Source organism: Dromaius novaehollandiae, chromosome 1 (assembly GCF_036370855.1).
Source record: "Dromaius novaehollandiae isolate bDroNov1 chromosome 1, bDroNov1.hap1, whole genome shotgun sequence".
In the NCBI taxonomy this organism is placed as follows: Eukaryota; Metazoa; Chordata; class Aves; order Casuariiformes; family Dromaiidae; genus Dromaius; species Dromaius novaehollandiae.
Window position 1 is genome coordinate 58376189 of NC_088098.1, and position 121896 is coordinate 58498084.

Here is a 121896-nt window from a genome sequence, read left to right on the forward strand (position 1 = left end):
TCCACTCTTAGAAAGATCTGAGAGGGGGTGTCAAATATTTCCAATATTCATACCATCACCTCTTAATTCTTTATACATTTATAAAGTCATCCAGGGCTGATCTCAGCACATCCCTCAGACACAGATAGTCTGTGTAATACCCTCATCACATCTGAAGAAACTCAGACACAGAAATGTAACATTTTTAAAAGCAGCCTCTAATTCTGAGACCTTCATTTTTATTCCAGGTGTAACATCTACCTACCTCCTGCTTTTCTGAGGCATTGAGCATAGCAGGTCCAGCTGTTATCAGTGAGGATATTGGTGTTCAGCAGGCTCTGAAGATCAGAGATGAAGGATGTTAAACGTCCCATATCAGTGGAGACGTTTCTGAACACTTCCTGTGACGTGATATGGAGAGCACTCTTTTGAAGCAGCATTTTGCTAGTGGAAATGAATTCTTCTATCTGGAAAACAAATAAGCCAGTCTGAACAGGGAGGTGATAGGGTTCCCTCTTTGGCAGGGGGTTGTCAGAAATCGTTCTGTATGACGTAAACATGATTAGGAGTTCATTTGTGATGTTTGGCTAATCAAAGCTCCCCTTAAAAATGGAAAGCAACCTGACCAGTGGCAACGCTGGCACATGTAGGAGATATTTGTTCCTTAAACTATTCCAAGTATAATGTAACTAATACATGGAATAACAGAACTTTCATTTTCTTTGCTTTATATTTTATGTTTAAAAACAAGTAGTCAAAGATACAGACTATTCATAGGAAAAGAAAAGTCTCTGACTTTTCTTAGTCAGAATAGTGCATAATTGTCAAACAGGATTAAATGAGGCAGTTAAGAAGCCAGGTGTGGTGGCAGCACAGGACTTCTTTGGGCTTGTTTCATAGGACAGTATTGGGAGTATCAGTGTTAGAAGAGGTCTGAAAGGCCAGCTATGCCAGGAAGCTTGATGGGCGATCAAGGCTTTTAAAGAAGTGAAGGGCCAAAGATCTGAAGCAGAAACTGGTGTTTGCTTTTGCTGTTGTATAGGCAATTTTGACTAAGTAGTTGGGGCAGGACCAAGAGAAAACCCTAAGGGACTAGTATACTCAAACTACTTGAGGTTATGTCTTTACACAGTTCTTTTTTTTTTTTTTTTTTTTTTTTTTAATTGGTAGCTGTATTTTCAAAATTGACAGGGAATTTGGGGTCTGTCCTGTTTTGGTCAGCCAACTTGACATAATGTAGAGGAGTCTGAATATAGCTGTAGGCGATGTTACTCATTAGGCAGTTGAAAGCATTAGACAAGATAAAAACATATCAAATACTATGTAGATTTAATTTCATAGCAAACTAGTCTCCCTGTACTGTCCACCTCTGTGTCAATTTCTTTTATTTACTTTCTACAACACAGATATTTGATTATATCCAAATGTTTTGTACATGCTCAAGTTTGCAAATTTTCAGGTTTCATGGTAGTGCATGAAATATTTTCATGTCCAGCATTAAAACATTTGGCTCTTCAGATGATTCTGATTTGTAGCTGATGTACATCAGTGGAGCTGTGCCAGCTTCCTCCAGCCCAGACTCTGACCCTTCATTGCTGGCCTTTTTGCAGTTCTCTTATCATGATCCTGTTTGAACCACCCAGACATACAGCACTGACTCTGTTAATACAGAAAACCGGTACTAGGAAATACAGACATCAAGAAAAAGAAGTATAAAAACCTCCGTGATTTAATCCAAACCTTACAAAGGCGTTGTTTCTTTGGGCACTTTCTTTGAAAAGACTACCATTTCAAACAAAACAGAAGGAAATTAGTAGGAAGTGATTGTGGAGACAGGAAATCTGAAAGCCATGAAACTGTAAATAAAGTGTTATTTGTACTACTGTACTTGGTGCCCTGCTTTGCATTCCCAGCACGAAATGTTAGACAAGGCTTTAACACTAGAGCAGGGACCAAGTTATTTGGATGTTTGAAAAAAGGCTTCAACTACGTACCATGTGTTTTAGATGATTAAAAGAAGAAAGTCTTTTAGACAAATTATTTTGCATGTAATTCATCTAGGCAGATTTTTGTCTGAAACGTGGAACCCTGCAGCCAGGCCCCATTGCAATTTGTTCCTGATGGCAAAGGATGTGACTTGTTTAGACATCAAACAAGTATGAAGTGGCTTGATGTTAATATTCTGAAGCAACGGCTCTACAGCAAGGGCCAGTGCTAACATCATTATACAACTCATGTTGCATGATGACAATCCAGTTCAGCAGCGCCTGCATTTATTGTTTATTTTTATCAGACCTATAAAGCTCATCTTTTCCATCTGTCAGCATTATCATGTGTGATCTGTTAATACAACTAAGGATGCACTACACTATACACTTGGATCTTGTTTAATGAACCGCCTTACCCTATAGTAATAACAATGAAATGAGTGCGGACTTTAATTAACTTCCATTATGATGTGTTTGCTTTGGTGGTAGTTACTGCTGTATGAAAAGTTAACCTGCTGAGTTATCCCTATATCTTTAGTTGTTAGGATATGTGCCTTCAGTAAACATCTCTTTCCATTCCCTCCCTCAGCAGCCACGTGTTGTGTGTGTTCCGCTGTGGTTTGAAAATTATTTGTAAAGCTCAGAGGGATAGTAAAGCAAGACACCTGAGTGAGAGGACATGCATGACTCCAGTTCAGTCTGAAGAGACACTCTGAAGAATGAGAACTTTGCAGGAGTTAAAGCATGTGTCTTCACGCTGTGAAAGGCCATGGAAGAAGTCTTGTGGGTAGCAGTCAGCCCCTGAAAGACAAAGACAGCTGGCAAAAACAAAATGAAAGCCTTACCATTGTTTCACATCACTGTTTCAAGCAAACATAGTAGGGCCTTCGATTTCCAGTGGCGTTTCACTTTTGTGTTAAAGGAGTCCAGTGGTAACATTTGGATGCTGATGTTGACTGACTTTTGAAGGGTGTTCTAAGCAGTCCAGTGATGAGACCTGCAGTATATCTAGGCTGGGACAACTCCGTATGGCAGTGTGCCAGCAAAATCAAGTTGGCAGCAGCATTGTGACTAGTGCTGGTGTACAGTAAGTTCTTTGAGCATTAGGGAATGGAGCAAGTATAAGACAGGACAGAGCTGGACAGAGAGGACAAGAAGTCAACTTAAGTTAGCATAGTTTTAACACAGCTGTATGGCTCACCCTGCCAGTATTATTACTGGTACTATTTCAGTGGCTGCAGACGCAGTTAACTGGATCATAAATCTCCTGAGAGCATTTTGCATTGGATACAGTTAGTCTTGTTTAAAATGTGGACATGTTGCAAGATAAATACGAGGTAGCTGAGCCCTACTTACAAGTGTTCTTACCATGCTTATGCATTAAAAAGCAGCAAATGCCTTAGTTGCAGAGGGAGGCGGAGGGAGGAAAGGACAAGGATGGAAGGAAAAATTAAACTGACTTTAATATGGCATATCAAAGAAGAAATTTTCAAATAGAAAGAAAGATTTGTGATGGCCTGCTTCACTGATTTAGGGGTGCTCTGAACGACACTTCACTGCCTAGTTGTGTATGGTACTGCTTAAATTATAGCTGTGATGTTTTGGTGCCTTCTTCAGATTTCATACCCCAAAGCGTTCTTTTTCATCAGTCTGGTGTCCTTGTCAACTTTCTTGATGACATTACTAGCATTAATATTTTGGGGGGTTGTTTGGCTGGCTATGCTAATCAGGCTTGTCTCTGCTTTCATCAGGGCTTATTATCCGGCCTTTCCCCCTTCCCCCCCTCCCTGCTGCTTCCCCTCCCCTCCAAGCAAGGCAGCAATCTGTTCTTTTTAAACCCTTCATCATCTTTGCTCTCTCCATCTCTGTTTCCCCAGATTTTAGAGATTGTTGACTATTATGTAACAGATGGCCTGACAGACCTCCGACTCTTTGCAGTGATGGCTAGCTTGGCACAGAAAATAGCAGCACTGGAGTAAGTATTCAGAGGCATAGACGCTCATGAATTTTAACTCCTCAGTGACAAAGGAATTCAAGGGGGTAAGAGCCAATCTATCAGTAGCCGAAGTAATTAGAAGACTTAGATGGCTCTCTAGTGCAAAGTATCCCTTTGCTGCTACAGGCTGTTCATACTAGATTAGGATAGTCTATGTCTCATTGATCTCTAAACCATAACTATGCTTCAAAACAATGGGGCAGCTTAATCCAGAAATTGAGACATTCAAGCAAGCATCGACGAGGGCTGTTCTTTTGGCTTGTAATGAAAAGTACATGGCCGCTTCAAGCTGGGACAAGGTGTATTGGGCAGAGTTAAATTTTGGGGCTTGTTTCTATTCCATTCCTGGTTAGCAGGGCAAGCAAGGGAAATTGCTTTCACCAGAAGACCCATATTCTGTTTCTAAACATTTAGTACTCAGGGAATGCATTTCCCTGCCCTCTTTACCTCTTCTATCTATCTGTTTTCTTTGTTCTTTGTCATTATTGTTTCTGTATATATATTACGACATTTCTTGTAAGTGACTACAGCTTTGGGGCACTCATACAGATTTTTTGTCATCTCTGAGAAGTTTCTGAATATATCATTCCCTTTCCCAGAAAACTAGCTGCTTGCCTTTCAGAAATATTTCTGTGCCTGACCAGTCAATGAAAGCTTTTACTGGTAAAGTGGGGGAAAGACAGTCACTTCAGAAGGGCACTTTCAAAACAAATCAGTCAGATATTTAAATCGGAGCTGATTTATGTTATTTTTAAGATTAGATTAAAATAAAATAAAATCTAATGCCTGGACCAATGTCCTGCAGGGGCGTAACAGTGATCAGTTATGATGAAGCCCAATGATCCGAATTGCAAATAAGGGGAAAGTCGCATTTGAACTTCTCATAGGCTTCTCATGAGGCTTCTCATAGCTTCTTATTGAGACTGTGCTGTATTTGTATGCCAATCCGTGTAACCTAGGTAAAATCTTGTTGAAGGCCTGGCCTTCCTATTTTCTGTGGTATATAAAAGAGCTGGACCTGTGTCCCTGGAGGCAGTGTAAGGCTGAGGTAGGTGCTCTGTGTCTCCCACTCAGGGACCCACAGGCCCCACCAGAGCTCAGCCAGAGATCACCACATCCTGACACCCGCGCTCACAGCAGGGACTCCAGGGGCTTGTTTTAGCCCAGAATTGTCTGAATTACTTTGAAGTAACCTTCATTCTCAGTAGGAGCCTTACCAAGTCATCAGCAGAGGGGAAAGTCCAGGAGTGGAAAGCCAGAAGAAATCTCCCCTTTCTCCTCTCAAATGTGCTCAGTAGGCTCTGATACCCTACAGATGAGGGATGGGCTTTTCAAAGGTACCTCTGGGGTTCAAGAATGCATGTGCCATCAGAAGTCACCTATGGAAAGACCTGATTCTAGCCCATAAAGTCTGTGAAGGATAATTACAGTATATATTTCTCAGCAAAATGTGCTTTTTTCTTGGTAAATATGAGGATGTGCTAAGGAAGGGCTATACACTCACCACTTTCTTTCAGTGAAGTCATCTTGATGGATTTGTGATGTGAAAATTTTTTTCAGAAACAGGCTGAAATATTAGAATGAACAGTTTTCCAACTTCTCTGCAGAAATATATATAAAATAAGATAGTAGAGAAATATATAATATATATACTGTATATATTTTAGTGTTAGCAATCAGAGAAAAGAACATTGGTCAGCTGTATCTACGAACAACTTTTAATCTAAGATTTTCCAAAATCAGGCCTAAAATTAGATTTCTGAATACATTTTTAATTGCCTGAGTAACTGCAGTACCCAGTTTTCTCAGATGCTGAGAACCCAAGAATGATAGCTTGTGCAGGCTCTGCACAAAGGAGCAAAACTCTGGGTCCTCAAATAAAAGAAAAAAAAAATTGTGGGTATTTTTCTTTTCCTCTTTGCGTTTGTGGGAGAGCAGCTCTTCTTTCCATGTGCTTACATATAATTTTGATTGGACCCTAAGCTAGCCCACAGACCTGAACAAAAACGTCACACTGGTTAAGTGGTATAGGCTATAGGGGAGAGCCAAAATTCTCTTTGAAGGGTTTGAATACCCCTTGTCCATGGTGCATACCTATATGTAGGCAGAAGTGCATGCACACACACACACACACACACACACACACGCACACCCCTTCACTGAGCACATTTGCAACCTGCACCTGTGTTACAGCACTGTAATACAGAGCATTCCCAGAGACTCTCCATAGCACTTCTGAGATACAGAAATTCCTCCCTCTCCCTCCCAAATCTTCTCTACTCCATGTGAGTATTGAGTTGCCTGTGTACAGTTTTTGAAGTGGAGGATGCAACTTAGAGGCTAGTCAGTGACTCCAGGCTCAGTAAGATGTAAAGATCTGTCTTGGCTCTTTGAGTACTAATAATGTCTTTTAGCAGCAATAAATCTCTCCATTTTAATTTGAGTGACAATGTCCCAAGTGGCCATTTTAATAAGGTTTGGAGATTCTGGACACACAGTGTTCCTGCTTTTGCAGCCCATAATAACTAGTTAGTTGTGCTTAAGGTCAAACAGCAATGTCTGATCAGCAAAATCTTCCTTTTACAAAATAGCTCAGATTGGGATGAGAAAATAGCATCATTGTTGTAAAATTGGCTTCTCCATCTCTGCCTATTGTTTATCCAAGTGTCAAAGCTATGAAATAACTCCCAAAAAGGAACTCAGGCATTCAGTCCTGGGCAAAAGAAACCTTGGTAAGTGTTCCAGTTGGCTAGAGTTGCCAAGCAGTGACACGATCATTTTGTTAATTTGTATTTCATGTAGAAAAAGAGACTTGAAACATGATCTTTTTCAGCCATTAAAAATAAGTGTTCCATTCTTAGGGTTAGATCAGAACTGCTTCTGGATGCACAGTGCAGCGTGGCTGGAAGGAGGCAGCGAGCCTGTCCTCCTCCTCAGTGGCGTACACACAGGCTAGTCCCCATTACAGCCCCCACGTGTGCTGAGCATGAGGACTGCTGTGGGCTCCAGCTGGCGGAGGGTACTTGCTTCCCCAAAGGCAAAAGGGCAAACGTTTCCTCTCAGCTCTGGCCAGCAGATGAAAGTGGGTAGGGGACAGGTTTCAGTTGCTCTGATTTATATTAGGGGCCAATTTCATCTCTCCTCCGTTAGCGCTGTCAGAGGGCTAAAAGGGACAGTGTAGGGAGCAGTTGCTTGGGCGATGCACCACAGCCCATGCCTATGCAGCTGCATTTAGCACCATATGTTACTCGTTTGCAGACCAGTGTTGAGCAGTACCTCTGAGGACAGTTCATGGTGTTTTTCACCTCTGTGTAACCAATCTGAGGCTGATGAGGTCGCTCCTCACCAATAATCGTGACTGTCTGGCAGCTGTCACATGGTCCATATAAAGTGAGTTTGGTTTCAGTCCAGTTCCTGGAGGACAGCTGAACACTTCATGAAGCCTACTGCTATGCTTGGCATGCTGGAGGGCTAGCATGGCCATCTGAAGCCGTGTACTGAAAGCACATGGGGACTCAGCTCCGAGTAACATCAGTCCCTCAGGGTCATGGCTGAAGTCCCCTGTTTCATCAGCGGGAGCAAAGATAGTTTTGTGATTCGAGGCACTGCTGTTAGGATCCAGGAGACCAGCAGCTCTGCACCCTGTCCAGGCACTGAGCTTTCTTCTGCTTTGGTCTCCTACATTTAAAACTGAGGATAGTGGTAATTACTCCTTCAGGACAGCATCAGTTAGGGACCTGAAGGTGCTTGAGAGGAGGAAATATAAAACCCAGCAACACAAAAAACTCTACTTGCAAGTAAAACCTATAGTGTAGCTAACCTTCATGAGTCTATTCTGCAGCTCTGGTAAAATATTTAGCATCTTGGAATCATAACCAAAAGTATCTGTTGTTTGTCTCCAGCATTGTTATGCTAGTGTTTTTCATGCAATTTTGTACCTTTCTCCCATAATAATACCCCCAAGACTCTTTCTATGTGATGTTTAGACAACTAGAAGGCAATATCCTGCAATTTAATAGTTTGGAGGACTTTCGTAATTGTTAATACAAGGCAGCTAATTGAGAAACACAGAAACATGGAAATCTCCTGCTGAAATCATATCAGAGATCCCAGGATTTCTCTGACAGGAACCAAGCTGCTTTATTTTTTCCAGGCTGTTTGCACTGCCACTGACAAACAGCAATAAGAAAATAACAATACTTTTTACATTTTTTGTTGTTAAATTTATCTTGTTTAGTCAAGCCACGTTCTGAACCTTAGGCAAGTGAACAGCTAGGAATAACCTGCAGTCTAAAACCAACAAAAGACAAGTGCAGCAGAGTCCTTTGCTTCTTTGTGAGTCGAATGTTCCAGTCTCAAAACAAACATCTGCAAAAAAGGGTCATTTTGATCGGATGTCACATGTGAGAACTACCTGGGGGCAAATAAATGTGCGGATCACATTCTTATCAGATCTTTTTGATAATAATAGCCTGGTCACTAGGGACAGTGTGTTAGTGTTGGCCCACTGGGTCAGATAACAATTCGGAGTCTCTCCCGCTCTTCCCCTGCTGTGACCCAGCCCATCTGCTTCTCTCTGACCATATGGTACAGAAGTATCGGAGACTGGAGACATTATAGTTTTATGCATCTGAATGCTCTTTGCTTTTATTGAAACTTCACAGAAATGACATTCCTTTGAATATTCCCTGAAGAAACTTTTTGGGGGGGGGAGTTGGGTTTTTTTTTTTTTTTTTTTTTTTGGCTTTGATTTTCATTTTCGACGGAGTTCAAATGAAATGAACACCAGGGTTTATAGCAACAGAAGATATCTAACAATTTAACGGGTGGGTAAGAAGGCTGGCCATACGTTGCCTTCCTGACTTATCTTAAATACAATGATGTTAGTTATTCTGCCTCTTCAGAAAGAAGAGACCCCAGCATATGTGGTTTTTTTTTGTTTGTTTGCTTTTGTTATAAATAAGCCCAGCCTGACAGAGTGCCTGTGTGGCATGGATTAAACATGATCTAATCTGAATGCCATAACGCTATGCTACAAAGTGAAAGAAATATGCCACTTGTGACAAGCTGCAGTGGGACCAGGAATCTCTCCTTTTTTGCAAGTACCAGGGGTCTTGCAAAGTTGCAGTGCTCTGCCCTGCTTCGCCTCGGGACTCCTGTGGCATGAGCGCATCCCCAGCCAGCGTAGCTGTACCCCCTGCTGCTGTTCCCCGCAGCCTGAGTTGGCTGCGCTCCGGGAAGTGCTTTGCCCCAGGAGGCTGTCAGCCAGCCGGTGCAGAGCAGCCCAAAAACTTCCCCCAAGGAAGCATCCCTATTCCCAGGCAGTCCTTGCGCATGGGGAACACACAGGTATGTTCTCCACTCAGTGCACATTGCAAAAGTCCAATTAGGCCTAATGAGAGTTCAGCCCGTGCATCAGAGGAGGGGGAGACAATAGCAAATATACAATACTCCTGTTCAATGGTCCCTTTACCAAGAAGAGGATGTAATTATTATGTGGGCTTTAGCATAACAAAGCCTATATGTTCACACTGTGCCTGGCATCCTAGGGCCGCTCTCAGTTGGGACCTCTAGACGTCATAGCAACCACATATGTAATGGAAGTATGAACTAGAAAATTAAAATAGGAATTATTATACAAATATTACTACAACAAGCTGATTTACAAATTCTCTGAGGCAACTGTCTAGTGACATCTTTGCTTTTCAGCTTCTGTCACAATTTTAAATAATGATACAAAACCGAACATAACACCCCCCCCCAAATTTGTGTATTTGTATATTTGAATCAGTAGCTACGTCACTCCCTCCCCTCATCTGTGTTATACAGTCCCTCATGTTCTCACTTCCCTTATGAAAAAGCCCCATGGAACCTGTTATGGAAAGCAGCACAAAATTATGAAACTGGTGAGATTCTCTAGAAGCATGCAAGATTGTGGCTACATTTTCATTTTGTTAATCAACCCTGATATTTCACTTTTCCAGAGAGGTGCCTAAAATTTGTTCATTAAGAAAAAATAGTGTGGATTTTTTAGTTAAGATAGGCTCAACAAATCTTGAGATTTACTATCTGAAGCTATTTTTAACGCATAGAAGTCAGAAACTAATAGATTTTCTTGAGTCATCTGAAAATTTGAACTTCATTAAGCATCTCAGTGCTGGAATTTGATGTAGATAGGCTGGCTTTCCTGCCAAACAGAGGCCAATCTCCTGCTGCTTGTGTAAAATAGACCCCCAGCCTCATGATGTCAGAGTGAGTTTTGCCATGCCCTGGGCCAGAGTTTTATGGATCAAAATGTGTAAGCCTGCCACCTTCTCCAACCCAGTCTGCTGTGCTGGGAGGTATGCTGGCAGCACTGTCGGGGGAGAGAGGCACTCCTAATCTTGATGGAGCGAGTTGCAGAGCGAGTCCGCTTTTCCCTCTGCTCCCCCAGTCCTGCTGGGCAGTGAAACATGATGAGACTCACATTACCTGAAATGTTATCACATCCCTTGCATTAGCACCTTGCTGGTTCCCCTTTAGCTTGGAAAATTTTGTGTTTAGCAAGCAGGATTTTGAACCTATTAAGCAAGATGGCATTTCACAAGTAGCTTTTCACCTCAGGAGTGATTATGAAGCAATGCTTCCTGCCCCGCTGCCAAAGGGGAATATAACATCCTCCTGTAATCCCAGGCTTGACTGTCATCTACCTCCTTTCCACTCAGAGAAATAACACCCTGAATCTGGACTGTGTGTGCTGGGGGAGACTGGGAGGACTGAAAAGCTAACTCAATCCTCTTGCCAATATTAATAGTATAAAAGAAACACAGCTCTCTGATGCAACCAAATGCTTAAGTTTTCTGTGTGTTTTCTTCACCTTTTCCTGCTGTTACACTTTATTCAGATATCCCTCCAGACAAGAAGGCTTACGAAGATGTGTGTGCACATGCACATACTTACAAACACACAGAGCCTGCATGAGAACCAGCCAGTGGCTGTATGACACTAGCACAGACAGTCTATATATTTGGTACAACACTAGTCACTGATACAGCCCACATTATGAGATCATTCCTTTAGAGCAAAGACTACTTCTCTCTTTACTTAAGCTTTCACTGTCTAATTTAAAAAGAAAAAGAAGCAAAAAACAACTGAAAAAGTCTGCCATCAAAACAAAAGGTCCCTGTCTCATTAAAAGAAGATGAGAATGACAACACATTTCTTTGATGATATGATAGCACCTACCATGAAACTGTAATTTTCTCTAAAAAGGCTACTCTTTGAATGGGGGGGAGGAAAGAAATGAAAGCAAGCATTTGATTTCTTGCATTCAGTGATTACTCAGAAACCCTCTGAACCAGGGACCTCTTGTGTTAGATGCTACTTGGAGATTTAAAAAATCTCATAATGTAATCATATTGTATCATGTACATGATATTGCACCATTTAATATAAAATTTAAATAATTGCTAAAGCCAGTTACTCAACAGTCTGGAACAATCTCTCTTGCCATAGCCAACATCCACCTCCCACCTCAAAACATCCTTGTTCCTTAAAATATACAAAAGGATTTTTTAAGAAGTTTCAGAATAATAACTATTAAGAGTTTATGTAATCTTATGTTTTATTCAAGAAATCTATTCCTAGTTCACTATGTCACTTACGTATACATAAACTCCTACATATCCTATTAGGGAACTAATGTAGTTGTTGCAGTGTAACTGCCGTCATTTAAGAATATGAGCTTACAGAAACTCCAGTGTCAAATAAACAATACTCTTCCAAATGCCAAATACTTTGATTATAAATACTTTGATGTTTTGCTATTCGAGTCCCAAATATACATTTTTTCACTTCCAGAGTTCAGTCCCTAGTGAGAACTTGTGCATGTGCCCTGAGCCTTTAGAAACTTTACTGTGTATTTATGAAGCAATTATATAACACTGTAAGAGTATATAGTCAATAATGTTCTGCAGAGAACAGGATTTTTGAGAAGAAATCAGTCTCGTGGTAATCCAATATCCTGTTCCAAGGATGGGCCATACATACGGTTTCATTGAATGATGCAATGAATACAGAAGCTGATGAAGAGGAGATCATGTGCCCTCAGGGAAAGGTCCTTCCTAAGCCAGCGGATGGGGATGTACCCTCAAGCCAGAGAGTTTGTTTCTCATTCTGACTTTTTGTTTTTAATGCCTGATACTGTGACACTGCATTCTCTTGTTTTCTCAGATTTGTGTGTAGTGATCAATCAAGCAAACCATGGAGTTGAGTTGCAAGGCTGGAGTTAGGTTGGTTGAAGGGTGTGTCAAGTATTGGGGAGAGTGGCTGATGAAAGAGCACACAGAAAAAGATGAACTAGCAGGTTTCTTACAGATTCATTTCCAAACATGGTATAGATGGCTGATTCTTTTTTCTCTTCCCCTTTCTTTTTTCTAATGTGAACTTTTCTGTACAAACTCTGTTTTTAACATAGAAACGTACTTTCAACATACTTGCAATCTTTAGAACTCCCTCAGCACGGAGTTGGGATTTCTTTTGGTTTATAAATATATGAATGAAACTCAGATCAATTTGTTGCCCGCCTGTACAGTACAAGGCAAAGACAGGGTGCAAGCTTGAACTTGCCCAAAGCTGAGTAATGCTAGACTGTTATCTTGTCATTAAGAATTGCTTTGAGTCTCTATCTGTTCAGCAACTCTAATTAATGATCTTTTAACTGTACTGTCAGCCCTGTTTAAATCTGAGTGTTGCCAGTTGCTTCCTTCACGCAGGCAGCCAATAGGTGCTGGGGGAGTCACTCATGCATAGCATTGCCCCAGTGGCGCTGGGCCTATAGCATCCCAGTTTAATAGGGCATTCAGGGCTCATTAGCGAGGAAACACATCAGGAGTGACCGCTCCAGTGCCACACGTTGCAACTAATAGCCTTGCCGAACAGAATCGTTTCTGTTTCTGCTCACTTGTTTTTGAATCCTTTCAATGTCAACAAGTGGTCATGTCGGCAGGAGCCTGCCATTCTCCCCAACAGTTTTATCCGTTGCTCTCCTGAGCCAGACTTGTGTCCTCCTCCATTGTCTGAGCCACAATGGAGCCTGAGCAATCACAAAGGCTTCACAGCCATTCATCATCAGCTCACGAATGCTGGGGGTGAGATTACCCGCCAAACTTTTGGGCCATCGTTTTGGCATAATGTGTGAATGCCCGTGAAATACAAATAGTTTCTGAAGTTTACACTTTTGTTTCGAGCGCGCAGAATGGGGGCCGGGGCGGGGGAGTTGCGGGGGAGAGGGGCTGGCCGGAGGGAAAGAGGAGGAAATAAACCCGACGTTGCTCTGGCTAAAATAAGAAAAGATCTTGTAGCGGGTAGATAAGAAACAATGAGAGAGCCGCTGGAACGAGAGGTGTAGAGAGGAGCAACCGGGCAAATGGAGGTGTCCAAAAAAGTGTAATACTTTTGGCTCACAAATTTGGAAACCAATCTTTGGCTTCACGCGCAGGCACTTGTGTAGCTGGGCTCCATGAGGCTCAGGAACAGGGCGCCCCTGCTCAAGCTCCCCAAAACTCGTCCCCTCCTTCCTTTCATGTTAATAACTAACATTTCTTCCTGGTTGCTGGAAAAATGACTGGCAAAAGGCCCACTGGAAGTGTACACCTGCTGTTTGTTATTTGTATTAGGGTAGGATTTAGGCCCTGTTGTGCTAAGCACTGCACAAACACATGCTGAAAGACAAACCTCTTCCTGCTTACCCTGACTCAAAGCTCTTCAACAGTTAAGGTGGACACATGGAGAGTCAGTGACATTTTACACCTGGAAACTTGAGGCCTGAAGATGAAGTAACTTGACCAGGGTCACACCGGAAATGTCAGAGGCAAGAATCAAAGCTAGAGTGCGGGTTCCAGGTTATTTTGGCATGTTACTTTTATAATGTCACACTCCTCCCTATGTCTGAAGTGACTGGGTTGAATCCTGCCTGCCTGAGTGCTGGTCAAAACTGGGACAAGGGAGGACATAAACTTACTGTGAGCTGGCTACTGTGTGGACATGATAAATGCAGGCTAAATAAATAAATGCAAGTGCTCCACTTAGGGTGATGTGGAAACAGTGTACTCTAATCATAGTGCATAATAGTACCATCAGCTGTTTGCGCAACATATGACAGAGAGCTTGCTGTACATTTCCACCTCTTCCTTACTGTGTGCTGTTTCATGCACTTTACCTTGTGTTGGTTTTGCCTGAATGAGGACTAATGGCTCTGTGCCTGTCAGAAGGATTTGATTATTTAGGACCATTTGGAAATCCGTTTGGTTATTTCACAGTCTATTCCTAGTCATTTAGCAAACCATGAAGTTACAAAGGGGACAAAGCTCATTCATAAGGAAAGCAAAAGCGATTTTTTTTTTTTTTTTTTTTTGCCTGTCACTTGGAGATTCAGTTTGTTGTAGACCGAAATCTTGGGAGAAGATGCTTTTCAGTATAAGCACCTAGGAATGGCTTTCTAATCCACTGTCTGCCATATATTGACCAGACAGTTCTCCTGTTGCCTATGACAATAGTCTGAATGAAAAAAAAAAAACCAACCCTGCTTTATTCTGCCTTTCCAACAGGACAACACCTGCTACATGGCCTGGGCTGGTATAACACTACCAAGAAGTATTGCATCCCTGTCAGACATGTTTCCTGGCAAAAGTTTTGAGAGTAGAGCTAACCTACAGTTCTCTCCCCTATCAAAGCTTACAGAAAATATTGTGAACATTTTAGGCCTTGTTTTATGTGATCATTGCCAGTCAAAAACAGTTACAATACACTAATTTAATAAATAGTGTGTTCCCTGTTACCACATTAAGACCTGCTGAATGTATAATGGACTAACTGTGAAAAGCTGGCTGCATGCAATTCCTGGTTATCTGTTGTCCATATCTCTCTTGCTTTCAGTGTAGTTACACCCAACTGATACTGCAGTGGGGCAGGTGTTTCTTCTTGCCTCCTGTGCTGTAAAGCAGGAATACACACAGCAAAATGACTGCTTACAATATGTTTCAGTGCAGTTTACAATTGGGGTATAAATTCATGAGCCTGAATTCATGAACCTTAATTTGAAACAAGGTAATCTGGAACAATCCCATTGATTTCATTCATATTTGGTACATACAACTGTGAGGAGTTAAACTCTTGCATGGAGACCTTGAGTTCTAGTTGTCTTAGTAATCACCATGTAGAACTGTTGGGTAAGTCATCACTGACAGTAAAATCTTTATGAAGCATGGCAAAATAAAAACCGTGAAGACCAAGTCCCAGCTACCACAGGCCTCCATGCAGGGACTTTGCTGAGTGAGGGCTCAGAGCTGCAACCATAAAGTGAACCTTGCAGCTTCAAGGGCATCACCCAGGGCATCCACAGACCGAAGTTAGGTGCCCCAGGCTCCATAAGTAAGGTTTGAGGATAAACAGGCAGGAGGGAGTGGGACCCACCAAAGCAGGTATGCTAAGCAGGCAACCACGTAAGCTAGAAATGCCCCCTCTTTCTCCAGTCTGTTTGTGACTGCTCTGGTAGACACGCACAGGGAACACATATAGTGGAGTCTTGCAGACAAGATAAGCAGGAGAACATCATGACAAGGAATCTCTGCAGATTTAGGTATAACCTAAATGGATTTCAGCTGCCAGGATTTAAATGGACATGCCTAAGTACAGCATCAGATATTCAGGGATCCACAGAACCACTACCACAGGGACCATACCTTTCCCTGGGGTAAGGCAGCAACTCTGCAGAATTTAGCAGAAGTCTATTGTGGAGCAAAACCTCAATTATGGTCAAAATCTTGACTTTGGTAAATCCGACTGGGTTTCGGCCTCAGAACGTTGTCAGGTACTTGCCCCAGTCACTCCTACCACAGCCATAATGGTATGCATCTATTCAAGCTTTTCAAGGACAGAATTTTTCTTTTTTCTTTTCTTCTTTTTCTTCCCACTCTAAAGCAGCTTATGAAAGAGGTAACTGCTCCTTTTCACAGTCAAAGCAGGATATTCTGAACTGAATGCTAACTAGATTTGGGGCCAGACTGAAGAAGGGTTTGGGCAGTTGTTCAGATCTGGGGTTTTGGCTTCAGGATCATGACTAATCATATGCAGGGGAAAAAATATCTGGAAAATGTATAGAGTGTGGGGTCTGAAATTCCTTTAGTTTTCTGAAAAGTTGGGAGTTTTCCCTAAGAGAAGTGAAATCACGGTATGTAAAAATCTCTCTCTTTTTTTCTTGTTGATTTTTGCAGCAGTTTCATGAGATCGTTGATTAGCTGCATGAACTTTAATTTCCTGGAATTGAAAATGTGCAAGGCAGGGTAAGTAAAAACCCTTTTAGAAAGGAGCTTTATAAAGCTCCCCTCCGAATTTCATGTAGACCTCTACAACTGGGCAAAGATCTGTCAAGTGTAGATCCTGCAAAGACTTAAGTGTATGCATCTGCCTAAACATATTCTACTTATTTGCTTAAAATTTAGCACATTGTGATAGATTTTGATTATTCTGGAATAGAAATACAGTGAAAGTTATGTGAGTACCTAAATCTTTCTGGAACTGGGGCATGCATGTGGACAAAGCAGTAAACTGAAAGGTATGCCTGCCTCACAAAATGAGCTTTTCTCATTAAAAAATGCTTTTGCTTCAGAGATTCAAAAAATCACATCTGAATACAGAATGTTTCACTGTGTAGAGTAAATGATTGAAAATTGTTTTTTATAGCTTATAATAAGACTGGAGAAAACATCAAAAACAGCATGTAAGGAAGTATTCTGAACTATGATAAGCATGTCGGTGGCTCTTATTTATCTAAAACAGAAAGGCCTTGTCTCTTCCTTTCTAGTATCGTATACCAAGCTGGTGTTTCAAAATGACACATCTGTGCATGGCTTTCTTTTCTTGTCGTCTGTAGACTCATTATTCAGTGAAAAGTACGTTGGGCACCCAAGATGTGACACAGGTGTGTAAGAACCTAACCTGCTGCTCAAGGACTTACTCTGCATTCAACTTTTAGGCCCGCAATTATATCTAGGTTCATCAATCAAATAAAATTCTCCCTTACCACTGTCACAATGCAGAAGTTTATTCTACCTTCCTCTGTTGATATCCCTTCTATTTGTCACAGCTGGCATTTCTGGGTTTAAGCAGCAATATTTATGTAGTAGGACTAGCTTTACACTGGCCTGTGGTATAACAATAATAAATGTAAGATGGCTACAGGATGGTGGTAAGAGGGAAAGCTTAAGCCTCAATACAAAACTGCAGGGAACTGATAAAGGGGTTAAGATGTTGATCAAGTGTGAGCCAACCTGTTTTCACTGATGTGTGCTTCTCTGAACAGGAGGGATTTCTTTTGGCTGCAAAGCTTTTATGGCTCAGAAGTGCTGTGATCTTGCTTTTTCTAATCTAAGAGTCATTCTGAGTATACTGAAAACCAAGTGAGCAGAATCAGACCTTATGTTTTCTACCAGAAAACTTTGTTGGATAGCTGTTAGTTTCTCTTTTTGTAGGGCAAGTAACTTAAAGAATAGCCTTTCCTTGTTGATTGCTCTACCATTCATCTAACAGCATATGGTTTTTGTCTTGGGAATCATCCAACATGTCACAAAGGAAGTGATACTGGACAGTTACTAGGCAGCTTTTGTATACTTTGGGGATAGGGGAAGATGGTATTTTAATAGATTTCCTTGGGGATCTCTTAGAAGGGTAATTTGATTGTTTAAATCAAATTTTAGACCCCTGTCACAAATCATTACCTTATCTTTCATCCATCTATTCCCTTGTTGTTCAAACTAATAAAACATGCACACTGCCCTCCATTCATGTAGTTCCCTTCATATGCTTTTAACTGGTAACCCCAGCTAAGAATGGGTAGGTGGCCTGTTTCTGGTTCAGAATTTTTTTGAAGGAGTGGATAGTTTCTCTAGCTACCACATCAACAAGGTTGGCGATACTCATTCACTCGAAGTGAAAAGCCACAGAATCACGTGAGTGTTGGTGAAATTTGAGCAGAAAAATGACTGAAAGAGGAGGATGTAACCTGGGGGATCGCCCCAAACATTCACGTTTTCACTGCTTTCAAATGAATTCTGAGTGAGTGAGCAATCTGTGAGGTGATCTCTGATGCCCTTCTCTGCAGAGCTGTTTTTCTCCATACTGTGGTGGTATTTTATCATTTTAGGCATTTTCTCTGCAATGCTTTCAGAAGTTATTTTACTGAATCTTGTTGCAGCCGTTTGATCAAAGAAAGTGAGAGAAGATGCATCCTCTCTTCCCCTTTCTCATTTTCTAGCATTTTCTCTCCCCCAAGGGCTCTGCACACACTACGTTGTGGAAACAGCTTGTGTTCACATGACCTCAGCTGTTCATCACCAGGTCAAAGCGACGTGCCCCATCCAGAAATACAGTTGGAGAGCACCTGTCTCACATCTCACCCCACTCTTTTCTACTTCTATAGCTTAACTACCCTTTTTGCCCCTGCCTGTCTGTCTCTCTCCTTCCCTCAGGAGTTGCTGCTTCCTTGTCCATCGATCTGACTATGGAGGCTCTCCCAAGGACAGCACGAAGGACCGGGGATGCTCATTGCAGCAGTTCACATAGCAAGGGGGGGGTCTGACTCGGCACAGGCAAATTTAGGTGAGGAAAAGTAAGTAGGCAGCAAAGGCAGAGCAGAAAGTGCTGTGGTTAGTGGTGCTGTCCTTGGAGGGTCCTTAACCCCTTGCAAAAATCCAGGCAATGACCTGGAAGCTGCTTGAAGCTGATCCACAGACCGCTTCAGCCTTCCAGTCACCCCCCCCAGATTTAGGAGGGGAGAACAAAAATGTGTGTAGGCTGTTTATTTCCCCTGTTTGACCACATTACTCAGAAGTCCCTGTTTGAACATGTGGGCATGAGGGATTCTGGGTTAAGTGACTGCGATTATTTATAGACAGGATTTCTGAAAGTGTTCAGACTTGGCCCAGCTCTGCTCCCATGGAGATAACTGGAGTGTTAAAGAAAGAATCACTACGTTATTAAAGAACTCAAAGGCCTCTTTTAGGCCCAGTGCTCCCTTTGCAGGCACTGAACGAGCAGCATCAATCCTTACTGCTAAGTATTTATCATCAAAGAAAGTAGAAAACAGAATGATACGGGACATCGGGTCCAAAAATAAATATGTGTGTGTTTAAGCAGAGGAGGTGATATGTAGCAACTGCTCGCTGTGAGTTCACTCATCTATTGGTAACAATTCTACAGTCACTTCTTGCTTTTCTTTAGAACATCCTTTCAAATTCTGCTCCCTTTCATCTTAAAAAATATCCCCTGAGCTATTGTGATCTCAGAAAATGTCTTTAGAAACACAAAGAATGGCTTAAATAATAATGGTATTTAGGGCAGCTTCTGCCAAAGTCTATCTACAGTATTTACTGTCTTAGCATGAGAATCATTAAATAAGTTAATAGGTGAACTTCTAAAAGTAAAGGGAATTTTGCTGATTACTTCAGTGAAAACAAGACCAGATCTAGTGTTTCATACATTCAGGAGTGGACACCTGCTAAGTGCAGTTCTTACACGTTTCTTTACTGCGAATGCTAAGAAAACCCTGGCTTTTTTATGTTTCCTCAAAAATGTTTTTCGGGAACAAACCAAAACAAACAGAATCCAACCAGTCTTTCATTGGTTACTCTGCTTTCCCAAGGGTCCTGGGCACTTACTGACACAGCATCTGTCTCAGATGCCATTGAAGGCATTCAGCCCCTAACTCCTCTTCCACTGGCTTTCTTTTATGCGGCGGTATTTGACAAACTCATAGAACTGTGGTAGAGGAAAGGGGAAAGGCATCTTTTGAATAGGGTAAAAAATATTTGATCTTCTCTCCACATGACTATCGGTTAAAATTCTCAAGAACCTTTGTGCACTGTTTCTACTTAATCAGACAACAGGACAAATTTTGCTGGGAGAGGGAAGCCAAGTATCTCCTTGTCTTTTCATTGTTATTAAAATTATTGTTGTTCCTGCTATTAACAACAACAATTGAAATAATCTCTGTAGGATTTAAAATTGAAAGCCTGCTGTGGTCTGCAAGTCTTAGTTCCCTTTTACTAAATGTCTGTTCAGGATTAGACCCTAGATTTGTGCTGCTTAGATTGAATCATATTTTCAGTAATTTTAAAAGAGAAAAGAAGTGAATATAGTTCCTTCAGTAATAGAATCTGTGAACTAAGATGAACATTGGTCACTGGAGGACTGTCCCTTTAAACCATCTGAGGTGTTTATTTTGTATATGAAGAAAGACTTTGCTGCACTAAAGTAACATAATCCTGGTTGTATGTAGAAATGGTGTGTGCCTGTGTGGAAAGGGGAAGGACAGTTGTTCTTTTTGTCCTTAAAAAACAGTGTTCTTCTTATAAAAAGATTTTAGTGTAGCTCTCTGTATTCTTCCTCACTGAAGAGAAACCCGGTGAAATAGTATCTGTTTCCTCAGATTGCTGTCCTAGATACCGTAACACCAAATGGGCAGTAGATGTGCTAAATTAGAGGGGATTTTTTATCACCTTTGTGGAAGTGTTTGTTCTTGTATCTTTTCTTCTTCTTAATAAAAAGAAGGGGAAAAAAAAAAGAAAAACTTCACAGAATAGTAAACCTGAGACATAGATTCGAGTGCCAGACAGTTGAATGAACAGGATAATCGGGGTATTTTTTTGACAGGTGCGACAGCCTGCCTATGACTGGCATTATAATCATTACCATTTTAATAAGGCTCTAATAGGGGGGCCGATAATTCAATGGGGTGTGAGGCTCCTAATTCAACTCCCAATCCCACATGAATGTGCTAGAATTTGTGGGCTTTGTTTTCCTCTTTTGTACCCCTGAATGCAAATAATTACTGGCTATACATTCAAAAATTCTTAGAACTGGAAGCTAAATTAGCTCTCCTAATACTGCACAAGAATGTCAATACTCAGGGGGGAAAAAAGGAAGTAAGTGGTTTTTGGTTGTTTTTTGTATGACACTTGTGGTACTGCAAAGGTTCTGAAGCTTAAGTGGTTTGGTTGGCAGCGTGAATAATACCAACACTGTTTCTAAAGGGCATGCAGCTTGCTTTTTTTTCCCCCAAAGGAAAAGTAAACCTATTTGTATGAAAATCATTTCTGAAAAATCATATGCAGCTTTCTACCTGCTATTTTTGTTGATGTTGCCTTCCGGATGTGCTTGTCCACTCTGTATTCTTTTAGCTGTGGTTTGTGGTATGTTCAACATCTGTGACCGTACTTTCACAGGAGCCCTTCAGGCCCTAGCATTTATCCCATTCAGCTGATCTTACAAGACAATTTCAAACACTGTCACAGTGCAACTCAGGGCTGGGAGCTGAAGGCACTCGGTCCTTCCGGAAGCCGCTCGGCACCTGAGCAGGATCATTCTCTAGACTTACAAGCAGACACCAATCTCTGCTCATGGGAGTATTTATATTTGTGTCTAATAGGTATATGAACAGTTGCTTTTAAATCTATGGGGCTAAAAGGGGAAGCAGCCCTTTCTCCAGGCTGCTGCTGACTCCTGCCGTGTGCCTGGCTCTGCGTACACAGGACTGGGCGATTTGCAATGGACCCTCCTCACACCTCTCCCCGCTGAGAACCAGACTAAAAACCCAAGGGGCTTTCACTGGGCTTATGCTTTTTTTTTCCACCTCAGCAAGCCTATGCAATGAATTTCTCCATTTATTTGTGATCAATAATACATATTATAATTTACAATTAATGAACAGCAGTGCTACATGAGACAGGACTTTGAAAAAGGGAGAGGGATATTTCCATTTCTTACAGCTGGAATCAGTTTTTCCTGCCCACTATTTCTGATTCCAAATTAGCTGTAGAGTCTTGCCATGGTGTCAGCCCTCTTGCTCTTTTTCCACATACATTGCCTGATGTATAAGGAATATAAGCAGTGCCTGATGTATAAAGGAGTAAAAGTTAAGCAAATGCACTTTGTACCATGTAAGAGCAGGAAATAACCGAGGTGGATGAACAGATCTGGGAAAACCAGCCTGAACCTTTGCCCCAAACTGAAATGCAGAGTTTTGGATGTTTGCCAAAATCTGGTTAATCTTTCTCCCTCTGTCTTTTAATGGTATTTATGGTTTCTCTGCACTTCCTGGTTTCAGCTGGGTCCAAAAGTAGGAGACTGAAATATCATTGAAGAGGCTATTCACAGTGTTTCCAGCTGGCTAGGACCATGGAATGAAAGATCGCTCACAATGAAGTCTGTTCTAGAAGGATTTTTGCCCAATTTCTATCCTGTAGAGATTCTGATAAGCAGCCAAGCTGTTAGAAAATTGTCCTAATTAAATCGAAACTTTGAAAATATGCCCACCCACAAAATAACCTCTGTCCTTCACCTGGGGAACCTGTGTATGGAGAATTCATTAAGTTTCTCTTTTGCCTCTTTGTTCAAAAGATGTTATTCTTGCTTGAGCCTGGAAGGTTCTTCACTGAATTAATATGAACACAGGCTATTTGTGTTTCCTTTGAGATGTTTTTTTGATGCATTACAGGGTTCCATGGACACTCGGTAGCAATCCTAGATAGCTGTTGTCTTGACAGTTAAACTCATTCTCAATCACATGGTCAGTGTGAGAATGGGACAAATTAACATTTTACCTATTATGATAAGGGCTTGTCACTCAAGACTGTGGCCTCAGCCACAAATCCTCCAGCTTATCTATCTTGGTCAACTAATGACATTTGAGTTACCTCAGAGAGCTCTAGAGAAGCACCCTAATGATTATTATTCAGAAGAACTACAGACTTTTTATTCTTAGCTCTCAATGAAGTGTCCCCAGGCATCCTCTTTATTTTGTAAGTAGTGGTGTAGGGAAGACTTTTTACAATCTCCATGAAGTTTGTGCTCTTCTACCTTTTGAGCCTTCAGCTCATATTGTGTACACAGGATTTGTAACTGTTGATTCAGAGGAGACAGTCCAGAGGTGGAAGTGTTATATCAGCACTGATTGAAAGACTCCTCAGCATGCTTTAAATATTTGCTATTGATGCATAGGAAGAAAAAAAGGGTTTTATTTATTTTTTGCACCCACATCCTTGAATTCTTGATCAGCAGATTTAAACTAAGCATTGGACATCTTAGTTAAACCAGACTAGCTGATGCCTAATAGCTATCATTGTGAGGAAATGACGTATTTCCTCAGACAGAAAATCATGTGAATTGGAAATCATCAGTGTGTTTCCGTATATTCTTCATAATACCTAGAGAGATCCATTCTCCATTGCATACAGTTGGACTTAGGCTAGATGTTGTCACAGAGCAATCAGAGATGCTGGGACAGGCTGAGACAATCTGTATGGTGAAAAGCAGAACCTATAGCTGGAGCAGTTAATCTTTTCCCTCCGATCTGAGTGAGCTCTGTATCAAGGCTAAGCTTACCTCTGTTGGCAACATGGACAATTATTTTTGCTGTGTAACAGTTTTCCCTTTTTGACTAAGAAGATTGTTGAAAAGTATGTGAAGAGCTGACTGAGGAACTAGATGTCTTTCTCTTCTTTAGATCTCGTTCAGTCTCTCTGGGGGGCTTGGTAAAGTCCAGTGGTTTGGTAGATGGTCCTGAGATACAAAAACCTGTCTCTGCTGTTTTCTGACTTGTCTCTGCCCAGGACCACACCACATGGCTGACTTGCTTTTAGTCACTGACAGATATCTTTATTCTCCTGTCTCAGAGATGACCAGATGTTCTGTTGGCCTGGCTCTTGTTCTGCACATGCTGTCCTTGGGGACCCTCTACGACTCCATCTTGTCACCCCTTTGGTTCAGTGTGTCCATGGGGTTGTTAGATGAGATAGCTAGGGGTCAAGAAGCTCTCCTGGTGGCAGTTCTAAATCTCAGGTTCATTAGCTCTAGTCAGTGCTGCTGGGTATTGCGTTTTTTGTTAGCTATCAAGTTTGAGAGAGACCTAGGCAGGGATGAGAAGCATTTGGCTATGGCTAGGGAAAGCAGACAGAAAAGCTGACGAAGATTACCTCTGTCCACTACATTGAGACTGTGCACTCATTATTTGTGATTCAGTGGGGAAGGTTTTAGCCCGTGAAGTAGGAGTATTCAGATCTCAGCTTCTACCAGGTGCTCTTAAAGCAAGAGAGTGCAATGTCTTCAGATAAACTCATCACCCAAAGAGTGGAGGCTGTTCCTTTTGCATGTCATTTGCTACTATTATCATCACTGTATAACTACCATGTCTAGCCACGAGACCAGAGCCGAGCATGGGTCTAGGGCAGTTGTCCCAAATAGCTTAACGGTCTAAGAAAAAAACACAGAAAGCCAGGGGAACATAAGGGAACAACATTTGTCTCTGCTGTGGTGATGCGAACATGGTGGAGAAATACTGGTTCTAAACTGAGACTATTTGTTTAGGCTTTTGAAAAGAGAGCAGAGGGTAATTTATCTTGTTTTACAGCCTTCCATGAGCTCCCTATTGCTGCTGCCAGCCTGTAGCTGGTACCAGAAGTAGCTGGTTTGAAGTGCATTGGGAATTTCTCTTGTGGCTGTAAGGGAAACACAGTCAATAAAACAACATTGGCCTCCATGATCTGCAGTTCTCTCTGAGCATCAACAGCCTGGCCTCTGCTGATCATTTTCTTCCATGCTGTCCTCATCCTGCATGCAACCTCATGCAGGTTTACTGTATTGGTTTTTAACCAGAAAAGCCCCAAATGATTTGAAGGATACCTGTTTGAATTAGATTTCTTCTTTGGGTCATTTTTCAGCCAGGGCACCCACATGAGACAATCAAGCAGATGCTTCTTTGGGTTTAACGAGAGCAGCTGTCAGGCTGGGGGTCATCAGGAGAGGCCTGAGCCACTAGGACTCTCGCCATTGATACCAGCCAGAGGAGTCCCTCCCCAGTATGAGACAGTAAATGGAGCAAAGCTTGGCACTCTCTGATGAGGGCAGAAGGGAGAGGGGAAAAGGGATAGCAAAATGCTGACTTTTTCTTTCCTTTTTCAGGGATCTAAGTGATATATAATGTTGTTTTGCTGATCTTTCCTCCCATTTAGTGGATAGCAGACATGCTTGCAGCTGGAAGATGTGTTAAAGTCCCCCCCCAAACTACTGAAAAAACCACCTATCTGGTAGATTTTAGTAATGTTATCCAGGCCCAAAGGATTACGATGCAGCAATTAAAAGATTTGCTTCTTGCCTTTGCCACTGGCTTGCTACTTAGCCCTGAGCTTTTAGCTTCCCTCTGCCCTAGCTTCCCCTTGTCAAAGCAAGATCTAATACTAAACTGTCTCTGAGCATATCCATTCATCAAAATTCATAAAGTGTTTTGGAGACAGACCCTGACACAGAAGGTGCTGCTGTTAAGAGAGCTGTTGTAAAAGTTTTGACCATTAGCATTCACTCTGATAAGTTAGAAGTAACTTTTTCCCTGTCTAAGGTGCAGGAAGTTTCGTTGTGTGAAGAATTTAGATTAGCATTAGATACAGAAGGTTTTAGAAATCATTCACCTTGAAGACTGGCAAAACTGGCATATTCACAGCAGAAGTGAAAGACATGTTTTATCTGTGTCGTCCTTTGTAATTATGCTGCTGAATAACAGAAGTATTATCACACCAGGGTTAGTGCCAGAGGATTACCCAAAGTTTTTCAAATGGGATGGTAAAGTGGTGCAAACAGGTGCACAGACAAAGAGCAAAAAGAGGGGGGAAAAGTGAGAGAAAGAAAGCTGAGGCCTTCTAGTTTCAGCCACATAGCAAAATTAATGGTTTCTCTAAATGAATAGCATGTCTAGATTACTATTGAGCTTGTAAAATTGGAGGAATGAGTCAGATTCTTCATTTCACTCCTATTTTAATTTAAGCAAAGGAGGTCAAGCTTAATTGTGCTTCACCTCAGAAAAAGATCTTTTCATTGGAATAATTTTGCAGCAGACAAAGTGACTCATAAGAATAATATAGTCTCCAAAATCTGTTTGCCAATAGCTCACTTTACAAACTGGATCCTGCTAACTAAGACTTCTCTTTAACGTTCCACATGTGCTTATTCAGAAAGAGAGAGGGAGAAGTTTCTAAATGGAGTTTAAAATGTCCTTACAAGCAAAACAGCCAACATAAGCATGTGGTCCTTGTTATTCTTTTTGGAGTTGCCCTCTTAATCTGTCTGTCTTTGTGTACTGATTTATTTGTGTACATTAGAGCCATCAGAGCATTTCCTAATCACTGCATCTCAGAAAATAAGTACATATGTTTGCACAGTTCCTTCTTAAGATTAAACTAAGAGAAGGTTGTTGGTGCCACTTTTTGATGTGAAACACTGTATTTCAAGAGATGTGCTTCAGTATTTACTGTAACTTGTCAAATACTGAAGTGTCCAGGGTTAAGGATTTGGATGAGGATGTCTAAGGGAATTGGGGGGGGGGGGCAGTCTGGGTCTTCCTCATGGAAAGCTCTCTCTTGTACGGTCACTTTGGGAAAGTTCTGCAGTGGGAGGAAGCAGGACTTCAGGGATTTTGGTCCCTGGGGAAAGTGGCCCCTCTTGCAGATTTCTACATTACTTCCATCTGTTGGGCCATGCTGTTAACAGCATATTTTTGCTTATTGTTTGTCCTGTGTGTGAGGGAAACATCCAGGTAACTACAGACTGATTACTATTACCTTGCTGCATGGATGCCATGAAAGGTTGTAGGAGCTCTGAGTGAGTGAGTAAGGGGGAGCGTGACAGGTCTGAGATGACATGTTGATGTTTCCCCTGACACATGTGCTATTTTGAGATTTCTAAGCAGGATCTTGGAGGCCTCTACACTGCATCTATGGCTTTGCTTTGTTAGTTAGAGAGTGGTGCTCCTTGAAAAGAGAACTCCTGAGAACAGTTGGTAAAAAGAATTGTTAGCTTAAAGTCTTAAATTGCTGGTCCCTAAATCATGTGGTGTGAGCAAACCATGCTGGGTTAGTGGTTTCATGGGTATGCAAATAAACAGCAGCCTTGTGATGGCCCATCCCCTGTGCTCTCCTGTCGGTTCTGTTCTTGTGCATCACTAAAGGGCATTGAAATTGCACAAGTCAGTGCTCTCAGCAGGCTCAGTCCCCCGCTGGCTCACAAGAATGGGGACAGCAGGAAGTTTAGGGGCAACGAGTACACATGTATGTGCTCGCTCCACGTGCGTGCCCTGCCTGTCATCCCAGCAAGACCTGTCACCCTTCTGATTGTTGTTTTGATCCTACTTCTTCAGCTGACATGCTTAGAGTCCTCCAGCCATTGCTGAGAAGGACTGACACTTTCCTGTCCCAGAAAGAGCTGTGGAATAACATACAGTAGGCTCGGCAGTGGATCAGATTAGGCTTCTATCTGAATTTAAAGTGATGGCATTGATACAATGATGGTAACTGACCATTGTTGTCTTATTTTGCTTGTGTCATAACAGGGCCAAGAGGGGACATCCAAGATCAGGTCTTAGTTTAGAGAAACTCAGAACACATAAGTCATTTCCTGTGAGTAACTTTAACATTTCTGTGGATATATCTGAGTAAATTGTACTTCTTTATGGCTTGGAACAACTTCACTGGAACAAATGTATTATCAAAACAAACTATTTCTCTCTTTTTTTTAATTCAGTAAACTTGGTTTCATTTGGCAGGATCTGTGTTGCTTGATGGGCAAGTGTTTCATCTGAAAATGCAAGGTAATTCATTTGAAACTGCACAGTTCTCAGGACAGTTTGCAGTAAGTGACTTTTTCATGTTACTGGAGTCCAAGCCCTTTCTGAGATTTCCTATTTCCTGTGTGATACTGTAGTACCTGGGATCAGCTGAGACATCTAAGATAAGACAGTCTTTAATTAAATATGGCTAACAGCAGAGCTCATCAAGTGACGTATTTCTGCCTACCTACCTTCTGCTGAAGTATGATGCCTGGATATGGTAAGGTTCTTCTGCATTCCTCCTTTTTAGCCCAGTTCCCTAGAAAGCAATGCCTGGGTAAGCTGGCTCTAGGACTCTCTGCCTACCAGCTCTCCCTAAACTTTGCACTCAGCTGCTGGGTAGAGGAGAAGCAGCCAAATGAATGCCTCTTACTGCAGTAAAGCCTGAAACCTGAGCACAATTGTACTATTAACAACAGAGAATCTGCACACTGGTGAGGAAGATGCAGATGTGGGACTTCTGCTCATCTGCCGACACAGCACTTCCTTCCTTTGACAGCTTGTGGAGAGCTGTGTTTAGTGAGTGTGTTTGATTGAGGGCAAGGAGGCCAGCAAGATAAAGCTTGTTGTAAGGCTGAGAAGGTCATTTACAGTTTTCTCTGCAATTCTTAACAAAAAAAAATTTTTTGTTCGATCTGCATGAGCCAGATTTCCAGGGGACACAAATCAGTGGTTCTTCATGGACCACCACAGACTTCCACCAGCAAACGGCCCAGCCCACAGAATTTGCCTTGATTTTGAATTAATGTGTTTGTAGGACTGATTAGGTAGAGCTAGGAGGGGAAAGACCCTGTAGAGAAGTTTTCTAAAAGCAAAAAACTTCAGCAATTAAACACCTGATTCTTAACACAGGCTTAAACAGCCACTGAATGACCAATTTAGAGCACAGAGAATTTCTCCCTAAATAAATAAAGATCACTTAATCAAGCAAGCTGAGTCCTACACCTTATATAGCACGTAAAACATTCAGGTAAATTGCGCTTCACAAAAGTGCTGTATGACAGGAATAAGTTCAGTGTGTAGAGCACAGTGCTTATCACATTAGCATGTAGAATTGCATCCAGAAGTACATTGAGAGCCCTGGAAAATATGGTTAAAGGAGAGAGGGATCCTTGGAAAAGAGGAACACATGCTTATTTTTGAGGTAGAAGGGAGTAAACAGAAGAACAAAAGCAATAGCTGTCAAGTTGCCTTGTATGGCACAAAATGTAAGGCGTCCCAGCGCGATGGAGGTATCTTATGCTGCTCTGCCCTTGCAGCAGTCAGTGCATTCGCTACAAAAGAGCCAGATGATGCAAAGACACACAGCTGGGATGTACCCTGACACATGGGGGCTGCGGTGATGTGCGCTGCCAGCGGTGTTGACAAGCTGAAGGCTCTTACTATCATTTCTGTGGTCTACTTTGAACCACAGCCTGCTCCTTGCTCACATTGCGTGGGGAATACCCTGCATGCCCAAAGGGGTTTGGTTTTCAAAGCCCTGGGTGAAGCAAAGTTTTCATGCTTCTGTACCAATGGAGGAAGGAGACAGGTTGGTTTTAGCTTTGCTTTGTTTTGTTGCAGGCTTTTTTGTGTGTTTATTTGGGCTTTTCTGTAACTGTTCCTTACTTAAAAGCTTTTTCTGGAGCCATTTGAAAGAATTTTAAAATTTCTTGACACTATATTTTTAAAGGGATAAAATATAGAAATAGCTGTATTCTAGTCATAATCCTCTTTCACCTCTCACAGCTGCCTGGAGCTGAGGTATTAAAGGTCAAACCTCAGGGGGATTAGCCAGATGAGAGCTTATCCCACCTGCACATGATCAGCTGTTCAAAAATGGGTGATAAAAACCCTAGCCTGCCTCCTTGCTCCTGAATTTACTATAGGTTTTCTGTGAGAACAAGGGTATGTCTCCTAGGCCCAAATTCAACGGTGCAGACTGCTGATTTCAGCTGATCTCCATATCTCTGTGGCTCCGTTTCCCATGTAGGGACACATCCTTCCTTGCCCCTTTTTATCTTGTCTATTTAGACTTTCAGCTCTCTAGGATGCAGGCTGTTGCTCATGGTGATGTTCCCTGTGCCCAGAGGGAAGGTGTCTGACTGTGGCCTCAAGTTGCTAGCAATTTGGCAGTCATCTCTGGTGGAGGCTTATGAAACCCTGTGCCAATTACACAGGTAACGTATGAGCCTGGCTCTCCTAGGAGCTGTGCCAGGCTGAGCCATGTAGTGCTTGACTGTTATAGTTAGTGTCTTCTAACCTTAGGCAATATGGTTTGCAACTGCTAGGCACATCCCTTAAAATAATAATATAATATTAAACATACTTCTCTGCTCTGCAGAGGGGTCAATGCAGTGGGGTGGCTGAAGGCCCTGAAAGCAGCAGAAAATGAGAACAGCAGACTGGGAGTCCATCGGGTTACAGTAGGGACTCATTGGACCAGTCTTTATCTTAAAATGGCCTGAAATACTGTACTTTCCCATACTGAGCTCTGAAGCCATGAACCAAAGGATGATGGAGTTGCTGAAGAAATCTGCTTTTGGAGTTCAGCTTCATCCCCTGGCCTGGTGAGATGTTTGTCTGTTTACTGACAGGCTGTACTTGCTTTCCAGAAAAGTTTTCTAAAATGGATAAAAGCACTCTGCCTTACCCTTGTTTGTTCCCCCTGTCCCCATGATTATTTATCCTCACAGACTTGCTGCAGGAGAAACTGTACAGCAAAACCAGGAAGTGAAATGCAATTTTCTTTTCTTCTTTTTTTCATCCATCTCGAATGCAGTCCCGCACCTGCAGTGTCAGCTTCCTCCTTCAGCCTCATCAGTGACTCTCAACCTTAATTTGGAGGGACTGAACTCTGCATGGGGGAGAGGTCAGCTCAAGTATTGCCTAAGCTTGTCCCTACTTAGCTATGAGATCCCATGCTCTTTTTGAGCGTAATGGTCTCATCGGTTTCAATCCCCTGCTGACACACAAGGCTGGAGCTGGTAGGGGAACAGAGAGATGTTGCAGTGTGTACCCATGCGTTAGCTGCCCTTGCTTAGCTGTCTCTCAAAACAAGCTCAGCTCTCTTGCTTGGTTTTGCATGGGTCACCTGCCTTGGCAGCAAGGATAAAGAATAGACAGTGAGTGTAGAGGGATGATACAGTTTCTTTTATATGTGTGTGTGTGTGTGTATATATATATATATGTGTATATATATGTATGTATGTATATATACATGTAAAAAATGTTATCAAATGTTGATATGTGATTTCTCAGGCCGAACGCAGGATCAGGATGGTGTTAGGATGACCACTGAACCTAAAGTGAGTGTTTTGGTGACATCCTCTGAAAGTGTTGGCCAGAAAGCTGTGCTCATAAACTCAGTATCTGAGCTACAGGGCAAGTGGATTTGCTTAAGCAAATGGTCTGCTCATGTGCACAGCCAGACAATGGTGTGTGCACACACTAACACACTCTCTCTGCATATTTGCAGACAAGAATTTAGCAGCTGGACTGAAGTCCCTTTGAAATTCTGGCTCCTTAGGGTTTCTTTAACTCTCTTCTTGTGACTTATAGTTCAGACACTGTCACAATTTCCAGTGCTTCCTAAGCACAGATGCAGCAGTAGAAGGAAGTGGGAAACAAATGACATTCCTCCTTAGCTACCTTCTGCTGTTGGTTTCGTGCTGTCAGACCCCAAATACTTCTGGATCCTCAGCAAGTGCCTTTAAAGCTCTCCTTACACTGTGGGTAATAGCAAAGTGGACATTATCTAGAGGGCTTTTAATTACCCAGTCAGAATATGTGACTAACCATAAACTGTAGCATTTTACTGCACTGTACATTACAGACAAAAGGAGATGTAGGAGCTTCTGTCTCAAATGGGGAGAGCAGGGTGGGGAACTCTCTCTTTCCAGAAGCAATTCACAGGTGAAGAGGCTTGCGTATGCTTTGTAAAACCTTTTCAGTATGCTCTTGTCATCTTCCCATGTGAGCTGGTGTAATATGGTCAAAATATCTTGCTGGAAGCACTGTAGCTGCCTGCCCCTCAGCCATTGCACCCTGTAGACTTAGGGACGGTCTACAGGTCCTGGTCCTGTGTCTCCTTTCTCTCCTGCCATCTGTCCTCAGTAGCATCTTCCTAGCAGCTTTGCGTCTGTTCTGCACAATTTAACACCAGCACTTTTGCAAAGTACGGGAAAATGCTATCTTTCTTCCTTTTCCACCGCACGTACTCCTCTTTATGCCAGAGGGACATAAAGTTATTTTTTTAGTGCTACTTGAAGTTCAGATGCTGAAAGGCGTGTGTTTTTGTATCTCTTCAGTGGGAGGAGAACATTGAGTTGCATTTGGATGCAGATTATTATCCCATGATGTGCTGGTGTGGGCATTTTGCATCACCAAAGAATAAATTAGAACAGTCCTGTGGCCATTCTGTCTGGTGCTGAGGGATCGTCTCACCCTTGGCTGTCCTTGGGATTAAATGGATAAAAATGGCCCTGCCACCCTGCGCCACGCTGGGTGTGAGCTGACTCACATAAAGACAGCATCACAAAAAACTGACGTGATTAATGGAAATTACAAGTTTAGAAATGGCCAAAGCTGACCAGAAACTGCTAAATAAGACTAATAACCTCCTTGTTTTCCAGCAATTATTTCTTGTAACATTGACTCTTGGTCCCACAGCATCGCCTGGCTGCAGTTTTAGTAGAGCTGAAAGCACGAGGGATAAGTAAAGAAGATGAGGAAGCTACGACACATCTGGCAGCTGGATATCCTGGATTTCCTAACCTACCTGCCCCTCTTTTTTTCATATTCATTATTTTATCACTGCCAATAGCTGGATGATTCTAGGACAATGTGACAAACTACCAGAATGTGAGTAGGAGGAAAACCAGAACCTTTCGAAGATTTCTGAGGTAACGTTTTCCTATAAAACCCATTGTCGTAGTGGTGTGGTAGTTGTAAGGAGTGAGAGAGATTCTGGTCAGCCAAACACCATAAACATACCCAAAGGTAAGCTGCAATGCATTCATCTTGCTATGGTGTCCTGCGCGAGTACATCTGAGACGGGATCTGCTGCTGACATCTGGGTTAACATTGGCTCTGTGCAAATGTACTTTTTCAGAGGGAAAGGTGCCCCTAGAAGAAGGGTTTGTGCATTGCTACTTCTGAAAATATACCCAGGGATTAAATATACCAGTGTCTGAAGTTATTGAACCGATACCAAAAAAGAGAACAGTTTTATACAGGGCTGTGGAGATTTTCAGAAATGCCTGACAACCACAATTGTTCTTAGCCTCTATATTTTATTTACATGACTTCATGGTAATATCCTGGGCTTAAAAAAAAAAAAAAAAAAAAGAAAGAAAAGAAAAGAATCCATTGTCTGCCATTATCATATATATTCAAACAAACAAACAAAAAGCTATTATACAGAGAATGATAATGGCAGGAACTGACATCTTCCTCCTCATTTATCTCAGCAATGCACTCTTAGTCTGGTGGCTGTGATATTGAGTATTGTCAGGTTGGGTTTCCACTAATTAATGAAAAACAGGCTGAAAGCACAAAGGATTCATTTTGCCTGTTCAATCTGATCACAAACATTTTGAGAATCTGTTTAGATTTTTTTTTTTTTTTTTTTTTGAAGAGTGTGAGGTAAACTGAGATAAACAACATCTTGTTTAGGGTAGTCAGCCACAAAAGAGATGTGGATTTACCTAATGGGGTCAAAGCTAAGAAAGCTGAACGTTGTTCTCAAGAGTCAGACAAGGCTCTTGTCTTATGGAGAAGGTTGATACTGTGTCTCTAACAACTTTAGAGCCAGTAAATATCCCTGTGGTTTTAAAAAGGCAGCTTTTCTCTGCCTTCAGTGGGAGTTTTGCATTGCCGTTCTCAGGTGCATCTAATGATGCCTACTGCATTTTGGTGGCAGCCACAGGTCCTTTTACAAGGATTTTGCTTTCAGCATAATGTGAAGCATCCAAGTCAAATTCTCAGATGATGAAATCAATGTGCTTCAATAGTGAAGAGTCTATATTAAGACCTTACTTGCATAGTATTAGGTGTCTTTGATTATACTATAATCAGAAACCAGCAGATACATAATTGGCATATGTATTACTGGAGAATATGCATAAAACACCGTTCTGCTAGGTCTAGGCTTTAAATATATACCTAGGCTGGTGCAGTAGCACTAAGTGAATTGCTGCCTCTAAGGAAAGTTATGCACTGACTTAATTACATGTTATGCCAATCAATAAAGGGTGAAAACAGTTAAATCAATATTTTTTGGCATTGTTGTAAACCACAATTATAGCTTATTTGATTACAAATGGCTCACAAATTTAAAAGCATGTAACTGAATCAAAGTCTGAATAACTGTTGTGTGCACTCCAGAAACAGTTAATACCTTCCAATTGAGAGGATTTGTTTCTAATTAATATAAAAGCTGTTTATTTAAATCCTAAGCAAGCAGTATTTAAATACAACAGTAAGTCACCTGGGAATTCCATCTAAAGCATATTGTGGAAAGCTGTTATGTTGTGCGGAAATAAATCCAGCACGAAGTAACTGTACCTGTTTTGTTCCAAGTATATAGTTCTTCTCTGCATGCTGTTTTCCTTTTTTCTTCTTCCTTTTTTTCCTCCCCTCTTCTTCCGAATATAGTTCCTGATGTAGTTCCTGATTAAGGAATGATGTAGTTCCTGATTAAGGAATGATGTAAGCTACATCATTGCTGCAATTTCCTGTACTTCTATAGTTTTCACATCCTCAGCCATCCATGGACAACTCTTGTACATACATGACATGTCTTCAAAACAGAATGAGACACAAACCCTGGCTAAAGGAACACACAATGTAAATAAGCAAGGAGGCACACAGAAACAAGCAATGATGTGCTGACCAATGACTGTTATGGATTTAACAATTACTCATTTCTACAGCTTCTAGAGATAATTAGACCTTGATTTTGTTTTCTGTTCTGCTTTTAGAGCACTGGAAAGGGTCTCGTTTTGGTCTTTTCAACATTTTTGTGAGGTTTGGAGGGGGAGTACAGGTAGTGGGGGATCAGTTTAAAAAGCTCTTGCAACCCTGTCACAAGAAAAGTCACTGGAATTTTTCATTCCCTGAAAAGGTGGTTTGAAATAAATATCATTTTGATGAAAATAAAAAATAATACATTTAAAAGGTAAGAATCTTTTTGCACAGTCTAGACTGAAAGAACATGAAAAACCTTCATAATTTCATGCATGTCCACCTTTCACCAGCAGTGCATTCCTCATCAATTTCTACAAGGTCCCTCCATTTTCTTCTGTCCAATTTTTTTCCATTTCCTCCAGCCTCGTCCTCCTCCTGTGGTGGTAGCTAGACCTGCAGTTCATCTCAGGTCATTTGAGGATCAGTCTGAGCCAAAGAAAAAGTCAAATGTGCTAGTGAAAGGCAGTGTTGGTAATTCCCTGCTCCACCTGTAATTCCATGAGTGAGCAGTGAGCTGTGTAGCTTAGCAGAGAGGTTTTATTTTTTTTTAGGGGGGTGGGGGGGCATTTTAAGCCATTCTTTGCCATGTGATGGTTTGGGCTGGAGAGTCTGGTGAGGTTTGCGAAGGGAGCCTGAGTAAGGAGCCAGCACAGAGCAGTTCAGTGATGCTCTTTTTTTTTTTTTTTTTTTTTTTTTTTTTTTTTTTTGTGTTCCTGACAGACAAGTTTGCTGCTTGCAGACTGGGAGAGAGAATGCCTTTATTTCATTTCCATCTGGCATAGTTGCAAAGGTAGCCTCAAATTTCTTTCCCTCCTCGTTAACCAAATGCTAAAGCGGTGCTTACTGGGAATTTTTTCCTCCGCGTACCTTCCTCCAAGCCTCACTGCAGGTTTGAAGCCAGCTCCGGGGCCCAGGGGTGAGCACTCTCCAGTTCCTGTGTTCAGCCCAGGGGCGGCTGCTCTTGCAGGTCAGGCAGGGAGGTGCCAGTGATATAAATGGGGGGTTAGCAGGCAGGCCTTTTGATGACACATAGCATACTCCCCCGAAAAATAACAAAGCAGGTCCATTACCCAGGGGAGCTCTGTTTCTACAGGGATTCTCTGCCATGGATGGTTTTCTTGGTGTCTCTGGGACCCCTGCAACATACAGCTTTAAAGTGTCTCAGAAAAGTAAGGCCTGATAGCTCAGTCAGTAGAAAAGAATGGCTACATATCAGGACCAGGGAGCAAGGCATGTTATGGTCCCAGCTCATGAAAATGTTTGCCATGTAATTGAATCTTATTTACAAGGAATAAGTGGAGCAATTTAGATAACAGAGAATGAGGTAAAGCCTCATCTGTTTTTTTTTTCTATGTAAAAGTATTCCCAGTGCCTCCTAACAAACCTGCTTCTGCACATCTCTGTATTTTCCTTTCTGTTGTGCCTTTTCGCAGTCAGCTCACACTGTGCATTTTAGGATGGATGTATTGCTAAACAGGGGAAAACTCTCCTGTAAAAATGATAAATCTGACTGTAAAAGAGGCCCAAGCTCTGGATGAAGTGCTATTGGATTTTGACCATTGATTGAAATATAAGAACAACAATTCATCAGTCTTTAGGATGCCTGGGCTCTAATAGTAAGCTGGGTAGCTGGTGGCATGAAGGTTATTGGGAGGTCGTGCACTGTCTTCAGCAAGACTTGGAATAGGTCCTCCATAAATTGCAGGTGCACTAAATCTAGTTAGGCCATTTCAAGTTCAACTGCATGCTCTGGGGTGAATCCAGAAGGAATCACTGTCAGTGATCAAATATTGATATATTGACAAAGCCACTGATCTTACTGTAATTTGAGTCGTTTATGAGTCTTTACTCAGCAGTGACTTAGAACCAAGCTAACTTAGAGATTGAATTATCTCTGTGCCTGGAGGGCAGGTGGCTGGTCAATGCTCAGGTGGGGATTATTGCTGCCGACAGTGTTAGAAAGCTTGCTTTGCACCTGCCTCCTCCTCATAACAAGCATGTAGATAAAAAGAATCCGGTTCCCTGGCACTGCCAACCAGCTCCTCCAATCTTTCAAAAACAAATACTCAACCTTGACTGTAAAATAAAATAGAAAATAAGAGTTACCACTGCCTTCTATTGACTGTTGATTGACCTGAGCACTCTCCAATAGTGAACATAAAAGATTAGATATCACTTTCCATACAGGTGTTTAAGCAGACCATTTTTCTTCTTACCAGGAGACTGAGTTGTTCAAAGTTCTGGAAAAGGTCTGTGTGCAGCTTTACAAGTGTACTTAGTGAAAGAGAGCATTGCCTTATGCCTTCAAAGGTGGTGATTTACAATGACCTGTCTAGAGTTTCCAAAATCAAATTTTTGTAAAGCTTAGCAGAATACACTGAAAGGGGATTTCTGACATGGTGTGTTTATTTACAGTGCACATACAGGGATGGGCTTTTTACAAAGGTTTTATTCAAAGTGATTTTTCATACTAAATAGCCAGCACTACAAGGGATGGGAACTTAGGGTCATCTTCTTCTCAGATTGACATAAGTTGACAGAAACTCCAACAAATTGGAAATTCTGTGTGATAAAGTCAATCCAGTTGACATCAGAGTGAAGGTTCAGTTTCTGACTCAGTATAAATAGGTGCAGTTTATCAAAAAAGAACAGCATCCTTGGCTGTCACACACAAGTTTGAATCCCAAATTCAGTAATGGTCTATAGTGAAAAGCTATGAAAAATATAAAACTATAGAAAAAGACATGTCACTTGAGACAAAAAAACTTCTCAAACCATGGCAAGTGTGGAAAACAATTCATGAAAATATTTTTGTAAAATCAATTTGCCAGAAGAACTGACCATTTCTGCTCAATAAAAGCTATGCTATGTGCTTCACACCTAAGCATAACAGTCTCTTCTGGTTTGCTTCTTTCATGCTTTGCTGTTCCCCCAAATACTGGGCTCTTCAGTTTTCCCTTTGGTTCCATTAAAACCAGTCTCTTGCAAAAATTAAAGATGGAATTTTTGTCCCATAATGATGGGGACAATCAGCCATTACTAAACAGATATCATTGCAGTTGAATTACAGTGTGCCAGAGAAACTATGGATGAAGAAGACTTTCTAAACTGGCACTGAAGAATTAAGAAAAGATGGACTTGGCTTCAGTCTCCAGCAATAAAGAGAAAAGAAGTTGTACCTTCAGTAAATGGTGTGCCTGCTATAAAAAGCCCATCTCTGCACGACTTAACTCATTCTTGCAGGGAGAAGTAGAAGGGCAGATACACTCTTCCTCTTTACTGTGGTATTTCAGAGGCTAACTGTCCTCACTGAAAGTATTTATTCATCTAACAGTCGAAGGAAAAGAGCCATGTAGAGATTTCTACCTGAACAAAGACAGCTTTTTTCCTAATTGAAACATACTGTTAGTTGACTGCTGCTGCTCTGACTTATACCCTTGTAGCTATTTAAGATCAAGGACAAGCTTGTCCTTTACTTCAGCAGTGTGTTTTCACATACTGTACTGTGATACAGAGTGGCCGCTGAATAGAGAACATTTCATAATCGCTAGATTGCTTCAGGTGATGGCACTGCAATGGGCAGGGTGCAGGGGGAAGCTCTTGAATCCTGCACACAATGTTAGGTCCACACTGCTCATTGAGGGCCTCCATCAAGACGTTCTCCAGGGCTGCCAGACCACAGGTGTGGACAGATGTGGGACAGGACCAAGCGAGAACATGAGCTCTGAACAGCTGGCCCCCATGCTCCCACCTGTGCCAGCCCCAGCAATTCAGGATGTCTGCTTGCTGGCACAGGGCACTCATGTGATGGCCAGGTGGGCGGGCAGTGTGCACCACAGACAGCTAGTGCAGCACACACTTTTTCCAAGCAATATAAACACAGTAATTAGATCTGGTCCTTTGATGGGATCCATTTCAGATGGCTCTATCTGAAATTGTAATTTCTCTCTTTCACATAGTCACTTTCTATCCTACCTTGGGAGAGAACATTCCCAGTTCTTTATTGGACATTGATCCTAAAAGGGTTTACCTTCTTTCTTGATTGTACTGAAAATGCTTTCTTATGATTCTCTCTGTGACCAGCTTCTGAGCTAATGATTTGGTCCGGGAGGTAGTCATTTGTCTTGTCAGGCCTTCATGCGTCTTGGTTTCCATTTTTCCTTTTTAATGAGCTATACAGATCACAACCGCCCATCTACCCTAAAGGCTTATGGCCTCCTTCAGAGTTCACCGCAGTATCTCTATTCAGGAATTACATAACTATTCTTCAAAACAGAGATACATTTACTAAGTGAGGACCCACTGCAGCCTTTGGCCCATCCTAATTAGGTGTTCACTATTACTTTGTGTAGAGTACCTGCACTGTAGGCCACTGTTAGCAACAATCAAATATAGTATTATTTTTTTTTGATCAGCATGTTTCAATTGCCAGTGACTCATCTAAGTAGGAACAGATCAACTGGAATAGCTTACAGCATATTCCACCCTTCAGGCTGGGATACCCAGGTTGTTTGGTCCCATCCAGGAGAATGGTTTGAATCCAGAGGCTCAAACTGTAACTGAATGCCCTACCCACTAGGCTGCACAATGTATATACTCATTTGTTGGAAATGTTGCACTCTCTATCACTAATCGGCTATTAACTAGTCCAGAGTTATACTGACCTCCAAGTTTGTTTGTGCATCTGCTCATATGGACGTGGGAGACGCATGTCCACTTCTCCCTTCCAGTAATGCAGAGCAGAGATTGGCCTTTCCAGTTTCTTACATTTCTGCTGAATATTCTAGCCCTATATTAGTCCGAGGTGGCTCTTTGGGCAGGGACTGGAGTCCTGACTGCACCCTACCCACACGTGCTGAGCAGCATAAAGGGAGAGGTAAGCTGCTTAAGGGATTGGGCTAGGGCAAACTTGCTTCCTCTCTGAGCCAAGGCCAGCTTGCACTTTCCAGCCTCTCACTGCATCCCTTGCTATAGAGCTCTGTGCTGCCTGCATTCAGCCCCTATTGGACTGATATGAATTAGACCCATATATTAGGTGGTGGCCACAAGTTTAAAAATAAAAATGCAGTTGTGAAGTCAGTGACTATCTGATGTTGTGTTTGTCATGTAGGACTATTGCAAAGAAATTTAAAAAGTTGAGAGGCAGCAGTAAATGACTGGAGCAATCAAGTATTTGATTCTGTTTCAAACCGTACAGCAAAGATGATACAAAAAACAAGCAGAAATTGGAAGCAGGGAGGACTGTGTCTTACACTCTGCTGACTAGGCTTAGCCTCAGGGTGGGAGAGATCATGGCTGTCTCATGAAGCAGCTCAGTGAAAGGAGACCCTGTTGGCACTGAACTTGCCGGTCCAAGCCTGTGCGGGTACTGACAGTGTGCTGAGCCCAAGCTAATATGCCTGGCCAAAAGGAAGAGCCTGTGTGTGCACCAGGCTGATAAAACTAATGATCATGCTGCAAGTGCCACTGTGTGGCATTGTGCTGCTCCACGTGGACATATAGCCTGTGTGGCACTGTGCTCCCCCAGGCTCTGTGGACATGCCTCTGTTTCAGACTGCCTGGGTGACTGGGAGGTTTGCTTGTTATGAAATGGTGGCAGAAAAGCTTACCTTCTCCCACTTTGTGTCTGTTTAGGCTGTCAGATCTATCTGCTGTAACTGTGAAAGGATTGCACCTGGCACATCCACACTCCTGCAAGCTTTTCTGGTTCATGTAGCATTGCTAGTTCAAGGGTTGCTGGACATGTGGTGTGTGGGGTGTTTATGGATGGCAGAACACCACAATGCACTACAAAGTGTCTCATGGCCGCAGGACAAAATCCTCACCCTGAACAATACTCCCACAAAACCTCAAACCACTCTGGTTCTTAGTCATGTTATAAACATCCCAGAGGACTGCCCAGACATCGCATCTGAGAATTACAGTTTAACACTGTATTCAGGCCCACAGCCATTGCACTGCATGGCTTGAGGACTGGCCAGGTGAGCACTGCTGCGTAGCATCCAAAAACTGTTACTTCTGCTACCAGGAAAGGTGCTGCTGAGATAGAAAAGAGTGTCTGTACGGTTAATCAGTAACCTTATTGACTAAGTGAGTCCTTGATGTAGAAGATGTTAGATTAAATTTTGCACCTGACATCTGTGAAGCTTGCACTTCCTTTTGACCTATGCAGCATTAGCATAGCATGCATCCAGTCATGCTGTCTTCTGATGCCTTCTGGTGTCAAGGGCCCTTCAGATCTGCCCACCAGACACAGGAACAATTTCTACATGCGACTTCAGAGTCATCCTTTTAATCTGTGTGAGTCTGCCTTGCTAACCAATACCAGAAGACTCAGCTCACTGAGTCTTGCTATCAAACAGCCTCTTGTGTGGTCAAGTGATGAGCACTGAGACTCAGTGAACTTCAGCTGCTGCGTCCAGAAGACACTAAGCACTCTTCCACAGTAACGTTCACCAAGACCCACAACAACATTCACCTGAAAGGTAGGGTTAGAGTATCATCTCAGACAGACCATCATTTTTGGAATCTTCTTCACTGGCTAAGGAAGAAGCTCTTCTGTGGCTTCATGCTGGTGGGACACGAGGGGAAATACTATTGTTACGGCCTGTATGCCCCTGGGGGGGGGGGGGGGCATTACCATGAGTAATTAAAACTGTACATGAGAAGGTATTACCACTACAGAATAAATGACCATATGTTTGCTGTCCTTTGGCATAGGGTGGAAGCAAGGCTCTTCTTGATGTGTTTAGCTGTAAGAATGGTTTCCAAGTAGGTATTTCCTAAGCGTCGACACCAACTTACTTTAAAAATACCTCCTTTGAAATAGGAGCGACTTGGTGAGGATTTTGCATCCTGCCTTTTGTTGGGAAGCGGAAAAACCTCAAGCATGGCTTTGCCTCTTGCTCACAGCGATACTTCAGTGCTTTTCAAGCAGGGCTACGAGAACACCGACTGGGGGGGGACACTCTTGCAGTGGCCGCTGGAGCGAGGCGGCTGCTGCCGGGGCCAGCCGGGACCGCGGCGGCGGCAGCGGCAGCAGCGTCGGCAGCGGCGTCGGCAGCGGCGGGGCGGGCGCTGTCCGTGGTGCTGCCCAGAGCATGTGCTCGGGGGTGCGTGTGCGCGTGTGCGTGTGTGTGTGTGTGTGTGTGCATGCATATGTGCCCGCGTGTGTGTCCGCATGTGCACCGCTGTGTGTTTGTGTAGTTGTGGTGAGTATGAGTAGGTGCATGTGGGTGTGTGCGTGCACAGGGGTGCATCTCTGTGGGTGTGCAAGTGTGTGTGTGTGTGTGTGTGTGTACACATGTGAGTGTGTATGGGTCTGTGTGTGGGGGGGGCTTGCTTTTCTGTGGTGTGTGCATTTGCATATATGGGTGGTTGTGGATATGTGGGTGGAGGCATGTGTGGGTGTATATACAGATGCTAGTGTGTGGGTGTGCTAGTGTGTGCTGTGCGGGTGTGCATGCATGTTTGGGTGTATGTGTGCATGTTTGTATGCACACAGTTGTGTAGAAGTATGTCCTTATGCACATGGTTGTGGGTGTGTGGTTGTGTGTGTGCAAAGGTGGGTACATATGTGTGCATGTGTCCAGGGGTGCATCTGTGTGGATGTGTGTGAGTACCTGTGTGCATGCATGTGCAAGTGTGAGGGTGTGTTTGTGTATGTGTGTCTGGATATGTGTTTGTGTGTGGGGGGGGGTGATGCGGCCTACTCCCTCTGTTGCATGTACACATGCGCTTTTGTGTGTGTCTGGGTGCAAGTGCGTGGGGGTGTGTTTGAATGTTTACACATGCACATGCATGTTTGCATGTGCACGTGGGCGGGTGCATCCGCATGTGCATTCATAGGTGGAGTGCATGCCTGTCAGAGGTGCATCTGTTTGTGTGAGTATATGTGCATGCGTATATGTTTGAGTGGGTGGGTGTACACGTGCATAGGCAGAGGTATGTGTGGGTGTGCATGCCTATGTGTGAAGTCTCATATGCACTCAAAAGCACCTACATGCTCACACAGAAGGCTGGATAAGTAATGGAAGGTTTTCCCAATGAGCAGATGTTATAATACCACTTAAAACATGTACTTCCTCAGTGGTGGATTAATGACTTTGTCTCACAGAAAAGTATATACTGCAGTGATAATGTAGTGAGTTGTTAATATTGCAAACAGCACCAGAAAAAGTTGTGATCTTTGTTTGTCGTAACTGCAGTTCTCTGAAGAAGCCAAAACATCCAGCTCTGTTATTCATACTAAAGGTCTTATCATTTTTATTTCTTTTGGTTACAGGCACAGAGTCAGACTCTTAGTGCAACTGTCAGAAGTTCCTTACAGGTCTCTCATTATAGATCCCAGCACAGAATAGAGGAGCCTAGCACAGACAAAACAGTATGAGCTATAGTTGCCTTGATATCTCTCTTCTTCCTCTATTAGAAATACTACCCAGAGAATAAATAGAAATCACCTTTTTAAAATAGATTGAAATATTTCACAAACCTTCATGTAACTCCAGTGATTATTTCTTCTCTACTTGATGCTGGCAGAAAGCAGCACCTGTCCCATTAGTTATTTTGGTATTTTAGTCACATAATAGAAATGCTACTGGTTATTTAATAACTTGCTGGAAAAAAATCCTGTTTGCTGTGCCTTGCAAACCTTGATTCATTCCTGTGAGTATAGGCACAGATGCCCATGCCATTTGCAACCATGATGTGGTACTGAATATTAAAACTTTTTCTGAGGTTCCAGAGGAACCAGCCAGGGAAGGCAACCTGGCAAAGGTGTTCAACAAACCCCACCTGAGAGCCAATCAGATGTGTCCCATGGCTGCACTTCACCTCTGGGTAGTGTATCTTCTGCTACTTGTGACTACAGCTAGAACTGCACTCCTGGATCTTAGACAGAGATGCGGCCTCCTCCCTCTGTTGCATATTGCTGGTGGCATGCACCTCTTGATGCCTGTCCATGGTGCTGCTCCCTTGTACCTAGGTAACCCATGCTGAATAACAGTTAGCCTAGCATGCATGTCCCTGGTTGCAGGATATGCCCCCCACTGCCAGGCAAATGCTAATTTGGGGCTGAAATGCTATCGCTCCTTGGGGTGGGATGGTTCTTCAGGGAGAACTCAAAGTCCATGACAGTTGTTTACGAATCACTTCAGCTAGTTGAGTTACCCCAAAGCAGTCACAGCTAACTCACAGTGGAGAAGCTATGAGCCTTTTTCCATGTGTCTCCTTGTGGGTTTTCACGGTGTCATATGGGGCCACATTCTTCAGCAAGATCTTAGTGTAGAGAATGGAGCGGAGCCTCCGGGGAGCTACTTTGGTCTTCAGGAGTCCCACAGCCACTGCCCCAGCTCCAGCAAAGGCTGGAGCACCACTGCGGCAGCTGCTGATAGGCTTTGCACTCACTGAGGAGCTGGGGATGCTGTTCTAGTCACCTCAGTGTCCTCTTAGTTTAAACTTTTCAATGTCTGTATGCTGACCTTCGTGTACTTCTTGTCTCTTTAACGGAATGAAAGGGCCAAGTAGTGCTTGCCCCTTTATTTCAGAGAGCAGTGCATTTTGTTTTCTACCACAAAATAAACAGGGTAATCATTTCATCATTATTTGTTATTTTGGCTGATTTTTTAATAGGAATCTAGGGCAATTAGACCCAGCTCTCAGAGGTTCCTTACAAAACCTCAGGCTTTAAATACTGAATTAATGTCGGGAAGGGAGGGGTGAAGGATGAAAATTTACTTTGGTTTCTGAGTGATCAGTAAGATTGACAAATGGATACATATTGTGCTTCCTAAATACAGAGAAAGCTACCAAATGATCTATTATCCTTTAGTTTCATCAGTTTACTAATGCGTCATTTTGGATTTGTGACACCATCAGATAGCACTTTTGATGAAGGATGAGGATTTGGCCTGTCTCAGGGACATGACCTGCTTGGCCCTGTTCCCTCACCCAGGATCTCATAGAGGGAGGTGCCTGAGGGGGCCGTGAGGTTTTAATTGTACTCCCTTACCTCAGCAGCTGCATGTTGCCAGGCCAAAAGTAAATATAGGATGTGTGAATTAAACACAACTAAAAAATCCATCTTGATTTGCAATTTAGTCCAGGGTTTATGGTGTTAGTTAGAAACCAGGAAAACAATAAATAATAATAACACCCACCCACACACCCCCTGCAGCTCTTCTAGGACTCCTGAATGAAAGAAAGGTATCAACTGTAGCTGCTTATCTGGTCCATTGCCTGGAAGACTCACACTCTAATATTTTGTTCTCCACCCCCCCAGAACATAAAAAGGGTGATTATCCCTGCTTTACAGATGGAATCTGAACTAGAAGGAGGCAAACTGTAGGCCCAGTTCCCCAAATTTTAGACCAGGGCCCCATCTACTTGGCTTTTCCAGCTTGCCTTTCACTGTAACATGCCTCTGCTCATGCAGACTGGACTCTGAGCTTCCCCCTTTCCGCTTTGACATGTAACTTTTGTCAAAGGCTATTAATCAGGATATGAAAGGTAAATAGCACTTTTCATAAAAGTATCTCTGTTGAGATAAATATTGCTCCCTGCATCAGGTTGACAGTGGCAAAACCACTGAAGACAGTCCGAAGCCTCAGCACTGCGGGACTTGTTAGGAATATTACTGTCCAGACCTAATGAGCTACCACTGATCCTAAACAATGTCTAGGACAAAAGACTGGAGGGGGATTGGCTGCCCTCACCCTGCTGCCAGCAGACTTCTGACAACCCATTAAGGTTATAGCTATTCAGGCCTGCTCAGACAGCCTTTTATTTTTTTTCTTCCTAACAACTCTCAGCTAATGAGCAGACAGCGTTACTTTTATTTTGCACAGGGAATGTATGGCTAAATAAGAGTCTGTGCATGGCTCTAGAAATGTGGCAAGGTGTAGGAAGGAGAGGAAGACAGAGGTAAGGTCTTTTGGAAATGTCTCTTTCATGTTCATCCCTCACACAGACACACTTCGCTGAGAAATCCTCCTTGCAGAAGGATGGTGAGGATTTGAGACTGCGTCTGCAGGGTGTTGGGCCATTTGAGAGGGAGCAGCCTGGCCTCGCTCTTCCCTGGCTTTGCAGAAATGAGCAGGGGAGGTGAAGCGAAGCCAAAACCCAACTTGGCATGTGCCTTCAGCACAAGGCTTTGGCCGTTCCTTGCTCCTCAGCCACTCTTGTCGCTGTGTGCGTGTGTCCACTTTCACTATAAAAATTCCAGAAGGCGCCAGTCGCTCTTTCCCTCTGTGCATGCCCCCCCTTTCCCTCGTACTTTACTAAATGATTGGAGTTGCCCTCTTCCTTTTGCATCTTCCCACCTCCTTCAAGCTGCCTCTTCAGCGACAAGCAGCATCACTAATTGCTTTTTAGGGTCTCTTTTCTGCTCTCTGTTCAAAATTCACGGGACATTCCCTGGCTCTATTATGCTCCTTTCTGAACCTTTTCAGCTTCTTTTACAAACTTAGCACTTTCTGTGCTTCTCTTAGCCTTTGCAAAAAAAAAAAAAAAAAAAAAAAAAAGGTTTGGATTTTTTTTTTTTTTTTTTTGCCAAGAACCCCCCTCCCTCTACGGCCCCCCTCCCACACAGAAAAGCACACGCATGGGCCCGCCTCCCATTGAATGGGGGGCTTTGTGAAGGGAATTTCCGGAACACAGCCCAGGGCTGGAGGCTCAGGGGGGTGCAGGGGCTCAGGGCAAGGAGCCTCCCTTAAGCCCACCCCATTACCACGGTCACTGTTTGCCCTGGGCTCTCTAAAAGGACTATTGTTGCCTGTTGCCAGGTATTCCCTAGCAACACTTAAGCCAAGCTGCCTCCTCTATTTATGGCAGAAACTTTTCAATGGTCTCCAAAACACGTGCTTGTCAACTCTGGAGAATACCTTCAAACAGACACAGAGGGGGGAAAAAAAATAATCCCAAGTGGTTGCTTTAGTTGAAATATGTGTGTTGGGGGTGTTTTTTGATTTCTTGTCATTTATCTTGGATCACCAACGCAAACAATTCCAATCTGAAAAAAAACTTCTCCCTGTCACCCCCTCCCAACCCCAGTCCTCTGCGCTACCAAGCGTTTCTACTGGCGGGTGTGTTGAGTTGGGGGGGGGGGGGTTATTGGATGGATGGGCCTTTGCTATATTTGGAAACTTTTTTGCACAAAAGATTGCTTCATTTTTTAAAGACAGATTTTGATTTCTTTGTGTGTGACAGAGCCAGTACAAGAACTACCCTAGTCATTGTGTTGACTGCCAGCAAATGCTGTTTTACCAAGAGGGGTGCAGGGTTGAGGAGGGGGACAGTAATATGCTTTTACAGTATAGATGTAGCACCACTAAGTTACATCACCAAATGGCCGAGGTAATCACGTGTAGTGGATGCTGGTTTTGAATACACACACAGACACACATGTAGTTGAAGGAAGTATTTCCATGTTTGCATTTCTGCAGTTAGTTTTTCAGCTATAGACAGCCAGTGGTCCAGTCAAGTTCAAAGACGGAATTAAAGCTGCTCCATCTCCAAAAAGGTACATATACATTTTGATGACTATGTGCAATGTTCTGATATAGAAGCTCTTTAGGATAAAGTTCCCTGGATAGAAATAGTTTCTGCTGTTTGCACAGCATATCATTTAACAGGTTCCAACCTCAACTGGCACCTCCATCCACTAACATCATATTACTTATTTATTGTTACCACTACAAAGTGATAAAGTCTTTGACACAACTGGGAAAATCTTATCAGATAACAGGAAACTGTAAGTTAAAGATAGGTTTTGCAAAGAATGCAGAAGAAGTGGGGTACCTGATTCATGGTGAATTTCAGCAGGATGTGAAAAGCTTTGAACCTCTCACCCACGCACTCACACTGTCATTGGGCACAGTTTGAAGCTATCCAGGGAGGACACACTGATGGTCAGGACTGTGTTTGAAGTTTTCCCATCTGCAAATTCCTATCTGTTTTCCTGACTGGTCTTTTGAGGATTCACTACATCAACATGATATTATCCTAGTCCCTGTGGTAATTTATTCTTAGTAGGTCTTACCCCTTTTTGATGGTCTTCTGCGGTAAGTCTCCATGCTTTTTTTTGCATCTATCTATCTTTTTTTTTTTTGGCTGAGTCCCTCTTCAACATCAGCCCCTCATTCACTGTTCTTTTTTCTCATTTCCATCCCATAAATCTCTCTCTTCTCACCTGTTCTGTTTTTTTCTTTTTGTCCACGCTCAGTTAACTATTTCTGACATCATTTCAGCCTTGAGCAAATTGCCATCAGTTCCCCTTTGAGAAGAAAAAAAAAATGTTTTCTGGTTCTCCTTCTAAACTTAGGCTTCCTTCCTTTTTACCTGCAGTTGGCAATGGCACCATCTCTTCAGTCCATCTGACTGATTCCTTTCTGTTTCCCATCAGTTGCTGCTCTACTCTCTTATCTTGCAAGCTTCATATATCCAAAGCTGCCTTTCTGAGTGGCTCAAACTTTGTCTGAGCCCCGTCTGCTTTTCTTGCCTTTGTCACACTCTCCTGTTTTACTGAGACAGTCCAGCTGCCCTTCCTTTGCCCACTGTGTCCAATATCACCTTTTCTCCCTTGTCCATTGACATCTGGGCAAGTGTACCAGGTTGTGTCTTAGCTTGTGTTGCTCATGGCACAACCCACGGCCTTGCTGATGTTGCCAGCCTCCGCTCCCCACGTATTTTCCCATCATACTGCTGATGCTTCTGTTCTCCCAGGCACGTCCTCTGCTAACTAACTCCCCTGCTCAGCACCTGACAAGAACATGCCTAACTTTTGCAGGACTTACAACTAGCAGACCACTTGCATGTTTTTTTTTGCTTGATCTGTGCCTATCAGCATCTGTTTTTTCTGTCATATTTTGCTATTTTACCCCACTGTAAACTAAGGAATTCATTTTTCACAATCCTGGCATAAAAATACGAGTGAAGATGTGATTTCAGAGTAAAATTTGGGACTTGTTTCTGTCTTTTGAAAAGCTTAGGCTTAATCTCTGATCTGCCTGCAGTGGCCCCTCAGAACTAAACTGTGTGGCGAAGTGCAGGTGGCCAGCCTGAGTGAACTGCACTGCTGTCGATACACCTTGAGGGCTTCAAGGCTGAAGCAAAGACCCAGAAGTGATTTTTGGGTAGCCTTGTGTCTGACTGTCAAGGAGAGGCTGATGCTGCCTTCTGCTGCTCTCTTACCAGAGTAGATGGCAGAGGTCAGAGGTGCCTCTCTTGTTCTGACTGAGAAACTGAAATTATTGTATAGACACTATTCCTTGCGTGTGCGGTTTTGAGTTGTGACCCTCTATGGTGAGCTGTATCAGGCTTGTAGGAAGATCCAGAGCATCCAAAAACATAATAATTCTCTTTCATGATCTATAGCTATGGAAGCTACTCAGTCACTGAGAGAGAGATCTTCCCCCAAAATTACAGGCATATTTTGTGATAGCACATCTTTACATAGGCATGTCTGCTGACATATCCACAGAGAAGCAAAATGCAGTATGCCTGTCTGTCTGCAGCTTGGCTCTGGTGCCTCTGCATCCCTGGCTGGCATGGTATAGTCTCTACTCTCAGCTCAGCCTTCACAGACTCAGTTTTGTTTCTGTTTTATAGAAGTACTGTAATTAGAAGATGCTACATTTCCTGTGTTAACATATCCCCCTGCAGAGCTTGACATTAGAGTGAATGTAAATGGTTTCATGAAGTGCAAGATTAGGGCTGTTTAAATAATTGTTGTAATTGAAAATATGTGTATTATTATCTCTCAAGATGTTTTAGATTAAATTAATGAAGTTCACATCTGGAGGAGTGGAGATTAACCCTTTATGTGATTCTGAACCCTTACCTAGGTATGAGTCACAAATCTGAATCTCAGATTTTCAGTCCAGCTCTCGTAACACAACTATTCTTAGCTTTGAAAAATACTGTGGTTTAGCCCTCACTATTCATTCTATTAATCTGTAGATTATGGTGCTCAATTTAAAGCAAATGCAAGCACATTAGCAGCTTGATGTATGGAAAGTCAGCCCCATATTTCCTATTAAAGCAAACAGAGTACACAAAACCTGAAACAGATGCCTGTCTTGCCCTGCATTTAGTTAGCAAGCGTGACAAAATACATTATAAAGGCAAGTTTTTAATTCCTGGAATACACACAGCTATGCTTCTGCAGGATTGTGGGCATGTGGGTAAGGGGTATTCCTTGCAAAATTTCCTCCAGATTCTTAGCTAATTTAGCACAAGTGACCAAATTTTACCTATCAGTGGTGTGTAAACATGCCCAAATAACTTAAAATGAAGAGGCACATAAAAAGGATTACCTCTAGAGCACCTGATCACTCAGCACCTCCTATCTATTTACCAGGGTTGACTTCTAGCTCCTGTTTTTGCAGCTGGTTAACACGTATGCTCCAGGTGTTTTTGTAAGCTGGTCAAATGGTGGTTCCCAAGTGGATACATTTCTGGGCAAGCTGCTCTTCTGTAGACAAGCTTCCTTAGAAATAGCTGTGGTCAGGCCTGCTTGTCTGTCTCAAACTGTATACTCATAACTTCCAAAATAACCCATTAAAATGGTGTTTGCAATGGTGAGCCCCTTTTGCCAATAGCCAGCCTAATTCCTCATTACAGCCACTCCATACACTGATTTACTAGCTCAGATATTCTCTTTATTGTAGTTTGGCAAATATTCATCTTGTCATGTCAATGTCAATATATGCACCAGTGCTTGAAGTAAGGTGATTGTGGGGCATGTTTTTAGCTTCTGATGGAAGTTATACTTTTCTCTTCTCACTCCATTGTGGAAAATTGCACATCTGTCCACATTCTTGAAGCTACAATGCTTTTTACCTGAACTTGTTTTCTCTCTCTTCAGAAGAGAGAGCTGGCTTAACTCACTCTTGGATTCCAAAATGTGTTAGTATGTGCCTTGCAGCCACATCTAAAAGTCTCTAACTTCATTAAAACTTGAATCCCGGAATTTGTGCTCTGGCCCTCTGGGAATACAGAACCTTTCCTGAAGACCAGTCTGTTTCCTCCTGGAACACGTGGAATACAAAAAGTTGCCAAGAGTGAAGCTGGAGCATTTCTTATTCATCCTGTGTCCATGTTGAAGTAATTCTTGGAAGGTAAACTATGTCTACCAATGAAATTTAGTATGTCTGCAATCCAAAGGTGACCTCAGCATGACATGTCCATAAAGACATACCTTCTGCCTCTTTCATACCACCAAGTCACCCGGTTTCAAAGAGAATGACTAATGAAATGTTCTATATTTTCAGATTGTATTCCCTGCCAGGAAAATCTTTCCATCCTAAATCATCCTTCTAGATGGTGCGCACTGAACAGCATGCACAAATACATGAACACAAGCACCAGCTGGGAACCTGCATTTTATGAAAACCTTTGGAATGAGAATCCTGAGGAAGAAAAGCCTACTCTGTAGTCTGAAAGGGTTGAGGGCTCCCTACTATTTCCTTCCCTTGCATCCCTGACTCAGCTAGAATGGTTGTTTTACACAGGCAAATGATACTGCTGATCTATGGAGCAGTAGGTTTTTGCCTCTTTGAGAGGCTACTGCCGTCTTCCAGCTACTGATGAGATCTTGCTGTCCTGCTTAATCTCTGCCTTGGAAATGATAACCACAGGCTAGCATAGCAGTGCTGAAAGGTTGTTGACCCCAATCTCATCCATCATTTTGCCTGGAAGGCAATGTCAGCACACCACAACCATTCATGGGTTATTAGATTTAAATGCACAAGAACATTATCATTGCTGTACAACCAGAGTGTCCTCCTAATTGACTTTTTAATGTATTTATTTGTGACAAAGATCAGTTAAAACCTACAAAATAAATATGACCTCCATGGAGTATTGGTCTGGGTTGGCTCTTGGCGTGAGTGCCCCTCTACAGAGAGGGGAGAGTGAATTCTGCTTTGCTTGAATGTATTTGTACATGGAAGTTTCCAATTCATTCCTCTCCATGAGCAAGAGACTGACAATTCTGAGGTTTGAATTATATATTGTGTATTTCGTTCTTGTATTTTGTATTAAAAAGGTTTCTTTAAATGAGGGCTCTCTAACATGTTAGGTCTGAAGCTGGGGGGATGGGTTATTGTTGTCTACAGTGGGATCAGGAAAAGGTTGCGGGAACATCTGGCTTGGAAACACCTCAGTCTTAACTTCTGCTACAGTGTTATGTATTTGCATAAGCCCGGATGCAGAGAGGCACTTCTACATGTGTTTAAACCCACTGGACTTAGCATATACTTTAGCTGCTGGGCACATCTCTGTAGGTTCTCTGGAACCATGAAGGCTTTCCAAAATCAGGGTCTTAGAGCATTACTTCAGGAGCATTACTTAGAGCATTACTGTAGGAATAAGAGACAGCCGTAATTGTGAGGGTACAATGTTAGCACAGTGGAGCTCCATTCTTGATTAAGGCTTCCAGGCACTTCCATAGCAATAGTGATAATGATAATAACAATATGATGTAGCAAGATGGAACTGCTGTATACCCTTCCCGTTCCCCTCCCCTCAAGCCAAACAAAAGGGAAACTAAAACTGAATGAATCATTAAAGTGAATGTCACTGAAATGAAATAATACCAGAACTGTTTGGGTTATGACTGAATTATTTGGGCTGCATCTCATAATTAATTATAGAAGCAGGACCAGACACAAGTGGTCCTGTAATTGTTTTTCATAAGATAACTGAAGTCCTTCTGAAAGTTGGACTACATCTGTACTTCTGTCCTCACTTTTCCTGTTTACATTCATTTTTATTTAGAACAACTTCACAAACAGGAACCACGGATTTTCTAGGAGGACTCTCATCAGAACCCATGTTTTGAATGAAAAAGTTTATAAAGTGGTTGTTCTACAGACAATTTTTTAACTGGCTGCAGATCCAAATGAAATTTATAAAGAAATACTCATAACCTACTCTTACACGGAAACTGAAATGAAGATAAAGCTTTTGCTTCAAAATCTGCTTAGATTTTCAGATTTTATTTACGCCATGGGTTTCCAAAGATTAACTTTTCTCTTTCAGACTGCATTAATAGCATTAGGCCTCAATTAATCAGATTCAAAATTTGGAAACAAAGGAAGTATTTTGTCTGCAGAATCACTGAGAGGCCATATACGAGGATCTTTTCTTACCAGTCTTTTTAATGATTATTTCAGTCCAGATTTTTTTTTTTTTTTTTAAGGAACCACTGAAATCTAGGCTTTGAATTTTGTAAATGAGCCTGCTGCCCAATGCACTTCTCAGCAAGATAAGGGCAGAATGGCATTTGCAGAAATGCTTAGCTATCTCTCTAACAATCCTGCTTGGTTGTGGGCCCCTTGGTAACAGCTTGGCAAATCTGCAAAAGGAATGCGACTATATAGTTTGTGTGTGGATTGTTGAGTCATTATAGCCTCCAAATTGCACAGCAGATCATTAATCATAGGCCAAGATAGGCAATCACTGCAGAAACCTGATGAAAAGGCTCCAGAATAATGCCTGCTAAATCATGTTTAACATGCAGACCTTGCCTGTGCAGATATGGAAAGGGGGAGGTAAGGAAAAAAATCATTCCCCTTTTAGGAAAGAAAACTTCTACTTATCTTTGATTTGCATTCAGCCCTCCCTCAATAGTCCTTAAGCCTGTTATTTAATTCATTTTGGTGCCAGGTCCCATCACAAAGCGAAAACCCTAACCAGGACCTATGCAGTCTATGACCTCCAAACCCCCTGTCTTTTCTTGTCAATTCTATGTCATTTGTGCAGTTGAACTCCACCAATTTGAAATGCTGACCTCTTCCATAGACAACCTTATTCTCCTTGAGTGAAAGAAAGGGCCAAGGCCTACAAACCACTCAAGCGAGAGATGGCAAGAAAAGAGAAAAGTGGTTGACTCGTAAATCAATTTCCACAGCCCACCCAAAACCCACATGGACAATAACGATGGTATTTTTTAAAAGTTGAGTTGTTGTGGTTTTCTTAATTGAGCTCATTCTCTTTAAAGAAAGTTGCAAGCAAAGTAAAATTGTTTGTTCATGGTGGAAAATTAGGCTAGATCCCACTCAGCCCAGTTCAAATCAGGGTATATTTATATCAGACCTCTGTTCCCACCTGTCATCCCAGCTGAAAACGAGTGCAGCCTCACAGATAGATCTTTGTCAGTGCTGGAAAGGATGGCAATACCTAAAGAAAGAGAAACATTCTGGGCATACATGTGCGCTCAGACCATATGTACCTGCCGGGGGCTAAATCCAAGTATGAGGAAGGCATGGTGATACCTGCCTCTGCATCACAGTCTGCCCGCGTGGCTGTAGCTGTGTAGCTCTCTGTGGACCCAGGCTGTCTGTCTGTAATGCAGATATATAAATGTACCTGCAACCCTGCCTGTGTATCTACAGCTTCTACCAAGCCCTCGGTGTGTAGTAAGTGGGAAAGGACTGTGCACAACCATGGGTTATACCTGGCCAAAAACACATACTGGTCTGCGCAGATGTGCAAACAATTATCCCAGTGCACAATCCAGCTAGCAACCTGCCACCAGACAGTGGAGCAATTTTGTAGAGATCCCCATATTTCACACCTTGGGGTCAGATTCTGTCACTATTACTCATTCAGGAAGGTTTCTTACCCATCAAGTGGTCTCACTGGATTCAATGGTTTTGTCTCTAGATACCTTGGAGCATACCATGCCCGCAGGTCCCCATCTCCACTAGCAGCTTTGAATTTTTCAGAGCCTGGTTCTGGCCATGCTGTTTCCTACTGGACTGTCCCATCTCTGAGTTTAAGGCAGGGCATCCTGAAATTGCATTCCCAACCTTCCCAATGGGAAAGAGGACTCCTCCTCAGCCTGGGCCTTTGTGTCTCCATCCTGATCACTCAGGTTCATAATCCTCTGGAGCACGGTATGACCTCTATCAGAGGTGGCAGAGTCAGACCCTTAGGCTGGACATAACATATGAATCTTTTAAGATTGCTCATTGATCGGGCTTGGTTTTCAATGCATGCAGAACTTAATGCCACTTGCAACATATTTAGACAAGTCCACAGCATAAATTAAATCTACTGAGGGATGTGAAGTGCAATGGCACTGCCTTTGGCTCTGCACATTCTGGAGCTGCAAATCACTGAAGGCCGGCAGGATATTCTGAGACAGTGTGACCACAGGCTCCCCTTTTCCTATACTTTTCCTTCAACATCTGGCACTGGCCCTTTCTGGACTAGGCAAACGTTTCCCTCAGGGACTCTTTCTTTCTTGAAACAAAATGATGGTACTTTGCGACCTAAAAATCCTTGATACCTTACAAGCAAAATACAATGTGATGTATTGTTAAGGAGCTAGGAAAGTTACTCTACCAGAAGAGAGGTAACTACAATGGCTGATGAATTCTTCCAAGGAACCTGGCCTATCACAGTGGATTTTCTGTAAATTGCTGTGAGAATGCTGACAGGATACATTTAATGGGAGGGGTTCCTCTCCTTGGGGAGAGCAGATGCTCCATAGGAATCTGCACGTGGAGCTTACTCGGAGGACGTGCCTCTATAGGGTCTGGGCCTGCTTGCTTTGGGGCTTACTAGCACCAGGCCTGGGGCAGAAGGGGGATTTGGAGCTGTTTATACCACTCGACCCCCCATCCAGATGACTTTCCGTCATCTGGGGCCAGCTGATGCTAAGCAGTAAATTAAATTCAGTAGCATGCTGTCTCACTCCTCAATAGCGTTTCACTGTGAGAGTCTGAATCCATAGAGCGGGGCTTATTACATGCTGCTATAGCAGCTGGAGCTAAGGGGAGGGTCAGTCATTACTTTTGATAATAGGCCCACCGATGTAGCTAGGTGTGCTGTGATGGATTGGTGTCCAGCACTTCTGTTTGGGGGTGAAGCACTGCGTTAATCTGCCAGACAAGACTTCAGATTATGCAAAGGAAGAATTCAATAGGAAACAGAGGCATATGGATAAAAATAATGATTTTTTTCACAGCCTGCACCTCTGAAGGCAGCAGCATCTGTAGCAGTTGAAAAGACACATTCTCTACTTCCTCATCTCTTTTCCTCAGCAGACCAAGGCTTATGGCAAGCAGCCTGCAAAGTTTCACCCCAGTTCAGAGAATCCCTGAAGTGTTACCAAAGTTCTCAGCAGTAATTATGTTGGCTTTCTTGGTCAGCTCAGTGCATGTCATTGCCTACCTAATAAATAAGAACTGATTTTCCTCTTGAATGTCTGAAATAATGCACCAGAAGCCGTATTTGGCCATGTGTGTTAGTGCTCTAGCTCCCACTTCCACACAGAGCTATCCTGGCAACAAACCATTTTCTCTGGAGAGCAGTGCAACATATTCCAATAACCAATATACATTCACTTAATTCATAGTTCTCCAGAAAAAAAAGTCACATGCCCATAAGGCAGAGGAAATGGAAGAACTAGAGAAGAAAACTGGCTGTGCTCAGGCTCCCCAGCGAGTTGAAGCATATCTTGACTCTGTGTGTTAATGACTAGATCTTTTTAGGAAAACAAACCTATATAGAAACTGGGTCTGCAGGGAGTCCCTTGCTGACTACTGTTCATGCAGGATAGCATTGGACAGCTGAACTGGCAAATTCAAGAATAATGAATTTGCCTTTGCAGACTCTGTCTTCTTGGGAACTTTGTTGTTTAAGACCCTGAAGAGAGGAGGGTGTTTCTGAACTTTGTGAGCTGTATTTATTGGTTATGGCCATTGAGTAACTGATGGTGGGCAATGTCTCTGACAGAGGATAGGAAGAAGTTTATGGAGGTAGGAAGAAGTGGACTTAAGGGAACATACGGACATTACAAACTTTATCCTTTCCATGCCCCTGGATTTACATTTCTCACATCACTGCTAGAAAAAGCATGCTGCTGGGTAGTAGATGGGAACCTTATGCAGGCCCATCACTGAGGCAGCCAGTTTTAATTTCCTGTTTTCTTACATAGTGAGATTGCAAGGAGATGTGTGCATTGTCTCAATTACAGCGGTAGCAGCTAGTAGGCATGGATTTAACAGCGGTGTTAATAAGGCACATGATCCTGGTTGTGTCTCACAGAAGTAGTTGTGCAGTCCTGCAGCCCTTGTTTCTTTTCATGCTGTGGTGGCATCTGGCACAGCTAGATCCTTGTTTGGGTTATTTAATTGCTTCTTTGCCTGCCTTATGCAAACTACATTTGTAGCTGGGTCTCACGTGGGCTTTTGGGCACTTGGACCCATGACTGTACTGCATTTACTAAGCACTCCGCTCCATCCTGTAGGCAGTATTTCACATAGCTACCCGGTGACTTTATTCAATTTGCTGGTCCCCAATGTTATTGTCCCCCTGCATCGTTTACCAATACAATTTTCACAAACAAAATCAGTCATTGCAATGTAGGTGTATGGAAGCTGTCCCACTTTGGAAGGATTCATTAAAATTCCCATAATAGTCTCCTTGTCAGGACTCTTGCCTGCTGTCTGGGAAGTATTTCAACAAGTCTGTCCTACTGTTGTGTTAATTAAACATTGTTCTATTTATAAATGCGCCATTGGTCAGTAGCCGTTCCCCACACAGTGAGGGAGAAGGAGTAGTGGTAACTGCAAGTGATGTGCCAAGAAGACAGGATCTGGCCAAGCAGAGCAGCCAAGAGACAACTCAGACTAAGCAGAGTGCCCCTCGTGGACCTGCCATTGTCATCGTCACCTGCCCCAGCAGCCGTGGTGGTCTGCCCACAAGGAGGCTTGGGGGGGGGGGGGGGGCAGAGGGAAGGAGGTTTACTCCCTGCTTCTGCCTGCAGCTATTTTAATGTGCTCACAAAAGGAATTTCTGTTTGTCCGTACATCATAATCCCTTCACGGCGATTTCCACAGGGTGTTGCAGAAACCAAATACATATCTGGGTTCAGAAAAGGACCAGACAGGTGAATGGAGGATAAAGCCATCAGTGGGTATTAAAGTTGGGCAAACACAGCCTCCAACTCAGCTGCTGACTGCTGGAAGTTGGAAGGCTACATACCCCGACAGAGGCTTACTCCTCGTGTGCTTATTCCTTGTTCTCCTAAACCACCTCTGCCAGCCACTCTCAGAGATGCTGAGCCAAACGCATCTCTCTTCTGACTGACTACTGCTCTTACCATACTGGGCTATCTGTGAATAACTTCCCCAGGAGCTTGTCTCTCTGTGCCCAGTGGCTTTATTTTCAACACACGTGTAGGCATGAGGTGAGAGTGCCGTGTTGGCCCCGGTGGTGCTGTTTGCTGCTGCGGGATCCTTTTCTGGGGGCTGGCACTGCCCAGGGCATGGCAGGGCCTCAGAGACACCTGCCTACTGCTGCTCTTTCTCTGTGCCCCTGCCTGGCTCATTAGCAACCTCGGCTCTGTGCTGATGTCCCGCTCAACGGTACATGGCTGTTCGGTGGCGAGCCTCTCTCCCTTTTGTGATTACTGTGACTTTCTGCCACAGCACCTTGTGATGCAGCCTGCGGCACCGGCCCAGCACTGCAAGTCTATCCTGTCTCCCTTTCTCCGTAGGTGGGGACAATTGCCAGCATTTATAACCATCTCTTACCAGCCTGCTGACCTCAGAGGCAGGAGAAGTTGGCCACTATTCCCACAAACAGCCCTCTAAGAGGCAGAATCCAAACCTTGGGGTGGAGCCCTGGGGAATTTGGGGTCTGGATGGGTAAAGTTTGCAATGAGATGCTTTTGGAAAGTCATAGCTGTGCCTGTTTCTTGTTGATCTCCTCCTACCCTACACTGGTTTTCAAGGTACCATGCTGATGAGGGCTGTGAGAGGGTCAGCAAGAGTGCCTGGATGAAGATGTATGTAGTTGCATACTTATCATCTGCTGCCATGGCCCCAGGCATGAAAAGCAATGGAGGTCAAGAGGAAAACGGAAAGTGGAGGAAAAGGAAGCAAACTATGAGAGCAAAAAGCGTTAAGTTCATCCATGTAAATGCATGTGTCTGAAAACATTTAACACATGTTCCGAGTTCACCCATGTAGATATGTGTGTCTAAAACCTTACTTAGATGCTTAATTCCTTCTTTGAATCATAGGGCATGCAAAATCTGTGAGGAGCATGTGAAACATAGAGGTTCATCTGAGCAGCAACACCAGCAGTGAGAGGCATGAGAGATACAGCTGAGGATCTTCTTTTTTTGTTGTACTGCAGGTCCGACATGATATGAAACAGTGTAGATCTTGCTATGTTGGGATGTTGGACTGGGCCCACAGCAAGGCAAAATAGTGCTATGTGCATTGCAGTAGCCTAAGAATATAATTTGCTGTAAAAGTTAAAGCAGGATGAAGGAGCATCTCACTGCTTGTTCTGCTTTGTGAGTCAGCAGCTCCAAGCACAGTTGGCATGGCATGGAAGAATAAGCACAGAAATTGCTTAGAAACTTGTTAAACGTCGTAGATCTCTGAAGAGCAATCTTCATCTGAAGAGCTCAAGGCGTTAGTCATAACAGGTGACCTTTTGCTTGTAGACCAACAGCCTGGCATTATCCCATATATAGAATGAAGGCTATTGCCATCTAATGGTTACACAGCGGTGGATGTGGTAAGGACCACGCATTTTGTGCCAGCTGGCTGTGCCACCCTTTGCTGTGCCACCCTCAGAGGTGCAGAAGACAAAAGCTCCAGTTCAGTGAGGCACTTAAACATGTGCTTAAGTGTTACTGAGTCTGAACTTTAAGTGTTTAAGTGCTTTGCTAAGCCAGAGCCAAAGCGAGCAGGCAGGCCGCCTGTGTGCCTTGCTCGGCGGGATCTGTCCGTCACCCTCCTGCGGGCCCTTAGCAGAGCAGGGTGGGGAACCTCGCCGCACTATTGCCTGGGCTGTGTTTATTCTGGATATGACACAGGACTTTGCTCTCCCGTGCTGTCACTCGGGTGCCTTTCAGGAGCACCACATTCACTTCTCCGAGTGCACACGTGAATTATTGTTTACTCAATAACAAATCAAACAAATTCCATCTCCTATTCAAAGCAAACCGCAGTGATAAAAGGGGGCTGATTTCCAGTATTATTAGCAGTGATGAATGTCTTCCCTTCCCTTGACTGTCTTTATTTCACATACAGGTGGCTTTTTTTTCCCCTTTTTTTCTTTTTCATTTAGAAATGTCATCGCCATTTAATTAGCAATGCATTGTTACCTGGAAGTAAAAGCAAGCCTATCTTAGGCCATATGGCAGGGTTTTAATCTGCACTGTCATGGTATAATCCTGTCGAAATGGCTTCCCTTTTCAGTCAAAACTGCATTTCACACTTTACTAACACAGGGCTTTTCCTTTCCTGTTCCAAAGTAGTATAGCCCTGCCTGTGCAGCTAGTGCAAATTAAAATGGCTCACAGCTCCAATCAACAGCAGCAGAGGGAGAGCACAGGACAGCAGCATGGCTGGCGGGGTGGAAGAGGCCTCCATCCCAAAATGGGGAAAGGGGCTCTTTTTGTGCACTTTGACCAAACTAATTTGGAGTGCTGCTTTAGAAGACAGTCATAGTCTTCATAAGGCTATTTGCCATGTCGCAAAGGTCTGGACTATGCCAGCAGGGCTAGTTATGGAAGTCTTCGTGATTTTTACCTTTCCTTCCCCAGTGCTATTGGGAACTCCACATCAACAGTTTATAAAAGCAGAAGGCAAGAAAGCAACACTTTGCTGCAAAATAAGGGTGGATGGCAGAAAACTCCTGCAACTCCACTGCTGCAATTGCTTACAGGGTCTAAAGAAGGATGGAAACACATGGCCTGGTGGGTCACATTTTCAAGGGAAATTAGTTCCCAAGCAGCTTCTGGATAACATGTAGGGCCATGTGCAGATATTTTCTTTGATGCTTCAGAGAAAGTGGAGCTCTTCTGGAAAAAAAGACATGGGATTCTCCCTTTCTGGGGTGAAGAGCACAAACAGGATTTAATCCTGCTCAGAGTGGGACGAAGGGCAATGTAGATGGTCTTTCCCCCAGAGAAGTTTGCCAGGCTATTAATATGCATGGGCCTTTCCCACAGCACCCTGCACAAGAGCAGGGACTGTGGATTTCCCTGACCCTTCTGTCTTGCTGGCTTTCTCAGTTCTCCCAATGCTGCATATCACCAGGCTCCTACGAGCGAATACTCAAAGTCTCTGTTTTACATTTGTGGATCTCAGGCTCAGATAGATTGAGACAGGGCCAAATCATATCTAGCAATGAATCTAGATAGCTTCAATCCCAGATAAATGTCTTATCACAAAAAGCAGCTTTCCTTTGGTTACCCTTCCCTACATTTCCACCTGCCTTTTCTTTCTGTGATTAGTATAATAAGTACGAGGTAATAGGGTGGAGGGAGGAAAGGGATCTAAAGAAACTTCTCCCCTCACCGACTGATTGCCTGTGTTTGTCCTAGACAAAAGTGTCGGAGTCAATGAAAGTACCAGTGCTCAGCAGGGCTGTTGTCTCTGCGGACATATCTGGCTCCAAAGCACAGGTCAACACCTGCCTTCACTGACCTGGGACAGCAGGTACCAAATACACATTGTGCTGCCCCCAGGTGTGAGTGGGAGGGAGGGCTGGGGCTCCTGTCCCCGAGGACAGAGCTCCTTCCCCATGGGATGTGTTGGAACCACACAGCTCTCCAACCGCAAAGCCTCCCTTGTCTTTCCTTTTCACGTTGTCTGTGTTGTGTCTCTGTGTTCATCTCCTAGTATGACCCCCTGGAACATCTCAATGAGATTTGGAGCTATGCCTTATTCTTCTGTCACTTAATATTTTGCTATAATTCCTATTTTTCAACATATATGCAAATGCTACAACATACAGAAGCATTCTCACCTGCACTCCTGCCCAAGCCAAAGGCTTGCTGTAGCAGCTGCACAGTACTGATCCAGTCCTACAGGATAGGTCCTAGAATATTGGTATATGCAGATATTTGGAATGGGACAACAAAGGCAGCAAGAGCAAAAAGCTGGATTCAATGAAGATCTGAGATTTTGCTCACAGGAAGAAAAGGCACAGAGCTCCCTTGTAATTTACACGCTTGGGAAAATCTGTGCTTTGGCCAGAAAAAACCAAAGCCTAAATGTCCACTAACAGGCAATGAAAGGCTGGCTTAAAATAGCTATGTATCCTTGCCTTGAGATAGTTCACTAGGGGAAAAGACTTGAGCATGTCAGTAGTTGGTTTGGATAATAAAGCTGTACTTTTAAACATGTTTTCCTGCCCTAAAAGTCAAAAGAGCAAGATACCTCTGGTGCTTCTACATGAGCACAGCTCCTCTGACATGAGCTGCTTCGGTCCAGCTGAGGATCGGCCACACTAGGCAGCTGGATGGCCGCAAACATGGTAACTTAGCAGTGGGACTTTGGAGGACGCAGAAGGTGGTGACAGCGCTTACGTACTGCTTTCTTGCCAGGCACCTCGCTTCTACTTTGCAGGACCAACGCAGGAAAGGGTTGAAGATACGGAGAGGCAGTGTGAGCATGCCGTATAGGCCTGAGAAAATGATGTTTTGGTGCATGAAACATAGGGACAATATCTCAAGAGAGTGAATCTGAATGGAGATCCTTTTCCTTTCTTTTTCCAGCATTTGGATGAACTGCGAAGCTGAGACTGAGCCTGGCTCTGTCCGTTTGTCTCTCTCTCTCTACTTCTCTGTCCCCAAACCCCCCTCCCACTCCCCTTCTGCAGCTCCGGAGGGTGGAGGTGCGATTCGTTATGCCAGTTTTTTATTTCCAGCACGTTTGACAGGCTGGGCGAGGAAGGCGTTAATGTTTTCTGACAGGCCCCCTCTAATTGTTGGAGCTTTTCTTCTCTGCCTTTTCTGTGAAATTCTGACTTAGGCGAGCAGCATAACAAAATGCTCTGGCATTGAAATGTGCGCTTGCACTACACTGGGCTCGGGGAAACAGCATTATTCATGAAGATTTTCAGCTGTTTTTGTCTTTTAACTAACCTTTGAGTTTGATCAGAGGCTAGCCGGGCTCCCTTTCTCAAAAGGCGGTCTTGGCAACCCGACAATGGAGCCAAACTGTTTTCCCTGTTAAAGAGATAACTATGCCGTTGAGTTGGTACATGGGGGAAATTAATCTTCAGGCGCATACAAATGATAGGTTTACCTCGGTCTGCAATCGCCTGCATGGGATTATTAATAGGACGGGGATAAGGAGCAGGAAAAATTCAGCCTGTGGCAGGGAACTTTGGAGAAAAAAAAAAAAAAACCCAAACCCATCATCCCCTTTGACTGCATAAAGCCTGCGATTGATTCCTCACCACTTGCCTTTTGCAGCGGGAATTAGCCCTGCATTGTGCAGGCTGACACGCTAAAAGCCAGCTCGCTTTTGGAGCAAGGAGTTGCTGCGCGCTGGGCCGGGCCGGGGCGGCCGCCGGGGGTGGCGGGGGGGTGTCTGCCCGCTGCCCTTCCCTAGAGGCGGGGGTCGAGGATTGGTGGGTGGGGGGACAAAAATTCCCCCCCAGCACTTCCCGGCGAGCTAATCCCTGAATGCGCTGAGTAATCGGCGCTGCATTACGGAGCTGCGCGCTGCGGTGTGTCCCCCCACTCCGGCTCCCCTTGGGCAGGTGCCCGCTCCCCTCGTGTGCCCCCCCGGCCCCAGCACCCCCACTGGGGATTTTGGCAGCGAAACCCGCCTCGGCTCGGCACGGCTCGGCCCCGCAGCGCGGAGCTCGGGGCTGCGGGGCCGAGCCGTGCCGAGGCGAGCCGGGGCGTGCGGCACCTGCGGCGGGCGCACGCCGGCCTCCCAGCCCGCCGGGACCCCGCCGCGCCGGGCTGCGGCGTGAATAAATGATGAAGCGTGACACGCGCTGGGGCAGCGCTGCCCGCTGCCTGCCCGGCCCCTACAAACCCCCCTTTTGTGCCCAGGGGAGCGCGCGTACAAAAGGCAGGACCTGCGCCGCGCGGGGGGGGCAGGAGGGGGGAAAAAAGGAAAAGGAAAAGGAGGGAGGGAAAAAGGGAACTAAGGCGAAATGGAAAAGAAAAGGAAGACAAGGGCAAAAGAAAAAAAGGAAAATGAGAAAACAAGAAAAAGGAAAAGGAGAAAATTTAAAAAAGAAAACGAGGAAATTAAATAAAAGGAAAATAAGGATAAAAGGTAAAAGAGGAAAAGGAGAAAATTTAAAAAAGGAAAATAAGGATAAAAGTTAAAAAAGGGAAAACGAGAAAATAATAAAAAGGCAAATAAGGATAAAAGTTTAAAAAGGGAAAACGAGAAAATAATAACAAGGCAAATAAGAATAAAAGTTAAAAAAGGCGGGGGGAAGTCCTAGCCACCCAAAAGGCCAGCGTGCGCCCGGGTGCGTGTTGATGCCGGGGCAGAGCCGGTGCGGGGCCCTGCGGGGTGCCCGGGTGTCTCGGGGGCCGGGAGGGGCCGGCGGCGCCTTGGCCCGTCTCTTACCTGAGCGGCGCGGGCGCAGGCGGGAGGAGGGCGCGGAGGCTCCGCGGAGCCGGGGCCGGTCACGAGCGCGGCTGCGGGCGCAAGACCTCGGGCAGCCGCGGGGAGGGGGCGGCTCGCAGGGGGCCCCGCGGGCAAAGGCAGCCCCCCCTCCGCGGGGAGGCTCCCCCGGGCCCGCCGCTGCTGCGCGGGCGCGGAGCCCGCGGGTCGCTGCGCGCCGCGGAGCAGGGCTCTGGGCCCGGCCCGGCCCGGCTGGGGCAGCGCGGCCTCACCGGGAGCCATGGGGGGGCTTTCGCTGCGCTTCCCTCTCGCTGCCGAGGGGCACTATTTCGGGAGGGAAAAAGAAAAAAAAGAAAAAAAAACCCAACAACTCAGGGGGCCTGAGTTTGTTAATGGGTCACTTTTCCTGCATTACGATAAATAAATACATAGGCAAATAAATTAATAAATAAATGGCCCAGCAACCTCCATCTGCACCCCCCCCCCCCCAAGTCCTGAGTAGCTCTAAAACTTACACTGCGACCAAAGAAGTCCCTGATTTATGGAGTTTACTAATGCTAACTGAATACTGTCTGTCAGGCAGCGCTGAAAGGCTCTCCGCACTAATACAAGAAAAGGCTTTGTGTTGCTAAGCGATTAGAGCAGATGTAATGAGATTTACCCCAATCCTGCTTTGCCCTTTCCCTATCTTCAGTAAAATTGTGTGTGTGTGTGTGTGTGTGTGTGTGTTTTCTTTCTTTCTTTCTTTTGGGAGGGGGCTGAGGGGAAAAGAGAGGGAGGAGGTGGTGAATTTCTGAGCCTGCCTTATACATTGTAGCGAACAACAGGGTAACTTTGCCTTTAGTTTAATGAGTCTGGATATTTACTATTCAGAAGTGAGCAAAAAAGAACACCTGTCTACACAAGGAAGAGAAATTTCGCCTTTGTAACAGAATGAAACATTATCCTAATGTTATATTCATAGCTGTAAATTACTGGCTACACTTTCTTTGCATACCTTATCTATACACTTGCAAAAGTGGGTAAATAAAAGAGGAGATGCTTTAAAGGGAGAATGGAGGGAGACATATAACGGTTATTATTTTCATAACTAAACATTAGTTCCACGATCGGTTAAAACAATGAGCGCTTGTGCTGAAGTAATGAGGTATTTCGTGACCCCAGTCCCCCTCCCGATTAAATCACTTATTGATAATTTCAGGGGGTGGGCGGAGGAGACCAGGGCAAACGTATTTGTACGTTTAAAGCAATGCAGAGAGGAATATATATCGCTATGTATACGTGTATATGTGTATATATGCATATGCATATATATGTATATATACACACACATATGCACACACACGCACACGCACACTTCTGCAGCGCTCCCTCAAAGTTTTCCCTCCTCTTTTTTAAAATAGTGAATCCCTTGTAACTAGACGGTACGTTTGCATCTAAGCGGGCTGGATTTTTAACTCTGTAAGACACACTGGCTCTCCCCGTCCTTTGTTGGGTTTTTGTAAGATGCATTTTGCGCTTTGCTTTCCGCTTGGCTTGGTGCACGCAAACTGAATTTGCAAGTGATGCAGGAGCCAGGCGAAAAGGAGAAGGCGAATTCTGGTCACGTCCTTGCTAACTGACAACAAGCAGGCTAGCCAAAAAGGGGGGGAAAAAAGAGTCCAATTTCTTTTTGAATCTTGGTAATTGGGTACTTTTACACGCAGATCACGCTATTTGGGTAGAATAACAAGCTTAGAAAGACCAGTGTCTCTGAGCTGCCACACATTTCTACTACGGCGCTTTATTTATTTATTTTATTTTATCTCCCTTCGCCTCTCGCTTCCCCTCTTCGCCCGATGGTTTTATTTATCCAGCCACTATCTTTGCAGGGGTGACAAAGTAGCCTGTGGGTTTTTTTTCTTTTTGGGTGAGGGAGCTGCACGTTTCCCCATATTTTGCCGCCCGGTGCAGTCAGAGATGCGGAGGACGGGGTCACCGCAGCGAAAAGCGGCATGGAGCGCCCTCTTTTTAGGACTTCGTCTTTGCGGGAATTCTTGAATGTGCAGTGATTTCAGGAAGGACAATGCAATCATTAATCATCCCCTCGCCTTTTGATTTGGATACACATTTGCAACATAGAAGGGCAAGAAAACAATGGTGATACCGCTAGATCTTTGCATATTTATATAGAGATAAAGATATATATGTTACATCCATCAGATACAAACACTTCATAGGCAACTTAGCTCTGGCATAACATCATTTAACGTTTTGTCCTTACATTCATCGTTTTCAATGGCAGGAAAAAAAATTACGTGCAGCAGGCAGCTGATCATTTTAATTAAAAAAAGTTTTATTACGAAACTAGTTTGTATAAAACAGGGTTATACAGGACCTTTGTAAGTTTGTAATAAAACAGTAAGAAAAGGCAGTGGCATAAGGGTTTTTTGTTTGTTTACTTGTTTCGCTTTTTTTTTCCCCCAAAAGGCAGCGTATCAAAACAAATGGCTACCATTTTGCGTTTGGACAATAGCTGCATAAACTTTGTTCACTTTGAACATTGTTTAATAACATTATTAATACATTAACAAAGTTTCTATAAAGTAAGACACGTTGGTGCTAAAGTACATCTGGAGGAAATCCAAGTCCTTTACAAAACCACATACAAAAATGGCAGTTGTAAGGTAATGTCGACTACACGTCTAAACATGAAGAGGTAATAAGCATTACATATTAAAAAAAGTATCAAGATATACACATTTTAAACCATTTGTACAAAACCTCTATAAATCTCTCTCTCTCTCTTATGTACAAAAATAGCTTAATATATCCCCAAACTGGTTAGGATAGATACAAATAGATTTTCTTATAATAAAAAAATTCACAAAAAAAGAGATTGGAAGCATTCTATGACGGAAACGAGAGGAAAAGCTCGGAGCAGGGGAGCGGCAGGCACGGGGGGGGGGGGGGGGAGGGGGGGGGACGACTCCGGGGACTCTCTGAGCACAGCGTAGCTTAATTTCAAAATCTTCACAAACATTAGGAAACTAACTTTGTCCACAGAGTAAGGAGCGCCAGTCTTTGAAGGGCTGAAACGGCCACGGGGGGCGGAGGGGAGCGCGGGGGGTGTCTTTCTAGCAGGAGGGAAGAAGCAGGAGGCAGAGCTCCTCAGCAGGTGGAGGGCAGGCAGTGCCCGAGGCGGGCCGGGACCGGCCGGGCCGGGCCCCCCACGCCGGGCCGGGCCGGGCCGCGGGTGCTCCCCTGGGGCGCCCGCCCCGTCGCGCAGGTGCCGGCAGCGCTGCAGTCCGTGGCGGCCCGCGCACAGTGCAAAGGCGGCGGCGGCGGCGGCGGCGGCGGCGCTGGGGGGCGGCCGGCCCCTGTCCGCCCCCGCGGCGCGCAGCGCTGTGCGCGGGGGCGCGCCCGCCCGCGGAGAGCCCGTCCCGCACCGCCCTCCGACGCCGGGGGAGCGGGAAATGCAACAGGTTTTTTTCCTGCTTTTTTTTTGTGTGTGTGTGTGGCTTTTTTTTTTTCCCGCGATACATAGGTTTTTTTGTTTTTTCCCCTTTTGCAACTGCCCTGTAACAATAAAAAAGAGAGAGGAGATCAGAGCCGCGCGGGGACCAGCGGAGGGAAGGAGCCGCCCGTGAGCAGCCCGGGCCGCCCCCCGCCCGGAGCCCCCCGGCCGCGCCGGCCCCGCGGCGCCCCGCGGGCGCGCACCCACCTGCGGCGGGGGGCGCGGGCCGCCGGCGCTCAGAACCAGCTGGTGAAGTCGAGCAGCTCCTGCTCCTCGGGGCTGAGCGGGTCGTAGGAGCCCTCGTCGGAGGAGTAGGAGGAGACGGGCGAGCCCGCCATGGAGTTCATGTCGTGCGAGTAGCTGGGCGAGATGGTGGGCGAGAGCACGCCGGCCTGGAAGGCGGCGCTGACGGCGTCGTGCTCGTCCAGCAGCTGCTGCAGGGCGCGGATGTACTCGACGGCGGAGCGCAGCGTCTCCACCTTGCTCATCTTCTTGTTGGCGGCGCCGTTGGGGACGTGCTCCCGCAGCGTGGCGAAGCCCAGGTTCACCAGCTTCACGCGGTTGCGCTCCCGCTCGTTGCGCCGCGCCACGGCGGCCGGCTGCTGCTGCGGCAGGCTGTACCCGAAGCCGCTGAAGTTGAGCCGCCGCTTGCAGCGCATCAGCTCCGGCGAGGCCGAGCGCTGCCGCTTGGCGGCCCGCGGCGCCGCCGGCTTGGCCCCCGGCGACGGCTGCCCGCCCGCGGGGCTCAGCTGCGGCGGCGGCGCCCCCGGCGGCGCGGCGGCGGCCACGGCGGCGGCGAAGAAGCAGGCGGGCTGCAGGAAGGGCGGCTGCCCGGCGCCGCTGGCCATCCCGGCGGCGCTGCCGCTGGCCACGGGCGCTGGGGCGGCTGGCGAGGCGGGGACGCCCGAGCGGCGGCCGGTGCCCCCCCACCCCCTCCCCGGCCCACCGAGGGGACGCTAGGAGAAAGTGTCCCGGCGTTTAAAATTGCAGAGGGGAGGGAAAAAAGGGGGGAAAAAGGGAAAAAGAAGGGGGGAAAGAAAAGGAGGCAGGGGGGAAGAAGGAGGAGAGGGGCCGCAGCAACAAAAGGGCGCGGGCGGCGGATGCGCGGCGGCGGCGGGGCGCGGGCGGCGCTGCCCGCCCCCTCCTCTCGCTGCGCGCGGCGGGCTGCGGGGAGGCTCGTGGCGCTCGCGTGTGCGCAGCCTGCTTTGCAAAGCCCCCTTCGCAAAAAAGTGGCTGGGGATTGTGTCTCTTATAAGGGGCGGACGGGGCTCGCCCCCCCCTTCCTCGCCTGCACACACGCACGCACACACACACATACACACGCGCGCCCGCTCCCCCCGCGCCCCCCCCGACACCCCCCCGCACACACACTCTGCACCTTGCGCCGTCCACGCTCCCCTGCCTTTGCAGTGAGTGACCGCGGGCCGCGCGGCGCCGCCGCCTTTTCAACGCGGGGGGGAAAACACAACGCGCGCACACACACATGCCCGCGGCCCCCGGCACACACGCGCTGGCCGCGGCCCGGCCCCGCCTCCCAAACCGCCCCCTCCCCCCGGGGCCGCCTCCCCCTCCCCGCCGCCGCCCCCACCCCTCGCGGGTTTGTTGTCGCAAGTGCGTGCGCCCGGCGCGTGCCGCGCTCCCGGCCCTGAGCAAACACCCGCGCCGGGGCGCCGCGCGGGGGCGGGGGCGCGGGCGGGGGCGGGGGCGCGCCCGGCCCGGCCCGGCCCGGCCCGACGGGGCGGGGCGCCCCGGCCGCGCGTGGGCCGCGCGCCGCCCCGGCTCCGCGGAGCCCGGACGGGGGGATGGGGGGTGCTGAGGGGGGAGGCCGGTGCCAAGACGGCGGCTGGCTGCCCGCCCTCCCTGCGCGGTCGGTCCTGCTGCGGCGGCAGCGCGGAGCGGCGGCGCGGCGCGGGGCTGCGTGCGCTCGGCGCTGCGCCCGCGGGCCCCGGCAGCCAGGCACCCGGCCGCGCAGGGCAGGGTGCGGGACCGCTTTCGGCCGCCTCCCGGCCTGCAGCCGGGGCCGCGGGGGGACCGGGGAGCAGGTGAGAGCCGGCGAGGTGCGCGGCCGGGCTGGTGTCTCCTCGTCCCCCGAAGCAAAAAGTCCCGGTTCAGGTGTCAGTGGAAATGAGCGCAAAAATCACCCCGCTCTTCTCCTGGCCTCAGTTACAGCGGCCTGGAGCTGCAGAGATCTCCTCATCTACCAGCACCCGGATCCCCGACCCTGGCTGGGCCTGTGGCTTTAAAACAGTGATAAACAGCAATATTGGATGGCAGAAACTTAATATGCAGCCGTTAACTACTCTTTTAGTAATTTTTAACGTGGCACCTTTTAACACCCACGTATGATGAAAAAAGGGAAGTAGGTCTGTCTGGTCTAGCCTCTATCACGCTACCTATTTCAGGGCCCTCTTCGTCGATCACTGAATCTCCTTCTAGTTTTAAGCTTAGCAGTCTCAGTGCATATGAAATATATTAAATGATTTTAACCTATCCTACGCAGGACAACCAGACCTCAGCACGGTACATTTGTTATTTTTCTCCGTGCAGAGAGAATTATTCTCTTCAGCTGTAAGTCTTCTCATTAATTCATTCAAGAAGATCCTGCATCTGACATCAGACTTCTCTACACTGGAAGCAGTTGTTGCACCATCAGCTCCCCGTTGTGACACCACAGGAGTAAGACAACAGTGGTGAAAGAGCACTGCGAGTCACATCTCAGTGCTTTGGGAAGTGGCAAAATGAAATGAAATACCAAATGAATTGCAGCTCTGTAACCTCTTTATGTAGGTAAGAGGAATTCCTCTGGAGCAGGCCACTCTCAGAACTGTCACGGAAGCACCACAGTAGTGAAATTCCTTCCCCTTTTCCTAAATGGTAGAATGAGGCCTGAATTTCTGGGTGCCTCCTTCTTGAATCTTAGAGGGCTTTGAACAACATATCTTAAAAAAGACGCGAGTCGCAGAGGTCATCGAGCATAACTCGCATGTAGTTTTGCCTCCGTAGCTCTGTCCTTTCTCGGCTCCCTCTGGTTACCCTTTTCCTCCCCTTTGCCAAGCACTTCCCTTGCCATCCGCTGCCACAGGGGCACAACCTCCTCCCTCACGCTGGCTTAGGTATTGCCCATCTTGCCAGCTTCCTGGGCCGCTCAGTTCATAGAAAAAGGGATCTGTGGCTGCCAGATTTATAGATAACAAATATTTTTTCAAGGTCCCCCCTCCTCCATCCACACATACGCACAATCCTGCACCTGCACTTTGAAATTCTTAATTCTAACAAAATGATAAATAGCCCTTGCCCTTTTCACTGGGCCTTTTTTTTTTTTTTTTTTTTTTTTTTTATAATCTTGAACTGTCATTATTTTATAGTGGCTTTTTTGTGTGCCTAAATTGTAGCCACACTCATGAGGTCTTTTGAAGTCCTTGCTTTTTTTTTTCTTTTTTTTTTTTTTTTAAAAAAAAACTTTGGTATGCTTTTTTTGCTCCTTTTCTTTTTTAAAGGCCATTTACGTTATGATTAAATGCATCTTGGAAAAGCAGAACGAAAGTCGTTAATCTATATAGATCTTCAAAGAATCGATACATTCGGGACTTCTGTAGGATTTGTTACACTCCATTTTGTTACAGTAGGCAGCTCGTCTGGATTTGGGCACATGTGTTTCTCTCCCTCCCCTCGCCCCCCCCCTTCTTCCAGCTTCCCCCCCAAGAGTGAAAATAAAGTAAAAGGTCTTTCATGGTAAACAAAACCAGCTTATTCTCCACATAGAACACATGAATAGCTGGAAAAAAAACTTACAATAAATGGTGCATTTTTTTCTCTGCTGGGTATAGCATTCAAGATCAGTCCAGTATTCAAGAAGCAGTCCATTTTTTGCTCAGCAAGAGAGTTTAGAAAAGAAGCGTGGGGTCTATTCAAGGATCTTTTCCCCCTTCACAATTGCTGGGCTTTATGAAACCTATCTTCCATGCCTTGTCAGAGTATTTCTGGGGACCAATTAGTGCTTTGTTGCAAGGCTTCTTTGCTGAATCTTTGAGCAGCAAGAAAAAGCTCTCTTGAGTCTCCCCTTATTTTGACTATTTCAGTCATTACTCAGTGTAATAATTAATATGACAACTGGACGCTGAAGTTTGTATAGAAACACCTCGGCTGCAGGAGAGAGCGTGCAGTGGGTGGTAACAAGCTACAGATCAGACCGAGAAGCCACACACACAAGAAAAAAAAAAGAAAGAAAAAGCAGAGAGGGAGAGAGAGGGAGAGAGAATAATGAATGAAAAGAAAGAGAGAAAGAATGAAGATAAATAAATAGTTGGCACAACCCGAAGAAACATAATACAGACTTGGAAGGGAAAAAAAAGGCAATTAGGAGAAGGGGAGGGGGGACTCCAGAGAGGTAAACTTATTTTGAAACACTTTCTATATGCATAAAATTTCCAAAACTTTGCTACTCTCGGGACTCAGGAAATCGATTTTTTTTCCTTGGCGACTGTTCCTTAGAGTGTTTTTTTGTTTTGTTTTGTTTTGTTTTTTTAATGGAGCATCTGCCAACGCTTTTGCATACTTGATGAACTTTGACGTCTCTTCCTAAGCGTCACTTGAGAGAAGTAAGGTCTTCAAGTATTAAAGCTTGAAGGTAAGTAATTATTGCTCATTCTGCCCGGGGCGGGTGGACTCTAGCACTTGGGATAGCAAGTTTTAAGAGTTTCTGAGTGTTGTATCGTCTACAGGAGGAATAAAGTCTGCGTCCCAAATGAAGAATTAAAAATCACGTTTGATCGGGGACACCGCTGAATTCTCCTCGAAACGCGCCTTGGGATGAACACTCATCACTTCGGAGATATTTCTTGGGCTGCCAATTAGGGCATAATAAATAATTAGAGGTTTTAAGCGTATTAGATACAGCTCATGCTAATGAGCTACACCAGGTCTTGTGCTAACCTGAAGTGACAGTTTGCATATAAGGCTGGAAGAGGGAAAGAAACCGCCGCGAAAGTCGCCCCCACTCTGCTTCCCCCCCCACCCCCCCCCACCCCCCCGCGGCGCCCTCTCCCGGCTGCTGCTCCCCCGGGTTCCCGCCGGGGCGGGAGGAATCACCGCCTCCTCCCCGCAATTTTTGGAGAACAGAGTCTGGGGGCGCCGCAGCCCCCCGGCGGGCAGGGGTGCGGGGGAGTTTGGGCGATGCCCGGGGGGGCGGCCGGGGCGGCCGGTCGCCGCCGGGGCTGCGCGGCCGCTGCCGCGGGGACACAGTGCCACCTCCCGGCCAGCGCCCGGCCTGGCTCCGGCCCCTGCGGGTTTGGCGAAGGAGCCGCGGGAAGCCGCTCCGGGGCAGGCAGTGGGGTGCCCCGAAAAGCGTTTCTCGTGGGGCTGCAGGAGGAGCGGGGGGAGAGGCAGCCCGGCTCCGCAAGGGGAGGGCAATGTGCGTCTGCGGGATTTTTTTGCGATTGGGTTGTGCCCTGGGATGTGAGGAAACACAGCCTGGTTGGTGCTAAGAGAGATACAGCACCCAGACAGCTCTGGTAAATATGTATCCAAGAGTCACATTGCTAGGAGATCCCCTCTCCCCTCACCCCCAAGATACTTACTTAATTTTGGTTTGGGAATTTTTCAGGAGCTTCAGTTTCTACTAGAGAAGCCTCTCCCCACGTCTCACTGCTCCCGCAAATTGCCAGGGACACCCTGAACCAGCAAAAAAGGCAGCGAGCATCAGGCAGAGGATAGCCCCAGTTTCCTTGTGTGGGCACGGATAGTCCTGTCCAACCCAGAAAACACGGCCGCTCTGGGAAACTGCCTCTCTGCAAACACTGGCTGAAGGGAGAGGAAGGAAAGAGCAGTCTGAAAAGCAGCCGAAGTCCGTGGCCCTTTGAACATGCATCGTGCTGGCCGGGGAACCAGCCAACTTGCAGTGTGAAGAGCCCTCTTCCCCGTGGCTGGGCGGTACAGCCGGGGCTGTGTCTCTCTGTGTGTGTGTGTGTGTGTGTGTGTGTGTGCGCGCGCGCACAGCAAGCAGGTGTGTGTTACCGGGCGAGATGAGGTGTTTTTAGATGGAGGCAACGTCTGACACCAGCAAATATCCCCAGGTGGTTAGAAGGAGTGGGGCTGCACAGTGCAGCTATCTGAGGGGGAGCTTCGAGCAGGAGCAAGAGGGCCCAATACCTGGGAGCTCACCTGGTGACCGGGAACTGGGTATGTGGGGCAGCTTGAAACCCGAGAGGGAAAGCCCGGTTAGATTAGCAATGTTGCTGCAGTGGGGAGGACCCATGCTTCATATGCTGGACAAATACTTCAAAGGGCACAGGTAAGTGCAGGCAACTTGGACTCTGAAATGGTCTCAAGGTAACCACTACTGATGCAACTGTGCGTTTATAATGGTAATGGCACTGGAGTGATTCCTGGGGCAAAAGCTTGCCCCCTCCCCCCCCCCATGCACACACACACGCACACAGGATTCTTTGCTCCAGAAAAGAGGATTTGGGAATCCGTCCTGGCATGAAGGAGCTTTGCTTCCCCCAGCCAGTGTCTTTTGCTACCAGGCCACCTCTGGAGGTCCAGCCTGAATAAGCAGAAAACTCTGTTCTGAAGGCCAGTGGCAACACACTGGTGATATTATTATGATTGGATAGCAGTAAGAGTAAGAGATAAGCTTGCAATATAAATAGAAAAAGCAGGGGGTGGGAGGAGTCAAAAATAGAGAATTACAAGGATTTGGTGTGAGCAGTGTTTTGTGAACCCAGTATTTTACTTTGCCATTAGTGTCAGGGTAGAGTGAACAGAGGGTGTAATGCAGAAGAAAAGGGAAGGAGAGATAGAAGAAAGGAAAAAGACTAAATGCATGTAAAAGCCACGGAGAAGGAGAAAAGATTGGTCAAAGATTAACGAAAAGAGAAAGAAAGAAGAGTGAAAAAGGAAGGCACAAACAAATACCCCCCCCCCCCAATTTATGACTTCAGATGCTATAGTTATCTTGGCCAGCCTTGGGCATCATGCATTTAAGCTTTTTAAAATCTAATTGAAAAAAGTACCAGGTAGAGAGGTACAGCATGCAGGGAAAGCAAACAGCAAACAAGAACAGTTGTTAGAAACAGTCTTATTCTGCACCGGGACTGTGATAATCCGTGTAACCACCATCCTTATTTCACTACTTTTATCGCAAGGCATCCCCCTATGCCTCTGTCATGGACATGCCTGTGTCAGGTGCCGCACGAACACAGGATACAAAATGTTGCCTCCCCTAGTGGGCTTATTAGCTGGGCAGTTCAAAACAAGTAGTTTTTATTCTGCTGGCAATGAATGAGGTTAACCTCCCTCTTCCCCTGCGGCCATCCCTCTTTGCCCCAACACGCTGCCGTGGTGTCAGGAGGGGCACAGGGTCATGGGTGTACCACACTGGCTGACCTGATAGCCTGTGCCACAGGCTTGCTGTTCATTTGAGACAGTGATTTTCTAACTCTGGTTATAGTCACAGGATGGATGGACAAGCAGGTGCTCTGAAGAAGATACATGACTCATGCCCAAAGCACTGAGTCATTTTAGAGGCACATCATGCAGAAGATAATTTCAGTGGGCTGGACTCTGATGGCATTGTCACGGGGTTCAGCATGGGTTTGGACTGACATCGCTGAAAGTGGCTCAGCTCAGTTCATCTACTGTGAGGCTGAGGGGGTTTAGTAGCTACCAGATTTCGTAAGTACAGCTAATTCACAGTGACTTGTTAGAACTCACCGAACTGAATTAGCTCTTGTCCGTTCAGTAGAGCTTCCCTCAAGGCTGAAAGAACTGTAAAGAGACAATTCCTATATACCATAGTAGTTATCTTCATCACAAAATATAGCAAGATTACCTGCCTTGACATAGCTTGTCTTGGTGTAGACTTCATCCTTTCTGGAAACAAGATAGGCCTTGACAATTTATTTTTTTTAACCTGCTGTTTGATACTGGGCCATGTCTTTCCATCATTCCCCCATCCCCTTTGGTGACTCTTTCCCAGCCCCAAGTCTGGGCTGTTTTATACCAGCCCCTTACCAGCACTTTCTGAATTCATTCACAACTCTCACTTCATATTCCCCTGTTGTATTTTCCATGGCTAACACACCATACAAGCTCATGCATGCTATCTGCAGTCCTTCTGCAACCTCCTGCCCTGTCCTCCCACTCTGATCCTTTCCTGCTGATATGATCCTCTCTTCCCTGCTCCTTTTCTTCCTTTATCTCCTTCCTTCTTGTGTCTTTCTTGATATCTGAGTGTGAGATTCGTGCAGCTAACTCCTGGCTCATGCTTCCTTTAAACTGGGCCTCTATCTCCGATGTTTGGCACTTGGAGCTGTGTCCTGCTCTCTAACATCTTGGATGCAGCCCAAAAGGCCTTGCTAAATGATAAGCTGCTGCCCTGTGCCACAGCCTTCCCCCATCGCAGAGCCTACAGCGTCCCCATGGCTGGCATCTGAACAGCCCATCCTGGACAACATCTCATCTCTGATCATGTGGAGCAGGTCCTCACAGGAAACCCACCTGATGCTAAACCCTTGCACAACCCAGGACATGGATAGGGGGAAAGGCTTACTAAAAACAGATGAAGCACGGACATGCAGCAATGCAAACAGTGGATAAGGCTGCTCAGAAGCAGGAGGGCTGCTAATTCAAAGCATGCCGCTTGTCCACATTGGTCGTGGAGGGAAAAAATGTGCTGGAGCGCCTCTGCGCGCTGGGGGGGCTCGGTGGGGACAGCTGGCGTGGTGCAGCTGGCGCGGGTGCCAGCGGCGGCTGGGGGGCGGGTGGGGGGCGGGCGGGGAGAACGCCCCCTTGGCACCGCTGCCGGGGGCGGGAGTCGCAGAAGGGGGGAAGGGGATGGCTTTGCTTGTGTGCTCTGCTTTAAATACCTTTGCACAGAGCTCGGGCCACCCCGGTAAGGTCAGAAGGCTTCAGCTGTAGCGGGAGAAGGGGCCTGACCACCTGGGCATTGCTGCCTTTGCACCATGGACGCGCAGCACTACAAAATGAATGGTGACCCTCTGCAGGTAAGCTGCGGGGCCTGTGCACCCACTCCTTGCGGGTGGGCAGGTGGTGATGGCTGCTCGCCTCCTGCCCCCCCTTCCCCCAGAGCTTGCAGATCTTGCCCCACACAAGCAGCACATCCTGAGGCAGGAGGAAACGACACTCCCGTTTCGAGGCTTTGCGGTGCTTGGTTTCTGCCGTTCTCTCTTTTGGCAGCCGGCAACCTTCTCTTTTGTTAATTGTGCTTGCAGATGTGCAGCATGAACAAAAATGAACATTGCAATAGTGGAAGTGAAGGAGAAGCAGCAGAGCAGAATCAGGACACCACTACAAATGCATTTGTACATATATGGCAAGTAGAAGAAGCAGCAGCAAAGACCAGCAGCTAATTAGAGGTCTCAAAATTTGTGTGACAGAAGAGGACTGTCTTCTTCTGTTAATGGAAAGCAGCTGAAGTTATACACTCTTCTGGTGGAGCTATTTTTTGAATTCTGGGACTTTGGCATCTCCCTTTTTTTTTAAGGTTTACTGACTTACTTTGAACCCTTTGCTTTGGAAAATAGAGACCAGCCTACTGAAACCCGTGCCTTTAAATTACAGGCACTATAGTTACTGTAGGAGCAAGTGACAGCTTGAGTCCAGCATGGTTAATTATTAGGCCAAATTCTGCATGTGTTTGTCCCATGCAGTGCCACTGAAGCCAGATACAAACTGCAGAAGATGTGGAAAAGTGACTCCTGTTTCTATCAGCCGTTTCAAGAGCAGAGCAGTCAAGAAAGCCTGGTTTCCAGCTGCTTTGTGTGCTGAGGCTGAACTCCCATGAAGATTCTCTAGGTCTTACCTTGCTACTTTTTAATGTTGTTTAATTGTTTGGTCCCAGTGGGTCTATGGGAGTTGAGCATCCAAATGCCTTAAGAAATTGGACTCTAAGTGACTCAGAAACTATGCCATTTTCAGATATGACTGAGGATCCTTATTTTCTTTGAAATAGATTTTTTCCATTTTTTCCCCCTATTATTCTGTAGCTCTAGTAAGTCTGGAATTTAACACAGAGAAGTGAAATTTTAGATTAACTGAAACTGCAGGCAAAACTTCTGGCTTCAACAGGGCTGGATTTCATTCAGAAGGGCTCTACTTAAAAAGCTCAGAAGTGGATTAGAAGGTTGACAGGTGTGTGTTATGAATCTCCAATTCTGGCACAAGTGTCAGAGAGGCAATATCAATCTCTGTGACACACAGTTAATTAAAAATGCAGATATGCATGACATTCAGGCAAACCTGTCCTTGCGTCTGCATACCACCTGTGTATGAGATTGTACTAAGTTCAGAAGTGGATCTTATTTTACTCCCTGGTCAACTGGTTCTTATATTGCTCTCCGAAAAAGACAGAGCTGGTAGAAAATTAGAGCTTAATTTATTCAAGGCTACATTTATAAATCATATATACAAATCATACAGGCAATATTTCACTGACAATGAAACAATTTGTTTAACTTTTAATCATAACCACAGTAGTAATAGTTGAAAGAACTGTTTCAAAGTTGCAATATCTCTCTATCCAAGAGTTTGAAAGACAAGAAATTAGAATTAGGATTTAGAATGGATAAACTGTGATCAACAGTTTAAAAAATTACCCATGCTTACTACAAAGGCTCAACAATATATGTGAGCATCTGTGTATGACTGATGTATATTGCCTCCGTGTGTATTGATAAGATCTGGGGACTGGTCAGGAAAATAATCATTTCACTCTTCTTTCTTCTTGCGATGAAACAGCATTCAAGCCTTCACCTCTGTGGACAGATTCAGGCATGAAATAACTTTTGTGCCTTCCAGTGAACTGAGTTCATATGCCTATATGCAAAAAGTTAAGCAAGTATCACCATGTTTGCAGGATTAGTGCCTAGTCTCTACTGCAATGTCTAGTACTTATAAGGACCAACATAAACCAGTTTAGAAGAGCAGAAAAATGAATGAGAACAGGCTAGAAATGGCTGGTCTTGATGCACCAGGTTAGGGACTAATATGAATCTGTCTGGGTTTGAAAGAAGGTTTTCAAGGCCTTCGTGGGCAATCACACAGTCTAAAGAGATCAATTAGCATCAAAACCACTGCAGGACTTGTACCTTGGACTATATCTTCTGCAGGTGTCCAAATCACAAATTCTTCTTTTGTCAGACAGATTCAAGTCAAACTTCCATAGCAGTTGGTCCCTCAGACAAGCGTTAGAGCATTTTAATTACATAATAGTCTGCTTTTTCAAACATTCTCAGTGCAGACTATGAAAACCACATTCTTGGTCCAACTGGCAGAAATTGGTGTAATACAGCTTTGTCGTTAAGGTCAGCTTTGTTTGTGGTGGGGGAAAACAGCACATCAAAGCCATGCAAAACCAATGTTTCAGATAACTCTGTTTGTCTACACTTTCATAAGATTTCCACACTACTGACATTTGTTTTGCATTTTGACAGACTTGCGTGTCTTTTCTCACTGTTGCTTCAGGTATAAATGGCTTTTGTTAGCCAGCTGCCACACCATGCCACACCTTGACTACCTGACTGCTTTTCCTCTTGGTCCCCACTAGCTAGGAGCTGATCTGGATCCCCAGCTGGGCGAGACATCTCAGGGGACAGAGAGATGCCACAGGCAAAGAGCGTGACAGTTGAAGGAGTGACTATCTTCCCTCTAGTGCATAAAACCAATGTTGGGGGATCGTGCGTAGAGTAGGAGTTATGCTTCTCTCAGCTTCACCTTTCCAGTGTCTCCCTTTCCAACTGACTTCTTGGACATGCAGGGAGCCAACACTTGTGTCCTGTTGGTCTCTAGTTTGGGTGACTATGTTCAGCTGTCTTTACAACCCAGTGCCCCTCATCTGGCTGCGGACACTGTATCCAGATCTCTATATCACTGTGCGGTCTTGCTAGATGCTATCAGCAGACCAGTGAGCACCAGTTTTCTGTCTTTTCCCTAATGATGCCTACACAAGGCTTTGAAATTCTCAGTGGCACACTACTGCTTGTTATTAGTGATACAGCAATGCCTGGGAGCCTTAGGCATGTGTTGTTGGGCGCTGCACAGGCACAAAACAGAAACACTCGCTGCTGCCCCAGGGACCATCCAGGCTGCATTAGGGAGCTCCCCACTGCAGTTACCATGAGAGATTCCCTAGAAGGGTGGAGACCATTTGGGTGATTTATGTGGCCTTTAGGAAATGGAGCCAGGTAGAAAAATGTGTTGTCAATCTCTGGCAGTGAATGCTCAAGTTAACAGCAGCCCAAAAGAGAGCCTGAAGAATCAACAATCATTTAATTTGCAAAAGAAGGCAGTTCTGTATAGCTCTGCCTCAGAAAATGCAGTCCCACCAAGAGCCTTATGGCTTCAGGGCAGCTGGGTTTAATTATTAATCCTTCTGCTACAAAGACTCCCTTTGCTGTTTCTAAGGACAATATTTTGGAACTGAGATGCTTTATATGCTGATTTGTATGTTAAATTTAGCAGTAGCCATAGTGAGGACAGGTTCTCACTGAAAATACCATTCTTGATAAAGAGAAATCACAAGGATGGATTCCTTGATTCAGTTCTTGGCCTGGGACTTGTTACATCAATACTCATCCTTGTTGCAGATGCCCTGTCTGATTTTTGAAATACTGGACAAGGGTGATTTGCTCAGTGCCCATAAATGTTAAAAAATGCAAATAAGGTCTTGATGTGTCTTTGAAAAGCTTGTAACAGTTGGGCATCAAAGCCACTCTGACACTGGTGAGAATTAAGCCCTTCTGGAAATCTCAGAGGGCACTTCCTAGCATAGTTTTGAAACTATCTATCCCATAGATAGTTTTGAAAATCTGGCCCCACTCCATGACTCAGTTTCTTGTTTCTAAAATAGGGAAATAGCTCTTCCTGCATCACAAGGGTTTTGTGAGAAGAAACACATGTATTGAGACATGCTAAGGCATTCTGGTAATGCAAACCATGGAAGTAATTAAAATAAACATTCCCCTTGCTTGGGAATGCTAGAAATTGTGCTTCGGAATTTGCAGAGCAGAAAATCAGTAAGAGTCAGGAACAAACATAAATGAAAACATAACTAAGTCTTTACTCACTGTGTGTTTTACAGAAGATTTTAACAGTTGCCGCAACATTTTCCCGTGGTTGTGGGAAAATGTTTTTGTGTTCTTATTTTTGTTTTTAAACCACCTCCCACTCCCCTTGCATGAATAACACCTCTTCTGTGCTACCTGGAAGGCACAAGAAAACCTGAAGTGAAAAGTAGGTGATATCCTGCATCTCTGCACAGAACTAATTTATATTGCTCTGCTTGATCCTGAGCATTAATGAAAAGAAAACCTAAGGGAAGGTCTTTTCACTACAAGTAAAACTGAAGTACCCGAATGATGCCAATCTTCCCTGAGCTCAGTACACTTGAGAGGTGAAGTGGGGCAGAAATGGTGTTAGGTTATTTTCCTACCTTCCTCCCACATGGGCTCTAGGTTGAGGGGAAGGATGTTGCTTGTCTACCAGCGTAAAACAGAGCAGCTCCAGGGCTGCTCTACTTACGCTGGCAACAACCGTTGCCTTGATTCTGCCTTAGCTCAGCTTTTTGCTGGGACAGTTCTCAGGTACTCACTTAAAATAACTTTTTATCCTCTTTACATTGCTGATGTAATGCAAAAGGGAAGTGGAACAAAACAAAACTGATTTCTGGAGTGAATTTAAAAGAGGTTTTTTCCCCCCCCCCTTTTTTTTCAGGAATCTATGTACATTGAGGAACACGCAAATAGAAGTGGTGTGATTTCTTTGATTTTCTCTCTGAAAGAAGAAGTTGGGGCATTGGCTAAAGTTCTTCGTACATTTGAGGTAAATATTTTTCTTTAGGAGACCTGAGTGTGTCCTTGCACTTTTACTCTTTTTTTTACAGCAACATTTTTACAGCAACATTTGTTCAGGATGCTTAGGGTTATGATTGAAATTCCATTTCATTGCCATAATGGGGGAAAGCAGAAGGCATTTCATCTTCTGGGCTTAAAATCACTTAAAGTTCTGGAGCAGAAGTGGCCTTTTAAAGTTAAAAGTTCAATTTAAACTTCTAATTTAAAATCTCCATCTTTAACTGGCATGAGACTGAAAAAAGTGCATTTTCTCCTCTTAAAAAGTAAGTATTCCGTTGCACCTACTACCATAAGAGGGAGAAGTGAGTCGGGCTGTAGACTATTACATGTCTGATATCTGTGTCTGTACACATATTATACAAAGGCAAACGTAACCTGCATGTCAGCCATGTGACTCCCAGAGCACATGTTGCATGAAGCAATTCTCCTGGGGGAGCTACTGTCCTCTTCGCCCTTTTCCACCTCAAGAAATCTGATATGTGCAAGCTCATCATCTCCCACCTCTAGTACTTCTACAAAGGGAACACAGGTACAGGTGAAACAGCATCAAAATGGCAGCATTTTGCACTTTGTTCACGGTTCATGACTCCTATAAGAAACTCAGCAACTTTTACTGACTGATTTGGAAAGTTTTGGGGGAAACAAGGAGCCATCTACCTTTAAGGGCATTGCGTGACTATTTATTCATGCAGAAATATTTCCCAGATGTCATGGATGGTGTTTAAAAAGCATGAAACCCTCGCAATTCAGGATAGTTATGTTGCAACACATACAGCTGTGTACTCTGTGCTCCCAAGCAAATCCACTTTGTTATATCGGGTTTTGGACATTTTTTAAAGAACGTCAACATGTAATAGTCGTGCCTCAAAGCAATTCCTTCTATAGAACACTGTAATAAATTGTGGCCTGCATATTTTCCATTTGCAAATTGAATTGACTAGTAAATGAAAGGGTTGTGTGGCATTAATACAAATGAAAAATAATTATAAGTCATAGGACATATTAAATTCATTAAGATGAAGGGAAATTCATACCAACAGCAGAGCTAGTCTAAATTTGTGAACTGACCATTGTAATACAATCCTGCAAAATTTCCATATGTCAGCAATGTGTATATTCATAAGTGAACTAAGGAGGCCTGTTGATATTCTCTGGTTAAATGCATTACCATCCACTAACCAAGTTATTATCACCTTTAAGAACAATCCACGAGGAAGCTAGTGTATGAAGGAGAGAAGTAGACGCTTCTAGGATGTGCTGCTTCTTGCCCTAAAACAGATACCTGAACTAGGTGGGCTGAATGTGGTTCACTCCAGTGCCTCTGCAGGTGACCTAGGGGATGGTAGCTCAGACAAAGACGTGTTGGCTGGGTTGATTCCCATCCCAACGAGGCAGATTCTTTCTGTGCAAACTTGCCATCTCCCCCAGCACCGAGGCTTGATAAGAGACCTGGCATGCATGCCCTCATGCTAGTTTTGCATGCTGTTGGAAGCGTAGCAGGGAAATAGAAAGGGTGGCTGGAGGAAAGAGATTTGCTGAGTCTGACCTGCAGCTTCAGCTCCTCGGGGCTGTCATTAGTGAACTCATGCACACTGGGCTGTGTAAGCCAGAGCAGCCCTTGGGCTGTTCTTTTTCAGCAGAGAGGAACTCACCCTGCATACAGCAGCCTAAGTCATGGCCCTGCACAGCTGAGATAATCTCCACCTTTCCCACCGAGGCCATAATCACAGAGACTGAGAGGCACCTACTTTGTGCTCAGTGACATCCTCAGCACAGAGACGTGGAAGTTGATGAGATCCAGGTGATGCCCTGTCAGCTGTGGAAGAGGAGAAGGATGGGACAACAAGGAAGATGTCCCCTTTCTCCTCCACAGCCACTGCTTTGCTGGTAGGTCCAGCAGTCACATGTCATCTGGGGCTCTGCCTGCATTGCTGCCCTCAGTAGTCTTCTGCCCATTGCAACTGCCTTTGTCAATGCCTAGAGCCAACATTGGCCAAAAGAGTAGGTTTTTTTCCCTGTTTTGTATCCCTTCCCTGCTTGATAAAATCAGCTGTGATACTCAGGTTAGCTATAGCTCAGTTGGTCTATACCATCTGTTGCTCGGCTCCTCTGGGCAGGTAGACGACTCATCTTCCCCCTGGAGTTTCTATCTGCTGCATCGCCCCAGCCCAGGGTGGGACAAGGACGGTGAGACCTTCTCAAAGGAGACTGCACAAGGAGGAAGTGTGGGGGTGGCTGTTCTGGCTGTTGATGCCTTGCTCAGCCACATAAAGTAGCAAAAAAGAAAACACAAAAGCCACAAAATATGATCAGACTGTGCCCTGGAGCTGAAGCAATGCCCCAGCAGCTGATCCTTGCTGATTGCCATACCTCACAGCACTATTCTTACTGTGGCTGGATGGCCAAGTGTGATGGATCCAGAGCTCCTCTGTGGTAACTTACTAATGCCAAATGCTGGCCTAGTTTTTTGAGGTATTCTCTGGGTAATTGCACTCATTTAAAACAACAGGCGACTGTGTGGAAACACAGGCAGAAAGTGTGGCTCAAGCCTCTCCTCCTCCCAGCTAGCACTTGGAAGTTACCAAAGCACCATGCCTCCGGCACTGGCTTTGAGGATTTTGCCTTTTTGCTGGCCAACCTATAAAACTATTTTTGACCACAAAGAGGGGAGGCAGGGAATTAAAAGAGCTGTAGATTTGAAAGTCTTGAAAAGAAATCCTCTCTCAAGAGAGGGAAGAAAGCGTGGAAGCAAGATAGAGAGGGGAGACACAGAGACTTGAGGGGTTACCGAATAAAAAGAGAGCTCACAAGGTGCTGTCAGCAGCTGGCCTACTTTTCAGTAAGATAAATGTCCATGTGGATGTTCATCCTTTCCTTTGTTTAACAGTGGGAGCAAAAATTTCTGAGATAAATATTTAATATTTTGAGAGGGCTGTTAGGTCACTCCTGTGTTGATGCCGGGGACTCAGGAGCATTTCCAAGCTCCCAATTTCGCATGCTGTCCATGTCCCAGTTCCACACTGGGATGAAACTTGGCCATGCCTTAGCCACCACCATGGCCTGCTTCCCATGGGGCATATGAGCCTGAGGGGAGCTGTGCTGTGCTCCAGCCTGACCCTACATCTGGAGAACAGGGGGACCGGGGCTGCAGGCACATCAAATACAACAGCTGCTCCATATTCTAGATATAATCCATATTCACCCTGGATGCAGACCTCCCAGGAAGAAGACCTGATGTCCAGACATAGTCCAGCTAACTGGAGTAAGCCCCTCTTATGGCCCAAGATGGACTGATGGCAAGATGGAGTCCCAGTCCCCCAAGATCGCAGGGAAGTCCCAGTATCCAGGTAGCTGAAGGTATAGTTAGAGAACATGCTCGGGGGACAGAAGTACATCCCTTAACTGTGAGACCCGGTTTCAGGGAAATTCGGTGTGTTTTGGGGAATAATCTTTTAATATTTGTCCTACTCAAACATCCCTCGAGGTTACTCATGGAGTTGACAGACTGCCACATGCTCTCATGTCTGCTTTTTGCTTAGAGACCCAACCTCTTATTTCCTGTACAGCTCCCAATTGCATGCATGAGCATGTTGCTACAGTGAGAACTGTTGCTTTTCCAGTGTAGCTTTAAGGGTTTTTCTGAGGAATCTCTGCTATATACTCAGCTCTTTGTGTCTGCTGACTTTATCCCCAAAACATCCTCGGGTAGATCTGCTTTTCTCTTGTTCTTACCCTTGATTTCTATTCTTGCTAATGCATTTCAGCGTAGGGCCGATGTGCTAACTCCAAAGAGAACAAGCTGTCTGTATGAAAGAGGGGCTGACCCTCAGAGGGACAGGCCCATATGTAAAGAGAGACCATGTAGCTCTTTAAACTCAAAGTCTTTCTGTCTTCAAAAGCAAACCCAGAGCATATCTACAAAGGCATTCAACACTCACTTCAGGTCGGGGGAGAATCCATTCTTATACACAAAAATAAGCAGCCCTCAGGAAAAGCCCCAAGCACCAGATGCCAGCAGCCTCCTAAGCTCTTCTGTCCCCTTGACCCTTGCCTCCCCTACATTTTGTAAATCCCCACAGAGCGGCAGCCTGAAGGACTCTGGCCCAGCCAAGCTCCTCCTGGGCTGCTCTGCACCGGGGCTGCTGTATGCCAGCACCTGACTACGTGGCCCCGTGCCAGCCCATCTCCACCTTCCTTGCAGAGAGAGCAAATGTCCACAGGGCCAAACTTGTACTCTGGGATGTGCTGCAACAGCAGCTCAGCCATGCCTCACACCAAGCAAATAGTTAATACTGGATCCAGTTTGCTTCCACACTAGCTGCTCTGTGTGTATACTGGGATGTGGTAAAGATGCTATTTTTGCTTAAATGGTCAAAACCAATTATTTTCACTTCAAAAGCCTCTTTGTACATAATCTTTACTCCTCTCTGCTTGCATGCAGCTTTCCTACGGGGTCTGCTTAGACAGCTCCTCTTGCCTCATTGCAGGCTTGAGGGTGGCCACAGAGAAGCGTAAACTCACCAACAGAGTCTTTCCATTGACTTCATTTTAGTAGGACCCCCTGTACAGTACGGCATTGCTTGGTGCAGCCATATGATGTATGGCATGACACATGCTATTGCAGAAGATAGCTAGGAAGCCAAAACCAGAATAAATTTCTCAGTCTGAAACAGAACATCACACATAGGCAAAATTCTACACTTAAAATCAGGGAGCCAGAATAGTCATTGTGAAGTTATGTTTCTTTTTGAGTTCACTGGACAAATCGGAAAGGTACAATGTATAAGTTCAGGTCAGAAAAAAGACCTTTCAGGCTTCTTATCAAAACTGAAAAAGCAAAACAGATCATTTGGGGATCAAACCAAATGTTATACTTGACCTGTTTATTTTCTCTGCAGTGATATAACTATTCACTACTATTCACAACTAACTATTTCAAATGTTTTTCCCTTTAAAAAGCACTAGATTGCTTTTTTAAACAACAACAAAACTTCCATTCTGAAAGAAAAAAATTAACAAAAGTCAAAAAAAGTTTGGCTTTTCCAAAATTATTTAATTTTTTAAAATTACAAAAATAAAATTCATTATTAAAAATATCAGAATGAAACATTCCAACTTTTAAATAGGTTTATTTTTAATTCACTTTTTAAATGTGAATTTGTAAATACATGAATCTGCTCTGAAGTCCTTTTCCTGATAGATTTACAAACAGTAGAAAAGAGAGCTGTAGTATGCAGCAAACATCAGGTTGGAAAAGGTTACAGGTTTGCTCTTCCCACTCTCGGCCAGGAACCTTCCATGTTCTCTTCATGAGCATGACTTTCCAAAATACAGAGCAGGGCTGCAGCACAAGGTCCAGCTTTTAATGGTGTTTCTTGCAGTGCGTAGCCCTCTAGCTCACAAGCATGGTTTGCATGGTCCTGCTCCTGGAGTAAGTTACTACCCCATGTGAGGACTGGCTGGAACTAACGGGCTGCACTAGAGATCCGATGCTTTCAGAGCCAGCAAAGATGACTGTGCTCTTTTTCTGTTTTAGAGCTTACTTTATTCAACAGAAAGTCCACAGTGCCTGTTATCTCTGTGGCCATCGGGAAGGTACTGGCTCTGCAGCATTTTGGACTGTTTCCAAGTCAGGAGAAGCAGGCAGTCACTTTGGCCAGGGTACATTTCCACAGCACTTGGCTCCGCTGCAGGCGGGTGTGTGGAGGGGTGTGGAGGGGCGTTTGCACTGATAGGTGACCAGGCCTAGCGTGCCTCCTCTAATGGACTTTTGTCCACCATGGTATGCCTATGCACAGCTACAACCCTTCTTTATTACACTTGAGCGCAGTGCTCCAAAGTACTGTTTTCATAAAATGATGTAGACTTGGAAGTGGCTTTTCACACCCAGACAGAAAGAGAGTACTGCACCCTGTAGACTCAGCTTCTGCCTTTGCTCTAGGATATGGAGGGGGCAGCAGGCCGAAACAGAAATTGCTGTTTTCCTGGGGATCATGTACTCTTCATTCTGCCTTCCTCCCCAGAGGAAGTGTGCAGTTATTCTAGCACATCATCCCCCCTCTCTTGCTCAAGCCCTAGAATCATGATTGTATGGAAATGACTCACCTGCCTTGCAGCGTAAGGGGCTTGTGCAAAGGGCTACTGTCCTGAGGGGATATGTGTTGGTTTGGGCTGCAGGCATGCTGAGTTCCCCTCCTTCCAGGAGAGCAGGGATCCTTGGTCTAGTGAAACAATACGATTTTAAAGAAAGAAGGGCCTTGTTCGGTGCCTTGCAAAACAGGACCCTCATCCCAATCTGAACTTAAAGGTATTACTGGCATTATCATAAAGTGATAATATCATAATACAGGGAGATAAATCTGCTTGTCCCACACCTCATGTTTCTTGGTTATTTGGTGTTGAATGCCTTGTATCAAACTTTGTGGCTGGGGCTTTGGCCTGTAGATACAACTGGGCTTGTGCCTGGGAGCAGAAGTGCTTGGTGACCAACAGAGATGGCTCAAGGGCCATCTGCTCTTTGGGGGGCCATTCACTGCAAGGGGGCTCCACTTGGTCCCTGCTAGAAGAGACTTTTGCCTCAGGGAGCTTGTCACATGAGAAAGACATTGCAGAGGATGGGGAATCTCCATCTTCAGCCAGGAAGCAGATCCTCAGACAATAAAGCTGAACAACATGCCTACCTTGGCCTTCACTTTGGAAAACTGTGGCTGAAAATATTACTGCAACTTTCTAACTTCCCTCATTCCCCATAAAAACTAGGTACAGAGTTTCTGTCTGTGCTTCTGAAAGTCTCCTCTTTCAGGAAGCACTGAACTAACCTGCGGTAATGCTTAAAAGAACATATCATTTTTTTGCATCAGGAAAGTGCAAGTAAATCCTTGTTCTGGAAGACTTCACTCAAGCTCTTACTAAATGTTCATTAACTGCTCAACAACGTTGTTACCATTTCTTCATCTGGTAACAATGTGGGACCTCCTGATGAAGCCAAACTTAATGACAACATTCACGAAAACAAGTTGCAGATGGATTTCACAGCTGTCCTTAGTTTTAGCAACCATATACAGGAGCATTGAGTAATGCGTAGACAGAAGGACATGCAAACACCATGGGAAGCAGTAGCCAGTCAGACTTCTAGAAAGTACCAGGCCCCTCTCACCACTTCCCTGTGGATCTGTGAAAACATAACTTCTCCAAAGATCAGGTCACTGGGCTGTCCAAGGGAAAGACTGACTTCTGCTATCAGTGCCCTCTGCAAGATTGCTGGTATAGCTAAACAACAGGCTGGCTCGATTCCCTTGCCTGCAGCTGCTGCAGGAGAAAGCTTGGTCAGAAGGACAGTCTAGTTGGAAAAACATGTGTTAGGTGCTGGAGCTGCTTTGAGGCCTACCTGACACAGGAGCAACTCGCAGGCACCAGCTGCTCTCCATGAGAGAAGTGGTGAACATCTTTGCACCTGCTGTGGGGCTGGGGGATATGCTCCTGGAGCTGCTAGCCCAAAGGAGCTTGTGTTTTGGGAGGAGACAATCTGAAATTCCTGTACCTGTTCGGCCCCCATGCTCTGTGGAAGGACAGACTGTGGCAGGAGCAGAAGAGGAGGGCAGAGACGGCGCATGGATCGAGGCGTCACTTCGGTATGCTTGGACATGCAGTGGAAGGACTGGAGAAGCAGGAGCGCAGAGCAGTGTACAGACTGTGAGCAAAATGGAGTGAGGCAGGGGGCCGGTGCGAAAATGAGGCAGTGCTGACTGTGACAGGGAACCATGGCTGAGGTCTGGACATGTGGGCAAAAGGCAGGCAGAGAGAAAGGCATCCTTCCCCTGTGCCCACCATTGCCTGGGAACAGAGGCTTTTAGAAAAAAAACAAAGAATTTGGAGTGACTTCGCTAAATTCAAGGGATCTGGCAATATAGTTCCTCTGCGATCTCAGTTACATGTTGAAACCAAACGCTTTCTTCAGTCTTCAAGGTAGATTCTGTTCTAATTTGATAGCGCATGCCAACAAATATATTAGAAATGGCCAAATGCATTGCTTTGAAATAATGCAAGGTGATTAGCTACACCTTCTCAACCAACACAGAAGCACGCCAGCAGGTAAGTGGTTGTGTCAGGAAATGCATCCATGTACTAGAGACTCGTTCTTTATGCTGGCCATAAACCCAGGGAGATACAGGGATGCACCTACCTGCTGTGGGTTCTTCGCAGGTGCAATGGATGATGGGGCTAATTCAACAAGGGCACTTTTTGTCTCAAGGAATGGGCTCAGTTCGTTACTACCAGTTCTGAAACAGGAAAGGCAGAAGAAACTAGTGTTAACAGTCCAGAAGTGGAACTAAACCCAAAATGTTCAACAGCCCAGATCTTCCAAAACCAGGAGATACATTCTGTCAATATAAACTAACTTTCAAAACTGCTTAAAATAAACAAATAAACCAAACAATTCCCTCAATCTCCTTCCTCAGGTAATCATTTGCCTCCAGAAGGTGGAGCTTTAAATGAAGCATCAACTACTGTGAGAAACATGATGCAACTGCAAGATTTGACAACACTGAGAATGCAAAAAGATTTTGATCAATATGAAACTATGATGATGAAACACTAGATGGAGTAGTTGGACCAGGATGAAATTTGGATTTGTAAAGCAATTCTTGTAACAGAGCCACTGTAAATATTTTGAAATCAGGGCCTTATTAGCAATGCACAGCATATGAAAGCATGTTTCTACAAGGCTGTCAGTTCAGGGACTTTTATTTATGCAGCTGAATTCCTGCTTCAAGAACAGTCACCAGAAGGGTTCTCCCTTCAGCTTCTCTGCCACAAGCTCCTGAAGCTCTCAGCACAAAGAGAGAATGGGTTTGCTTTGCACACTGCCGAACTGCAGGCACCTCTTGAATAAACAGCAAAAATTGCTTCACACTGTGCAGAAATCTGTTTTGCTGCATCCCAGTAGGTTTAAGAAAGGAGGTGAACCACTCTGTGGTTTCCTTTCTCCCTCTTTTTCTTCCTTCTTCCTTCTCTTAGGTTGTGGAGGTACTTTTGGAGTCATTGCTGCCTTAAACATGTCTTGTGCCCACCTCCCAGCTTGTCTGTTCATTCCTAGTCCCTGCACCATTCCCCCCATTTTGTGGGCACTGCTTTTTGTGAAGGGTCCTCCTCAGCCAGGTTGGAGAGCTGGTACAGCTGAAAATCACCTGGCCAAAGAAAAGAATGAAGTCTAGGTCTCTGTCTGATCTCTTAAACAGATGTGCTACCATGGGGGAGGGATGCTGAGGCAGGAACGAACATTTGTGGGTGGGGAAGCAGGGGGATGATGATGACCAGAGAAAGGTCCATGCCATCATGGCCTTTGCAATTCATAGGAAGGTCTGTCATGGTTCAGGATCTAATTACCTTGAGACTCTGTACAGAGACAGAACATAATATCCTGGTGCACCAGTGCAAAGTGAAGGTAAGGCAGCACCATCAGTGTGCATGAGCAGAGCCTTTGCACATGGCAGTGTTTTACACCTACTCTCCACCTTTTGCGAGTGACAGCTGAAAGGCACAGGTCTGCCCCCTGGCCCATGGGTGAACCTCCACACCCCCCCCCCCCCCCCCCCATTGCTGCACCAATCCTGGTGGAGCAGCAGCAGTGAAGGAGCTGGGACCTCCCTGTTTCTGGTCTCTGTCAAAAGCATTCCGACCTTGAGTAATTTTAATGTCTAACTTTTGGCAACTCCATATCTCAGCGCCTCAGCAAGTGGAGGGTACAATGCATGGTCTGTTTGCAAAACAGGGCTTTGGGGGCCTAAAACAAATTGTCCTTGGGCCTAGCACAGTGACAGCCATTCTCTCCTCGCAGACGGCCCCACAAGGACGGCATCTCTCAAGAGCAGCAGTTGGTGAATGCGCTTTTGACCTTTTCAACTTATTGTATTGGTATCAAGCCAAACAATTTAAGTTCATCTGTAGCGTGCGACACTCAGGAAACAGAGGAATGACATGCATGCTGTTTCCTACCAAGTAATAAACTGCCTTTTGTCATGGAGTGAATGAAGCCTTTGCCACTGATGGCCAGATGCCCCCCTGCACTGTGCAAGCACTGAGAGGAGCAAAGAAAACCTTAAAGAGCCTAAGAAGCTCAAACTAGAGGAAGGTACAGAAACAAAAACTCATTTCCTTCTTTCCCATAGGTCACGAATAGATCCTCACAGCTTTTCTTCGTGGATGAAATCCTGACCCCACTTCAGTAGGAGGTTTGACACTAACATCAGTGGGGCCAGCATTTCACCTCATACAGTTAGGAGATATGACTGCAGGGGCCTTCTTAAGCCTCAAAGCTGTGCAGCAAAAGAGCGGCTTCTCCAGGCCTGTTGAGCACCGTCAGCTCCTCTGACTGTTTTGGGATTGCTTTTCAGGCTGAATTTCCTCCTGGGGTTCCTATGTTCTTCCCAAGGGACAAACTCACAGACCTGGACTCTGCCCTACTGTGGCTACAGTGGTGAGCCTGACAGGAAGGTCAAATGATAAGGTCAGCACTGACTGAAACATATTCAAAGGTTTATCTCAACAAAAAAGTAATGTTTTCATATTAAAATTGCAGTATTCAGGCAAAAATCTCAGTTCAGCTAAACTGAAGAGGATTTAGCTGGACTTGTGTTGAAGTGACTGAGTAAATAGGGATTTTAGTTATCTATTGCTTTACTCTTACTATCACAGTGGCACATCTGAGTTCAGGTACCATCTGGTCATAATCATCATGACTATAGTCGGCAGTGTTTGCTTTCTTAAGAGCTAGGAGTCACTATTGCTTGTGAATGAAGATCTTCAGCGAGAAAGAATTTGACCTTTGGCACTAAAGAAAACTTTTTACCATGAGAGTGGTTGAACACTGGAACAGATAGCACAAACCTGGACCGCCTTTTGGGTGTAGATCTACATTACCTCTTGGATTTCTGCCCCAAATATCCGCTCACATCACTGGAAGCTATGCAGGTGGCTTTGTGGTGTGAGCTGGCTCACAGGACGGCCTGCTCCTTGTTTTTCCAACATCCTTCCAGGGTACTCATAGACACAGCATTTACTTTCTTATGAGTGTTTTTTCTCTATGGTGAAACTCTTACTTCCCATGTTGATCCCGAGGAAATGTTTTTGTCCACATAAGCAAACTCATATTATGTACTTGTGGTATGGGAATAAAATTCACCTTTTACAGTATAAAGCCCATTTACCACTTGCATTACCACTTGCAGGACCTCCCTGTTGCAAAAGTCCTCAGTCCAGTAGCCAGCAAAGACAGGTTTGTCCTTTTGGGTTGTATGGGTTATATAGTATGAATTGTTGACTGACAGATGAATTTCAGCTAAACTTTAGATCACATTGCTTTGCCCCAAACCCTATGGGACCAATATATCTCCTTCTCATAGGAAAAAGGCATAAACCTGACCCACATTGAGTCCCGACCTTCCCGTCTCAACAAGGATGAGTATGAATTCTTCATTAACTTGGAAGGCAAGAATGTCCCAGCTCTGGATAATATCATCAAGTCCTTGAGAAATGATATTGGAGCAACCGTCCATGAGCTTTCAAGAACAAAGAAGAAGGACACTGGTAAGGATACACTGAAAAGGATAATACTGACTAGAAACATTTATGTCACATACTTAAATTACTTCTTTTTCCTGTAGCAAAGGAGTTACTCTTGGTTCTGTGTGGCTGTCTGCTCTGTCTATGTTGTAAGCTTTTTGGTACAGGAATTGTCTCTCAGTGTAGTATGTGACATGCCTATTTGTTGACCATGCTTTTTACTTGGTCGCCTGGGAACTGGTGTTACGGCGTTATGCTATCACCTGTCTGACTGGCACCACTCACAGTCCCTTAGAGACAACCTTATTACAGTAACTCGTTACAGTACCTGCAGAAGTTAACAGGGGATCAAAGGATGTTTATAGTTATAGGTTAAGGGCCCAACTTGTAAACCCATAAACAATAGTGCAGAAAGTTGTAGGTATATCTATTTGCTTCTCTCAATCTCTGCCCTGTGTTCAAACAAGCAGCATTTATATCCACAGCTCTTGGCAAGTCATTCGTTGTGGTAACTTTTGTTCTTCACACACGTGCAACATGAAGGAATAACAGGGATGCAAGTAGGACCCAAACCACTGTGTTTAACTCAGCTAGAGTAGCATATCAAGCCCAGTGACATCTTCCCTGAATCTCTGACTGCCATCCTGCAGCTTCTGGACCACTGGGCACTGAAAGCCTCTTCAGGCCTTATACACTGCTACCCTTTTCCTATGTACTCTGCCTACATGAGAATGTAAAACAAAGCAAGAAAAATGGGGAGGATCTCTCTATACAGACACGGTACATTGGGATGCACTGTGTATGTATAGTCAGCCTCTACCAAGTTACTATCTGTTCTGACTGAAAAAAAAAATCATAAACACAAGCACAGTTTAAAAGAGCAAACAGTTCCAGCACAGTCTGTGGGTGCATGCATGGACTTGGCTGGTAGATGGTAGATCAATTCCACTGAGAAATCCAGGTCTAGATCTGCCTCCTTTTCCCTTCCACTGCAACCCAAAAGTAAATCTGTGCCTGTTCAGTGTCCAGCAGAGTCCCTCTGTGCCATTTTAGGGATGAATATCACCTATTGAAGAATGCCTTTGACCTTGCTGAGGAAGGATGGCTCTGCAGAGTCCCCAGGGAGGTCACCAAGAGAGTGGCCTGGAGACATTTACGGGTGGGAGTAACTATGACTCTCCTAGTTACTAACTGGGCTTGAATTGGCTGTGACACCTCCTCGTGGTCCTGCTGGATACCCCTACTGAGGGAACTAAGGGCACAGCTGTCCCAGGTGGGATGGTGGTGACTAGTAGTTGCCTCCACCCTCTCGAAGTATCCTTTCAATCTTCAGCAGTAAAGGGGGGGACCTAACTGGCTTGCAAAAAGTCATCCCAGTCCCCCCTCAAGCCATTGGCCCAGTGGTGATTTTTTAATGTATGGGCATGGTGGTGGTCTTGATGACTGCCACTGATGTGGCTCTGGCCTGCCTGGGGAAACAGGTCATCCACACATTAACCAGATATGACACGGCATGTCTACTACGTGAGTGGGGACGGCTTTGCTTGTCTGCCCCATCGGCTGTTCGAGCATAGTGGTCAGGGGAGACCTATCCAGTGGTCCCTCCAAGCCAATGTCTGTGCTCTCCTGGGTGTTTTAGCAGGGTGCAGGCCCTGTGAGGTCCTCTGGCCTCTAGCGAGACAGCAGAACCAAGTGACGATGACCTATTGCCTGACCTAGCTCAGTAGATCAGGCATGTCGCTTACCTTTAGTTCAAAGCAGAGTAAAATTCTTCACATAGACGGTGAGTCTGCTCAGTCTTCTGGAACCACTGGTACCCCATCTATGCTTTACCCTGGCTGTGAGCTGGAGGGTGGGGATGGATTGGTGCATCTGTGGGGCGTAAGATCGGGCAGCCCAAATACCATTGGCTGCACCAAGCCCCTAAATCCAGCACTTCCGTCTAGATGTGGATGCTGCCTCCATTCACCAAATGACGCACACCCGGATTTGATGAGAGCGGACCAGCCGCTCAACAAATCAACTCAGAAAAGGTTCCCTGTATCGTACAGGGTTCAGAAATTGTCTATGCATTATGCATGCCAGGTAGAGGAATGCACTATCTTGAACACTTCTCCCAGGCAGCACTCAGGTGAAGAGAAGCAGTTGGTTAACTTTTAGTGATACACAGGCCCTGTGAACTCCCACTATTGATCAGGCTGCCAAGACTTTGTCATATCATACAGCACACTTATTCAGAGACAGTCCGTAGAGGGCTAGCACTGACAAGTATGATACAATTGTGACATGATGTGTTATAAATAGATTTAAAATTTAGAATCAGAAGACAGGATGGAAAATCCTGTGGGAGATTATGTGGTCCATGCCTCAGCAAAAGGCAGGGCCAGCTAAACCACACCTGATGACTGTTTGTACCTCAGTGATGGAGATTTCCTGGGCTCCACAGCCCTCCTCTGCAGGGCTGCCCTGCTCTGACCATTGAGAAGGTTTTTCTGGTTTTCTAACCCAGTCTCGCTTGCTGCACTGTGAGCTGATTACTTCTCATTCTGCCTACCTTGGGCACTGAAGATGGAAGACACTTTAGACCAGCCTTTTTGGTGTTTGACAGCTCTATCCTGTCCACCCTCGCTCTTCCTTTCTTAAGGCTGAGAAAGCATCTGATTTCTGGACTTGTGACCAGTCTTCTTGCTTTTCTGTGGAGTTTCTCCAGCAGGTTTGATAAAAAAGTACGTGTAACTATGGGCTATAAAGACTCTGTTGCTCTGTTGGGTGATTAATTAACTGTGTTTTAACCAATCATTGCTCATTTATTGACTCTTTGCAAAATGGATTCAATGGATTCTTCATAAAAAGCCGAACTACCTTCTAGATTCTGAAGTGACAGCGAAGTGCTGACTGTCGCTGTGCCTTCCCACAGAGGTGCAACCCCCCCCCGCCCCCCCCCCCCCCCCCCCCCCGCAAATGTCTCCAGGACCTCACAGATTGCTCTGTGATGAACTTCCTGGTGTTGCTGAGGTGACTGGAGCCCAAGTGTGAAGCGCTGGCATCCACAGCAGAGCAAAGGGAGGAATCTCCCTCCTACGCTCCTGGGGAGAGGTGCACCTATTTGCATACCCTGATTTACCTTGCAGTTTCTGTCCTGTGGGCCCTGTCTGCTGGCTGCTGCAGCCCTCTCCCTCATGGTGTCCTGGGCCAGCCTTTGGGCCAAGGGGAGAGGAAGGGAGGAGAACTGTCCCTGTGTGGTCACTCTCTCCCTTCCCCTGCTGTACCTCCCACACTTATGTGAGTTACCTTCTAGGCTTGTGGATACCCTTCACCCCTGCTATTGAAATTATGGCTGCTCTGCTGCCCACTCAGTGGGAGCAAGAATAACCCTTCATTCTGGGAAGAAATACCAGAGAAGTCAGTAGTAATTCTGCTGTTGGAGAGAAATAGGAAAGATCTTGTGAGTTGTCCACTCCCCTAATTCTCAAAGATTTTTGCTGGCATTGAGGCTGCTCAACGCAGTGGTGGCTGCCCAGCATCCAGTGTGAGACATACGTAAATGCCTCTTCAGATAACAGATGTGATTTTAATAGGATTTCAGACTTTAAATACTTTAGGCCTGGATCGTCCTCTTCCTTCCTAGGAACAACATGAAAGGACATTAATACCTTCCTGAGATCAGTGATGGTAATCCTTTTACCATCTCCTTTGTGCCCTACTCATGACATTACATTTGAAGATGAAAAAAAAGAAAGCATATAGTCTTTGGAGTTCATTCTCTCCATTCATGAGACAGAGGGACAAAAGGTTGATTAGGTGATTTATGATCACACCAAATCAAAGATCTTTTCTCTTCAAGGTTTTTTTTTTATTTTTAGAAGAAAGCCTTATAGCCTAGCAGGATTTTCTATTACTTTCGTTTTTCTAATTATTATTAAGAAGATGTTAAAGATGTGGATATATGTAGGCCAGAGTCAAATACTGATACAGCTCTAAATGTCTCCCAAGAAAGTCTTGTGAGTGAAATTCTGACCTCACAGAAGTCAAAACTGCCATGGTCTGCTGTAGGATTAGGATTTCACTGCATGTTACTGTGTTGATCAAAGCATTTTTTTGAGCTAGATTATCCTGTCATTGCTGCAGAGAGGGACTTGATCCCCTTCTGTCCACGGGGATAACTCGTATTTGTTTGTTAGTTTCAGTAACTCAGGAAAAGTTGGAGCAACTTACTGCCAAGGAAAGAGAGGAAGATTGATATATCCTTTTGCCCTTTCCATTTTTCTTTTTTTCCCCTTCTTTTTTAATTTTAACTGCTCTCAAGAGCAGTAAGGGTCCAGTATAACTAAAGAGACATATTTGAAAGGTCAAATGAGCACTGCTTAGGGAATGAACTGTGTGGGTGGCGAATTCTGGGCTGAGGCAGCCACAAGGGCAGAGCAAAATGTGAGCAGACCTATCTATAGGACGAGTGGTAAGACGTTGTCCTTTATCTGTGATGGTATTAACAAATAACAGGCCTGGTGGTGCTTTGTAGGTCAGCTTGCCTTTCAGATATATGCTTCTGGCAAATCTGGTTGTAATCCACAGATATGCTTTTGTTAAACTTTATTTCCAAAACACAGAAGAATGAGAGCAATATGTCTCCAGGGAGCAAAATCTCAGGGGTATTGTCCACTGGGATATTGTTACAGTCCTCCCATCTGCCAAGTAAAGGTTGGGAATGTCTTCTCCTGGAGGCATTCCGGGGTCCTGTGGTTGGACCATGGTGTTGATTCTTTCATCACTGCCTAAAGATGCTCTCAAATCTTTCTTGTTAAGGATTTGTTTTGCTTGTGGTATGAGCTCTGTGCAAGAACACTGGGTTAGCAGAAGTGCTTCTATAGTCTTACTCTGTATTGTTTCTCGATGGTAAACGTGACATCTGCACCACTAAAATTATATTTCCTCAGCTGATTTAAATGTGCCAGTCTGGGCAGAGGAGCATTAGATCAATATTGGAAAACATGCCACAGTGTGAGAGATGTGAGACATTCATATCACTGCAGCTTAGCCACAGGAACCATAAGCACTGATGAGAGCAAGGCGTGTAAGGTCTGTGAGAGAGGAGGTTTCAGACAACAAAAATCTTTATAATCATCAAGATGGAAGGGGAAATTTGACAAGTTTAGACTAGAAAACTCATACTTTAAAGTGGGATGACCTGGGCACACCAGGGCATTTGATTACTTTGCATTCTTTAAGCAAGGATTGAATGTCCTTCTAAAATCAGATGCTCTAGCAAGAAAAGTATTTTACTCAGTTTCCCATAGGAAGTACTCCGTGTCATTCTTGGGGCTGTGCTTTGTGGAAGGTCAGAGGAAATTGTCAAGTATGTGTATGTTCTTTATTGGGTCAAGGTATAAATGAACGGCTACTTTTTATTTGGAGGCTCTAGCTGTTTTTAAGGCCTTTCCTCTCTTAAATACTAAACATAATTTTGCTTACCCTCTTCTACACCTAAACAGTTACAAATAGCAGGTTTGGATTAATAGTATAACTTTAACTGAAAGCAGGCCAGCAAAATGCCATAATTCCAAAGGTAATACTAGAGTTTCACATGAGATAGGCTAGCAATCAATGGGCCAAAAGCCCTTTGTAGAGATAGAAAGACTCGTTATGAAAACACAGTGCATCTCTTCATGGCTCTTTTTGGAAGCAAGCTGTGTATCTGCAGACCACTTGGAGCCCAGGAATAAAAAGAATTAAATTTTATTTTGTTGCAGCATTAGGGAAATACAGATAATTTATTGCATTTATGAGACAGGCTGGGGGATGAGGTTCTGTAGGGGCCTTGTTTGCTAAACCCTGAGGCTGGCCAAAGCATTTGGGACTATTTAAAAGGGGCTAAACCTGGGCCTCGAATGGCTATAAATTGCATAGACCTGTCTTTGACCCTCCTCACAATGGTCCAAGTGGAGAAGTTCTGCAGAAACTCCTCGCTGCCCCTGCTTTGCTGCCCCTCATATAAATGGCTTATTAGCATTCTGCTAAGCATTTGACCCCATGGTAATTTGGTCACCACTTGGGTGTCCAGCACAATCCGTAAAAGCTGCTGTTTCACTTACAGACAAATCAATATTTATTACTGATCAGCCCACGTTTGCTCCTCAGACCTTCACAGAGACCCAGTGTTGCAACAGCTTGCTCTGGCAATTCATTAATGGCCGTGCAGACAGACAGCGGGTCTGGAGAGCGTGGGCTGGAGGAGGATGTTGCAAACAAAATATGGGACAGATTCAGCCAGGGGATAATTTGATTTCATTTCTTAAATAGTTGCTGGGAAAGCTGGGGACAGCCTCCCTGTGCACCACAGCTGGGTCAGAGAGCCCAGCAGCCCTTTTGCACCCTAGCCCTGTTGCCAGGGTTGTAAGTACTTGGCATGGTGCCTGGCCCAGGGCCGTGCTCAGCACCTTTGATTTCTGTTACCAGGAGAGCTGAGAAGGCTCAAGATTTTCCAGCACCAGACTGAATATCAGCTACACCGCTGTAAACTGCATGACGCCTTCCTAGGGGGGCTCCCTTTCGCAGCCTGCCCCTTTCGTACAGCCCTGAGAGCTCAGGGCAGCCCTCCCTCAGCTGCGGCCAGCATTCGGGTGGCCTGGGAGGAGACAGTGAGCTGCTGAAGGTGGGCCAGGGACATATAGGGCTGCACACCTGGCAGCTCAGGTGCTGTGCCTGTATAGGGGACACACAGGCCACCTGCCTCCCTTCCCGTGGCGGAGGCTGCATCAGCACCCCAGTCTGTCTGTCCCGGCGCTGACCACGGTCTGTACGCCAAGCACTTGGGGAACCCTGAGAATAAAAGGTACCCAGTGAAAGCAAGTCATTACTATACCTCTGTTTTATCACTTCTTGGAGCTAAAATGATTCAACACTCCCCCGACCTTTCTGATTCTGGGTGGCAACCCCCCAAAGGCAACACGGTTGAAATCCCCTGGAGGCTTCAGCCCCCACCCGGCTCATCTACTGCCCCACACTGCTCAGCTCAGGTCCTTCAAGTCGTGGTACTGCCCTGAGAACAGCAGTGCCTCACTCTAACACGGACAAATGTTTTGCCACAGGGCTGCCAGACAGTTTTTTTTCCAGCCTGAAATCCCCATACATTTTTCAGCTGCCCTGCCCTGACCTGGTAGCTGGGGAGACTGAAGCATTAAAGAGTGAAGCCATTTCCTCCATCATCACACAAATGTCAGTGGCAAATCCAGGAGATAAACCCTGTGTCTCAACTCTGAAGCCGGCTTCCAGTTGCCTTGGCTGCAGATAGAGGAAATACTGGCAGGATGGCTGAGTGCACTCACCCTTAATATACTGTCAGTAGTGACTCCTCTCTAGGACACAAATATACCTTTTTTAATGAGCCCCCTTTGACCGGTTTAACTCAAGGAGCATGTGCAGGAAAGCTGCTAACAAACTAGCGGGCAAGTATTTCTAGAGAAACTTCAGCACTAGCAATAAAACCAGCAAATTGTCAGTTTTGCAAGATTTAGCAGGGACTGCTGCTGCCATCTAGTGACTTGTTCTGGTCAGCTTTTTAGGGTGGAGCAGGAAGATGGGCTGCTCAAGAGGGGGGAAGCAAAGCCCACTTTTCTTAGAAGTGGAGAGGGGAAGGCACGGCAAGGAGCGCTAGGATCCTGTGCCAGATGGGCGCTCTGCAGCATGAAAGGCCTGAGGACCCATAAGCAGCTGTGAGGTCCAGATGTGCCATGCCAGCCCGTGCAAGTATGCACAGCCAGTGCTCCTGGGCTGACAAAAGGAGTAATACGACTCTCACTGGGAGTGCTGGATGCAAGTGGGCTGATGGTGGGACACCACATTGGAGAGAGCAAGTGCTCTGCATGGGGCTAAGCTGCAGGCTTCTTAAGCGTGCCCCATAAATCTGCCCTTGTCTCCCCAGTGCCTCTGTGCAGGTGCCTTGCCTCGCCTAAATCCAGCACCGTAAATGCCTCCTTTATTGTTAGCTGCAGCAGAAAGAGCAAGACTGAATAAGCCTGGAGACAGAGTGATCCTCTCATCCCGCAGGTGGTCCATCCAGATCAAGGCTGAGCCCTATCAGCCAGGCACTGTGGGAGAGCACAGACAGCAGCTGCTAGATGAGTTTGCCATGGCTCTGTCCTTGCAGCAATGCTTTCCCTGAGGATCAGGTTCACTCCACACAAAGGGCAAAATCAGATGGGGAGGTACGGCTGAGTGGCATCACTCCCAGCCAGGCAGAGAGAAGAGGGAAATGAGCTTTATTTCCTGGCACTGTCTGAGCAAGCAACCCCCATTCATGCAAGAAAGATGATAAATGAACTACGAACATTTTGCTGATAGAGAGACTGCTAAGAGCTCTAGGCCTGGAGGTCCAGCCTTTGGGGTGGTACTAGCCTTGACATTCATGAGGCCGACTGGTGTGGAGGACATATGGGACATGGATGCAGAGCTGGAGCATTTGGTATCTCCCTAGCTGGAGGTCTCGTTCCCCTTCCTCAGAAAAAGTATGGTATAACTGGAGGTGGGGCAGAGAAAAATGACCAGACTGCTCGAAGGTAGGCAATGTTTTTTGTGCCAGAATTACACAGATGAGTTCTCAGACAGGATGAGAAATGGTAGAAGGAGAATCTGACAGGGAGCTGTAAAATCCTAGGTGGCCTGGAGAAGGTGAATAAGGACAAAGTGTTCACTGGTGTTTGTAGGCAGGAGCTAATTCACATCAAGCAAAATAACCATTTCTAAAATAAACAAAAGGGACCAATTTTTCAAATCACATGTAATGTAATGATAGAGCTCACTACTGCAGAGTATCCTGGAGACAAACACATACATGGGCTCGAAGACCGATTAGTTGTACTGATGGGGAAAAGTTCATCAAATTAAAGTATGGATGTAATGTCTGGCTCAGGCAAGCCCTCAATTGCACATTCCTGGAGTTTAGTGAGTCATTATGGTAGTATCACCCTATGTTATCACTGCCCTCATACTCTTCCCCTAAGCTGTGCTTAATGGATTTCCTTCCCTGAGAAAGGCATAGTGAGGAAAACCAGGGAAACCAGGGGAAAAAAAACAAATGGAAGGGAAGGGAAGGGAAGCAATATGCAGTTAGGGTCAAAGGGCAAAAAATGAAAGGATGGGGCAGCAGAAGGGAATAGCAAGCAAAACAACTCCAGCAGTACTGGCAGCTCCCTGGAAGTGCCCAGCAGCCAGTGGTACCTGCCTGAACTGCAGTGGGAAACCCCTGCACTCATGGCTCCGTCAAGGAGGTCTTGCCCAGGGTGGCTGCTCCGGCTCCCACTCAAGCTGTAATGAGCTGCTCCTCACAGCACAGCTGCTATGAAGGCATCTGTCTGCTGCCTTCCCTGGTCTGAAGACATTGCATCCGGAAAGCCATATTGCCCTCCACTTTATGTCCTGCTGTACAGAGAGGTTCACATGGACATTAAATGCAGTGCAGTCAGTGTGGCCCCATTTCACATCCTGGCTGTGCTATAGGAAATGTGTATAGTATGCAAGCTGCAAGGCAATGAAGAACCAGGCCCAGAAATTTAATTAAATGCTGCATTATTGTATAATGAGTTCAGTAATACAATGCTAGTCAGAGGTATCAGAGTGCCATTTATCATTTTATTTCAGCATCCTAGCTTAAGTGAGGCCACCAAGTAAGTCTTAGAAAGAAACCCATATCCTTATTGCTGTGGTGTTTCTTGCTGTTCCTTTGTGAGAGCTGACGCTAGCTACTGTGAGGTTAAGGATACTCTGGAAATATTCCTACATTTGGCCAGTCAAGAATCCAGAACAATAAACAGAAAATCATAAACATTGCAAGCCAACTGTGTGCCAAGGGCTAGACTTTCTTGATGTGCTGTTTTCTTCCAGCAGTGCAGAACAGCCACAGTTTCAAGACAACATGCAGGGTTGCCTCCTACTACATGGAAAGGCCACTGTTGTTCAAAGAATTTAGCCCCTTCCATAGGTTTCTTTATATTTTTGATGAAGAAATGGAAACAGAAGGAGACCGACAACAAAGTAATTAAAAAAACTAATAGTGTGGGTTTCTTTTCAAAACAAAGTCACAGAGAAATGAGATGGTATGGATTTCTTTTCTGTTTTGCAGTGCCATGGTTTCCAAGAAGTATCCAGGAGCTGGACAGATTTGCCAATCAGATCCTAAGCTATGGAGCGGAATTGGATGCAGACCATCCTGTAAGAAACAGTTTTTTTTTTTTTTTTAACATGTTTGTGGTTATTGGGAAAGGTGCTTCTCTCACTTACATTTGCTATGCTTTAAGACAAATCTAGTAGACTACGCCTTGTGTGGCTTAGGACAAGAAGGATGCCACATTTCTAGGGCTGGAATCAGCCTGAATGCCTGGTATAAATCAGGGCAGACTAAAAGTTGCTTTAATTTAAGCAAATACCAGCAGACCTAAAGAGTCGTGGAGTTCATCAGAACATAGAACCACCACAAGGACATCTCTGGTTTTCCCAGATGACTCTGATATTGTGACTTCAGACCCATTTTGTGGATCAACAGAAACAAAAAAACGGAAGCAGCATATCGTAGCTTGGAGGTAATAAGAGCTTTTTTTTTTTTTCCCTTGATCACATACACACAACTGAGTTTAGTGCATTGTTATGTGCTTATTAAATCTGACATGATTCTTGCATGCTGAGACACAACAAAATAAAATATCCCTGTTTCAAAAAGTTTGCAGTTTAACTAGTACAGCTAGAAAGTTTTGTTTACTGGCCTAGTTGATGAAAAAATCCTTCAGCAGTTTTTCAGCTCTCCCAGATGAAAGAATACTTCTGCCTCTACTCCCTCTCTAAGCAAACAACAACTTATTTTCATTTGTCAAAATACACTGAGTTCCACGCAGTGCAACAAAAATTGCTGCTATTACTTTAATTGAGATAGGGTGATTATAAATAAATTACATGCAGCGCAACAAAAATTGCTGCTATTAGTTTAATTGAGATAAGGTGATTAGTCATTCACTACCTATTGCTTAATTAGAGATGTGTTATGTATCGTGTACAATGATTCATGATATTCAGTGCGGTCATATGAAAAGCAGAATGAAAGGAGATATATTGAGTCAATGGCCCCCTTGTGTGTCATGCAGGAATAGACCAAGATTGCATTTGAAAAAAAAAGAAACAGATAATGGATATTGAAAGGCATGAAGCATCTCTGTCCCTGTTCCTAGAATTAATTAGTTAGTGAGCAGTTTTACCTTAAAAAGGTGCCTTAAAAAGGAAGCCCAACAGGACATGTGCTGGGGTAAATAAACATGACAGAACATAGGGTGTAGGAAGAGACAAATTAAAGGAGTCTGTGTTTTTAGTAGTTAAGTACTGTGGGATTTAACCATGAATAACTCTATGCCAGGTTAATCTGGGACAGCAAATTTTTTAGCCCATTTGTCCATTTATGCCTAACATAAACTCTTAGATCTGCACTCTAAATTCAGCTGTTGCCTGTGTTTGGTTGTGTTATGCCGTTCCTCAGTCTGGTTCTGCCATGTACCTCCAAGCAATTCATTCACAAACTGCATCTGTGCCCACTGAGTCATTGTTATTTGCACTGTAGAAACACCTCCTAGCCTGGAAGGACATTTCACCGCTTTAGGTGGTGAAGACACTCTTAGCCCTGAGGAACTTGTAGTCTAAATATAAATGGCACACCAGGACAGGAGAATGGTTATCCCATGTGAAGAGCCAGAGATTATATTTCTTCTCCCTGATCATACAGATAATTAGCTGCCTTCGAACACAGTTCACGCTGAAAACTCACCTAAAAAGTCTAACTGAGTTCATGAGCGTCTTTCTAACATGGTTTAACTGTGCTCCTCTAGACCAGCCCAGTTATGTTAGGAACTGCAACAAGTTCCATGAGAAATCTACATGTAAGAGAAGACCACTGGTCATCTAAGTACTGTTAATGCAGCAGGTTGCTCTTTTGGAAGCACTCTGCCTGTGTTGTAGAAGAGCACGAGTCTCTTTCCCTTAGCAAATGGAAACACGAAGGTGCTAGGGCTCGGATTAGGAGGCTGTGCCTGGGTAACTCCTCTAGTTGCTCTTGTTCTGTCCTGTGGATACGGAGATATGCGCCCCAGTGCAGATATGCAGGATGGAAAGCAGCTTCCCTACTCGCTCTTGTGCACTTAGCTTGGGTCCTCACCAGCTTGCTGCTCCCTCTGACCCCTTTAGAGCCTCCAGCCGTGTCCGAGGGAGCCTGGTAAGAGGTGGGCTGCTCACCAGCTTCACTTACACAGCAACCGTCATTGTTTCTCTCCAGGGGTTCAAAGATCCTGTGTACCGGGCCCGGAGGAAGGAGTTTGCGGACATTGCCTACAACTACAGGCAGTGAGTGTTCAGTGTACGGTCAGGAAAGCAAGCCCATCTCTCCTGACCTCTCACAGGGCGCTTGCCCTGCTGCCAATCGCTATCCTTCCACAAGCATCCTGCTGCTGTTGGCTTTTCTCTGGCATGTGTTTAAATCTTCCTGCTCATGCATTTATCCCCAAATCACAGTAAAACAAAAGTAAATTACTCCAGGCACATGTTTAGATGAGAACATCGCCTCCCCTCTTTCCCCACAACACCCTTCTTCCTCTGGCTTTGTTGTCTAATTGAGCAGCAGACTCAGTTGCTACTACAAAGACCTGAACATTGAATAAAGCCACTTCTGATATTCTTCCCATTAAACCAGGGCTAGGGGAGGAGTGCCTATCATTTACATTAAAGCAGGAGCTGCATACACTATTAAAATAATGAATAACTTATGGTTCTGATGCTAATCCAGTGCCTGATACTCTACTTCTATCATATCTGACCCAGCTGCAATGAGCAATTTGGGCTTTCATTTCCCAAGAAAAATAGCTGAATAGAGATGATAAATTCAAATAGAACAGGCTTGCTTGATTGCTTTTATTGATCACATTTGGAGGAGTTAAAATTCTGCTCCCAAAGCCATTCGCATGTTTACATCAGTACTACTAGGCCTGATTCTTGCAGAGAAAGATAAAAATAGTGATAGCAAAGGCTAAGGTAACATATGTTATGTATTTAGGGCTTCACTTTGTGCAACACAGTGATGAAGAGCTAGTCCCTGAGCCAAACAGCTAATAATCTAATCATAAAACATGAGACAAAATTGGACTGACCGGTACAAAGTGAAAAAAGTCAGGAGCCCAGTTTATGGCTAGAAAATTTTGATAAGACTTTGTGGCCAAAGGGAATGAATTAATTCCCATTTATAGGTTTCCCACAGAAGATGTATCATTCCTGCATAAATGATAGCAATCTTTGGCCTCTAGTTTGCAGGCTTCCATCAAATCCTACCTATAAAAAACAGAACCAAACAAAAAAACCCAAACAAACTGAGATTCAACCTGGAATCAGCTTAGGAAGATAAAACCATTATATTCCAAGACGTAACTAATTAATATTTAGTCTGTGATCCAGATCCTCAGAGACATTGAAAACAGAGGTAACAGCCTGTTCAGACCTGGACCTAAAGGTCCTCAAAACACCTTCTATGCTGGGTTCTTAAACTTTCCAATGAGCTCTTTCAGTAACAGAGCAAAAAGCAGAGTGTGAATGCCACAATCTGGGCTTCTTGGGCTCATGGAAAGAAGGCACATGCTTTTCATGACTTTGGGTGTTAATTTAGGAACACGCTGATGTGCCCCTAATGCCCTTGCCCTGGGTGCTACAGCTGGCAGAGACACCTTTCAGGGTCTGCAGCAGAAAAGAGGCTAAAGGGGTATCTCCTGTGTGTGGGAATGGGCAAAAGGAGTATGAGGCAGGAGGAGAGGGGCAACCAAATGCGAAGGTATCTGGAAAGGCAAATGTGTTTAGCTTATGAAGTCATCTACAAACGTGAGCCAGGTCTGCAATTTCATACTTTTCTTCCCCCGTCAATTAAATAATTTTCTATATTCCTCTTTTCTATATTTAATCTATATCTGTACTCTTCTTTTGTACTGAAATTGTCCTCTTTTCTACTATTTGTCTCTCTCCTCTGCCTTTGCCCTTCTGCCTTTTCTCCTGATACATTTACCTTCATTTTTGTTGAATGCCTCATCTCCCTGACCTCTGTCTCCTTTGCTTTTAGCTTGCTTGCTCTTCCCTCTCCACTCCCCTTTGCTTTTGGCCCTGTTGATACCTAGGACTTTTTAATTGAAACTCGAAAGCTTTTTAAGCCATAGCTTCCCCCTCTAGCCCTGAAAGGTGGCTGAGGATTAATTAGGAACAGCCAGTGCTATAGGAACAGCAGTCCCCCAGCAGTCTTCATAATTCAAGACCATGTTTAAAGCTCCACAGATCAAGGAGGGCTGATATGCAGAGGCAGAAAATGACAGTGCTATAGAGGAACTGCCTGCAGGCTCAAGTAAAAAATGAGGGGGTGGGAGATGGTGGAGTGTCATGAGAGTTTAACAATGGATCTCTGGGGATTGGAAGGCTCCAGCATTATTCCAGCAGTGATGTTAACCCTATTAAGTTACTTAAAACCCTTTGATTTTTCAAAGCCGCTGGATTCACCTATGGCCCTATCATTATTGCCAAGGAATCAACTGTCCTCAGGAGGCCAAAATACTTTGCCTATGATTGCCTAATGCCTGCTAACTTCAATGTGAGCTGAGCACATAGAGGCCTGAGGATGTGATTTGACCCAAAATTACTCATTAAAATTAAAGGAAAAAAAAATCAAGCTGGCCAAAGTCTGCATATGTAGCATGATCACAAGGTGCAGCTCAGAATTACTCTGACCACCCAAGAAACAGTTTTCTACAACTATTTTTTTGTATCAATCACATTACGATTTATGAAAACTATTAGAGCAAGGAATGCAACAGCTGCTGCTTACCTGGAAAGAGAAATAAAATAAAGCTATTAGCTAGTGAATATCATTAGAAGAACATTTTGATAAGACAAATATGCACTAATTTGTTTTTACCACAATAGTTCAAGGAGTTGGCTAATGGCCAGTATCTCAGCTGGGGTACACTCAGGCACAAAGGCATCCGTTCTCCTACACCGCTAGCTTCTGGCTAGCCCTGAGTAAAGCTCCAGATGATGTTGCTGATAGCACAGGACAGTTTCTTTGTCACTCCCATGGATTGTATCCATTTTCTTTCTAGTGGGCAACCTATTCCTGAAGTCACCTACACAGAAGAAGAAAAGAGAACATGGGGCATTGTCTTCAGGGAGCTGAAGACTCTCTATCCAACTCATGCTTGTTATGAACACAACCACGTCTTTCCACTGCTGGAGAAGTACTGTGGCTACCGGGAGGATAACATCCCCCAACTTGAAGATATTTCAAAATTCTTGCAAAGTAAGTTTGAAGCATCTAAAAGAACTAAGTCAAATGAAAAGCCTCTGCTGTCAATGGGGGGAATGTTTTCAGAGATGGAAAAGCAATTCCTGCTTTATCACAGGCTTCCCATGAGCACCTGGGCGCACCGTTTAACCTCTGTCTCAGGTCCCCCTCTGTAAAATTTCCAAGGGTATAATGGCAGGGATGCTCAGATACTGTGATGATGGCATACACGGGTAGAAATTAAATACTGATTAACATAGGTGGAGCGAAAAAACAGTGATTTTTTTTCCATTGTGAGGAGTCCAAATAAGGATAAACCAAACACACTAGGTGTTTCTAATATGCCATCTTTCTGTCCCATCAGCCTGCACTGGCTTCCGCCTGCGTCCTGTGGCAGGCTTGCTCTCCTCTCGAGATTTCTTGGCTGGGCTGGCCTTCCGAGTGTTTCACTCTACACAGTACATTCGCCATGCATCCAAACCCATGTACACACCAGAGCCGTAAGTACTTTGGCATGGAAAATGTGGAAAGTTGCAGCAGGCTAGCAGAGGGGTCATGCCAACTTGCAATAACCATGGGGGATGCCAGAGCACTCCTGGGAGCAGAACTAATGGAGAATGCTCAAATGACTTCTCTTTTCTGAAAACATTTTTGGAAGATTTCTGGTCTTTTTTAGTGAGCTGCCTCCTTTTTTGCAAGTTCTTTTGGGACTGATCAGGCAGTTTTGCTATCTGAAGGCATGCCTATGTGCTGGCTGGGAGATGAGAGCGCAGCGTACAAAGGCATTTAACTTAGCTACTAGTTCCTGAAGAAGCAGTGTGAAATCTAGTGCAGGAATGCCTCAACATGCTGCAAACGAACCTCTGGCAGCAAGATAGAGAAAGCCCAGATCACTGACTCCCCCCTTTTTTTGTGTGTTTTATATTATTATTTTCTCTTTGTCTCTCCATTGTCTTTTTCCACTTCCTGTTTTTGAAACAGTTTCCTTCTGCTGCCTCCTGTTGTTGCAATTCTTCCTCTCCTTTACCATTTCTTTGCTTCCTACTTCTTCCCACAATCCCCTCCATTTTTCTATCCCTCATGCTCCTGTTTTTTCTCCCTGTTTCTCCTCATCAGATTCCCATTCTGCACAAAGCCAGGCTGAAACCTGCTTTGCTGTGATCTCCTCACACAAAGCCCAGGCAAACTGGGGCCAGCTACACAGCAGAAACCCTTACCACAGCCCCTGCAGTTGTGCAGTGCATGCAAGCCTTGTGCTCTGTCCCCAGGAGAGACCTCTGATTTATGCTTTTCACAGACTGGGTTACACCTTTCCATCTAAGCCCCCAGTCTGCTGCATCTCCACTTCACTTCATGTTGGGCTGGGCTGCTGGAGCCCAGCCTTCCTGATCATATGTCTCCTTGAATGCCTGCTCTGGAGGTCCCTGCCCTGTAAATGTTTTCCACAGACCTTGCCTTCCTGGGAGTATCTCATCCCTTTCCCCTTTCCCCATTCCCTGTGCCTTTTATTCTGCTTTTCTCCCCTTCCTACCAAAGGGATACAGACATCTCACCAACTCCCTTCTCTCTCTTTCAAAAAACTGGCCATCTTTAGCTGAGTTCTCCCCAAACATGTCTGGCCAGCTGTGAACTTTAAGTTGCCATGAAAACAGTCCCACCTGAGGAAGTGTGAACCCCCATCTCTCAGTGGGAGGCTCTGGATCTGAACAGGGGCCAGGACCGAGCTCCTGATGTGCCTGTTGACACCATTGTGAATGCTCTCAGTAGCCTAATCAGCTCTGTGATCAGCTAAAGCTGTCTCCCAGCCTTTTGACATTCCCTTTGGCGGAGCAATTTCTTTCTGGGCTTTCATGAACTGGGGAAGAGGACATTTGGAAGGACAGTTTTCTTTTCCAAAGACTGATTTCAGAGACTTACTCATGGTTTAATTTGCCTTTCGCAGAAGGCCGGAGCTGTACACCTATCCTGTGGGACTTAACTAGTACAGTGGGCTTGAACAGGAAGGTGCAGTGCATAGGTGTAGGACCCAAATAGGTTACTGCCCTCCAAGTAAGTTGTTTCAAAGATCGTGGTCACCTAGACTTTAGAGAAAGACTGTGCAAAGATTTTACAGTGCTAGCATGGTGGTTTGTAGGTGCCTATTCAAAGACTGACTCTTCCTGAGATGTCTGGTGTCATCCAGGGCCAGACTCTTAGGACTGATTTCTGGCAGCTGGGATAGGATGACCAGCTTGAGCGTTCTCCATGGGCCATGGTGAGGGAGGCTGAGTTGAACTGCTTTCTGAGAGGGTCCCTCTCCCTCTTGGCTGTTTAAGGAGCCTAGGAAACGAAACGTCTAATTTTGGCTTGTAGTATGAAAAGAAAGGTCTGGTCTTGAGAGCAGTCTTAAGTTGTCACCCTTAACAATGTTCCACCTGTGGAAATCACCCTTAACAATGCTGCTACCCTTTGATGATACAAAATGGAAAACTCATCATCCTTCTTCTAAGGGATGTATAAGGATAAAACCACTGAAAACCCTGGGGAGTACAAACCTTCTGGTCAGAAGAACCATTCTAGAGCAAATGTTTTTCCATAAGCCCTGGGTATCATTCTCAGATAGGAGTCCTCTTTTGCACTCTTTGACTACATTCATACTCTAGGGGATTCATCCAGCACTGCTGCACTTTTCCTAAATTATATTCAAATGTCATGTTTTCCTGCAGTGATATTTGCCATGAGCTACTAGGACACGTACCTCTTTTTGCTGATCCCAGTTTTGCTCAGTTTTCCCAGGTAAGTTAAACACCAGAGACTAGGTAACTCATAGGATGAACAAAGGGTTATGGAGGGGTTCACCTTTAAGCTTATTGGTTAAGAGTGTTTGAGGTCAGCTGAGTGTCCCTTTCCAAATAGCAAGAAGTGTTAATTGTTTTCCTTTCTCTTTGGCTATCTGAGTGTGAAGGTCTAGTTTGTAATGGGTAAATGTTGAAATGACAAGTGCTCACAGTTGGTAACTTCAAAAGTGTTGTCAAGAATCAAACCAGAATAAAGGAAGCAGCATTGCTGCATTCTTGGATATTATCAAAGTACAGCTGAGGCCATGTAGGCCTCATAAAATCATATCATACATATACTTCAAGAAGACCCTAATTTATTTATTTCTTGAAATCGAGACACAAATCTCATAGGAGAACTCATGTACTCACACTGCAAATTTCTGTCTTGTGTGAGCTTGTCTTTTATAGGCAAATTCTTTGTGAAACCATTGTCTAAAACCCTCTTTGTAGATGTTGATCCTTCTGGGAAGGTTTAATTGCCCTTCAGTCAGATGAATTATTGCCCCACTCTACAGTCCAAAAGTTAGGGAAAGTGAGGAGCCATGCCAGTAGCAAAGTATGGGAGAAGGCTCTTTCTCTTGGATAGCATTAATGTTTCTGGTAAAAGAGCCAAACCTCAGAAAAGGAGTAAAATTTTGGCTACATCTTTCCAGAAAACAAGAAAAGACAGAAAGATAGACAGACAGAGGGAAAGAAGAAGGAAAGAAGGAAGGAAGGAGGAAGGGAGGGATGAAGGAAGGAAGGAATAATGGATTTGACGTAACATGCTCACAAGATAGATGTTAACTTGATGTAGTTAATAAGCATTCAGTACTGCCCTCTGGCTCTGCCCTTCCCCCAAACTGGGGTTTCCTTTGAGATAAACCCTACTGTACCTTGGTTCCTTGGGATTTAACATAGTGATGGTTGCCCCCACGCTTTTGGTGTGTAAGGAGGGCTCCGATTCAGCAAAGTGCTGTCCTCATTGGGGAAAAAAAAAAAAAAAAAAAAAAAAAAAAAAAAAAAGGTACCTGATATGTACAATCTTGTGTGGCTGTATTCTGAATCCAACTATTGCGTTCCTCCTGGGAAAGTCTGCATTAACTCCAACTCTTTCAAATCATGCCTTGCCATCCAAAAAAACCCTGATTCAAGCCTCCAGGAAACCTCCTGCAATCAGGGCCCATCAAAACAAAGTATTTAAGGTGTATGGATGTGGTTGATTTATCTCCTTTTTACTATATCATTCTCTTGGGCGTGCATTGTAGGCTTGATCAAAAGCCTGTCAAAGCAAGAGGAAAATTTTATTTGACCTCAGTGGGCTTTGTACCAGGCACAAAGGATCATGCCTTGTAAATGGCATTTAGACAGCATCCTTTGTTCATTTCTGGAGAGATTTCTGGTTTAAAATTGATGCTGCATGATAGGAACATGTCCTGTAAACATTTGTGTGTGGTAGTAAATGATGGTAACATTTGAAATGTGAGAAATTACAAAAGACAAGACAGGAAGAATGTTTGTAACAAACAGCTCAAAGAATAATGGTTTATTGTTACAGGAAATTGGACTGGCATCTCTGGGAGCTCCGGATGAGTTCATCGAGAAACTTGCTACGGTAATTTAATAAATGAGGGCTCAATTTTCCAAAGCACTCTGTGTTGTTTTAATTCTGCTGCCGCTGAAGTCACTGATAGAACTCCCATAGAGTTGAATGGGAACAGAATGAAGTCCATGAATGGAAAACCCCATGCTGAAACAGTTGCATTAAAGGAAAATAATTTTGGCATCCTTATTCAAAGTGACTGTTGTGATTAAACACAGAGGGCCAGATTTCCTCCAGCACAAACATACTGGATAAGAAGAGCTTACATGTTACAACATTCCCCCAGGAAATTTCAGGAGGCAGCTTTTGTAGCTGTCCTACCTGCTAGCATCCATTCCCTTCCCTGCTGTCAGACAGATAACGTCCTCTGCAGTCAACACGAGTCACTCAGATCTTACCATGAGAGAACTAGGACACAGAGCTGCAAACTCCAAATGAAGACTATGAGATTAGTGTCTCTGATGTCAACTTAGCTGGACAGAACTTTGCACAATCTTTGCCGTTTCTGGTAGATGAGGTCATTCTACGGGGTATCCCTTCAAACTGCTACACAGTGACAGACCAAAAAGTCAAGCTAGGCCACACACTATCTTCATTTGGTAGGGTCTTCTGTTGCACTGACAGCTCATTCCCCCTCTTGCCGCTGTAGCTAGAGTCCCTCTGTGGGAAACAGGAAACGCAAGTCTATCAACAAAGGTTCAAACTTCGGTTGGTTTGGCCAACCAAAATGAAACTTTATTGCTATAGTTTCATTGTCTATGCTCTGCTGACAAATGTAAGCACAGTAAAACACATTGTCTTTGTCAGGGAAGTGAACTGATTTTCAGACACACTAGGTCTAGCACTATGCCCCTTCTAGGGGGGAAGAATTTCAGCCTGTGGGGACACTATTAAATTTATACAGTTGATATTTGACCCATTGCAACATTTTAAATAGAAGGGTAACCTCTAAATACATTCAAATCAATGCTGTGTTCTTTTTTGACCAAGGAATCATATGTTTCTATCTGCTTTTCTTGCTAGGTTTATTGGTTTACGGTGGAGTTTGGACTATGTAAAGAAGGCGATTCACTGAAGGCATATGGTGCAGGGCTGCTGTCTTCATTTGGGGAGTTGCAGGTGTGTTCCATAAAACAACATTTCAGAGCTGTTACATTGTTTATTCTTGGGTTTTTGTAATCACTCAGACTTTTTTTGTGAATGTCTTCAAATCATTATTTTGCTTCATATTTTGTGCATACAAGTAGCATGAAATGTCATATTTCATTAGACAGCTCTATCTAATAAATGTGTTCACGTTTATATACACAGAGAGCCCAAATCTATTTCTTTCCAACTTAGTGACCATGTTATTGGCATTCCACAAAAGCAAGTTTTTCCTATCTACAAATGAGTGACATTCAGTAGCTCTGTCTTCCTTTTGCAGTAAGTGCAAGCACTTTTTAACTGAAATAAATTTCTTACTCTGTTGCTTGTAGTATTGTTTATCAAATAAACCTGAGATTCAACCTCTTGTCCTGGAGAAGACGTCTGTGCAGAAGTATCCTGTTACTGAGTTCCAGCCTATCTACTATGTTGCTGAAAGTTTTAAAGATGCAAAAGAAAAGCTAAGGTAATACAGTCATTCCATACAAGACTCAATTTCTTGTCCACTGCCAATAGAATGGATCCCACTGCCATGACAGATATTTGGTTGGCAGTAACATTTTGATAGGCATTAGAAAAAACTGTGCAAAGTTCTAAGAGACTAAGCTGTTGTTACACTCAAAATCTTCTTTTGGGCAAAAAGGGGAACACACCTTATATGTGAAGCCAGGAATTGGTGATTAGTCTAGTTTAGATTTTATCAGTATAACCACAATACAGCAAAAATCATTATTAGTCCAATCACAATGATATTAACACTTACAGTCTAAGCTATCTAATTAATATAAAGCAAATCTTTTCAACAATACCATAGTTAAAAGTTATACAAGAAAATCTCCTAGTAGCTACCCTTTTTTTCCTCTGAAGTTACACTCATCCTTCCACTGTTCTTCTGTGTCTTCAGGTGGACTGTTTCAGCCTGGTGGTGGTGGTGGTGGGTGGTTGACAAGCAGTCAGCATCCTGAGGTCTTTGGAGGAGGGATGTGATGTTAATGAACGAGGTTTCTTCCTCTCTCTTGTGAGAAGGAGCATGATGTTGAAGCTTCCTTTCTTCCTTCTCACCCCAAGGTCTGCTCAGGGCCCTTTTTATGTTTTCTGACTTGCTTTACATCCTGCTTTCTCTGTTGGTCTGCAACTCTGTGTTACTTCTGATCTTACTACACACGGTACATTTTACATATGCTAGATATTTTTTAATTTGTCCCTTTTGTTTCCCTAAAATCATTTTTTATCACTTCCTGAATTTGCATTTCTATCAATTACTGACCGCTGGGGAGTTGCTGGTAGCCAATGGGCCTACAGTATCATCCTTTGCCCATGCTTTCAAGGCCTCTATAGTCAGCCATGCCAGTCATGCCCCAGCCATTACTCTAGGGTAAGTTATTCATTCTACACAGCATAACTAGTTCTTCCTGCCCATACCAAAATTATTAATAGGCATTACAGCACACAATTATATGGAGTTAAGCAAAGCTAAAACAAATTAGGTAATAGCCACATGGTCATTAGACAATTGCTATTACAGTTTAAAAAAAAAAAAAACAAAAAAAACAAACAAAAAAACCAAGCAAGCCTGACAATCCCACTCCTGAGGCCTTTGCTGTTAGCTTGATAAAGAGCCTGTAGCATCTTACGAGCAGCATGTTTACAGGACTACAGGGCTACACAATAAATCTTTCAATTGTCTATAACTCACATTCTGATTCAGTTCCAGTTCAACCAAACTCTGAAATAAGGGTCCAGGTTCAGTTCTGGGTTTCAGTTCTGAAACAGGAGTGACTCAGACTGCAGTTAGGGTTCAGCTTGGGATCCCCATCACAACAATATTTATTTTTGTTTAGAAAATTCAGTATCTCTGAATGTCAGCCAAGGCTAATGTGGGTTAGACTTGGTTCACACTCACTAAATCTTTCATGGGAATTGCCACACAGGGACTTTTTCCAGACCTGCAGTCTCTTCCTCTTTCTCTCTCTCTCTCTCCCTTTCACAGATACACACACACCACAACCCAAGACATTGCTGCCCAGAGCTTCCCAGCTCCTAGGTCTTTCCAGCTATCTCCCCTTCTGCTTCCTCTGTCATCATAAACCTGAAATCTCTCCTCCTTCCCTTCCCCTCAAGGTGATACCTGAGAATCGATGGCCTTCTTTTCTGTTTTGTGCTGTTATAACATTCTGCACACAGTTTCAATCTTCCCTGTGTACTTCTCTAACTGAGGAGCAAGCTTCTTGAGAAGGCAGCAAGTGTTGCCTTACTCTTTAAAAATGATCTTTGATCTTTTTTTATTAGTTTCAATGACCAAATTCGAATACCAGTTAAACTGAAGTAGAGGTCTGGGTGTTGTTCTGGTGCCTGTGTGGGTGTCGTACAGCTGGACATGAGTGTGTGTGTAACAGAAAACCTCCCTGAAAAATTTTTCAGAGGCTGACCTAAAAAAATTCAGCTTAAGGTGTTCAGCTTCTAATCAAGATCTAATCTTCAGCTGAGATTTAGGAAGACTGCCTTATAAAGTGGATCCCTCCACTTGAAAGAGCTGGACTGAAATCACCAAACTTTCATCTTAGCTACCATGATATTTTTCCACTGGAACCCCTTTGGGGCCTGCTCACACTGATCTCTGTTTGAGACAATACCTTGGTTAATGATAATTAGGGCTGAACTGCAGGAATGATATGGAAGTGGGATCCAGCATATTCCACAGTTCTAGGCACGCGGGATTTACCATGCTGAGTCATAGTCTGTATGATGGGGCTCCATAATCAACGCTTGTGTGCTTTCCTTCCTCTTTCAGCAATAACTTCAGTAATCCAAAGCAGATATATAAACCAGTATCCTGCTGGGGTCTGCAAGGAGCCTGAAACAATAGCTCTGATCATCTCATCCCCCTCAGAGCCTTCCTTTCCACATTTCTGTGGTTATGCAAATTAATGTTTCCCCAAGATACCAAAAAAACTTAGCATTTCTGCCACGGAATTGAGTATTCTGCAGCAGGAAAGGCTGGGAATAAGGGGTGGAAAGACTGCTCCTTTGCTCGACTGACCATCTCCTAGCTTTGCAAAGACCTGGGAGCCAATACCAGCCATGCTAGAAGTTAATCCACTGCTTACTCCAAAGTATGCCGGAATTGGTGCTTGACCTCATTTTTCCAGAATCTTCAAACATGGATCAGGATCATCACTCCTATATTTCACATTACTGAGAGGAAAATCAGATATTCACAGCAAATCCTGATAGCTACTTACTTGGTCTATATCAGCAGCAGTGTTTGCACACCAACAGCATAAGTAGGTCTTGGGGAAAAAAGGGGCAGTAAGCACAAATGCAGATTCAAGCATATTACAGCATGCTGAAGGTCTCGCATCACTCGGCAAGAACTTCAGTCATTTTCTCACATAGATTTCCTTATTCCTCCCACCAAAAGAAGCACGCACCAGCTAAGAGAGAGTTACTGCAAAAAAAGAACTATTTCATGTTTGTATGTGTTTTTGTGTTTTTCTCTCAGGAAATTTGCTTCAACAATCCCTCGTCCTTTCTCTGTTCGGTACAATCCCTACACACAGAGGATTGAAGTCCTGGACAACGCAAAGCAGCTGAAGAACTTAGCTGATACTATCAACGGTAAGGAACTGCAGATTTGTTACCTTGAATGCCTTGGAATTTGGGTCACAAACAGTAACTGCAATGCAAATTTTGTCTGGATGCCTTTTAGGCTCTAAGCCTGACCAATATCAGACAGCACACATCTCCTTTGTGGGACAAAAATTGCTTTCTAATTCTAACTAAGCTTCAAAATAGCATTTCTACTTGACTGTAGTTTGTCACATCTGAAATATTCGGTTTTAATGGAAGTGCTAGAAAAGGCTGGAGGGTCTGGGGATGGACTCTGTGGCTCTACCTGTTCTTAGTAAGGAAGGGAAATGTTTGGTTTTAGCCACATTTTCTTTTGTCATTCTAGCCTTTCTCCTACCACATTTTCCACCTAAAACTTGCTGGCCTGCCAAGAGCTGGCATTCCTGATCCTGTAAGCCATCCTTTTATGGCTAATGAAGGTGAAGGGCTGACTCTGCAGGCCTTACTCCAGTAAGACCCTCATTAATGTGCCCAGTCCAGCACTTCTTTGCTCACCTATCCTTTCAGGGAATGGATATAAATGGTAAATCTATACAGGAGTGTGAGTAATGGGCTAGCTGTAGGATTAACTACTCTGGTTATTTCCTTTGCAGGTGAGATGGGAATCCTGTGCAATGCCCTTCAGAAGATAAAATGAAGACTTGCCATAAGTCTTGCTAATCACTAGCTACTGACTAAAAAAGCTTCCTTGTGCAAATGCTAGTCTTTATCTAGCCTCAGTCTATTATCTTCCTGTGTACTGCATGAATTATGTTATATATCTTAATTACTATAGATTAGCAGAAAAAGAGACACCTGCAGGTGACCCTTGACTCTTTTGGGCTTCAGACACTAATCAATTTTTTCTCACTAATACATAAAAATCACCTTATTTCTGGGAGTCTGGGGAAAACCTTCACATCGCTCTGCCAAAGGCTAGCAGAAGGAGTTTTCCACCGTGCTGCAGAGCTACAGCATGCTGTAGCTGTAGGATTGCATTACCACCCAGGGCACAGGACCAGAAAGGTAATGACTAGCATGGACTAATCCATCTTGCTTCCTCTCACAGTCTTCCTCCTGTCAGTCCCTCATATCTGCAGTTGCTCATGGTTCCCCTGGAGTCTTAAACTCTACACCTTTCGGGAGGTACATTATAGTGCTTGGCCCTCTAGACCTTGACCAAGGTGGAACTATACCTCTTTTTCTACACATGAGCTGAAATAATTCTTTGCTGAAGTAATTCGATTTTTCTGCAGCTGTGATGTTGCCATTGACACAAAGCACAGTTGCTAGTGGAAAAGACAGCAGGTATTCTGCAGTCTCATTAACAAAGATTTATGCCCCCATCTTAATCTACTGTATTTGCACAGGCCCCAGTTCCCAAAGAGTTTGTGCAGGCCAAGAATGCTGCATGCTGTGAAGTATTTGGCTTGCAGGGAGGACTCCCTAAGCAAGGCACTGAGACTACCCATCCAGAGAATGAAGGAGCTGCTTCAGCACAGTACCCACAAAAAAGATACCCTTGGAGGAGAGTTACCTAAAGGCATGTCTGTGTGGCTTTTTGCAAGTGGATGTGAGGTCACTTTGCTGACACTTTGTGCCAGCAAGAAGCCATGCAGATGCTTTAACCGGACATCAAGTTTCGACAGGACTGATTAGCCCAGTCTCAAAGTTGTGCGAACTGCAATGTCATGTAATATCATGGATTCAGAGCTGCTTCAGAAGCAGTCATCTGACAGAAAGCGGAGATCTCTCTTAATAGACATGCTCAGTTAATCACTGTGGAAGGCTGAAGAGCGAAGGCTGCCTTGTATTGTGCGGCCTTCTCTGGGAGTGAGTGCCTTATTAAGCACTGGTACAGGGTATTTCCCAACTTTCTGGACTCACAATCCAGAAAGTGGGTACCAACACCCTTGCAGTTGGAAATGGAGCAGCAGTGATTTTTACAACGCTGCTGAAGATAACAGAGCCTTCCAATTCCAAACTCACTATGTCTGTGGTTAGAGCCACCACCAAAGCTATGGAAGACCTGGATTAGCTATGTCCCTGTCCGAGTGCATTCAAATCCACAGATGATATCTTTCAGGATAGCTCCTTAATCATGATGCTATTTGGAGTCCTCTTCCCTTCCCTACCCAAACTTTAATCTTCCTCTTTGGTTAAAGCAGTTTTATTCTGTCTGGAGTAAAGCTTAACTGAGGCAGGAAATGGAAGCAAGGATGGTTCCAACTTAACCCAGTGGCTGAATCACGGGGAGAGAAGAGCTTTGCTGTTCAGAAGGCTATCTCTGCATTTTATGCAATAACCTTCACTCAAGGCATCTAAATGCCCTCTTGGACTGATCTACAGTGTATAATGCCTCCATGTATTTTCCTAGTTCAAGAACAAAGGAAGCCAGCACTTGCACATTGGAACTGAATGGATCAAAGCAAAGCAGAACAGTATTTCCAGCTCGAAACAGTTTGCATCAAGACACTGAAAAGATTCAAAATTCATGTTTCTGTTAGAAGATCCAAAGATGGAAGAAGATTTGAAAGTCCACAAAGTCTCGTACCTACTATTATACCACCTTTGTATTCATAGTTTGAAAACCAATGGAGCTTTAATGTAAGCATTATCCCTTAGGAAGATAGAAAGTACAGCTGTTGCCATTTTATTTATGGTGGGTAATAACATTAATCTAAGGATACCAGCTGGAACCCTTTTCAATAGAAGTACACTTATGCAAAATGGTATCATTTTGGTGCTTTGAAGTATGCTTTTTTATCTCTGTATCTTTTTTTTCTTCCTTTTTTCTCATCACGATGTCTGCGTAGGTCTTTCAATCCTGCTTGGCATGTTTTTTTTCAGTGTGAAAGTAGCCCATATTTCTCTCTCCTGATATAAGAAGACACATAAGGTAACAGTACCACAAAAGGAAAATTTCATCCCAAGTATGAAGTCTTTCAAAATAATCCTCAGATAGCTTTTCAAGCTCCTCTGCTTGTGGCTGCTGTTATGAATGACAGTAGCAGTAAATCTACAGTGATATTGAGAACCCAGGGTTCATGACTGTCTTTCATGTGTAAGTGAAATTGTTAAAGAGAGTTGATGCCAGAAGTGTGATTTTGTGTCCCTTACCGCAGGCATAAATGAGGAATAACTCCAGCCAAAGCAGCATAACATAGCTGTTCAACAAGAGTGAGAGAAGAGAAAAAGTTAAATGATCAATATTTTAAAAGCAGAAGAAATACACTGAAAATATGTTGTCTTTCAGAAAAAAGTATCTTCTACACATGTTCTTTAAATAGTCCAACATAGGTTGCATTTAAAATAGTACTTCTTAATGGGTCACTTCTTATTTCCAAGCTAAAGAAAATTAAAGTTGTGTAGCAAAATGCTTTTTGCTTTATCTGAGCAGTGTAACTCTTTTTTGTAAGCTAACTACACAGGTTGATCATAGTTAAATACACAAGTTGAGGGGGAAAGCCCGTTTGAGGTGGGCTCTGTTTCAGAAGTCTGGCTTACACTAGTTGAGCATCATTCATCCAGACAAGATCATGGAGCTTTAAGAGGAAAAACAGACGGAAAAGGTCACTTGATGTGTATAGAAATTTGTATCATCTATACTGTGTTGCCTAGAAACGGGCACGGAGTCAGCACAGGTTACACAGGGGGATGGTCTGCTCTGGGCATGATAAGATGCCTAGATTGGGCAGCAGCCTTGGAATATAGATGTTTTATTCCCCAAAGGATGCAGAAATTGTTGAAAGAGAGGATAAACACAGGAGGACTACACAGGAATGCATTCTTTTAAAGCCTGTCACTGTCTCTTATCCCTGCTTCTAACCATGCTGGCAGTTGGCAGAGAAGACTTTTCTAATGTTCAAATGTAACCCTTTCATTTAACCTAAATAAATGCAAACATTAATGCTCCATCTGTCTCACCTGAATAGCACTGTGCTCATACATGGTTATGATTTTCACCTTGGGAACAGATCAAAAATGGGCAGTTTGTCTGGGACAATGGCCTTTTTAAGTGTTCACCCCAAAGATTGCACAGCTGGGGCCAAGCCCACTCTTGAGGCGGAAGACCTCCACCTTCCAGAGGGAGGACCTGCCTGTCCCTATGGGAGGAGATGATACATTATGTCCCGGTCCTTGCATAGCCATTTAAACTGCAGCATCCAGCCTGGAGCCTCTTCTCTTGCACTCCCAGAGGCCTCCTAAAATGCTGAAAGCAGAATTCTGGACATGGGAAGTACCAGCAGGGCTGAGTTACAGCCCATGGGAGAGGTCTTCCTGGGCCTGCCCTAAGTGCTGGGTCTGCAAAGGGCTGTAAATCACAGTCCCACCATAAGCTCTGCCTGTGCAGCTTAAGTTCTCACAGGTAGCTCATGAGTCCAGTCTGGCTCTACCAAGAGACATCAATTCATACAGAGGACCTTTGTGACTGGTGCTGTACAGACATGTGGAGATGGATCTCTGGCACTAGACTGTGGCACTAGAAAACCATAGAAGCCTGATGGCGTTGCCTCACCAGTACCTGT

The 121896-nt window shown here is 44.6% G+C and overlaps 2 protein-coding genes and 1 long non-coding RNA gene across 3 annotated transcripts; 2 read left to right on the forward strand and 1 right to left on the reverse strand.

Annotated features, from left to right (window-relative positions):
* Nucleotides 1-66265: 66265 nt before the first annotated feature.
* ASCL1 (achaete-scute family bHLH transcription factor 1) lies at nucleotides 66266-69120 on the reverse strand. Its single transcript, XM_064513724.1, has 2 exons — nucleotides 67655-69120; nucleotides 66266-67509 (listed from the first exon to the last, which is right to left on the reverse strand). Exon 1 carries the CDS (start codon nucleotides 68293-68295, stop codon nucleotides 67684-67686), a length of 612 nt encoding a protein of 203 aa, XP_064369794.1. The 5' UTR covers nucleotides 68296-69120; the 3' UTR covers nucleotides 66266-67509; nucleotides 67655-67683.
* Nucleotides 69121-70905: 1785 nt separating this feature from the next.
* On the forward strand, nucleotides 70906-72328 carry LOC135328609 (uncharacterized). Its single transcript, XR_010389592.1, has 2 exons — nucleotides 70906-72074; nucleotides 72169-72328. It is a non-coding gene; the product is annotated as an uncharacterized LOC135328609 (long non-coding RNA).
* A 3998-nt stretch (nucleotides 72329-76326) lies between these two features.
* Nucleotides 76327-121196, forward strand: PAH (phenylalanine hydroxylase). Its single transcript, XM_026117888.2, has 13 exons — nucleotides 76327-76452; nucleotides 81179-81286; nucleotides 92721-92904; nucleotides 102995-103083; nucleotides 105182-105249; nucleotides 108030-108226; nucleotides 108576-108711; nucleotides 110917-110986; nucleotides 112568-112624; nucleotides 113636-113731; nucleotides 114091-114224; nucleotides 117261-117376; nucleotides 117982-121196. The coding sequence occupies exons 1-13, from the start codon at nucleotides 76411-76413 to the stop codon at nucleotides 118023-118025; spliced, it is 1341 nt and encodes a 446-aa protein (XP_025973673.1). The 5' UTR covers nucleotides 76327-76410; the 3' UTR covers nucleotides 118026-121196.
* Nucleotides 121197-121896: the final 700 nt, after the last annotated feature.

What these genes read in the sequence shown, in the direction of transcription:
- ASCL1 (XM_064513724.1), bottom strand. Translation starts at nt 68,295, where the DNA reads ATGGCCAGCGGCGCCGGGCAGCCGCCCTTCCTGCAGCCCGCCTGCTTC.
- PAH (XM_026117888.2), top strand. Translation starts at nt 76,411, where the DNA reads ATGGACGCGCAGCACTACAAAATGAATGGTGACCCTCTGCAG. An exon ending in TGAATGGTGACCCTCTGCAG is followed by an intron (nt 76,453 to 81,178) that starts GTAAGCTGCGGG and finishes CTTTTTTTTCAG; the next exon opens with GAATCTATGTACATTGAGGA. An exon ending in CTTAGCTGATACTATCAACG is followed by an intron (nt 117,377 to 117,981) that starts GTAAGGAACTGC and finishes TTTCCTTTGCAG; the next exon opens with GTGAGATGGGAATCCTGTGC.